The sequence below is a fragment of the Calliphora vicina genome, chromosome 1 (assembly GCF_958450345.1).
Source record: "Calliphora vicina chromosome 1, idCalVici1.1, whole genome shotgun sequence".
Taxonomy (NCBI): domain Eukaryota; kingdom Metazoa; phylum Arthropoda; class Insecta; order Diptera; family Calliphoridae; genus Calliphora; species Calliphora vicina.
In genome coordinates this window covers 110,109,232-110,250,439 of record NC_088780.1, presented here as the reverse complement: position 1 = coordinate 110,250,439, position 141,208 = coordinate 110,109,232, and the positions used below count along the sequence as shown (strand labels likewise).

Here is a 141,208-nt window from a genome sequence, read left to right as displayed (position 1 = left end):
AATTTGTATCATACCCAGATTATAATGCAGTAGCAATTGAGGATTTGGAGGCTGCTAGTTACGACTGTGATTTCAGTGGCATGTACTTGACCAATGATGTCAATATGCAACTCTCGATTTTTATGTCGAATATTAATATCTTACATGCTTTAGTTCCGATGGTTCGTCGCAGGGTGAGTTTGAGTAGGGATGATTGGTTCAATGATAGAGAAATTTGTTACCAGATTTCATTAAGAGATTTGGCGTATAACCATTATCTACTGTGTAGGACTCCACAGAATTGGAAAATCTTCTGTGGCTACAGGAATAGGGTTAAAAAAGTTATAAGGAGGCTCAGGAGGCGTGCTCACGAACAAATTTTTCAAGATTGTAGTCCGGATAATATGTGGCGCTTCTTAAAGAAAAATGGATGTCTTGAGTCTAGGGAACATTTATCGTTGTCTGACCCAGATGGTGTGAATAATTATTTTGCTGGTTGCCAAATACAAGACGTAGGGTGTTATAATGACTACATAGATAGTCAGTCTGGTAGCGGCTTTTCCTTCTCAGGTATTGGTCCTGATGTGTTGTATCAAGCATTTCTGAGAATTAAATCGAATGCTATTGGTCATGATGCCATGCCATTAAAATTTTTAAGGATTATTTTTTCGTTTATTTCATCACACTTGCTTCATCTTGTGAACACAATAATCACTACGTCATCTTTCCCTTGTAACTGGAAAATAGCTAGAGTTGTACCCATAATTAAGGAAGGACAGTCCACTGAATTGGATAATCTACGTCCTATTTCTATACTTCCAGTCCTTTCAAAAGTTGTGGAACATATATTAAAGGACCAGATGATTGAGTACATAGATTGTAGATCGTTGATTCATCCCTCACAATCGGGGTTTCGACGTGGCCATAGCACTACTTCTCTACTGTTATCCTTGACTGATTCGATCAGGCAGTTTTTAGATAGCCGTAAGAATGTTGTATTACTTTCTGTGGATTTTTCCAAAGCCTTTGATAGGGTAATACACTCAAAATTACTCTTTAAATTGTCTCATGATTTTGGGTTTTCACGTCATGCTTGTAACTTAATTAAATCCTACCTACAAGATAGACATCAGTATATATCCATTGGCACTTCTCTTTCCCACACTCTACGGATCACTAGTGGTGTTCCACAGGGATCCGTAATTGGCCCACTTTTTTTTATGATCTATATTAACGACCTCTTACTTAGGTTTAACGGCGTTTCCTGTTTGCCCTTTGTATATGCTGACGATGTCCAATTTGTTTGTTATTCTGATGCTGAATTTGTGGATGTGTTGGAGGAGGGTGTTAATTACATCATTCATAGTGTTGCATCATGGGCATCTGACAATGGTTTCCGTGTAAACCCAATCAAGACAAAGTTAATGGGATTTGGTTTTGATACTGGCAGTATGCATATCAGAATTAATGATGTTCCTGTTGAATTTGTTAATAAGATGAGATGTCTAGGTCTTGTTATAGATAACCTATTGAATTTTTCTCCACATCTCAATTTGTTATCCTCCCGAATATCATTTATATTAAAAAGATTATATTCACTAAATATTCATTTACCTTGCTCAATCAGAAGACGAGTTGCTTCGGCTGTCTTAATGCCACATATACTATATTGCGCCGAAGTATTTTCGGGTACAGGGGCCCAGATACTAAGAAAATATAGACAGATTTTTAACAGGATTATCCGTTACGTTTTTGGTTTGAAAATACGAGATCATGTTACTCAGCATATATATAAGTTCCTTGGATCATCTTTTGATGATTTTATTGGTATTAGGATGCTATTATTTTTTTATAAATCAATTGTTAAAGGTTACCCTGGGTATATTGTTGGCATGTTTAATTTTTCTCGTTCGACCAGAAACACTCAGATAATTTTTCCCATTAGACACTTGAACTGCTTTCAGAAATCGTTTCAAATTCGTTTATCTAAAATTTGGAATGCCTTACCGAGAGAATTGAGAAAATTTTCTTATACACTTCCTCAATTAAAATTAAAATTATTAGAACTTGCAGAATCGCATGTTTATCTTAACGCGTAACAGATTTATAAAGATTATTTAAAACTATACTATGTACTGTTAAGCAATGAAAAACAATACGAATCTTATCCAGCATTCATTATGGCTTGTTTTCACTTTTACTATTTATTGATCTCAAATCTTAATGATTACTTATTTTGTACTTTATTTACTATGTATAGTACTTTAAATTTAAATGTATATATTTTTGTTAATTGTAGTTTTTTATATAGTTAGTAGCTTTTATTAACCATATAAGGCCCTTAAGGGCTCGGTTATGTAATTGAAGAATTAATAAAAAAAAAAAAAAAAAAAAAAAAAATGCTGGATCACTACATTATAATGGAAGTAGTATAGTGCAAAGCTCTTTCTATGTAGATTAAGTAAATATAAAATAAATTTTATGTTTTTATGTAAATTCGGAAGGAATAATAGTTAATGAAGAAACTAGTGATAAATAAATGTATTAAAAAATAATAAATTGTAACAAAATTTTAAAAACAATTATCAAAATTTAAATAATTTGCAATAAATAATTTTTTAACATTGCTACGTAAATGTATCTCTTTACAACGAAACTCTATACAATTTAAACAGGACAGTTTTGGACAGGACCCTTTAAAAAATATTTACACCATATGTCTATAGCTTCCTATACATGAAAGGGTTCATAATGTACGAATATTGATACAAATAAATCGCTTCCAGAAAGCTCAATAACTGACAACTTAACTCAAGGTTCGAGTGAACAAACTCTGACGGGAATCGAACCCGTAACCCTCAACAATAGAACTAGTAAAATTGCAGCTGCTTCTAGAACCCATTGTGAAGAAAAAATTTGATTCTTAAGAAATACTATAGAGGTATTTCTTAAAAATCACATTTTTCTTCAGAATGGGTTCTAGAAGTAGCTGCAATATCACTAGTTCTATTGTTGAGGGTTACGGGTTCGATTCCCGCAGGGACTCTGGGTGTATCTGCAGACAAACAGATGGTATGAAGTATTCATTGAAAAGTAAGTTTTTCAGTAACCATCACCAAGTCTATAAGTTTTTGCTGGGTATGATTAAACAATGTTTCAAACTGGTTAGTTAGAGATAGGCGATTGAAAAATTACTAAAAAGATAACTCAAATAAAAAAGGTTGTAAATCATGCCCATTTAAATCCATGACTGAAGCCATTGAGAAACATAGAGCGGAAACTAAAAAAAAACTCAAACAAAAATATTACTCAAAATCATGGTACAATCACACATACGAGAGTTGTTTTTGTTTTCACATAGTTTTTTCTACTAATACATTCTCACCACTTATGTTTCTGACAACTGAGTTATTTCTTTGACAGGAGAGTTTTCGCTCTATGTCTATTCTCTATGACTGAAGCATTATTTAAAATGAAATAGTTTAATTATTAAAATAATAAAGCTCAAAAAAGACAGCAGAATAAAATATACAAACTAGTTCTATTCTTATTAAAAATCATAAAATTAAAATGTCAGTGTCTCAAAAAACTGCAAAAAAGAATAAATTTTTTCTCGCAATCAGTTTTGCCACATTAATTGTGCAATGAATATGATATATTATTACTCAAATTCGGTCAGAAAGTCTAATTTAAATAAAGGCGAACATTTTGTTTTTAATTAAAATTGTATTAACTATCTCTTGATATTATAATGAAAATAAACTTAAGTAATAAATCTTCTTAAGTAATAAATCTTCTTCTTCGTCACAGAATTCCATTCCGATCTAAAGTGGAATTAATTCCGTAGTTTAGTCCTTCAGAAAAGGTAAACGAATTTTTTTTTTCGGAATGAAACCAGTTTTCTAAGTGGAATTGATATTTGATTTACATATGTTTTAAATAAAACATACATTGTGAAATAAAATCAGAAAAACAAAATTTATAAATATGTATTTTGGGAATTAACAAAATCAAACGAAATCCAAAGATGCTATAACAAAATCGATCAGAATAATAACTACGTAAACTTGAAATATAATGTTTAAGTCGAAAAATCAAAATATTAGCGGTATTCATGATGTTAAGCTCTTGGCCTAGTGAAAAAGCAGAAGAGCTAGAGAGAATACAATAAATTATATACCAATCCGCCAGGTGTTCTTAATATTAAATTTCGTCCTAAGAATAAAATTTATGTAGGAAGTCCTTCATACTTTTATGAAGCACATACTAATACTTATTTAAAATTAAGTAAAGTTTATAAATATTTATAACTTAAAATAATACATAACTGCTAAAGAAAATTTCAAAATTTATATCATGAATTCCCTTAGACATCACAAACATACTCTTTAGAGTCATTTGGACATTTCCAAATAGGTTATATGTATCAACCTACATATTTTGTATATTTTAAAGTTATGGTCGGATTTTATTGATTTTAGATGCACTAGACTAAATTTTGGAAATGTTCTCCACGTAAAATTTAACATTTTTTTAAATTAATCTGAAAAAATGTAAAATTGACTAAACAACCAAATTAAAATTTGTATGCCACGGGAAGTCCTGTTATGTTTATCCACCACCAAAAACAAATCAAAATATTTGTCGCAGACCCACATTAGTATATATGTATATTCTGGGTCCTCATAAGATTCGAAGATGATCTAGCGATCTACTCTCTTGATATGGTTGTTTGGCAATATCGGTCCATGATTTCACCTAGCCGGAATACTGTTTGAGCTGATAAAATTTTGCACAAATTAGTTCTAAGTTAATTTCAGATTACTCAGAACTAATTTGTGCAAAATTTTATCAGGATTGCCGCATAATCAACATATTTATGGCAGCTCAAACAGTATACTGTCAAGTATGGCTACATTTGTCCCTTTGAAAACAAATCATTATCTTAAAACAATAAAATCCGACATCAGGCTAAAAATTACGACTATTTATTTATTCGACTTTTATTTATAAAGAAAAATCTAAAACGACTATTTATTTATAAAGAAAAATCGAAATGTCCAAAGGACTGTAGTTTACCGAATATGGTAAAAATAGGAAGACCCAGGTCGAAAACTTGACTTTTTTCTGTGCTCTTTGGTGGAATTCATGATATGTATAAATACAAAATATAATAGTAATAATTTTAATAAAACTATGTTTAAATTTTAACTAAATATTTAATAAGGAGTAATTCATTATCATTAATTAAAAAAGAAATCGTAAAAGAATTTCATATAATGTTTGCATGTGTTATTTCTTTGCAACAAAACTAATTACTAAAATTTTACAAAAACTTGTTAAAATTGTTACACATTTCAATAGTTCGAAAATGGATTTACAAATTTTACTATCAGGTGAAGAAATGAATTAATAAAATTTGATATGATAAACGACTATTTTTGTATTTTGGAACAAACTATGAAATTTATTTAAACTACGTTAAGAATGAACATTTTCTCAACTATTTATTTTAGATTTTTAATATCTGTGGTAAAGTTTAAATATTTGTATGTAAGTATATTTGGATTCTTTTTTATATTTATTTTTTATATATATTTTTTTCATTTAATTTTCTGGGGGAAATGGCAGTGGTTTCATATTTTGTTAAATAAGTAAACAAAAATATTGGAAATTTTGGCATAATGTATGTAAATATTTTATACTGGTATGATAAATTAAATTTTGAATAAGTAGTTAAACAGATTTATAAAAACTAAATAAAATGAAATTGATGAAATATACATATAATATTTGTTTAATTCGAATGCTTTGTTCCCTTGTATGAAGTTACTTTTATTTATTTTTTTGGCTTTAATAGCTAAGATTATTGAAAATAAAAGAAAAATAGTTGAAATTTGACAAAAAAAAAAAAAATATATAAAAAAAACTGCAAATAACAATAAATACTTAAATATTATATTGAAATGATAATAACGAGACATTTCGTTTAAGCAATTGAGGCTGAGAGCATGTAGTTGTATCAACTACATCAACACCATCTAATGGATGATTGAGACTATGCGAATCGTAGCCTAAATCCTGCATTGGAACAACTTCGGGTAACAAATGACGCATATGTGATGATGGGGAACGTCGGCCTTTCATTTGATGCCTGAATGGAAAGAGATTAATTTATTAGTAAGTTTTTTTTTTTTGTATAAACTACACAAATTAATTTGTTAAATCAAAATAGAAAATTAGTTTAGCTTAGGAAATAAATCTTACGCATTATCTTGGTAGGAATTTAATTGTCTGCTTATAAGACCATGCAGTGTTCAACATAAAAATATGGAAGGAGAAACAAGTTATATTAAACTATTATAGCTAAATGTTTATTTCAAATAAAATATTTACATATGTATGAATGTGTTTAGCAAATTAAGTAGTTTAAACATAATAATAAACAGTTTAAAGTAAGATCTTAAGTAATTTTTCTCTATATTTTAAATTTAATTGAAACATGGCCTTTTATAATCTTAAGGTTCGTTCACACATGGCAAATATTTGACGAAAAAGACGTAACCGCTAAAAAAAATATATTTTACGTGAGAGTTGTATTTATGGTTTTTAATTTCCCGACCTTTTTTGATTCCCGGGAATCGCTAAAATTTGTTTCGACATTCCCGGGTACCCGCCATATATAATATTATAGCAATATTTCATATAAAAACTTATTGTTATAATCATTAAAAAAAAGCTAAAATCATTAAAATCTTAATCCGTAATTAAAAAATGTCAGCTTTTCATTCCATAAATCTATTCACAATATATAATTTTTTAGCTTCATTCAATAGCTTAATTTATATTTAATTAATTTTGAAGTTAACTGATAACAGAATTTATTAAAACTTTGAATGATTAAATTTTTGTTAATTCAAATCTACCACACAAATTCAGTTGAAATGTTTTTTCTTCATTCAGTTTTATTTACAAAATGAATTGAAAAAAATTTTCTTAAGCCTTTTAGTAAAAGGAATGAATTCAATTAGCCCAATTATGAATAAAAATTCTACGGAAGTTTTTTAAATTTTTTCTATTCAAATTCAATGGGAAAAAACTTCTTGGGAACAAACTCCCGTGGAATTTTGTATTCATAGCTAGCTGACCCGATAGACGTAGTCCTGTCCAAGTTAAAAAAATGCTAGTGTTCGATTTGTGAATTTATGAGAAGCGGTTTGAAAATATACATAGAAGCGCTACTGAGAGACAAAGAACCTAAGTTTGTTATCAAAAACCTAAGTCTTGCAATAACAGAACACATGTTAATCAATGTATGTACATATTTTGAATTTTTATATAAGTTATTGAATTTTGGTCTGAAAAATGAGTGATCAAAGATCGAGCTCTTTTTCTTGATTAAACGCTTATTGGCTAAGTTATTATCGATTTCAGATATTGTGAGTTTTTATATAAACAATCAATTTTTGGTGAGAGTGATCACAGATCGAGCTGCTTTTCTTGATTAAACGCTTGTTGGCCAAGTTATTAGCGAATTTAGATATTTTGAGTTTTTATATGAAAAATCGATTTTTGGTCAGAAATATGAGTGATCACAGATTGAGCTCCTTTTCTTGATTGAACGCTTATTGGCCAAGTTATCAGCGAATTTAGATATTTTGAGTTTTTATATAAAAAATCGATTTTTGGTCAGAAATATGAGTGATCACAGATCGAGCTCCTTTTTTGATTAAACGCTTGTTGGCCAAGTTATTAGCGATTTTAGATATTTTGAGTTTTTATATAAAAAATCGATTTTTGGTCAGAAATATGAGTGATCACAGATCGAGCTCTTTTTCTTGATTAAACGCTTATTGGCCAAGTTATTAGCAATTTAAGCTATTGTGAATTTTTATATTAGTAATCGAATTTTGGTCTGCAATATGTTTAATCACAGACCGATGTATTTAATAAGTTGGCGTATTAGTAGACGTGGACAATTTTTATTGTACAATGAAATTAGTTAAATCGGTCCAGGCGTCCTGCGATTATAGATATATCGAACAAAAAATTGGCGTGGTCAATTTTTCTTTCATTAAAAATTTTAATTGGATTACTATGATCATTTAAACAAAAAATTAGCCGTTTTCCGATTTTATATAAATCGAAAAGTGGGCGTGGTCAATTTTTCATTCTGTTATAACCTAAGTTGGGCTATGACCAACATTTTAAAAAACAATTTGTCTAAATCGGTCCGGCAGTTCTCTACTGATGCAATTACCAATGAACAACATTTGATTTTTATTTATATAGATAGATTGGGCTGAATATTAGACCGAGATATAAACGAAAAACATAGAGTTCTAACCGGGAATCCCGACTAAAACTCCCGGGAATCGGGTAGTGAAAATTGACAAAATTCCCTGGATAAAACCCCTAGTTGTATTCCATTTTCGTTATTATTGTAGTGAACTATTAAATATTTCTTTAGACACTTGCCACATTTTCTCCCATAAATTGAGATGAAGCGTGTGAAAACACAAAGTTTTGTGAGCGTGGAAATCGATTGAATCTGAATTCATGCCAGGATGGGTCGACATAAATAACTATTTTTGAAGTTGGAATGAAGGTAGAATTGATCGACATAAATATCAACGATTGAATCTGGAATGATGATAGAATTGGTCGGCACAAAGAACCACGACTGAAACTGGAATTTAGCTACATAAATAACTTCGATTGAAGCTAAAATGAAACTGGAATTGGTCGACATAATGAACTACGAAGGAATCTAGAATTATTCGATATAATGAATAACAATTGAAGTTGGAATGAAAGAATATAAAATAAATGTAGAATTTGTCACCATAAAGGTCTAGGAGCGAATCTATAATAAAGGTAGAATAGAACGACATAAAGATCAACGATTGAATCGGGAATTATGGTAGATTTATACGAATGATTCATGAACGAAGATCTACGGGCGATTCTTGAATGAAGGTAAATAAGATCAGCGATTGAATGATGATAGATTTGGTGGACAAAGATCTTGATTTACAAATGTTAATGATATATAGAATGAATGAAGACTTCTGCGGTCTTCGTATGAACTCCCGATACAGTTATTCATTACTCTTTCACTGCCCGGGGAGCCAACGGCCAATGCGAACAATTAAGAGCCTCTATAAAAATTTCACAAATCATTCTATACATTCCTAAAAGATGCGATTAATGTTGAATTATTCTCCTATTCGAGTTGCAGACGTTTCCCGACTTTCTCATATACATATTTGATCAAATATCAACCTGATATATAGTTTGAAATAACGGAGAATTTTCAATATTATCAAACTCTGTTCAAATGTTTATTAGATTTATTATGTACACACATTTTAAAATCTCAGCTGGGACGTGGAATTGTACTTAAAATATAGAAAGAAATTACTTATTGTAGATTTTAGAAAAATTTTAACAATAAAAACATAAAATATAATTAATGTATGTGAGTATATAAATAATTTACCTTTTATGTCGTTTTGCACTAAAACATGCACAACGACATGAACACATTGACGATACATTTGATCCACTAAATGATTGACCATCGTGTCCTTCATAACCACTCAATATGGAACCATTCGCAGTTATAACATCACCCTCAAGTTTAACTGAACCTTGTAGAGCCTATTTGCAATAATTGAAAAAAACGTATGTAATAAAATGGACAAAACAAAAAAGACATTATTATTAATACAGTTTTTAACAAATACTAAAACTCTTAAAAATTATTTTAAAATAAAATGCTTCAACATAAACACAACATAAAGAAAATATCGTTTGTATTCTTGTTATAAATTAGTAATAATAGTAATAACCAAGTTTTGAAAACAGGAAACGGAAATGTATAAAGAAAGTAAATAAGTTGTATAATAAGTTGTTGAAGGAGGTGGTATATTTATTTGTACCAGTATTTGTTTGGAAATTATTTATTTTTGTTGATATTTATTTAAAAGTGTTTTCTCGTTGTGTAGTATTTAGTAGTAGTAGTAAGTTTTGTAGTTTGAGAAGAATTTTAATTAAAAATTAAATTGAAATTGAATTTTTTTCTTAATTATTATATATTTATATAAATGAAAGCTTTCACAAAGTTTATGTTTAGAGTTAAGAGAGAGAGAGAAAAAAAATCACCTCGTTTGTCCAAAAATTGGACTTGGTCATAAACTATTTAACGTTTAACACGATTTTTGGCCCAAAATATTATTATTTTTTTTGGTATTGTGAATTATATATGGATAAAAGAAAAATTTTAAAAAGAACGAAAATATATGTGTTAAAATATAATTTTCAATTTTTATTTTTTACTTTTGAATTTAAAAATTATTTAAAAAGAAAATGAATAAATTTTTTAAAAAAAGTATTAAAAAAATGTGCTTGAAACATTTTTTAAGTGCTAAATTTTTAAAATTTTATTATTAATTTAAAACTATTTAAAATTTTGAAATTATGAATCAATGAGACAATGATTAGTTAAGCGGATATTTAAAGAGGTAAGCGTTAAACAAATGTTACCTATGAATTAACTAGAATTAAAAACAAAGTACATATTACAATAATAACAAGTAAGCGAGCTGAGACGAAACGAAAAATTACTTCTGAATTCGAAAATATTTTGTATACATGTTTTCTATGGCCTTACAAAATATAAAGTTCTGCAGAATTTAGTTTAGTTTGATTTTTAAATACCTAAAGTAAAAAGCTGTTAATAACTTTAGAAATGTTATTTAGATTTTATAATTTTTGATCTCATATAAATCTCATAAAAACAGGATAAAGCTTTAACAAACGATATCTCAAAAAGGTATCTTCCATTTTCCAAAGATTTTTAACGATTAAAATCTTATACAAAATTCAGAACGGGAATATGGTAGGTTCTCGAGATAAATTAAATTTAGAGATATGTATATTTGAAAAAATATATATGTACATATTTTTATAATATTTATTAATTGTCCAATTTTTAAAAACTTAGGCCGGGTAACTTATCAAAATTTTAAACATAGTTAAGCTTAATCAATGTTTAAATATTTTTAAATGTTGAATGATCATAAAGAACCTGTTTAACAAGTTTAAACAAATTTGGAACGGGTAAGTCCGATACATTTTGTCCTCTATATATTAAAGATTAAAATTAAAAAAAACCAAAACATTTCCGAACTTCCGCTTAAAATAGCGCAAAATGCATATACATATCTGCATAATAAGAAAAATGTTTAGAGTGGTTTGTTTACCATAATAAAAGAGAACATTTTTTAATATACCAAAAGTTAAATTCATAAATACCAATAGTTAAATTCATGCCATTTAAAAAATCTTTGTTATAACTCAGCAAATAAAAAACATATTAAGCTAATAAATTTCAATAAAAACAAGTAAGAGTGCTATATTCGTCTGTGTAGAATCTTAAATATCCTTCACCAAAGCATGCTTTAAGATAAATATTGAAAATAGGTAAAAAAAAACGAGATAGTCATCGTTCTTTGATTAAATATATGGTCCGATTTTTTCGATTTTAAATAGCAACCTGTACAGTATCGGTCAAAACATATTGGACAAAATTCATGTTATAACATTTTCCGAAGTAAGTAAATATGCAACAAATGCACTCTAAAGTAAAAATTCATCCTCAGTATTATTAACAATTTAATTTAATTACAATATTTCTTATGATATTATTAAAAAATGTTGCAAAAATTAAAAAAAAATAAGTAGGAGAGCTATATTCGGCTGTGCCGAATCTTATATACCCTTCACCAAATTATACTTCAAAATCAAATTTTTTTTTTCCAAAATTGTTTTTTATTTTTTTCGATTTGACCCATTATATATACGTCATTGCAAAGGTCTTTAATGATATTAATGACTTAGTAATCCAGATATAGGTCAAAAAATATATCAAAAATCGCGGTTGTCCCGGTTTTTTCCTTATATCTCAGACATTTGTGGACCGATTTTTTCGATTTTAAATAGCAACCGAGCCGGAAGAATTCCGGACATATTGATGTATGAATCGTGTATGTTATTTGGGGGCTTCGGAAAATTGATTTCAACAGCCAGACGGACAATTTTTTAAAAATATAATATTCAATATAAGATTCAAATAAAATAGTGTATACCATACAAAATAAAATAGTGTATACATATTATAAAACAAATAAAATAGCCTAAGTGACATCATGGTACTTTGAAGTGCATTTATTTGCAATTAAATCATTTGTAATTATTGGCTAATTATTCCACCACGTATTTAAATGACCACAACTTAAAAACATCGACTATTTTCGGAAATATTACTGTTTTCCCAGATGTCTAATAACACAAAAACTTTATTATAAAACAAATAAAATAGCCTAAGTGACATCATGGTACTTTGAAGTCCATTTATTTGCAATTAAAGCATTTGTAATTATTGGCTAATTATTCCACCATGTATTTAAATGACCACAACTTAAAAACATCGACTATTTTCGGAAATATTACTGTTTTCCCAGATGTCTAATAACACAAAAACTTTAAACTCCATTTTTTCGAAATGGGAAAAAAATTATTCACTATTGCTTTATTAAGGTGACCCTTCTCACGAAGGTGATGGGTATAAAAACATAAAACATCATACGACAAAACATATTGGATTAATATTTTGTTCATAACCGCGATTCTTCAAAACTCTCGCTCATCTTTTAGGCATATAACAAATAAGATTATCAATGGTTGACATGCCTTATTGATACCTTGATATAATTTGTTTGTATCACGATATTCCAATTTCCGATTTGGTTTTATATTTACTATTTCCTATACATTTTGTATAGAGTTATAGGTCTATTTAATATAAATTTTCTAGGGTTAAGGTTGGGTGACTTTGCTGATCACTGCATGACATTAACGCCTTCCTGTTAAAACACCACCTTCACCAATTTAAATGTGTGTTTGGAGTCATTGTCATATTTAAATATCCCTCTGTGACATTTTACCATTTTTGTTTGTCCATATTACCGTCAGTTTTGTATAAAGGTCCTAAGCTTTCACCAGATAAGCAACCCAGACCATAACATGTCCGCCTCCATGCGGTCTGTTATTGACAGATCGTCGAACTCTCCTCATTCCATCAAAATCTACAAAATTAAATTTTGATTCATTGGAAAATAAAACGGTTTTCCATTGGGCAATACTCCAGTTCATGTGTTCTTGACGGCGAGCTTTACGATTTTTCTGCGATATAAATGGTTTATTCGCAGATCCATATATTTTGAGCCCAGCTGAAGTTACTCTTCTTTGTAGTTTAACGTGAAGTTAGGAATGACGTTCAATTGAAAAATTGTAACTGTAATTTTTTATATTCCTTATCATACATAAACACTTTTGTCCAATATGTTTTGTAGCTTGCTTATTATATGCTATTATATGCTATTAATGTTTTATTAATTTTCTTACTTTTTTAAGTTCAAAAAAATTATAAATTTCATATCATATGTATATTTTTGATTTAGAAAACAAGAAAATTTGTTTTGCATACAGAAATAGTATAAAGCTATTTTTGTCCAATGGATTTTGACCGACACTCATGGTGAAGGGTATAAAAAAACAACAGGCAAGTAAATGTATAACAGAAAAAAACTTGTATTTACAGTAGAAATAGTTTTTGAAACATGTTAAAATTACCTGCATTGCTTGAGCCTCGTCACGTCGTTCATCCTCTGTATTCATGGTAACAAATCTAAGTACTAAAAGATTCAAAGAGGCAGCTACAATGGCCAAACCGAATAATATGAATATTAAAGCAAACATAACATATTCCGGTTTATTATTAAGGGCATTATCTTTTTGTAAAGCTACCATATCTCCAAAACCTGCAATACAAAAAAAGATGAAAGGAAAATAAACAAAACAAAAAAAAACGCATCCATTCCATAAATAAACAGAATGGAGAACAAAAACCAATTGAAATAGACAAAGAACAAAAACAAGAAGAATGTAAAATTTTATTTAAAGCACAAAGAGAATAAAAACGTATAAAATGCATTTATTAATATACACGGTTACATACCTATTGTAGTTAAAGTAATAAAACAGTAATATACTGAATCAAAGTAGCTCCAACCTTCAAATTTTGAAAATGCCGCAGCACCACCAGCTATCGTCAAGGAGCTAAGTGTTGTAACAACACATATTAAATCTACTTCAGAGGCGACAGTTCGTTTACAATGCAATGAATGTCTCACTGCCTGTATAACAAAACTATAAACATACAAATAGTTAGAAAGATGAAAGATATTTATCATGCAAAGTTACATAAATAAAATGTGTACATATTTATGTATATACATTAGAGTGACAATCAGTTGTATGGAAAAAAATTTTTGTTAAAATTTTGAAGAGTGCCGGGTGGAATATTGTGACACTAGGCCTAAATGTTAAGTGCTGAAAATTTGAGCCAAATCGGGCAACGATTTCTGGACGCGCATCGAGGTCAAAGTTCAGATATATGCAAAATTTTACTGTTAATATGGAATAAATAGGTGAAACTCGTTAACTTTCTGCATTGTTTTCTAGAAATATGTAGATTTATTTATATTAATGAATATTACATTAAAAAAAAGTTTTGTAAATTAACCCTGTATCTCCTTTGGTTCAAAATGACCCAAAATCTGTATTATCGCCAAAATTAGAGAAAAATTAAAATTTTTCAGTTTTTGAAAAAATTTTGCTACTAAATAAATACTTTTGCAATTGAATGCAAAAGAATCGAAATATGTACGTAATTATCGTTGTAATGAGATATAAATGACAAAATTTGATTAAAAAATGTTAAAGTTATTACAAATTCGCCAGACCATTACCGTGTTTCAGGCCACTTGAACAAAAAATTTAGAAAAAAAATTTAGATATTTCGAGAAAAATTAAAATAAAAGCTCATTTTTACTTAAAATATGTCCATATTTACTTGTATATAAGTTTTTGTTATCGTAGGATACCGTTAACCTATTCGCAGGTATGGCCAAAAAAAATAATTTTTTTTAACGGCTGTTTCAAAACTCCATTTTCAAATTTTTAAAAATTTTGTTAAACAAATTTCAGATTTTTTCGATCATCACATTGGGGTTTATTGAGATCAAAATAGGGAATAAAAATATGAAAAAATTATGTCAATACCTCTTACAGTTTTTCCGTACCTGCGATTGAAATTTTGCGTTTTTCAAGAAAAACTAATTTTTTGTCCATATTTAGGCGAATGAGTCCAATTTCCTTACTGTTATAAATTTTAAGTAAAACCTATTCATAATATTATAGTTCTTGTAATTTTAAATATGTTCTGAAAGTTTTACTAAAATCGGAAAACGATAACCTTTGAATCGTGAAGGTCAAAGGTCAAATTTTTCAATATTTGGAATTTCTAATGAAAAGATAGCGAAATGTTACATATTTTTGGGCCGATTTTCATGAAACTTGAGGAAAATATATATTGGGGTCTAGCATTTACAACAACAGTGCAAAAATGAATTTTAACCTTTAAGAGGACTTGGGGTCAAAATGGTTGTGTTTTTCTTGATTTTAAAAGTTGAGAATAATTTGGACCCCAAGTGCTGCTAAGGGTTAATTTCCATTTTTGTGCTGTTATTTTAAATTCTGGACTTTATGTTATATTTTCCTCAAGTTTCATGAAAATCTGCCCAAAAATATGTAACATTTCGCTATCTTTTCATTAGAAAATCCAAATATTGAAAAATTTGACCTTTGACCTTCACGATTCAAAGGTTATCGTTTTCCGATTTTAGTAAAACTTTCAGAACATATTTAAAATTACAAGGACTATAATATTGTGAATAGGTTTTACTTAAAATTTATAACAGTAAGGAAATTGGACTCATTCGCCTAAATATGGACAAAAAATTGGTTGTTCTTGAAAAACGCAAAATTTAAATCGCAGGTACGGAAAAACTGTAAGAGGTATTGACATAATTTTTTCATATTTTTATTCCCTATTTTGATCCCAATAAACCCCAATGTGATGATCGAAAAAATCTGAAATTTGTTTAACAAAATTTTTAATAATTTGAAAATAGAGTTTTGAAACAGCCGTTAAAAAAAATTATTTTTTTTGGCCATACCTGCGAATAGGTTAACGGTATCCTACGAAGACAAAAACTCATATACAAGTAAATATAGACATATGTTAAGTAAAAATGAGCTTTTATTTTAATTTTTCTCGAAATATCTAAATTTTTTTCTAAATTTTTTGTTCAAGTGGTCTGAAACACGGTAATGGTCTGGCGAATTTGTAATAACTTTAACATTTTTTAATCAAATTTTGTCATTTATATCTCATTACAACGATAATTACGTACATATTTCGATTCTTTTGCATTCAATTGCAAAAGTATTTATTTAGTAGCAATTTTTTTTCAAAAACTGAAAAATTTGCATTTTTCTCTAATTTTGGCGATAATACAGTTTTTGGGTCATTTTGAACCAAAGGAGATACAGGGTTAATTTCCAAAACTTTTTTTTAATGTAATATTCATTAATATAAATAAATCTACATATTTCTAGAAAACAATGCAGAAAGCTAACGAGTTTCACCTATTTATTCCATGTTAACAGTACAATTTTGCATATATCTGAACTTTGACCTCGATGCGCGTCCAGAAATCGTTGCCCGATTTGGCTCAAATTTTCAGCACTAAACATTTAGGCCTAGTGTCACAATATTCCACCCGGCACTCTTTGAAATCTAAAAAAAAAAAAATCGGCTGTCACTCTAATATACATAGGTGGATATGCGCTAACCTGCTCAGTCTATTAACTCTTTCTCCAATACTTTGAAACATAACCAGACCCAGTGGTATGCCTACAATTGCATAACACATGGTAAATAATTTGCCACCAACTGTGCTTGGTGTCGAATGACCATAACCAATTGTGGTCAGTACTGTTGTTGCATAGTAGAATGCACCTGTAAACTTCCACTGTTGTCCGGCTTTGTGTGGTTCTGATTTTAATACAACCGTTTCCATTACCTTAAAATCCTCCTGAGAAATATTATATTTCTTTATAATTATATCTTCGACAGCTGTAAAATGCAATTAAAAAATGTTTATGTGTTAAATAAATTTGAACAACTTTAAAATTCCTTAGATACATATTACGATATTAAGAGTATGGATGTTAAATTAAATGAAATTGTGCTAAAGAATAGAAATAGATAATGAATACTTGAATTAAGGAGCATTTCTATTGATGTTGTTGATCTTAGACTGCTCCAAAAAATGTAAACCTAGAATTGTTCCATTTATTGTAAAACTCGTGGTCCTATAAATAAGAATGTCTGCACAATCCATATAGGTATCATTTTCAGTACTTGATCATAATATTCTGAGTTAAAGTTGACACAGTATTGGTTTGTTGCTCAAATTATTGCCAAAAATTACATTTTTACAGAAATCTGGAAAATTATTAGAGAGGTTTCCCCGATTATTTTTAATTTTTATTTTTTGTGATTGACCCGATAATTTTTTCTTTTAAAACTGCATTGATCAATTCATATCTTTTGGATTTTTTTGTATTTCATATTTAACATACATATGGTAAGCAGGTACATCCTTACCTATATGCAGGTGATTAAAAAATTGGAGAACATAGGGAATGAGATTCTACGAACTAAGCCATTCGACATCCAGATCACATCCTGTTTTTCAGTTTGAGATTAAGGAGGATGTGTAATCGTTGAAGAGGATTGATAAAAAAATTCTAACTTGTTTTTTAACGTTTTACAATGAAATAATAAGATAAGTTCTTATTCAAATTGCAATTATCTTGAGATAATATGGGTACCAGGCCAATACAGCATTCCATCGCCCTGGAAAATGTCGAACCCTTCTGAAACTCTCTCGTAATAGTTCGTTCCTATAGGCACAGTTGAGATGTCACATGTTTTAATGGGATTGCTTTTTGTTATATCTTCGTGTAATTCTTGCATAGAATGTGCATTTAATATTGAGGTGTGGTATTGATTTTTTTGCCTAGCCTATTATCTGGTTTATCTGTGGAATTTGATAAAATTGTTAAAAATCTTGATGCCTCTAATTTAATGATTTGTAATTGTGTGCTGATTTCTTATTATTATATAATGCATTAATAATTAACTTAAATTTTGGGATATATGATGAGGCGTGGTAATGCATTTTGATATTGTGTAGATGCTGGATTTCTTTGTTAGAGTATTTGTTTTTTTTTTCATGTTTTAGACTAGCATTTTGTGGGTACTGGGATTGTGGTGCATGAATGATCCGTGTCTTGATGTGTAAAGTATCAACAGATTTTTTGTTGTATGTTTTATTGTGGTAAAGTTCCTTAGTATTACAGTATTTTTATGATTTCTTGACGGTTATTTGTTATCATTAATTGCACTCTGAAATTTGAATCTGAATTTAAACTTATATTGTATACTATTAGAGTGAGCTGAGTGGTTGTTACATCTATATTGCTAATTGTTATTCTTTTTTCTTTATCTTTATTGTTAGATAGATCATTTGATAGGGACCCAATCATGAATTTAATTCTATTTAAAAAAATTGTAATTTGCATAATATGGGAAATTCTATATCATTTTGTTAATGGTAACTGTTCATTATCTAAAATGAATTTGGTTGTTATATTTTGTTTAACTGCATTTTGAATGTTCATTTATATGCATGTAAATAGTAGGGTTCTTTGTGCTGATTCCTGTTAATCTCAGCTTTAAATTTGGAATGACCGGATAAATAACATTTCTGATTCATACTGTGCTCTGTGGGCAAGATGGTATGTATTGATTTGTAAAATGCCTTGGTTAGATCGTACGTTGTATGTAGCTTTAATACATAATGCTTTTTATTTGTTCTATGATTGGCCATATTAAAGTCTGGGGTAATTATTCATATACTAGGACCGCCTGGTGGTCAAAATTCGACCACTAATAACGATGTTATACAGTTACTTTTGAGTACATACCTATATGCAAAAATATTTTTCACGTGTGTGTACAAATGCATGTGTATGTATTTAGATGTGCATAAACAAGTTGTTGTTGTTTTTCAAGCAAATTTAAAACGCTTTTTACCACTTTTATGGAAAGAATTTTTAAAAGAAAATTTATATTGTGCACATCTAGAGAAAATAACCTCTCAAACCATATAAGTTTCATCAATATTGGTGGACAATAACATACTTAAAAGTGTACCACAAAAAAACGTGTGGCCTATTTATATATAAGATTCTTTGCTGCAAATTTTATATCTTTTTTGTTGTCAGTTTATCAGGTTGTTATGTGGTGGTAGCCCAATTACATTTGAGTGCCGGTTGACAATGTTTTGGTTTGTATATGTTTTCTGGGTTGAGTTTTATGCGATGTTCACTGTTCTGATAATGGCATGTGATATTGATCTAAATTCATTGATGCTATTACAGCAGTTTTCTTCCTTATTTGATAATTGTTTAGCAACTTCCAATATGATGTAAGAGTGGATTTGGTTGTGTTGTGTTGAGTGAATGTATTGTAGATTGCAAGTAGTTGGTTATGTCATTGTAATGAACTTGTTACTTGAATTTTCATTGCCTCAAATATTTTCTTTATATTGATAAAGACAGATAACATTTCATTGATAACTATTGCACATAAGAGTTTTTATCGTATGGTTTGCGGAAATTTCATTAATATTTTTTTAAACTCAGATTGATTAAAGAGAGGGAATGGTCTTGATCAATGATGTTCATTTCATTGTGCTTTCGCGCTGAGTAACAACACACATATTCTTATTCTCTTTAAAAGAGCATAACAAATGTCTCATTTTTTCAGAAATTCATTAAGCATTATTGTTGATTGGTTTTTGGACGAAGCATAGCAAACACACGCGTTTCAATTACAATTGAACACAAAACAACAAAGTCAGAAATAAATAAAAAATTTGAGAGAATTTCGGCCGTTTAATGTATATCTTTTATTTCCTTAAAATTTAAATTATATTCTTTTAATAAATTGGTTATATCTGGCAAAAATTCTAAATCTAAACATTCTTTATTTTGTTCTTATTTTAAGTGTTTGACATTATGTTTGCTGGGTAGCTCTCTCACCAATACATCTTCATTTTTATTTTTGAACATCACTGGTCTTGATCATCAAGACTGGCACTCTTAATAATGTCATTCCCATCTGCTATCTCATTCTTAAGTTTCTGACGGGCTAATCTTAATATTGATCTTTTCTTTGTTCATAGTCATGTGTCATTTGCTTTGTTTTCTTGTAATTTATTCAGCTTGTTTTCTTTTCCTTCAGGTTGTTTTTCAGTTATTTTTGCTCCTAATATGTTGATATATTCTGAAGATATTAACTCTGATTTGGCAATGATAAAGTTTTGGTATGATAATTGATCCTCTTATGCTTTTTGACTACTATCAATCGTGGTTCTTTATGGGGTAATTGATGTAAGCATTGCTAATGGATTTTTTTTATTATCATATGATTTTCTGCATACTTAGTCATTGTCATGTTAATTTATTTCCATTCCGTTGTTGTGGATTTTATGAGACTGTCTTGACTGTGTTATGTTTGTGAATTCCTGAAATGTTGTATAGTAAGCTGTCTTGGTGTTTGGAGTTACATTTAGCGTTTGATTTACGTGTTGCACTAGTGCAATTGGTTGAGGCGCCAAAATAGTATATATGTTTGAAGTTTAATTTGCGGATAGTGTGTAGACATTGATTTGTGGACTGTGATACCTTTCCGGTGAATTTATCATTCTCTCATGAACTTATTCGAACTTGTTTTGATTATTGTTTGAATCACTTATGATATTAGGATTTGAATATTGTAATTGATTATTAGATATAGGTACACCCTTTTGATGACATTGTTTGTCATATAGGTTGGTCCCTCTACTGTTTATATCTCTGAAGGTGGTATCAACTAACAGACATTCAGTGACTAATATTTATATATACATATATTTGGCCCTTATTGTTTCTAGGTTGTACTGAGTACCATGCTTTCTCTTTTATATGGTTGATTATTTCTGTTACACATATACTTATCAAATTTCTTTTTTCCTAGTGGAAACTAGTTTTTCTTATCAAGTTGCTAATTTACTGACATCAATTAAAGAATCATTATCTAATAATGATGTTTTATAATGTAATATGTTTGAGTTTAAGTTTTGACTTTGTTCAATTTTATTTATAATATTTATTTAATTTATATCATAATTATTTAATTTATTTTATATTTAAATTTTTTAATGTAAACTATTTTTTTAAGTAGAAATTTATAACCGATTATGGCCAATAGGCTAGGTTGTTGAAAATAAATAATAATAAAAAAAAAACTGGCAGAACTATACAGTGGAATGAACGACCGACATTCGATGGGGAAACCCAAACCAAGAAAATGCAAAGGAGATTCCGAATCTAATTTGACATAATGAGTTGAAGTCTCATCTGGCTAGTATGGATGAATACAACAATACGATCTGTAGAGCGTGTGAAGAGGAGGACGAAACGCTGAAACTTTATTTGTGCCAATGTCCTTAAAGTCGATATCACTTTCATATGGACTAATGTCCATATGTACTGCCAAACTTGGAATATCTTAGGAATTCAAATAGAAAATCGCTGAAACACTATATCGAAGGGACTAAGTTTTAACGTAGTCGTTTCGATTCGGTAGCCAACCTTTTATTTCCTTTTCGTACATGTCAATATTGATCGCATTATTGTGGTAATAGACAAAGAGATCATTCTCGTGTTAAGGTCCCATGATCTATTAAGTTGATATAAGCATTCCTTATATCATGTCCAATACTACTAATAAGGCTATCATTACTATTAGTATATGAAATACATATACATACATACAGTTGGGAAAAAATTAAATATTTTTTTTATTTTTCCAAAAACAAATAATTATTGTTGGTTTTTTTTCAAATGTTGATATTTAATACATAGCTCAGCATGTCCCCTATATTAAAAATGTAGTACTTCTCTTGGAATTGTTACTGTAAATTTTTTTTTAGCAACTTAAAGTAAAAATTACTAATAAAAGCCGAAAAATAAAATAGCACCACTTACACATTTTTTATAAAAACTGATTTGTTTCACAAAATTGCTTTAATGGAAAGTACGTGTTTAAACGATTTGATTTTTATTTTTGTTATTTCGATCATAAAGTTTAACAAAAAGCTAATATTTTCAATAAAATGGATCGTGGAAAAGACTGCAGAAAAAAGGAGAAACGCGAAATAATCAAAAAACTAATATCGGATGAAAAACAAAATGATTTACAATGCAATTAATTATAAAGAAAAGGAAGACAACGAGTTCTGACAAGATTGATCCGCGAGAGCAAAAAGGATCCTTTCAAAGCTGTAACCGAACTAATAATGGACCTTAATATAACTGCGATAGTACAAACAGTTCGCACATGTCTCAAAGAACATAATTTAAAAGCGTGCAGTCCAATAATGGCCCCTCTTTTAAATGCTAGACAATCGCCAAGCGCATGAAGTTCCAAAAGGAACATCAAAAATGGCCAGTCCAAAAGTGGAAGAATATTTTATGGACAGATGAGAGTAAATTTGTCATATTTGGTGGAAAAGGTTCTCGCTTATACGTCAGAATACAATCCAAAATATACTACAAAAACCATTAAATATGAAGGAGATTTTTTTGGGGGTGGTGCTATTTTTTTTCGCAGCTGTATATGACTATTCAAAATTAAGGTCATATCAAAAATAACTCCGAGGTGTTTGGTAATAAAATTTTGACTATAATCTTGAAACGTTAAGCCAATGCAACGAGAATTAACGACATTTTACTAACATTAACACATTTTCGTAGACCATCTTTTTACAGTAAAAGAAACAATTATATAAAGTGCTTTAAATTGATAAAATTCAGTTCATATTTTTAGACTTACCTTGTAAAGACTCACAGCGTAATTTTTCCGTTTCCGATTCTAGTGCATCAAATACAGCTGCTCCAACTAATAGGTAAGTAAATGTACACACGATCAATGATATCGTGCGAACATTTTGTTTCTTCATTCTTCATTTAGAAGAAGAATTTTATTTGTTCTTGGTATATTGGCAATAAACGTTCTTTTAGACACAAAATTTTACAAATATTCATAACTTTTTTGGGGATTTTTTCTTAGGTCTATCACAACACAAAATCATATGCATAAAATAAGGATATTTTAAAAGGATTTTATTTATCTTTTTCTATCAGAATGCAAACTCTGGTGGCACACTTTTTCTTTTCTCTTTTATTGAGGTTGTAAATTCAATTTTTTTTGGCACAATTGAAGAAGTATTTGTTTGCGTGGTTAGGAAGAGTAATTTATTATTTTTATGTCTGTTTACTTGTTTTTTGTCATTTTATTTAAACGGCTTCATGGTTAGGAACGGTGATAAAAGTGATATAAACGATTTACAATTTGTTGAAAATAGATATTTAGTTTTAAAAATGGACATGATTTCAATATTAAATAACGTAAAATCACAATATTTGAGACATTAGAACAGAATTACATTTATTTATGCTGTTTAGTTAATTTTTTTTATTAGTTCTTTTTTTAATTTATTTTGTTGGTTTGTATTGTTTTGAATTGAGTTTAAACTGTTAAAAATAAATAATCGTTTTAATTGTTTTTATATACAGTAGCTTTCTATACCCATCATTACATGTTATAATAAGGGGCATACAAATCTATATATATTTTTTATTTAGTTATTAAATTGTTTGTTACATTGTTAAAAATGTAAATGTTTAAATAATAAAACTAAATTCCTTTTACCAAATATATAGCTTTGTTCCATAATACAATGATATAAGGTAGAATCCATAGCGTAACATTAGAGGCGCGACTGAGAGTAAAAGTACTCTCCCCAAATGTTATGGCTGATACAACAACAAAATACATTGATTATATGTATTTTGTTGTCGCAAGACTTAGGTTTTTGACAACAGACTTAAGTTTTGTCTTTCAGTAGCGCTTCTCTCTATATTTTATTCTATTGTAGAATCATTAGAAATTACGTTCTCAATTATTCTTTTCCTGAAATGTCAGTCAAAAAATCAAAAAATTAAAGCATAATATCAAAAAGTAAAAAAACATGTATTTTCATATGGACAATTCCATGTCATCGTACGTGACGTTTGTACGCCTATAGAGTGGAATAGATTTTGCAAAAAAAAAAAAAAGTATCTGAAAAATTATTTGGTCTTTATGTTCCATTCAGAGGGTACTATATTTTAAAAAATAATAAGTTCTTTCGAAACATTGTTGTCCAAAATATCGAGCGATATAAGGTACATGTAGAAATATGTATTCGAAAATTTGCGATTCGTGAGAGGCGTTATGTTTTCTTTTAATTTCTTACACTAAACCAAATATTTTCTTTACAATCTGTCATATTTAAATAAAAACAATCTTTGGATGATATATGTATACTAAAACTAAAAAATAAATAGAAAATATATATTCGGTTTCAATAAACAAGTTTTATCAGCAAAAAAACAGAGTCAAATTCATTTTATACTCATGATAATTGGCAGCATAGTTTTCGCCGCAATTTTAGCCTAAAACATTAAAAAATTAAATATAGTCAGTTTAAACTATTATTTTTTCCCTTAAAATTTTGTAATAAGCTCTAAATACTCTAGTGTTTTCTCCTATTCAAATCATCTTTAAAAAAAAGTTTCAAGGGTTTTTGTTTTTTCAGTCGTGGTTGTCATTCTCGTGGAATTGCTCACATTAGACATATAAAATATTTGTTTCAACAAAATTCAATATTGATTTTTATAAAATATCCCAATAATAAAGCAAAAGAATGATGTGCTGATTATGATGTCCAACTCAGGAAACATTTCAAACGTGTTCATTTTCCAAAGTGATACATTCATATTTTAATAGTTGTTCGTCGTGGTATTTCATTTGTATTTTTATACCCTTCACCTTTGTGAGTAGAGTATATATAAGTTTGTCACGTAATTCCTACATTTTTCATTTCCGACCCTATAAAGTATATACAGCCCAATTATGAAAAAAAAATCCCCGGGAGTTTTTTCCCTTTTCGTTTTTTTAACATAGAATTTGAATAGGAAAAATGAGAAAAGGGAAAAAACCCCCATGGAGTTTTTTTTCATAACTGGGCTGATATATTCTGGATCATTATAGATAGCGGAGTCGATAAAGCCTGAGATATGAGGAAAAAACCAGGACAACCTCGATTTTTGACCTATATCAGGATTACTAAGTCATTAATATAGACAATATATAGATAGATATGAATGATAGATATTTCAAAGACCTTTGCAATGACGTACATATGAGGAGCCGCAGAACAAAAGATACTTTTTCTCATCTTGGTGGTGACTTATGGCAGTTAGATGTTTCTATTGATAAGTAAGAAACTTGTTACCATTTCCAGGTTCATGCTGTTTTTTAAGGGGGCGAAATAAATAAAACTCATTTTCCCAAAAATTTTAAATGTGCGATGTGGGTCAAAATCGGAAAAAATATTTTTTAACACGATTTTTTTTTTCGCTAAAAATTGAAAAAACAAAAAAAAATTAAAAAACAATTCGAAAAATTTCCAAAAAAAAATGAAAAAAACTACTTTGGAAAAAAAAATTTTTTGTTTACCTAAAAATATTTAAAAATTTTATTTTGAACTATAATTTGGTGAAGAGTATATAAGATTCGGCACAGCCGAATATAGCTCTCTTACTTGTTTAAATTTTGTTTGCTATTTCTGTTGTTAGACGTAGCAAGACTTAAAATTTACAACTCTCCCTAATTTTTCTACCTTGTAATATTATTGTATCATGGATTTTACTATTTTTTGTGTACAAAAAAAGGAAATTAAAAGAAAAACTCACTTCATATGTATATTTTTAAAATAAATTAAAATTTACTAGGTTTTAAAATATGTATAGTAAAGTGCAACGTTTTCAAGCATTTAAGAAAACGATGTAAAAAGCATCATACTCGTACATACTTAGTTATTAAAGCATGTGCCGAATCTTGTATACCCACCATCAATATGTATGTTTTGGCTGTCTATGGAGACTTCAATCGGCTATGGTCCGAACTGTACAGATTTTGATAGAGTTATTTCTTTAAATTTTGAACGATTTATGTCAAAATTTATGTTAATATCATTATACATATGTATATATAAATTATTTATTGACAATATAGGGGTTATATAAGGGATAAGGTCAATTATGTACCGATCATCCTCAAAAAAGTTGGTAGAAAGATTTAGCTTCATATAAAACTTGTTTATGTCCAATTTCATCACGATATACAATATCGCCGTCATAAGTCAATTTCATATGTACTCGTGTTCTTTTAAATGTTTTAAATGCATCCTATCCTATTAACTGTATGTATGATATCTCAATAAGGCAACAGAAATCGTACGATTGTTTATACAGGCCTCAAAGGATTTAGATAAGAAAGAAAGAAAGACAAAAAAGATTTAAGAGGCTTATAGCTTTTCATTACTTAAAATACATACATACATACATATGCACTATATACATACATATATACAAAATTAGTAACATATAGCAGTTAAGCAAATAGTCAATGTAGTATCGCTTATAGACAGTCATTGTCACTAAAGCTAGGTACTCTGTTCAAAATTTCGTGCGAAATGCTGTCAAACTACATATAAAATATTTGGAATGAAATATATGCGAAATAATTTCGCAAAAGCAGTACTCTGTTTTTATTGTGGAAAACATGTGAAATAAATCTGGCAACCTTATTTTTCCACACGAAATAACATATGCAGCACTTCTTTCGCACGAAATTAAAACCAACAGCTAGCTGTCAAACAGCACGTAAAATTTTTCGCATGAAAAAACCATAATTTTTCGCAAATATGAACAGAGTACTAGGCTTAATGTCCTATCACTTGGCTGGCTTTAATTTATATATCCCAGGTAATCTAGCGTGAAGACAATAGTCACTTTAGTGTCTCTTAGTAACCTATAGTGAAGTCACTTTAAAAGTTTATTTTGTACTGCACTTTAGAAAGTAGTTATTTTACCCAAGGAATCAATTGATTTTTTTACAAGCAATCGTTTATTACACTGTCTGTGCTATGTTTTTTACCTGACTATTTGAGTACATGTTAGGTAGATAGTAAGTAGGGTTCCTAATTTCCCGGACTTTTTTCATTCCCGGGAGGAAATTAAAAAATCGTTTTATTCCCGGGAATTTTTTTAATACTAAATTTAATCATAACCCAGAAATTTTTTTCCAATAAATTGACTTATAATTTTTCCAGGGTTTTAAAAGAAGTATGAAATAACTATATTTGGTTGTACAGTGTTGGTCCAGCCTTTATAAGTATTTCTAATTTAATAGTGGCATTTCATCGGTATTGTCACAGTCGTAGTTTTAATTAGTATAAAATCAATAAATTCTTTGTTTAATTAAAATACTTAAGAATTTCGAGTATGTTAAATCTATAAAACAAATCTAATTTTAAATAAACAAATTTGAACCACTATTATCGTTATTACTTTCTCTAAATATGAATAATATTCATTGAATATCCCTAAAAGTTGTAATATTAGGCAACTTAATAATTCCTTTAAGAGCATAAACTTAAAATTTGATTCATTCTTAATAACCGAATTTATCTGATGTGGCTTGAGATGAGTGAAAAAATATCGGGGTTTTCAACCGTAATACTTCTTTGCCAACTGACTATGTTGCTAGAACCGAAGAAATCTATGGATATAATATATTCAGTTAGCAACAAATTTGACCATCGAAACGAATCTGAATGTTGTAACTTTTAGAAGAAATTTTATGAAGGTATTTCCGAAAATTCCCGACAAACATTTCCCGAAAATTAACAAAAAATATTCCCTGGAATTCCAGGGAAATTTTACCCGCGTAGGAACCCTGATAGTAAGGTAACAGTATGTGAATCTAATGAGTTGACTACTTTGGACCAGCTATCAGACTGTCTCATTATAATCAAAAGGGTCGAGGACATACACGTGTTAAAATAACTAATCACGTAGCTAGTTATGTATGTAACTAGTTGTCACCCTAAATGATGGGTAAAATCTAGTTCGGGACTGTCTCCTAGTTGTTTTTTGCTGTAAATTATATTTTAAATTGAGAAGTTTTCAAATCAAAGTTTAATAAATCTCTAATAAGACAAATGCATTTGTTTGCTGGGTAGTCAAACGACTATATTCATAGCACCCTAAAAAGGAAAAACACAGTTGTTTTATTTTTGCATTTTTTAAATTACGAACGACTCGAATGAATATATTAATTCAAGAATCATAAAACATTTGAATTGTAAACATAAATTTTATCACATAATATCGTTACATTTTAATTTGCATCGCCATTAGGTAACGAGAAGACAAAACCGAGATAAATAAGGATAATATTTGCCAAAAGTAGAAGATCAATATTATCAATGTTGAAAGCTAAATGTGTATGAAACCACAAAAGATGACTTTCTCTCTCTTTATGGGCAGTGATAAAATAAAACTCGTTAAAATGTTTCATTTTTATTTTACCAATAACAGGAATTTGTATTTACATGATTACTGTGTAAATATTTAAAACAGAAAATATATGTATGTATGTACATATTTTTAAGTATTTGTACAATCTTTAGCTTAATGTACTAAATATAAAAATTCAATTCCATTAACGTAGTATGTGAAGCGAAATTGCAACAGAACTTATGACGTTGATTGAAATAAATTTACTTACGTTATAGTTTTTATACTTTACACCCCACGAAAATCGAATCATAATTTTTCTTAATACCATATAGAGTCTACCTAAGGATATTTATATAAGGATATTTATATATATATTACATTAATATATACTTTTATTTACTTATAAACAAACAAACAATTATTCATTATTATGGTATTGACAAAACAATGGAAACATAAGTTAAATTTTATTAAAAATTTTATGGGCCTTTCAGTGGCTCAGTATTTTGTTCGATATTGCTTTACAGCGACGATGCATTGAACCAATTAAAGTTTCAATAATTTCATTTGAAATATTTTACCATTCCCTTAAATTTACGATTCTCGCTGACAGGTTAAAAACCACTGTCGTCTCCCCGCTCGCATTTGTCATGCAACAAAATAGAAAACGCTATATTTTTTGCTAACATTAAACCAAATAATATATAAAACCTTTAAGAAATAGTAAACTCAGAACAGCCATCAGAAACTAATTTGCAAATTAAGTTTAGAAACCAGGTGTAAAAAGGTGAAGAGTGCCTCAGGGCATTGATGCCGGTTTATGTGTTAAAAAACAGTAAGATGTAAACATTAATTAGGATACGATTTTATTGAAAAACTAATGAAAAAGATACAAAAATAAGAAAATATGTTTTACTGTCTACGATGATACTTATAAAAACAATTTTGGGCATTTTGAGCAGCATAAATGAAGATCGCATTTTGAGCAAATACACTGTGTTTGCGACTTTTTGCATAGTTAACACCATCTTTTTTGCCTAACCAGATGGGATAGTAGTCGATTTTGACATAACGGACGTCATTAATGGATGTATTGCTTTGTCGCCAACTTTTGAACTTCCAGGCTGTGAAAATAAACACGCCGATAAATTTAGCCGCAACAGTGCCCCGAGGCACCCCTTAGTTTTTGCATTCTCAACACATTTCGGTTTTTAATTTAAAATAATCTACACAATCTCTTATATTTAAAAATGTCCAAGAACTCTAAATACCTAGCTATTAATGAGTTATTTAAGTCATTACTTGTAACTAATTTAAGTGATATTAAAGTAATGACATTTATAAGCGGTTGTGGTAGGTAAGTAATAATGAGTTAAAATGGTATTGTGTAAGTAGTGAAGTGCCAGAATATTAGCATTGAATACATTACATGGTAATGAATGTTTTTGTTGGGAACTGCATAGTTATTTATTATGTTGAAATATTTGGTAAATTTCACCCGCAAATTTGAAGCTAATTTACCTTTTAACTAATTACGGACATTAGATGCAAAAACTAATGCTTAAAAAGTCTTGTGATAGGTTTGCATTTATTGTTAAAGTGGCAACAAACACAGATTTTTGGACACATTTTTAATATTCTCCAACCTACTTACTAATATTTTCAAAACATATTTATTTTAGCTACACAATCTAAAATATTTTTATTATTAAATCATTCAATATTACTTAATTATAAAAACAATTGTTTTCTTAAATTTGAAATAATCAAATTTAGTGTTGATTGAATTTTTCTTCTTTTTTCTTTTGTAGGGAAATATAAAATTCAAATATATTTCAACTTAAATTGTCCACCAGTAGGCAGGCACATAAGGATAACTAACGTAAGAAAATCGGAGTAAGAAAAAATGGAATTTTGTGTGTATATTAGAACGTACGAGAGTGTTGAAATAGACACACAGGAAATAAAACAAGGACTTATGTATGAGATTTAGTATTTTTAACGCAGCAACATGCTGAATAATTAATGCCGCCATAGCATCATAACACTGTGCTTGCTGAATAAGTGTGTAAGGGTACATTAGAATGGCGCCAGTTGCACGGAGCAAATATATCTTGTTTTTGTTCGCAACTAAAATTAATATTTAATTTGTGTTAAATAAAATACCAGCATTAGGACAAAAGTTTATTTTTGAAATTTTCTTATTTGATATAATACCCAATTTTGATACCATGTGAAATTTCATTTAAATATCATTCAAGGCAATACTACGCAACTCAGAATAATCGAATTTTTATCACCAACATTTTACAAATCGCTTTTGAATCGCTATGTTAGTTTGTTTGTTTTTTGTATGTTAGTTTAGGTAAAAATTTTTAACCAAATTTTAAACCAGTTCTCGTAGCGCGAATAATCTGACATTTGGCATTCATGGATACATCTGATGACAGTGCAATATTATGTTCGAAAATTCAAAATCAAATTCAAAAAAGCTGTTAAAATAATCTCTAAATCATGAGGAAGGATTCTTAAAAAAATAATTTTAGTTTTATTAGAGGCCTATTTCCGATTTCGAAATATTCGAAATGTTAATGGATTTTAAAGTGTTTTCCATATAAAATCAGAATATAAGCTTTTTCAAATATGTTCGAAAATAAGAAAAAAAAATTATTACGAAATATTTTTAAAACAAGCTTTTATTTAAATGCTATAAAAAGAAGAAAATAAACTTTAAATTATAATATATAAATTCTATAATGTAACAATTAGTTTGATTTAAGTGAATGTTTATTTTCTTCTCTTTGGAGCATTTAAATAAAAGCTTGTTTTAAAAATGTTTTTTTTTTTCATTATTATGGTTTTCTCTATAATACTTCTTCACAATTTACAAAAAATTCAAGTTTGCTATAAAAATTCGTTGTTCTATTTCTCATTTTTCCATTAAGTTGGCAACATCTACAAGTTTTTTTTGTGAGGGTGGTCCTCCCTAATAGACATATGAATAGTTATGAATGTATGTGTGAGTTGCATGTGGCATTAACACAGTATCCAATAAACATGGCTAAATAAATGGACATAAATGGAAACAACTGCGAGAAAGTCAAGATAAAGCTACTACCCAGCAGTAAAGCAAGTAGTCAATGTATCCCTTATATGTGTACAGTAATTGTCACTCATGTCTGATCACCCTGCTGACTCCAATTTATATAGTTTGGGTCATTTGATATGTGTGTGCTTCATGTAACCTAGAGTGAAGTCAATTGTCACTTTAGTGACTCTAAGTTACTTACCCCCATTAACACGAAGTCTGGTTAGGTGCTAACTAATAGTTATACTGTCGTTTAAAATTATTTTTTTATGAAAACTGTCAGTATAACTATTAGTTAACACATAACCAGACTTCGTGTTACTGGGGGTTAGAGTTGTCGGAGGAAGGATTGTGTACAAGCATCCGGTTATTGAATAATACCCAATTTTGGTACCATGTGAAAATTCATTCAAGACAAACTACACAACTCAGAATAATCGCATTTTAATCACAAACATTTTACATTTGTTACATTTTGTGAGATGTTTTTTCAACTAACAAGTTGAAGTCAATTAGCAGCCGTACATTTTAAAATAACTAGTTATTTAGATGATAATGTAACCAGTTATGTAGCTTGTTAGGTAACTGGCTCTATGTAACCAGAATGTGAATTCAAAGCGTTAACAGGCTGTCTTATTGTAATCCAAAAGCTTCTCCCTGCTTACGACATGTAAGTGTTAATATAACTAGTCACGTAGTTAGTTATGTAACTAGCTGTCACCCTAAATGATAGATAAAATCACTAGTACGGGACATTATCCTAGAACTGCTGGGTACATACGTACACCACCATACACTGAAATAATAAAAATTTGTTTATATATTTTAACATGGGGTTTAAAAATATACTTCCTTGAACCTAAAAATAAGTGTAATATGAAAAAGGGGTTGCCATTTCTTCACACAAAAAAACGCCCAAAAAGGATATACTTAAAGCTGGGATAAAAACGTTGTTGCAGATGTCAGTTACTGAATATTAATTTCGATTTCTCAATATAAAAATGGAGGGTAGGTAGGGTCACTCTTGGCAAATATTTGCCATAGAATTGCAAATAGAATTGCTCATCATCAATTAGTATTTTTCCAATATTAGTTTGGATTTCTTAATTACAATTTGATTTTCACAGATTCAACATGAAATGGATAGTTTTAAATATCAGGCGAAAAGTTAACAAATTATAAAAAAAAAACTTCATACAACTAATTCAAAATCAAATTTAACACACGAGTTACATTACATTTCATTTCAATTAGTTCTCCTTGTAATATATCAGATATTTCATCAAGAGGTATACAAAATGATTTAGAAGTGAATTATTTTGCTAGATATAAATCAAATCAAAAATTATTAAAGATGAGCAAAAAAAATATTTATTTTTTGTGAAATTAAAATTTAAAATAATAGGTGAGATACTACGGGGTGTTAAAGTTGACCATCTCGGCTTAGGAAAATTTTTTACAAATATGGTTAGATTTCAATGCATTAGACTTTGTAATAACGTAAGTGGGAAGATAAAGAAATTCCAGTTTATTTCACAAAGTTATCTCATCTCCGCAAGGCTCCGTCCTTTCTCCTACTCTATTTCTTATCTTTATAAACGACCTTCTACGTCAAACTTCCAACCCTATCTACTCTTTTGCAGATGACCGCAACATTTGCCATTCATATGCATTCAATTATAGACCAAGCCTGTCGGAGATTGGGGCAATGAGGCAAAATATGAATGATACGCTCAACCAAGATCTTGTGACAATCTCTGAATGGGGTTTTGCGAATAGAGTCGATTTTAATGCGCGCAAGACTCAATGTTGTATGTTAACCCACAAACGCACAACAGATCATGTTGCTCCATCTGTTTTTATGGGTGGTGTAAATATTAAGGAATCAGAAGCTCTTGATGTTCTAGGCATGAGTATTCAGTGCGATGTCCGCTGGACAAAACACATTTTTCGAGTGTCGAAAGAAGCATTCAAGTGCCTTGGTTTTCTAAAACGGTGTAAGAAATACTTCACTCCATCTGATCTCCTTACTATTTACACCACTTATATCCGACCTAAAATGGAATACAACTCTCATGTGTGGGCCGGTGCTTCGAAGTCTATTTTGGAGTTACTCGACCGCGTACAGGAGAGGGCGAAGATGCTTATCGGTGACAGTAGGGTATGGTTTTCTAAAACGGTGTAAGAAATACTTCACTCCATCTGATCTCCTTACTATTTACACCACTTATATCCGACCTAAAATGGAATACAACTCTCATGTGTGGGCCGGTGCTTCGAAGTCTATTTTGGAGTTACTCGACCGCGTACAGGAGAGGGCGAAGATGCTTATCGGTGACAGTAGGGTATCCAGCTCTATTGACTCACTGGAACATCGTCGCAATGTGGGTTGTGTTTCACTGTTCTACCGATACTACAATGGTATGTGCTCTGCTGAAATTAGGGAACTTGTTCCCGAAACCCGTAGATCTTTACGCAACACACGCTCTTCGGCAAGGGCACATCAATTCGTTGTCGACTGGACAGTAGATCGCACAACACATTACAGGGAAAATTCGTTCTTTAGCCGTACTGTCCGTATGTGGAATAAGCTTCCTCCTGAAGTATTTCCTGTCACTTTCAATATAGGACAATTCAAATCAAATGTCCACAAATACTACTCCCTCTATCCTCCCTCCCATAACCTATTTTCCTAGTTCCATCACAATGCTTTGCATGAGTAGGGGTCATCCCCTGAGTGCTGGTCCAAGAAAAAAAAAAAAAATCTGTGTAACCATTTTTTTTAGTAATAAAGCAACCATTTTACGGATTTTTAATAATTTTTATATGAGAGGTACATATATAAGACCGCATTCGGTAGAAATGGAATTTGGTTATCAATAATCTAAAATTGGAAATTAAATGAGGCTGGTCTTGGAATACTGTTCTCATTACTCAAAAATCAACCTATGATCCGAATGAGCTAAACTATTACATATAAATACGCTTACATGTGTATGTTATCTCTATTAGTTGAAGAGATATTCAGGTTTATTGAATAATTCTTTTTAGTTTTTAGTTTAGTCTTTTTATGATTTTTAAAATATAAGCTATATTCCTAAAACGGGAAAAATGCATTTCAAAAACTGAGTTTTTTAGAAAAGTGCATACTGTGATGTTTTTCGGAAAAATCGGAAAAAATATTTTTTAACCCGAATTTTTTTTTCACAAAAAGATTTTTTTTCGCTAAATATTAAAAAAAAATTAAATTTAAAAAAAATACATTTAAATTTAAAAAAAACAATTCGATACATTTTTTTTCAAAAAATTTAAAAAAAACATGGAAAAAAATAAATTTTGTTTACCTAAAAATATTTAAAATTTTTATTTTGAAGTATAATTTGGTGAAGGGTATATAAGATTCGGCGCAGCCGAATATAACTCTCTTGTTTTATTTCATTTAAAATGTTATCGCCAATATAGTTGATATTTTGAAAATAAATTTCGACCCTCCGAGGAACGTCCGCCATATCTATAAAACTACAAAAAGATCGAGCAAAGTTAAAAAAAAAAATCAATAAACATGAATATCTCTTCAACTAGTAGGGATAACTTACACATTGCAAGCGTGTAAGTTAGGACTATTTATATTAAAAATTTCAGCTTATTGGGATCATAAATGGATTTTTTGCGATTTTTTTTATAAAATTGAGACCCGAGATGACCAACTTTGAGGGGCTACGCTCCCCGAATTATTTCCAAAAAAACGCTTCTAAACCACTGTGCATTGTATATATGTACATTAGACATGCCCTTAAAAAATAGATTTGCTTTGGATGGTTCTTATTTTGTTCGTTAGTAGCTAAAACTAACTACTGCAAAACAGTATTCAAATATGGAATTTTTTTAAGATATCGGAAAAAGTACCATTATTTACCCAATTTTACAACTTTCAATCGATTTCCGGCACGTGTTCTAGTTATCCGATTGCACTTAAATTTTGCAGTATTTAGTTTTAGCTGCTAATGAACAAAATAAGACCCATCCAAAGCAAATCTATTTTTTAAGGGCATTTCTAATGTACATACATAAATAGGTATAAGAAAATTTATGGATTAAAACATTTTACAACTTCCTTGAGAACGAAATTAGAAAATATTGCTAAAAAAAAAGTTGAATATTTAAATTGGCAACCTTTTAAAATCAACTGCACTACTGCTACAGTAGCAGCAGTCGTAACGAATTTATTTGTGTACTTCATATGTCACTTTGAGTCTTGGGAGAACAAGGAGGCGTAGAGAGTCGGTTACAAATAAAATGAAGTCATTTTTGTTGTTGTTGGGTTGGTTTAGAGTGTTAGAATTTTGTATAAAGGATTGTACCTACTGTATGATAGAAGTATATACAAACATATATATGTATATTTAATGCATTAAAAAATTACAGTACATGAATTATATGTATGTTGAAGAACTAACAGGAAGAGAATATACTGGGAATGCTTTTAATTTATATTTTTAAGGTATTAATTAACAACAAAAGGACCCTAGAGAGTAAGTCTGTTGTACATGCATAGATATACATACATAGATATATACATATATATCTATGCATACCAATATGTGTGTGTATGTATGTATATTCAGACTATATCTATTTAGTTCATTCAGTTAGTAAATGACTGAGAGAGGATAATAAATTGTTTTATATTTATCATTATGACACTAATTCATATGGAATGTTTTTGTTGTAATTGTTGTTTAACAAATGACACTGACAATGGCCACCATATTCCAGTCCTTCAGACATTATTTTTTTATTTCTATCTTTGTATATGTTTCTTTTATTCCAATAGGTATTTTTTTCTTCTAAATATTTCAGACATATTAATAAATATGTACATAATATTAGTAAATATAAGTAAGTAGATAGTATGTATATTATTCGTCTGTCTATCTATCTTTCGGTTTTTTTATGTTTTCACTTATAAAGACTTAAAATAAAACATAAGTAGATAGATGAAAAAAAACTACAACACACTTTAAATGAAAGAGCAACAGCAAAAATCATGTACGCGTATGTATGTGGCATAGACAACGAGCGAGCGACATTATGTAAAGGCCAACAAAAGGAGCAGCAAAAAAAAAGGATATCACTTTTTCACTTTAATCACTTTTTATTTTAGCTTTAATAGCCCTCGACTATTTCTTTATTTTTTGTGTATTTTGTTACAATTTACTTTTATTTTTTATATGTATATATTTTCTTTAAATTAAATTTTATAAATTTGGCAGAATATTTCTTTAACTTTCGGAAGTAGTATTACAGCATTTCATATATAATTTTTCTTTTCACATTTAACTGTATAATATAAAAAAAAAAATTGTATTCCTTTTTTGGTATGTGCTTGTGCTTTGGTTTTAATGCTCCGTGTCGTGTTGGTCGTGGAATTTATTTTGTTGGGTATTGTGTTGCACGCGCGTTCAAATTTTAATAAGCTTGATGACGACGAAAACACCGAGGGTACTCACTAAGGAGAAAATCTAATATCCTGTCAAAAAGAGCGACATTTAATGAGAGGATGGTAGCAGATGTTAAAAGTGAGAGAGGGTGAAATAAGACAATTATATTAAATGCCAAAACAATTGAGAGCTTAACGGTAATATTAAAAAACGAATTTGTATGGTAACGCGATGAATTTTTGACATAAAAAACGTGTTGCCACCTATAACAAAAACACATCCTGTGTGTAAAATAACACTATGCTACACCAAAAATACGCATTGGTTCTCATATAGCAATTCTGCTTTATCAGAGTCCACAGAGTTCGGAAATACTTATAGTTTTTCACAATCACTTCGTTTAGTACTGTTTTTTGTTACCAAATGTAGTTATTCTTAATGTTGTAACTTTAAAAACTCAAGTGTTGTTTTGAGTCTTAAATACTCTGTATCTAAATATAATAAGAATTACAAAACTCCACATTTCGAAGAAAAACATGGCCTTTCAAATTTCAAAAATATGGTACAATAAGTCGCGAAAAATTAAAATTTTTAATACTGATTGGTACACTTTTTAAATTTTAATTGCCATTCCTGATCCAAATACAACATCCGAAGAGAAAGCTAAAGTTTATCGGAGGCAATATTTTGGTGTGGGGTTGTTTTTATGGTCAAGGTATGAATCCAATTAATATCGTAAAAAATACTGTTATTGCAATAGTTTACAGATCCACTCTAAACGATGTTACCTATCCATACGCTAAGGATAATATACACCTAGCAAAATCTGACCCCAAACACATCTCCAGGATTGTAACCGAGTGGATACAATCAATTCAAAAAGTGTTTTGAAGTGGCCTGTCCAATCGCAATATCTCAAACACATTGAAAACCTATGAGAAATTGTAGTTAGCAAAATACGGACTCAATATTATACCACGAAGGAAACTTTATTAGATGTAGTTATAAGGGAATTGCAAAATATTTCAAAGCAGACGATTGAATTTTTAACAGTTTATATCAAATCATTTTATGTTTTTAAATATAAAAGCAAGTATTAGTTTATTTATTTTATTAATTTTTTAAGTAAATGTTTGATAATTTTTAAATTGGTTAGAAAGTTTCCAATTATATACTACTGATATCAATAAGGTTGGTCATGAAGGCTTTTGAGCATAGCTTGATAAATTGAAAATAATAAAAGATTTTACAAAATGTACGAAATCATAAAAAAACAAACAAAAAACTAAAAGAAAATGTGCTAAATATAAAATACAAAGGATTTTGAGAACGTTTTTTGTCTCTCTTCCAAAATGCAAAAAGGTGCTTATAATTTTTCTGACATAGCTTTTGTTTTCATTTAGAATTAGTTTAAAAAATAATTACATACTTTAGTTAAATTTCTATAATTGCATTTTATAAAATAGCGTATGAGTAATTTGTATTTACTATAACAAGTATACTCGACTATGCCCTCAGATGCAGTTTTGCCTGATCTAAATCGGTAATTTTCTTCTTAAAAAAAGTTGTGAGAATAATAATTTCTGTTTAAAATTTACATTACGTTTATAACATTTTTTAAAATTGTTTTTTATTCAGTTTTTATTCAATTTTATATTCAGTTAATTCTTATCTTATAATAATGAATATATTAAGGTAATTCCCGTAACCGTTGTGAAAATGAAAAATTCATACAATCACAACAACCATACGTATTATGTATGTTGTTCTGATTGTGCGAAAGTTTGCATTTTCGCAAGAGTAAACGCTATTATTGACTTGAATTTCCTTATTTGTTTATATAATAAAGTAAATTACATAATATAATGCCTTATTTATACCGATGGTCTAATGTTGAAAACTCGTAAAGTCAATAATAGACGACAAAATTGTGTATTAATCAGCCTTATCATGTAAGGCGTAGTCGTTTTACAACAACGACAGTTTCGTACTAGATTAAAGAATTTATTCAACCTGTTTCATTAATTTAGTACGAAACTGTCGTTGTCGTAAAACGCCTACGCCTTACATGATAGGGCTGAATATGTTTAAAAATTTCTTGTCCAGAAGCTAGTATTAAAAATATTTTATTTTTTAGTTGATTATATGTATATTTTTCTGAAAACTAAAGTTTCCATTTTATATGTATCTTCTTCACTCTTTTTTTGTATTTGAAAACAAAGTATCAGAATTTTTTTTTTAAAATATGAATATGAAAAATTTTTTGTATTATTTGAAAATAGTATCCCAATAAACCAAACGATATTAAAACGATATCGAAACGATATCATCTAGATTATATAAACTATCATAATGATATCGTTTGTGGGTCATAAACGATAGTTTTTGCGGACTAAATTGTATCGTTCCTTATAATATCGTCTTTCCAGGCAATTATGATATCGTTTTCGATATCATAATTTCCAATAAAATCGATAGTAAATTCGCCATGCTACAAATTTTATTCAGAATGCTATTTAATACTAAAAATTTTATATTTTTTTAATCTCTTATACTAGATATATCGCTGAAATAAGACAAAAACCTGGAAAGGAAAATAACATATCATATCATACATATTTTCATCTCATTCACAACACATAGGCATTTTGCAAATATTTGAATATTTTAAATATTTCATACATTTCAAATCCACAGTTTAAATCAAATAATAGCTCTGTTCAATAACTAAAAGTTGTTACTAGTTAGTAACAATTGTTACTGGAAAAGCGTTCATTAACTCAAAAATCTTGCAAGTAGAGAAAAAATCAAGAGCGTATAAATTTTAGAGTGTGTTCTCTCGTTGCAAACTATTACAAGTTCTATTTGGAACTCGTAATAGTTAGCAGCTTATATTTCAAATGTTTTGTATTATTGTTTATTTATTTACAATTTTATTTTTGTGGTGAAAAAATGTCAATTATCAATAAAATTGAAGAAAATGTGAGTATTTATACATTTATAAAATAAGAAAATTGTGTGTATAAAACAATTGTTACTGGAAAAGCGTTCATTTACTTTTTACTATTATTGAGAATTTAAGAGAGTAATTTTGTAAATTTTGATTTTATTCTCTCGTTGCAAGTATTTACTGGGAAAGTAAATGAACAGACCTAATATCGTTTTATATGAGTTAATATTTATTTTGTTTCCACGTTGCGTATTTTGATTGAAAATTTTTAATTTAAATTATTTTTCAGTTTGAAGTTTTTTTCAAATGTTTGTAATTTAATTATTTATTTTATTGGAATGAAAACTATATTATAATAATATCGTTTTCAATAATAATATATGATATCATAATCGACCTCATAAGGTAATATCGGTTTTGCTATCATATCGTTTTCTGGTTTATTGGGATACTATGATTTTTTAGACGATGAAATTGTTTTAGCAAATATTAATAATTAGTATAGTAGTCTGAAAATACATTGACTGATATTTTTTTTTCCAAAATGAGATAATGATGCCTAACATCAACAGTATGATGAAGGTATAGTTTGGCATCATTATCTCATTTTATAAAAAAATAAACAGTTAAGACTGTGACCATTGTTATTAAATAATTTTTAAATTATCCAAGGTTCTTTAAAAAAAATTTTGTAAAATTTTTGAATTAAAAGACCTTTATTAATAAACTGAAAAAGGCAAGTAATATTTTCAACCATTCCTCTTTTTTACATTTTTTTTTAAATTAATTTTTAATTATCAAAGAGATCCACATTACAGCCCAACAAGCCGGGTCCAGACCAAGTGTGTGGTATTAATATTAAATTTAAAATTTCATTATTGCGCAGAACCTTTAAAGGTATACGACGATCATGCATATGTTTAACTATATTTGCAATAGTTTCAAGTTTTTTATTGAAATTATTAGCATTTGCTGATCCAAATTCACTTATTTCGTCATTAATGCGAAGCCCCTATAAATTTAAAAAAAAAATATTTAATATTTATTAAATTATGTACATGAAAAAAAATCAATAACAATTGCAGATTTGTGTATTAAGAGAACAAAAAAATATTGTAAACAGAACTTCTTCCAAAATTACTAGTTCTATCATGAGTGTAATCAGAACATTTACATTTCAGAAGTTTCTAATTGTATTTCAGAAATGTTTAATTATACATATTTACAATTATGGGTCTGCCTGATTCAGAAACACGAATGGAAAGAACAATTTTAAAATTTTTGTGTGAAAATCATTCAGTTTTTAAATACTTTTTGATTGTTTATCATACAAAAAATTGGAAATGGTTTTTATTTCGTGTTTCTGAATCAGGCCATTAGAATATTTTTGTTTTGAGGACACATTTGATAAATATTTGACAAACTGAAACTCTTTAAAAAGTAGTTTTTTCTGTGTGTATTTCAGAAATTTTTAGTTGTATTTCAGAAATTTAGAATTGTATTTTAGAATTTTCTATTTCTATTTCAGAATTTCTACAGAAATTCCCAAAAACCATGAAAATGGAGATAGGAAAGTGACATCGGAAAAAATAGTTTTTTGAGTTTGTGATGCATTAAACAGCGGTTTATGTTGTTATTTCAGAAATAATGAGCGATTTGATTTTTTTTGTGTTTTTGCCCACACATATTATAATATAAATATGGGGCATTTCATGTCAAGTGAACCAACTTTTGAAATCGATGTCTTCCGATCGGGATGAAATTTGCACCAAGGTTAGCTCTATTGGATAGTAACTCAGACACAATTTTTCAACAACATCGGTCGAGAACTCTCTGAGTTATAGGGGGTAAAATTTTGACAATTTGGTCAAACAGGGGTTTTTTCTTATCCATGTAACTTATTACCTATTGTTCTTAGCAAAATGTGTCCCAAATAGTATAGATAGCTATTTCTTCGATCTTTCGAAAAAAAATATTTAAAAAAAAAAATACAAAATTTTTAATATTTTTTTTCCGAAATCAAAAACTTTTTTGACTTTTTTTTAAAATGGGTCCTTTTTTTTTTTTTTTTTTTTTTTTTTCTTAAAATAAAGTTTAGATATTTTCCTTGAACACCTACTTGGTCGCTTAGTGGGATGCGAGTGGGATATCTATCAAAATAAATATTTTGTAACTCAAAACATAAAATTTTTGACTTTTTTTGCAAAATCAAAAACTTTGTTGACTTTTTTTTTCAAAATGGACCCTTTTTTAATCTTTTTTTTTTAGGTCAAACAAAAGCTTAGATATTATCCTTGAAGACCCTTTTGGTCGCTTAGTGGGATGCGAGTGGGATATCTATCAAAATAAATATTTTTTAACTCAAGACTTACAATTTTTGACTTTTTTTTTTGCAAATACGATTTTTTTTCCAAATGGGCCCTTTTTTTAAAATTTTTTTTGTAGTCAAAAGAAAGCTTAGATCCATTCCTTTAAGATATTTTTAGTCCCTTAGTGGGATGCGAGTGGGATATCTATCAAAATAAATATTTTGTAACGCAAGACATACAATTTTTTAATTTTTTTTTGCAAAATCAAAATTTGTTTCAAATATGGGCCCTTTTTTAATTTTTTTTTTTTGCTCAAAAGAAAGCCTAGGTCCATTCCTTTAAGATATTTTTAGTCCCTTAGTGGGATGCGAGGGGGATATCTATCAAAATAAATGTTTTAACACAAAAATTGTATGTCTTGAGTTACAAAACATTTATTTTGATATATATCCCACTCGCATCCCACTAAGCGATCAAAACCATCTTAAAGGAATAGGCCTAAGCTTTCTTTATAGCAAAAAAAAAAAATTACAAAAAGGGCCCATTTTAAAAAAAAGTCAAAAAAGTTTTTGATTTTGCCAAAAAATCAAAAATTGTATATCTTGAGTTACAAAATATTTATTTTGATAGATATCCCACTCGTATCCCACTAAGGGACCTAAAATATCTTAAAGGAATGGACCTAAGCTTTCTTTTGACTAAAAAAAAATTTTTAAAAAAGGGCCCATTTTGAAAAAAAATTCGAATTTGCAAAAAAAAAGTCAATAATTGAATGTCTTGAGTTACAACATTTTTATTTTAATAGATATCCTACTCACATCTTCCTAAGTGACAAAATAGGTCTTAAAGGAAAAGACCTAAGCTTTCTTTTGAGCAAAAAAAAATTTTTAAAAAAAAGTCCCATATTGGAAAAAAATTTCGATTTTGCAAAAAAAAATTAAAAAATTGTATGTCTTGCGTTACAAAATATTTATTTTGATAGATATCCCACTCGCATCCCACTAAGGGACTAAAAATATCTTAAAGGAATGGACCTAGGCTTTCTTTTGAGCAAAAAAAAAAAAATTAAAAAAGGGCCCATATTGGAAAAAAATTTTGATTTTGCAAAAAAAAATTAAAAAATTGTATGTCTTGCGTTACAAAATATTTATTTTGATAGATATCCCACTCGCATCCCACTAAGGGACTAAAAATATCTTAAAGGAATGGACCTAAGCATTCTTTTGACTACAAAAAAAATTTTAAAAAAAGGGCCCATTTGGAAAAAAAATCGTATTTGCAAAAAAAAAAGTCAAAAATTGTAAGTCTTGAGTTAAAAAATATTTATTTTGATAGATATCCCACTCGCATCCCACTAAGCGACCAAAAGGGTCTTCAAGGATAATATCTAAGCTTTTGTTTGACCTAAAAAAAAAGATTAAAAAAGGGTCCATTTTGAAAAAAAAAAGTCAACAAAGTTTTTGATTTTGCAAAAAAAGTCAAAAATTTTATGTTTTGAGTTACAAAATATTTATTTTGATAGATATCCCACTCGCATCCCACTAAGCGACCAAGTAGGTGTTCAAGGAAAATATCTAAACTTTATTTTAAGAAAAAAAAAAAAAAAAAAAAAAGGACCCATTTTAAAAAAAAAGTCAAAAAAGTTTTTGATTTCGGAAAAAAAATATTAAAAATTTTTTATTTTTTTTTTTTAATATTTTTTTTCGAAAGATCGAAGAAATAGCTATCTATACTATTTGGGACACATTTTGCTAAGAACAATAGGTAATAAGTTACATGGATAAGAAAAAACCCCTGTTTGACCAAATTGTCAAAATTTTACCCCCTATAACTCAGAGAGTTCTCGACCGATGTTGTTGAAAAATTGTGTCTGAGTTACTATCCAATAGAGCTAACCTTGGTGCAAATTTCATCCCGATCGGAAGACATCGATTTCAAAAGTTGGTTCACTTGACATGAAATGCACCATATACATATGTATATGAGCCGATTATGGACCGATGGTCCAAAAATTTAGTAGCATGATTTCTAGCATATACAATTTTGTTGAGTTAAATTGTATATAGATATCATACTTGTAAAAGATTAATGCATTTAAAGCGATTTTTTGGGAAGTAGGACTTATATGGGAGCTATGACTAAAATTCTGGGCTAAGTTTTATATCGTTAGCTTAGTACGCAAATGTGCCAATATTCTTTAGATCTGTAAACGCAGTTCTCTCCTATGATCTGTTGGCTTTAAGTATCCGTTGAAAAAATAAAATAATTGAAATGTCTTTAGAAACTGAAGCCATTTTTAGGGACTTAGCTCTTTTGATTTTTATGATTTTGTGTTTTTTGGCTGGACTTATTGGCATATTTTCTTATAATAAATTTTAATTTCTCGTTTTATTATTTTACAAATTGGTTTTATTATTTTATATTATTTAAATACCTAACAAAAAACAGTCTTATTTCATTGCTGTAAAACAAAATAACTCAAAATCTTATTATTTCTTCAAAATTTAATTTATTTTTTTTATTTTACAGTGAATTGTGTAACCATACTATAGTGATTACATCGAAAAATGTTAATCTTCAAAGTATTATAGCAATTAGTATTGAAATAGTAGATTTAAATAGCATATTCAATGTTTTTGCTGGACTTAGCATGTTTTCTTATTATTATTTTTTTTTTTGTGGAGTTAGCACTTTTGCGTATCACTGAAAAATCATCAGTTAGAAACAAAATAACGAAATTTTTTATTGCAAAATATGTATCTTATGTTTTACTATCTTTCTGCATCCAAATCTTAATTTCAATCAAAAGTGTACTTGTTACGTTTGCATACTAAGCTAACGATATGTATATATATACATTAGGACGTGACGAATTGTATGGACGATAGAAAAGTAAAAAATCGTATAGCAGAAACGAAATCTACGGAAAATTCCAAGAAATTTTCCCCAAGAAACCATAGGTCTAAAATCAAATCCTATCCAAAATATTTACATACAAGTGCTTCTCCATATTTTCTTTAATCCAATAAATTGGACCAACGTAATACCAAGAAAAGCATCCCCATATAATAATATTTCCCCAACCATGTTTAAACTTTATGGTTTTTGCCATTTTTTGGACGTCTAACCCATGTCTTATCATCACTACCAATTAAATTAATGGTCGTTTCGTCCGTCCACAACACTTTTTTATATTTTCTGGCCCACACCAATCCTTATGATTGCTCCTGGTTTAAAATGAAATATTGGTAGTGATTCTATTGTAATGTCCGTCACTGTATATGAATCTTATTTACATACATATATTGAATTTTATTTGGACAACAACATTTTCCAATATGAGAGCTGTGGTCAATTATTCACCGATCCGCATAAAATTTATATGTGTGATTATTTTTTTTTTTTGTATAATAAATATTTTGTAATATATAATATAAATAATTGGCCACGAAGGCTTTTATGTATTGAAATCAATAAAAATAAATAAAAAAATAAATAAAAAATATTTTATTAATTTATCTTCAATTTATATAACCAAGCCTAAGGGTTAGGGGCCATTAATGGCTAATATATAAAACTAATTTGAGGCAAAATTCGTGTGGATACCTGATTAAATTAGGCATTTATTACGGATGAAGTCTTATGTTGGGAAGACATTTATATGCGGTCTAGGTGAAATAATCGACTCAGAAAGTGATTTTGAGTCGATCAGTATACTTTAAGGTGTTAGTCTAAAGAGACGTTCACATTGATCAAATATTTGATTTTATTTATATCTCAAATAAAATGTATCGGATAAAAACAACAATAATATGGAATATCCAACACTCGCACTTTGGAGGCCCATATCTAGCGATAAAAACAATGTCTTTATGTTTAGAATAGAAAGGTGTATCTACCTCTGGTAAAAATTTGGAAATAAGCCGGATTGGCTCATAAAATAAAGATTAGCTAAATTAATTAAAAAGTTACTCCTTTTCCAAATCGCAAACAGATAAATATAAAAATTTACACAAATACATTTTTTGATTAAATCTGACTAATGTTCACTTACAGCTTCTTCAGCCGGCGATCCTACTGACACATTCTTCACTTTTAAAAAGGGCTTTTGTGGCAATGCATCCGACATTTCCTCGGAATCATCTGAAGAACTATTGTTCAAATCCATGCCTGCCGCCTTGTGGGACAATTGTTGGGAAGTATGGGCTTGTTTGGCCTCAGCATGTAATTCATGCATTAATTTTTCAATTTCTTTCATTAAGGCTTTATGATCGTTTTGAAGACAAATAATTTGTTGCCTTGCCTGACGGACTTGATGGACGTCGATATCGTTGCGGGGAAATCCCTCGGTATCAATTAAAGGACCAGTCATGCCAACATTGTCGTTCTGTTGAAAGTTAAATGCATTTTATTAAAAAATTTGCATTATTTTTTGCAAAATCATTGATTATGCTTGCTTCTCACTTGACTTACTTGAGATAAAATAACACCATAGGTATTTATTTGAGTTTCTAATTTGTCTTTATCGCTCATAAGTTTAAATAATTTAGTTTCCAAAGGATTTGAATTGGGAACAACCATTTTTTTAATTTTTTGTTTTTTTGTTTCTTTACGTTTCAATTTGTTTACAAAATATGCGAATAATTATTCTTACTAGAATAATTGACGTTTGGCAAAGCAAAGCTGCCAGAAATTCTTAGTTAAAAAACGCTACTTTTATTATTTGTTTAGATTTTGTCTTAAGGCCAACAAAAAATGCTTTAATTTATTTTAAAATGTCATGATATTTACATAATTTGTTCAGTTAAAAATTTTATATTTCATTTATTAAATAATTCACTAAAGTCTTCTTTAATTCCTTTTTTTATTTGGATTTCTGGCATCTTTCCACACACCATTTTTTTCTAGCCAAACAGCTGACAAAAAATGTCTTTTTTCATAGAATACCAACTGTCAAGGAAAAATAGTTGAAGTTGATTTCACTTTTTGTGTGTAGTGTGCTTAACTAAGGAAAATTTATAAAATTCCTCAATTATCCTTGAAAATAATTATATATTTTATGGAAATAGCATAAATACTACATTGTAATAGACACACACTAGTTCTAGCAACTGAAAAAGCCATTTGAAAGACTGTTGTATTGAAAATTAAATAAAAATTCTAAACGTACTTTGCTTCTGAAAGGGGCCCGGTTGGTGATCCTACGAAAATAAGACTTGTGCTTTAAGTACTTAAAAACGCTATAGATATTAAAGTTTAGAAAAAGCAAACAGTATGAGCCTGCACAGATGGCTGCATCGCAGAGAATATGGTTTACCTTCGAATCGTGGAGATTTCGACAACATTATGCATCGTGTTTACAATTCAATCGATGACTTCAAACATTGGAATGATATACCGAATCAAACATCTGACTATGGAGCCGTATTCAATTTGGAATTCTCACCAAAAGGGTTAATACATAGAAGTGGAAGGATGCGTTTCAATTTGTATATATAAGATTTTGTTTGTTTATTTTAGCAATGTTTTGGTAGCTGCATGTGAGAAAAAGTCCATATTGTTATTTGACTCCGTCACCCAAAGGCAGACACATAAAATTAAAGATGCTCATACGGATAATGTTAATTGTATCAAGTAAGTCAGATTAATAGACAAAAAGTTGAAATTAATTTCTCATATATAGAAAAGTCTCTGGCAAATTTGTTGAATAACAATAAATGGTTAGATTTATATGGAGTATAGGTATACAGTTAATAACGAATTGGATATTTTTAATTTCAGTTCGAACTATAAACTACAAAATATAGAATATATTAAGAATTTGGGATTGAGTTCTTACCACAAAACCCCAGAATAAGTAAAAATATACTATTTATACAATGTTTATACATAGTTAGTTATTTTTTACTGTTATGCTGTTAATATGTTTGGAATCCTACAAACACAATGCCTAACTTATGTTATTTTTTTATTTGATATCAAACTCACATGAAAGACTTTTATAGCCTATTAGAATTCAATATATTATCAATTATTAATCTCAAAATAATAATAGAATTTTAATCTTTATATCATTCATTCCATCACTCAAAAATTTACATTGGATCTTCAGATTTTGTTAATTTTTGGCGCACATATACCCTATGGAGTCTGGGTAAGGGTATATTTAAGATTGTCATTCCATTTGTAATTTCCACATTAACGTCAATATATCCGATATAGTACAACTGACGTTGCTATTTAATCGAGAAAATCGGCCAACAAATGAGATAAGAGCAAATAAAACTACGACTAACTCCATTTTTTCACCAAAATTTTTAACAATTTTTTTCCCCAAATTTTTTTTACCAAAAATAGTTTTTCATTGTTGTCTCATATATACTTTGGTGAAGGGTATTTAAGATTTGGCACAGCCTAATATTGCACTCTTACTTGTTTAATATCGTAAAATATAAAATGTTAAGTAAATGACGCAATAAAAATCATTTTGGGACAAGAAATAATATAAATGCAACTTTCTGATACATTTTTGACACTTGATTTTTACTTTTATTACAATAATAAACTGTGAAATGTTTAATAAACAGTGTAATAAAGATTATTCTGGGACATGAAGGTCTACTATTTTTATTCAACTTTTTCGTTTCTTCATAAAAAATGTCTAAATGGCTCCATGTGTATCTTTTATAAATCAACATGGAATGAATTATATATTAAAGAGGAAAGCATTAAATTTAAACTGAATGTTCCTCTCTCCTCAAATAGATCCACTAAAGAGGGATTTTTGGAAATTCATATTATCTTGAACTTTTATGGGGTGACAAAAATTAAGTTATTTAAATCGTAATTCTTCTGTGTCAACTTATTTTCTATTGCTAGTACAGAATATTATGGGACGGGACATACTTCAAATTAAAAATCCGCTGCCTAAAGGTAGGGGAAGCGAAACTGAACTATATCCGTCCTGAGGGGCTGTGACAGCTAAAAGTTTTACCTTAAGGACTTGCCACTTTATCATAACGATATCTTAAGAGGAGGTACATTTATACCTATTAGGCACTCTGTGACATGTCATGGACAAATTAAATGAACCAAGTACATAATTTACCTTTTCATTTAATTAAAAATAAATATAATTATAATTAAAAAAACAAAAAAAAATTGTTGTCCCTATCGGGAGTTGAACTTCGATCTCTTGTTTAAAAAATGTCAATATGTGACTTTTGAAATCATTAAAAATCAAAAAATTTACGTCTTCTAAATAAGTTTTAAAGATTCCGGTAGCAGATTCAATTCAGAACTTAAAAAGCTTAGTCAAAATCTTGTGTATGTATGTACATTAGAGTGGGTAAATTTTTTTCTTGACAAAGCGGTTATCAAAATCGTAATCTACGATGAATTCTAAGAAGTTTTGCCGAAGAAACCATGGGTCTATAATCAAAATGGAGCTTCCCATTTTTAACGTAAAAATTTTCCTTTCGTATTTTATATTTTTTTTAAATATGCTAACATTTTATTGAGCCTTTTAAGAAACTTGACTATGTTTGGGCTTTTTTAAAAGGAAAGAAAGGCAAAAAAGATGAATCTTTGCAAATGGAGAATACTAACAATAAACTTCACCCGAGGATGGTTAAAAAATCTCATATTGTGGTTGTGCGAGAACCTAAAACCGATCTTTTGAGTCGCAGTGGGGGAAATGAAAAATAAAAAAGTGCAAATAAATTTGTAAGTTCCAAACCGATAATCCGATTTTAATAAAATTTCTCACGACTATAGAGGAGTTGTTCAAATATATATTTTTTATTTAACAACTAATTTATTAGTACATATTATAAGAAAAGAATTATTTCAATATCGATGCCAAGTCAAAAGTAATGTGCACTTAAATTAAAACAATTTGAAAAAGTATTTTTTTCACAAATTTTTTTTTCGAAAAAAGTACTTAAATAAGTGGTATTTTTTAGATTTTTGACTCTGTTGACGGTACCGATATCCGGGTTATAAATTGCCTTTGCAAAATATTTAAGAACATATTGGGGAACAAAAGAGATTTTAATTTTTTGAAAGCAGCAATGCGATTAGAGAAAATTTGGCATACATACACACTTATACAAATATTGAAATTATTTCTCTTCTATAGTACTTCTCAAAATCTTACCGTTGAGAAAAATATAAACGCATTATTTATTTTGTTTTTATTGTCTGTATAACTAAAGATTAATAATGTAGGTACTTTTTTCGAAAAAACAACTTTTTAATTTTTTTTTTTAATTTAAGTGCACATAACTTTTGACTTGGTATCGATTTTGAAATAATTCTTTCCTTATAATCTTATATATAAATAGGCCACACGTTTTTTTGTGGTACACTTTTAAGTATGTTCTTGACCACCAATATTGATGATACATATATGGTTTAAAAGGTTTCTTTCTCTAGATATGCACAATACAAAAAATTATTAAAAAAAATTTTCCATAAAAGTGTTTTAAAAGTGGTCGAATTTCGGCCACCAGGCGATCCTAGTACTAATAAACTTATTGTTAATTAAAGGATATATATTTGAAAAAATCGGGAGAGATTTGTATCCGTAATTTGTAAAAAGTAAGTAAAAAAGATAAAATTTTAATTTTCAATGGTGAATATCTCGTAAACTATAAAAGATAAAATAATATTATGGTAATATTTTTTGTAGCTCTCTTCTATTAGATTCCACATATATACAAATATTTCAAATCGGATAGAGATCAAAAATTTTGCATCATTTATAATTTGTAATATACCCGAGACACCCCAATTTGGGTTCTTGAGACTCCGCCCCACCTTAGTGTTGAAAGTCCAAATTCAAAACGTAAACCTAGCAACACATCCTCTATAGTCGTGGGAAATTTTATTAAAATCGGATTATCGGTATAGAACTTACAAGTTTATTTGCACCTTTTTTTATTTTTCATTTCCCACACTGTGACCCAAAATATCGGTTTTAGGTTCCCGCACAACCACAATATGAGATTTTGTAACCATCCTCTGGTGTAGTTTATTGATAATCTCCATTTGCAAAGATTCATCTTTTCTGCCATTCTTTCCTTTCGAACAATCCCAAACATAGTCAAGTTTCTTAAAAGGCTTAATAAAATGTTAGTATATTTAAACAAAAATATAAAATACGAAAGGAAAATTTTCGCGTTAAAAATGGGAAGCTCGGTTTTGATTTTAGACCCATCGTTTCTTCTGCAAACATTCTTAGAATTCGTCGTAGATTACGATTTTGATAACCGCTTGTTGCATTTTTTTGGCTCCATACAAATTGACCCACTCTAATGTACATATATGATTCAAAAAATCATTAAAAATCGAAAAATTCTCCCGTACCGTATTTTTTTCTGTGATTATGATTGTCCCAAATGCAGACATATTTCCTAAATATGTCTAAAATTCAGACATTTGCTAAATATGTATGTCTCAAATACGCAAGAGATATTTAACTCGGCGCATTTAACTTCACTCACATTGTTATACTTTAATTTTAGATTTCTAGATGAACGTATGTTTGCCACATGTTCTGATGACACTACCGTGGCTCTATGGGATTTACGTTATTTGAAAATGAAAGTACGCAGTCTGCATGGTCATTCGAATTGGGTTAAAAATATTGAGTACTCCAATAAGGATAATTTATTAGTGACTTCCGGTTTTGATGGCAGTATTTTTACATGGGACATCAATTCGCACACAGAACAGGGACTTATATATCAAAAGGTATTCCATACAAGCGGTTTAATGCGTTGTCGAATTTCTCCAGATTGCACTAAGCTAGTAATTTGTTCGACTGGTGGTTACTTGATGATAATACATAATTTAGACTTAACAACTTTACATAAGGATTTAAATGGTTTCCGGGTGAGTTTTCTGTTTGTTTTTGAAGAATAATAAATTTGAATTTTTATTGTGTATAGCCAAGTATTTATCGTTTAATGCAAATGGGTCATCAGTATATACCACAAGCGGCTAAATTTGATCATGTATTTTCTAAGAAACAAAAGAAAAATCGTGTTGAATTGGTGACTGATTTTCCCGAAGATAATGACGCTGAAGTAGTGTTAGCTTTACAAGTGGGTTAAACATATATATTTTCCAATTACAGATTATATTATTTTTTTAACATTAAAGATCCATCCTCAAGGACATTCAATACTAAGTCGTAATATAAGCTATGATGAAAAAACCGAATGGTCATGTATACACGATATTAATGAAGAGCCTGGTGACATCACAGAACGTATCAAAGATGAGCACATTAGTTCGAGACGTAAGCGTAAATTACAATGTGACAGTGACGATGAGACACGTAATGGTTTAGGCGAAGAAAGTGGCGATTCTGATGATGTCCTATTTAGTATAAATCGTAGACAACGTACTGTACGCTCACGATTATCTTTGTCTCGTTTACCCCCACCGCCACCATCCTCTGTACAATCTACAAGCTCCACCTCCAATGCCAATACCAATACCACAACTTCTGCAAGCAATCAACAGCAGCAGCAACAACAGCAAGCCATACACCAACGACCTGAATCATTTGTACCCGATATATGGGCGGCAGAAGTTACCGTCCACGAACGTGCTATTAGGCAAAATCGTGCACGCAACTCAAATGCTGTTACCGGCTACAATTACGTTTATGCCATAAGTAGCGGTGTCTTGCCAGCGGCAGCATCGCGTAACACTAACTCAGATTTATCTAATGCACGCTCAAGCGATTTACCATCTAGACGTGGGCGTTCTTCTTTCTCCGATCTGGCCACATCTACAGACGGCAGTAGCACTTCCAGCAGTGATTCTCCCCCCTATGTACCCTTTGAACGTGTACGTCCTATAGCAGTACCTCCCAAACGTAACAGCTACCATCGTGAACGTAAAATCTTTCAAAATCCTAAGAAACTTATGTACTATATACAAGAACCCAACATAGGCAAAGGTTTCATCAAAGAACCCAGTTTTTCCGCAGATGGTCGTATTGTATGCTCACCTTACGATAATGGCGTGAGGTTTCTGGGCTATAGTGAAATTTGCTCAGAGTATCCTAGACATTTTCAAGAAATCAATAGCATCAAACAAAGTCCACGCACTTTGCATGTTCTCAAAGAACTAAAAGTTCACGACGATATTGTTCTTAGTACGAAATTTAGTCCACGCGAACCTTTACTGGTCAGTGGTTGTAAGAGTGGAAAAATAGTTTGGTATCATCCCATCTTGTAAATGGCTTGTTTTTGTATTTTTTTTTTTACATAAAACAATAGATTATATAATTTTTTTATTTTTGAATTTATATAGTTTTTATGTAAAGCGTAATCAATTTTAAGTTTTCATTGGAACGTATGAATTCTTGATTTTCCTAATGAGTTTTAATTATTTGTATCAATATAAATTTGTAAGTGCTATGGATATTTAAGAAAACTATTTTTTTTATTATTGAAATGAAAACGGAAAATTATTTTTTAACTACATTAATATAAAACAACAAAAACAAATTAAATCATTTATTACAATTAAGAAATTTATGAATAAAATAAACAATAAATATATGAACAAACAAACAAAATTCTGAAAATACATGCTTATTAGAGTTTCATAAAAAACGATATTTCGGTTTTAAAATATTCAAAACTCCCGGGGAATTTTTTTTTCATAATTGGGCTGATATACTTTATAGGGTCGGAAAATTATATTGTGGAAATTACAAAAGGAATGACAAACTTATAGCGTAATCAGCTGTTTGACTGACTCCACCTTGTATAAATTCGCCTTGAACTTAGGTTTCTGCCTCTCAGTTACCTAACAAGTTGTCATCTATGATTTTCAGTTTTTTTTATAGATTTCTTACTGTCATAAATACGTAGATAAATATGAAATATATTTTGTGTCAAATTTATTTTAATTCAATGAATTAGTTTTTGTTTTTTATATTTTTACTTAAATATATTTATGAAATAAATAGTTTTTATTGTTAAATTTCATAATTTTTTGATGTGAAACGAAAATCCTGGGATTTATTATTATAAAATTCCGAAACCCGGAATTTGTAAAACCCCGTCTTGCTTGGCATCCCTAGTTCACATACATATTTTACCGAATAGGAACAGAAATTTACTAAAATTAAATAATTTTATTTTAACAATACATATTACAATTCTAACCACTGAATGCTTTTTTGGACTTTAAATATAACACTTTTTATTACATTTTTCACAAGAACAACAAATCTTCAACCGAACAACACAACTAAGATTTCAATTAGATGACATTTATTGTAGCACATAAATAACATTAACCCTAAGAAAAACGTTAGAACGTTACAATCAATACAACGATTTAATAAATAGTTAGCGTATTTTTTCATTAAATGAATGGGATTTTATATAATTTTCCACACAAACAACGAATTTTTACTTCAACGTTTAAATCGCGGCAAAACACATTACACTAACAAGAACAGCAGGGTTGTATTTTTGACAAAACAAATAAGTATAAAGAAAGAAAAAACAACGGAAAAAAAAACACAGTTGCCAGATTATAAATGTTAATTTCAATAAAGCGACAGACAACAAAGGAAACGGAAGTGTGTAATTGGAAAGGTTTTTTAATATTAATAGAGCATTCACATGCAAATGATTATCAAGATAATATTTATCATGATTATGACCCTATGGCAAAAATATGTTCACATTGCTTTTGAATCGATTTTATTGAAATTATTATTGTGTTACCCATGCATACTTACAAATGCACATATGTATGTTTATTTGAAAGTGTTCACATCCATTGGCTGTCCGAAACCACTACATTTGGTTTATATTGATAATAATCCCTTTTGAAATTTTTATTTCCAGCTATTAAACTACATTAAAACATAAATATATTTTTATCGTGGCATAATCAACCAGGTAGAATTATTAGGGATAGTTGTCAATCAGTTACCTTATGTCAAACTACAGAAATATGTAAAAGAAATGTATATTACTCCAATCTTTTTTTTATCTACTGGAAATTTCACAAAGTTCACACATTTTTGTAAAAAAGAGCATTTATTAACACTAATTTTATAAACATTTGTTACGAGTCCCGAAAAAGCGCCATAACGAATTAGGTGCCGACCAGCTCACATACATGTATCTTACTCACGGTGTGAGAACCTCCCTTCGTTATGGCCCAAAGAACTGTCACAATAAATTTTTGATCATTCTACATACTACTATTAAATGTAACACCTATGAAGTGGAGTTAGATGTTCACTCCTATTTTGCCCTTTCCCTACCATAATCTCCCATGCCTATATATTTACGGGGATCCCTTTAAATTTCACAAACCACACCACTTACCTTCAATCAAACACTCTGTTAAATAAGATTATTCCTGCATTTTTTTTACTTATTCACTTATTCATAACATTTTTCTTTTATTAAATTGATTTGCTTAAAACATATGTAAATGTGAACTAATATCACAAAACACTATTTCAAAATATAAACTATTAATCTAACTTTTGTTTTTAGGGTATCATAATTTTTCTGAAGGTTTTTTGCGTAAATAAAAATAATGGCGTCTTTTTTTTGGAAAATTTGACTCCTTGTAGTGGTCCAACTCACCTAAAGACGCGCATTTTGAGCACATTTTTCTGTAGAGCAAAAACGGTTGAATATATTGCAAATCTGATTTCACGAGTCCATTCTACATCAAAAATTAATACAATTGATGTTCTTTGAATCCTTAAAAATAGTTCCAAAAATTCACAACAGGAGACGCAAAATTCATAAAAAAAAAGAATTTTAGATTTTTTAAACATGTACGATAAAAATGCATTTTAAGCTTATCAAAACGGCACCAATATTTCCTTTCTATCACAACACGTTAAAAAGTTATGTGGCTTCAAAAATGTTTTGTTAAGGCAAACTAATAAAAAAAATTTCTAAACTTTTTTCCAATTCTTATTTTCATGTTAAATAAATAACTTTGAAGCCTCATAACTTTTTAATGGTTGGTGATAGAAAGGAAATATTGGTGCCGTTTTGCTTAGTTTAAAATGCCTTTTCATCGAGAATGTTTAAAAAAAACTAAAATTCTTTTTTGATTTTTTTATGATATTTGCGCCCCCTGTTGTGGGTTTTCGGAACTATTTTTAAGGATTCAAAAAACATCAATTGTATTAATTTTTGATGCATAATGGACTGGTGAAATCAGATTTGCAATATATTCAACCGTTTTTGCTCTACAGAAAAATGTGCTCAAAATGCGCGTCTTTAGGTGCGTTGAACCACCACAAGGAGTGAAAATTTTCCAAAAAAAAGGATGCCATTATTTTTATTTACGCAAAAACCTTCAGAAAAATGATGATACCCGCAAATCAGATTTTTGAAATCAACTCTAATGTACATATATGTATCTAAATGTTCCCACAATTTTGAAATTTTTGAATTTAGATTCGTGTAGATTTAAATTATTTTCATATTCCATTAAAATTATTACAGAAATGAAAATACATATATAATGCTTTAAGGGGATCAAAGTTAATATTATTCGGACCGAATATTTTTAGAAAAGTGGTTTGTTTTAATATAAACCAAAAAAATATGCATTCAACTTTAAATGAGTTAGGGGTTTTTCATTGAAAGTTAGGGCTTTTTAATAATTACTGTAAATCTGTTATTCGTCAACATAGGAAACTGAATTTTTTAAGGGAGTTCTATTAGAGTTTTGTCTACCAGAATATGTAAAAAAACGAGATGCGACCTTCTATATTAAGCCATCGATATGTACATATTTTATTCGAGATAGAATAAGGGAATCCCAAAAATAAAAAATTCTCGCATGTTCCTATTAAGTGTTATATTCAAAATTGACAGAAAAATGTGACCCGAATACAATGAGAGACCCTATATACAACTTTTAAATAGAAATCTGAAGCACATTTCAAAGTTAATGTCAGTTTCAACGGGTCATTGGATGATCGGTAAGCCTGCAGGTAGACTTGTACTTTCAACTGTCACTGCAGGTCATGTAAATGACAATTTCATCTTCACCGCAGTTTTTCATATTTTCTGCGTAAAGAAGACTGGCACGGATTCAGAGAATTCGCAACATCCTACAACATACACCAAGCAGAGAGCAAGTTCCGAGAAACCGTCACAGCAAATGCCGCTCGCTTCATCCCAACTAGTCTATTATTCGTAGTGCGCACTTCCCAGCAGAAGTAGGGGACTTTCTAGCCGGAAGAAATGGAAATGGGGCATGGATAAAGAAACCTTGTAGACTACCTACAAGGTGATTGGTTGATACAGTGGGTTCACCTTCGTTGAGATGTACCCAGGGGAGAAAGATTCTCAAAGCTGCCGAAATTCTGAATTACGAGCTGTCATAGTAAAGGAACACAAATTTTGTCAAAACTGTTCCTCCTGGGGGATGTCATCGGAGGATTCACTCTAGATTCAAACTCACACAGCTTGAGCCTCCCTCCGGAAGGACCTTCGTGTATACGAGGAGAACATACTACATATGTGCATGATCCATTGAATCGCAATTCGTATACGGTAGCTTTGAACGACATTCATAGAGAAGCCATCAATACCGCATGAATAATAGACTTCGAGGTCGCCCATAGCAGACTCGGAGAAAAACTTTAGTTCGGGATGGCGCAACAGGTTTAATGCTTACTAGTCGCGCATATAGTTTTAGCTGTTATAAGATATCTGTAATTGTTCAGCTCATCTAATATGACATACATTACTGAACGACTTACAGACAACCATTTTTATAAAAAAAAACCCATATTAAATTATTCCCAAATATAACATTTATTTGCACTACTTGTATGATTTTATTGTGATATTTATTTATTTTTGTGTTCAACTAAAAATGCACACTAAACTTTACAAATGAACAAAAAAAAAATTGCATTCAAAGTATTTTTTATTATTTATTTTTCAATGTTTTTTGGTTAATGTACGTGTTTACAATGCCCAGATAAAAAAGAACTCACTCATTACAGGGAGTTGTTGTAAGTGTATGAAATTTTAAACAACTGCATGACTTTTGAATTCTCACTCTTTCAGAGAAAGGGAGATCAGAACAGTAAAATAGAAACATATTTTAAAATTTAATAAAAAAATACAACTAAGTATGTATTATTATTTTGTTAAATATAATGAAATATATGAATAAGAAATTGTTTTTTATATATAGACAAATCTTAAAACAATTATATTTATATGACCTAGAAATGGTTTTATGTATACGATTATAATATATAACATATATAAAGAGAAAATTAATTAAGTTTGTATATATATTTATATACTCTTGGTCAGCAACGCAAAACGTAAGAGAAACTAAATCTTAGGATTTAAATGAAAAATAACACTAATAAAAAAAGAAAATTTGTATGTATATAATTATTTAATAATTATTATAAGATTAAATTTCAAAAAAAAAATCATTTGTTGTTTGTTAATGTAATAAAATTAGTTGTTTGTTGTTGTTGTTTTTAATTTTATTTTAATAGTAATTAGAATAACCACTCCATTGACCATAACCGCTATAGCCAGTATTGTACTGCCAATGATTGTAATAACTGTCATAGGATTGTTGTTGCTGCGGATATGAAGCACTGCTATTCGGTTGGGCGTAGTAGGCTGATGAATTGCCAGAACCATAATTATAACCGGCCGTCCCCGATGACGATCCATTGTTATAGGCCGACTGCGTAGAGGCAGAAATTGAAGAGGCATCTTTATGACCAGATTTACGGCTAGGACTATTTTCACTGTGAATTAAAAGTTTATTAATTGTTTTGTTTCGATAAAAGAAAATAATTTTAAATTATTATGGTTGGAAAATGGGCTCACTCAGTTAATTACTATGGAATGATTAAACAAATTTTTCAATAGCAAAATTCTCTAAACAATGTCGAATATATATGTATGTTCAACAAGTCTATAATTAATTTAAGGACTTATTATGTTCAACATACACAGGTGCCTATACAGATTGTTAAATCAAATTTAAATGTATTAATTTTGAAGAATTATTTAAAACCTAGGTCTCAATGAAATTGTCCAAACTCATCTATATCACTTTAAAACCAATCAGTTTTGATAATTAGATATGGACAGTTGTATTATGCCCTCATTTTTAATTAAGCACACATCTTTAAATTGTTAATAAAATAAACTTACCGTTTCTTTTTGGCTTCATTAGCTTTATTTAAAGCTAATTGCAAAGCTCTTTGTGCATCCTGTAATCCTTTTGCCGAATTACCAAAATCTTCTAAAAATTCTACCTTACGCTGAGCAAATAGGACTTTTTGTTCGGGTTCTATGTTTTCTCGGGCCATAAATTTATCCATTATCAAGACAACTTCGTCCTCGTCGACCGTGGAACGTTGCAAAGCCAAATCGATCATTTGCAAGGCCACACGTGTGTTAGCGCTGTCCTTGTCGAGCGCTTGTCGTAAAACCTTTAAGCCACCCTCTAAATCTTGACAAATTTTATTTAAAAATCTAGCATATTTAATAGCCAAACTGCCGGCTATATTTTTATTTTTAGCTGTATTTATATAATGTTCATATAAACTTTTACATTTTTCATAATCGCCACGTCTGCGTTCAACGTTGATCCGCCTGTAAGCCACCTGCAACAGATTGGGCACTCTCTTTTCCAAATTCACCAAGATTTCGGCAGCTCTGTCGAAATTATTTTGACATTCCTCAAATGCTGCCCACATCAGATGTAGACTGGGTTTGTCGGGATGATGGATTTCACATGCCCGACGGTAGACATCGCTGGTGATGGTCGGTATGCCTGGATGATCGATTATGGTTTCTAAGTAACGTATCATTTTAAGCCAAAATTCATCGTACAAAGCACAGGCTATTAAACATCTTTCGAACAGCACTAGAATACGTTTGCGATCACCCTTTTCAATTTCGAAGTCTAAATAATCTTTCCAATTTTTCAGCTGGCATCTTTCCAAGGGCTTTACGTGGAAATAGGGCCTCTTAATGCCTTCTTCGAATGTCCAGCGTGCCGTAATGGCTGACACTGTGCTTTTGTGTATTTTACGCCTTAATGATATGATTTTATCTTTAATCGAATGGATTTCATCTTCGGTAAATGTTGTTAAATCACCCAAATCGTCTGTTGGTTTTTGAGATTTTATATCCTCTCCGGTAGCATCTTCTGTAACCATGGCTTCAGTGGTTGATTCCGTATCAACTTTTTCATTTACTTCTTCATTTGAAACTTTATCAGTTTTTTCTTTTTCTTTATCTTTATCTATGCCATCTTCATTTTCCTTTTGTTTTTCCTTCTCTTTTTCTTTATTTTCAGTGTCTTTATCTTTAGAACTGGCACGTCGTGATTTTGATCGTGAGGAGGATTTCGTTGCGGCAGAGTCCCTTATCTCAGTACGTATTTTCTTGATTTCTTCCTGTGTAATGGTGCTGGTTATGGAGTGTTGATTTATTAAATCTTGAAAACTGCAAAACAAAATTAAAATTATGCATATTTCCAATAATATTATTATATAAGTATTTCAGCTTAACAATCAATTATTGCTGTTAGTTCTTTTAAATTTTGTTCCACTTACTTATCAAAATGTCCACTATAACCTTGTGTTGGAATGGCAATTAAACGATCATATATTTTCACCATATTTTGATAGCGTTTTCCTTCATTTTCCCACTTCAAATAGGCGTCCCACAATTTATCCGAACGAAATTCAAAACCGCAAGACTCAACGGCCCTTTCGAATTGGGAACGTATGTAGTCTTCATCATCACTATGATTTGATTTGACATGGGCTAAATAATGAATCCACAAATCTACAGAGAGTGGTATTGCTTCCAAGCCACGTTCAAAGACCTAAAGTTTTATGTTGTTGTTTGTTGGTTGATTGATTGATTGGTTTTTACATTTTTTTTTGTTTGGTTTTGATAATTGGTAGAAATTGTTGTAGTGGGAGGGAAATAGAAAAAAAAAGAGATTTTTGGCAAATGTTTAGTTGATTAATGTACTTCATAGATACTTAACTGTTCAATGGTATTTTTTTTTGTTTTTGTTTTATTTGGTCTAGAAACATTTCTAATGTGTTTCTGTGTGTGTGAAGCGAATTAGTTTGATGAGGAAGGATAGTAATATTGCAATGAGAAATGAACAAATCAAAACAAGGAGCTGAATTTATTATCTGTAATCAGAGTAAGTAGGATAATCTACCCAAAATTTCGGGAATATTTATATAAAGTTTGTTTTTATCAAACTCTTGTAATATAATATTAAAATATCACATAGACAAATTTGTGGACTTTTGACAAAACAACTTAAGTGGAAGTTTCACATTTTTCAGGACAGCGTAAAAACTTTTGAATTGATCGATAATTGTTTTATTATTTGTCCTTGAAGAACTTTATTATTTGTCTCAAGGAATTATACAAAGCTTTCGAAATTCTTTAAAACTGATTCATTTAAATATTTTCATCTTACTTTTTAATAAATAATTTTGGGCATTATTTTAACTCTGTTATTTGATTTTTTGTCTCTATGCTACAAAAGACAATGTAGCAACATATTTTATATCAGTAGTCGAGGGTATAATAAATTTCAAAATTATGAATTTGCAATTTTGACAAAATAAAATGAACTTAGCACGTTTGCATACCACAGTATGACAACGAGAAAAAACAAAATAATTGTAAAATTTGTCTACGCAAACACCTAGTTATACTTATTCCTTCGTTTTTTATTAAAATCTAAATTTTCATAAAAAGTGAACTTGGCACAAGTGCATACTAAGCTAACGGTATTTGTAATCAAAATGTTCTGTAAAAACTTCTATAATTCGGCATAATTAAATATACTAGGATCGCCCGGTGGCCGAAATTCGACAACTTTTAAATCGCTTATTACCACTTTTATGGAAATAATTTTGAAACAATTGTTTATATTGTGCATATCTAGAGAAAATAACCTTTTAGTAACATACTTAAAAGTGTCCCACAAAAAAAAAACGTGTGGCCTATTTATCAGGCCTGACACACATTTTGATCGGAATGGTTTCAATTACGTAGTCGATTTACGATCGATTTCGTTTTAGGTTCTTCAGATTCAGTGTAATTTATTAACTCCAAAAATATTTAACAATTCTGTATTTCTGTTTTTAATTTGAAATTGATTAAAAATTTCAGAAAAACAAATAATTACAATAAATATCAATTCCACTTTGAAAACTGAAAGTGGTTTCATTCCGAAAGAAATTTTCGTATTACTTTTTCTGAAGTGAAATACGGAATGGTGACCCCCACTGAAATTTTCCGGCAAAAATATTCGTAGATTATTTGAATCCTTAAATGTCCTTTTTGAAAGGACTTTATTTGATTTTCTCAAAAAAATTATCAAATTGACCCCTAAATAGAGGAGCAAAAGGGTTAAGATCTTCCACAAAAATTACCCCCATAAAATTCCATAATATAACTCTGACCATAAGAATTCTCTCAGATATTAACTTACATTTTTTTCAGTTAGTATACTGCTCCCTTCGATCAAAAAATGAAAACTTTGACCCACTGTAAAAAAAAATTCAGACCAGCTGGACTATAAGTTTATTCTACAAAAATGCTCTACTCAACATGCCCTTTCAGAATTATAGGGTCGCTATTCTGTTCCAAAAATGCTGTTGGACAGTGTAATCGGTTGGAAAATGGCTGAGTTACGGTAGTTTAAAGTCGAAATGCTCCCCAACTAAAGAAAAATACTGTCAGCTTTATTTTTTTAAAAAGAAAAGAACACGCAAAACCGAAAAAGTGTATAACTGATTCATATTTTAATAGATTTTTATTTACTTAAGTGTTTTGGAAGTCACTTTAGTATGCTTTTTCACTAAAATAAAAAAAAATATATTTCACAAATTAAAATTGTCTTACCGATTTTCAATTTGAAAGGTAAAGCATATATCTTTTAAATAAAACAAAAAAACGTTGCATGGTAGCATAGCATTATTTAATCATTAAATTTGTCTTTAATTTATCCATTACAAATTATGTGACAATTTCGAACAAAAATCATTGGTCTCAAAGTCATGTTAATAGGGAGGTTCGTTCATTTAGAAAAATATAAAAAAAACAATTCAACTTTAAACTCATTCAATTCGTCACAGTAAAGAAAGGAATTTAGTTTTCTTCTTACTAAGTTAATTCAAATCCAAATATACATATTTCCATTTGGATTTAAAAATATATTTTGTAATTTTTCTGTTGGAGCAATAGATTATTAGCGTAGGTAAAATATTGTAGCCCATAACGTTGTTCATGCCATTAAAAGTTGTTATTTCTTCAAGAGCCAATTGAAATCAGTGACTGATTAGAATTTAGATAATTAACCTATAATCGAATTAATTAATTAATTCCAAATATGTTTAACTATGTTTTACAATCTTGTCTACATATTCGATGTTGTTGTTGTAACAGGTCTGCTGTAATCGAAAGTTCTTTTATTGGGAAGAAACATCCGGTTGATACAACTGCCGCTGTCTTTGGCCCTTCTTACATACATTAAGTATTTAAAAATATGAATTTCAATCGCGGTGTTGCCTAAACTCTTCAGAAAAAGTGCAAACTAAAATCCTTATATATTACTATACTTATCCGTACAGTAATTCTAACAAAATGTAAAAACAATAAGCACTTTAATATTTAAAGTTTAAATGGTGATATGACAAAATTGTTGAGCGCTATCATTCTGGGCTATTTTTTGAGAGATAGACATTTAACAGCATTGCGCTCTTATTCTGAAACGTATAGATAAATCGTCATAAGGCGAATATAATTTTACTTCATATTTTCAAAGTATTTCAGTACTATAAGAAAAAACGAGTTTTCAAGTGTTTTATAAAAATGATTATGTCACGTTGAGGAATTAAGGATTAAAGGACATGTGTTGGGTAAACATACACACACACAAAAGTACACATACACATATACTTATTTGTTTTATGTGTTTGGCGAAGACTTAATAAGAACAAAAAATATGTATTTATACAATTGCTGCAAATACTAAATTATCTATTATTATACATATGAAAATATTTATTATAAGTTATATGAATAACCCCCATTGACATAAAGTCTTGTTACGTGTAAACTTATAGTTTTACTGTCGGTTAAAATAATTTGTGTATGAAAACTGTCAGTTTAACTATAGGTTAAAACATAACTATACATTGTGATAATAGGGGTATGTATTTAAAATTAAAACTAACTTAATTTAACGTTTTCTTTCACACAAATATCTCAAATACTTAATTTTTCATAATAATAAAATTTCACACTTTTTTAAATAACACACTGAATTTCATTAAACTCCATTTGTACTTACGCCTTAATGTTTATTGTATATTGGTTTTTGTTTTGGATCTTTTTTAAAATCGACTTTGTTGTTGGTGAGTTTTACTCAGTTCTTTTGTTTTTATATAAAAACCAAACAAAAAGTAATAACCGACAAACACAATCATTATGAATGATATTCAAAGAATAACAAAAATTTTAAACAACCAAAAAATTTTTATAAATTTATGCCATAAAGTAAAAGGGAAACATAAAAGCAATTAACAGAAAATTTTGAAAATAATGAAAAGAAAAAGTGGGGAAATTGTTTTATTGAAACGTTAAGTTTCAGAAAGTTGAATTGTTTCAAATCAAAATATTACGCCAAACTTCGAATGTGTGGTGTATGTTTGCTATTTTTGTTTGAAACAATTTAACTTTAAATGTGTTTTTGTGAACATTAGCTTCCTAAAATTTGATTTCTATGGGGTTTAATATTTTGAGATATTTCTTTTTCGATAGTAGTTGTTGGTTTTTTATTGAAAGAATATATTTTTATTGAATTATAATAAATTCCATTATAATATAATAAATATTGAAAAATACAACATATTTCAAATAAATTTGATTGAATTCGTATTGTACTCACCGCGTTGCAGTTGGCCTTAATACCCTTACGTTTCTCGTAATCGGCATATTTACGCCAATAACCATAGCAGTATGGATAATGAGACAGAAATGCATCGTAAGCTTCACGTGCTGCCTCGGCATCAGACTAAATTTTAAAAAATTATTAGTTTTACAAGTAATTTAAAAAAAAAAATCTGAAAATACCTCATTGTCCACATATTGTAGGAGATAAGTCCAACCGGTAAAATCGGCGGGATCGTCTTTAACGGCGCGCCAGTATTTATCTAAATCAGGGAGTTTTTTACGTTCCTTTTCCTTGTCTTTATCTTTATCTTTTTCGACTTCCTTGTCTTTATCTTTACAACTACTGCTGCTGCTACTACCATCCTTATCCTTTTCACGTTCCTTATCTTTACGTTTCTCTTTGTGTTCGGATTCTTAAAATTAAAATTAAAAAATGTTCGTACTTATAATTACCAAAAAAAAAAACAATTTTTCAATTAAAGAATATTTTTCTTAAAAAATAAGTCTTTTTCCACAAAATTAGTTTTCATGTAAAATGTCAAGAATTTGTGATCAATCTTAATTCTCAATTATTTCTCTAACTTAAACACAGTTAGAAAAATCAACCTCAAGATTTGAAAACAATTTATTTAGAATTACTCTCGATTCGAAAATGGTCAAATTTGTATGCTAAATACCATAGAATAAATAGATAAAAGGGAAGTAGTGAAATGTCAAGGAAAAAAAATACTCTTACCCAGCAAATAAGAAAGTAGTCAATGTATATACAGTGGTGGCCACCAATTTAAGACAAATACTTGAATTTTTTTCATCAACTGAATTTTAAGTGCGATAGAGCCAAAATAAAAGGACCTCTAAGGGTATGAAATTTATTATTAATGTTTCTAGTTTCTGAAAAATCTTTGGTAAAATCGCTAAAACATATATGGACAAAGATATGTGGAAATACGTTGACCCACCTCAGCGAACATTTGCTGTTAATAACATGATATGAGCAAAACTAATGGAACTAAAAATACGAAATTTGGTCCGAATATTTTATAATAATAAAAATATAATAATATAAATGTGAGAAAATATGTTTATTTAAAAAAAAAATTTTTTGGTCAAGTTGTAGAAAAATTTTATGTGTTCGTGATGAATATGTATGAATTAACACAGTCGAATAAAACACACTTGTGTGTTAAAACAGTCCTCATGCATACATATTTGTGGAAATATTTGAAAAAATAATTGACAATCACGTGGAATTTAGCAAACAATTTTTGTCTTAAATTCCTGGCCACCACTGTATGATCAATTATATAATGATCATGTGTTTGTTGCTTTGTTTTCATCTCAGAGAACAAAATCAAATCAGTTGTGTGTACGACATTCGTATGTTAAGTTGATTTTAATTATCCGCTGTTTTACCCACAACCAAAGCATTGATGGTATGGCTGACTTCCAAAATGTTAGTTGCTTTGTATTTGAACAAAGTATACTGTTTCATAATGCCGGCATACAAAATGCTTACTGTGTATACTATTTCAAAAAGCCGCCAATGAGTATTTTGAATGCAGTAAAAAAAGCAATCACGCATCGGTTTTATAGTTGATGCTTTCTTTGATAATTTTTTACTTACGCACACAAATAAAAAAGAATATAGAGAATGGCCGACTCACAAATGGAAGTAATATTATTTTTTCTTGGATAAGAAACTTAATATAAGCACCAAATAAATACTTTTATATATTTTTCAGTGAAAAAAATTATAATTTGCATTATGTTCATTTCATATCGTAAATGTAAACAAAGTACATAGTCTGCTTTTACACAGGGCAAGTTTACTTGAAGCAAGTCTCGTCGATTCCCTTTTAAACTTGCTCGTCTGTTTACACACAGCAAGTCTGTGAGCAATTTTGTATGGCAAAACCTAATAGACGCCATATTGAAAATGAGAAAACAAAAGAAATTTGAAGAGACTTGCCAGTACAAGCAAGTGTGTACCCCTCTTCTTTCTTCTTGCCTCTCTCTCCTATAAACTCTAGACTTGCGCAAGAAAAATTGCCCTGTGTAAAAGCAGACATAGTTGCATTGTTTAGGAAGTTTAAATATGTACATAATTAAAATACCGTAGGAGAACTGCATAAAAACTTTGTATTGATACATTTTGGAAGTCAGCCTATGTGTTTGGGCACCACTGCTTTAGATAGTTGTTATTTACCCACCAGAAGTTATCTATTGGAGAGTTGTCGGAGTAAGGTTTGTTTACAAGCAATCGGTGGTTGGACTTTCTATGCGATGTCTTTTTAACTGAATACTTGATATCAATTAGCACCCGTACATGTTAAAATAACTAGTTATGTAGCTGATCAAGTAACAAGTTCGGTAGCCAGACTCTGGGTAACCGGTATGTGAATACAATGATTCGACTACTTTGGACCAGCTAACAGACAGTATCATTGTTATCCAAAAGGGGGCATGCACATTAGGTTTATAACTAATTTTGACCATGTGATGGCCAATGTTGTCTAAACAATGAAAATTATTTTTTTAGGTCATTTGGAATCAAAAACATCACGCACCAACACCAATTTCTAAAATAAACCAAATTTTTTTTCAGAATTATTATATAAATAATTTCATATTTTTTGTTGCAAGTGTGAGGGATACTTTCCTTATTTAAAAGTTATATTTTGAAGTATGTCCGCAGTTATTATTAAAATAAAATATATTGTTTTTCAAAATAATTAAAAATATTGAATGAAAAAATTTATTGCGTTTGGTGCGTGAACTTTTTTAATGTAACACCGTGGTTTTTCATATATCCCTAATGCACATGTTAAAATAACTAGTTACCCTAAATGATTGGGAAAATTTCCTCGAACTGATCGGAGGTTTTTAGCTCACAGTTACCTATCTAGTTGTCATATATGCTAAATACATTGTAATTCGAGTCTTTTCTTTCCAATCCAAAGTTACAACCCTGAATGATTGTGGGATCATTCACAAAATAAAAAAAATACACTTTATCTAACTTACCTTCTAGTTTGGCCTTCTTTTCAACGGGCGTTGAATCATTACTCTCACTGGTAGGGCTCATAGGGTTATATTGTTCATCTTTTTTGCTGGAATCCACTTCGGTTTTTTTCTCTGAGGATGCACCACGACTGTTTGCTTTACGTTTTTTACGTGAAGAGGAATCAGTTTGTTCGTCACTTCCAGACGGCGAGAGGCTGTGTTTTTCACCAACTGCTGTGGAAACTGGTAATTCATCTTCAGAAATAACTTCGGCATCAGGAGGTAGTTCAGATTTACGTTTTTTAACTGAAGATGTATTCGATTGATCTTCACTTTTAACTGACGAAGGACTATGTTTTTCACCAGCAGGCAATTCATCTTCGGATATAACTTCAGCATCTGGTGGTAATTCAGCTTTGCGCTTCTTACCAGTAAGCGAATCTTTATGATCCTCACCAACTGCAGTAGAAACAGGTAATTCGTCTTCTGAAATTACCTCGGCATCGGCTGGCAGTTCTGCTCGCTGGGGAGCTGGCAATTCTTCGTCCGATACCTCTTCGGCATCATTTATTTCCGGTTTACTGGGTGGTGGTAGTTCATCTTCAGATATTACTTCAGTATTTACCATGGTATCATTACTGCAACTAGTAGCATTTGGTACTTCTTCGGCTATGGCTGGCTCTGACAGAGAATCTTCAGAATCTAATTTTTCGCAATTCTCCTCTAGCACCTTGTTCTCGAAGTGTTCTTTTTCTGATTCAGCCCCACAACCCACCGAGGGTAAACTATTGGCATTGTCGCCCACCAAAGAAGCCAATAAGGAATTTTCTTGTGCTCCCTGGTTTTCTGTTTCATTATGTTCTTCCTTGCCCTCACGCTGTTCATTTAAATCGTCAGATGTTTCCGATTGTCCCACTTCTTCGGTTGCAAATGGAAAAGATGATGATTTATCATCTAGATTAGCATCAGAATTAGCGGCAATATTTTCGTGATTTTCTTCGTTGATATTCTCATAGATTTCCTCAAGCACATGTTCCTCATAAACCACGCATTCATCACCCTCAGTTGAGATAACTTCCTCGACTATATCTTCCTCAACTATTTCCTGTTCTACCTGGTGTTGAGGCGAAGCGTTCTGTTGTCTCTCTGCAGAGTCAACTAAATTTCCCTGAGCTGCCTCTGACAACATTTCTTGTATTATATTCGATTGTTCGACGTCTGTTGAATCTTGTATTAATTCGTCTTGTTCAGTCAACTGTAAAAAAAAATCATATTCGCTTATTAAAAAGTGATTATAAAAATAAATTTCTGAAACCACAAAATAAATTATAATTGGTTTATCAGATGGCCCTTGCAATAAATCATAGAGTTGCCTTTTGAAACAATACACGAAGTTATTATACCAAAGGGTAACTATCATTTACATACGGAACAACGCCTCATATGTAATGACAAATGCAATTATTTTCATCATTTATACCAACATGTTCTTTTCTAACATTTAAGTTTTTTACTAACCTGTTCTTGTTTCTTCGTACGTCTGGTGGATCTTGCCACTGGTGAAGAGGCTGGTTGGGAACCAGAAACACGTCTGCTTGAACGAGTACGTCGTCCTTAAATTAAATATAAAATAAATATATTAAGATATAAAAAATTGTGTGTATTTTATTTGGTATCCATATCAGACAGCCGCCTTTTTAGTCATGTATCTTGTGTTCGGTCGGGCTGTCGAACATGAAAAAGATTCACGCTTATTTTACAATTGTCAATCATGTGGCTTTCAATTGCTTTGTATTTATTACGTTTTTTGCGTTTACTTTTATATATTTTGTTCAAAATTTTATTTATACTCGGTTTTTTAGCTAATGCATATTTTTATTATAGATTTTCTTAATTTTATTATGTTTTTATATGAAAAACTTACCAGAATTTTCTTGTAAAACGTTTTCTTCTTCTCCAGTAGACGCCATTTTTATGCAATAATTGATAAATGTGACAATGCCGTCCGTCGACTGTCAATAACTTTGAAAGCGCAACCCTGGCAATGTTTTTGATCAAGGCGAATTTATAGAAGGTGACGACAGAACTACAACAAATACAACATATACAAAAACATCAAGTACTTTGTTTTTGTAAAAAGATAAGTGAACTGTCAAAGTTGCCTGTGGTTGTTTTTGCTTTTGGGTTTGTTGTATTTTTCGCCACAACAAACACAAGTCAATTGACAGTTCACTTGTCTAAACAAGTGAATAAAAAAAATAATCAGCTGTTCTTCTGTCGTCACCTTCTATAGATTCGCCTTGTTTTTGATGTTATTAGTAACCAGGGTAACCGATTTTTTATTATATTTTTAGTTATATGGAAATTAATTAGATTCTTATCTGGTCAATTAGTAATTATACCAATAAGCACTGAAAACCTAAAAATGCAAGCACGAACATTTTCTTGAAAACCCGTTTTTAACCGGTTTATAAAAAAGGACGGGTTCGAGTTATTCGACAAACCGGATTTTTTGTCTCGAACAAGGCGAATTTATATACAAGGTGGTGTCGGTGGCGAATTCAGGAAAATACGAGCGAATTCATTAATTTTTTATATATGGAGTTTGACATTCAAAACCACTCTCTCATTGTTTCGAATGTCAAACTCCATATATAAAAAATGCATGAATTCGCTCGTATTTTCCTGAATTCGCCACCGACACCACCTTGTATATAAATTCGCCTTGGTCTCGAACTATTCGACCAAGGCAAGGTGCATTTAATAAGGTGCCATCGGCAGCACAGTTGATTATAGAAATAGCACGCACAAATGTCAAACTACATATATAAAAAATATTCGCCCGTACGCCCGTATGTCAAACTCTATATATAAAAAATAAGTGAATTCGCCTGTATTTATTTCAATTCGCCACTGCTGTCACCAAGGTGCATTTAATAAGGTGCCATCGGCAGCACAGCTGATTATAAAAATAGCACGCACAAATGTCAAACTACATATATAAAAAATATTCGCCCGTACGTCCGTATGTCAAACTCTATATATAAAAAATAAGTGAATTCGCCTGTATTTATTTCAATTCGCCACTGCTGTCACCTTGTTAAATACGCCTTGGCTGTCACCTTGTTAAATACGCCTTGCAGCTGTTCTTCTGTCGTCACCTTCTATAATGCATTAAACACATTCAAGACAGCAGGCTACCAACTTCAATCTGTCAAAAATAAAATGCACACCTTTATATGGAGACGATTATTTTAACGACAGCACAGCTACACGGCCACACGACTACTCATGCCGATGTAGCCGAATTAGGCTAATTTCTATTTTTGTCAACTACAAAACAGAAATAGTGTTGCTAATATAATAAAAAAGTGTAAATCAAATTAGTGCTTAAAAAAATATATTTTTTTACTTAATTAAGAGAAGTTTCTGATAACCATATTGAAATAAATTAATAAAAGGTACATAATTAATTATAACCATATATATATATTTTTACTCAAAATAATTGTTTTAGTCTTAATTACTTTGGAATTTTGTACGGTTATGTTTTATTAAAGTGGTACCACTGAATTATAAATCAGCTGTTTACTTTGTAGCTGTCGTCTTTAAAATAATTCAGTAGCTGCCACACGACTACAACTGTAACCAGCAGAATTTGTGTTCGTGTAGTCGTGTAGCCTGTTGTCTTGAATATGTTTAATGCATAAATTCGCCTTGGTCTTCAGGTAGCAATTTATATTGCAATAACGTCGACAGAACAACAGTATAGCGCAAAGCAAGGCGTATTTAACAAGGTGACAGCAGTGGCGAATTGAAATAAATACAGGCGAATTCACTTATTTTTTATATATAGAGTTTGACATACAGGCGTACGGGCGAATATTTTTTATATATGTAGTTTGACATTTGTGCGTGTTATTTCTATAATCAGCTGTGCTGCCGATGGCACCTTATTAAATGCACTTTGGCGCAAAGTAAATTAACAAGGCGTATTAACAAGGTGAGTGCGTCCCGGCAACAAATACAACAATGCAAAAACAACAGGCAATTTGTTTTTGTTAAAATGTACGGTAAATGTCAAAATCAAGGCGAATTAAAATATTACTATCAAGGTGCATTTAATAAGGTGCCATCGGCAGCACAGCTGATTATAGAAATAGTACGCACAAATGTCAAACTACATATATAAAAAATATTCGCCCGTACGCCCGTACGTCAAACTCTATATATAAAAAATAAGTGAATTCGCCTGTATTTATTTCAATTCGCCACTGCTGTCACCTTGTTAAATACGCCTTGATTACTATGTTATTTACAATAACAAATGTAAACATAAACAAAGTTTGACATATAGTGTACATAAAACCACAGCGAATTAAGAAACAGCTGATTTTATGCACTCACCTTGTTAATACGCCTTGTAAATTAATAAAGTAGACCAAGGTGCATTTAATAAGGTGCCATCGGCAGCACAGCTGATTATAGAAATAGTACGCACAAATGTCAAACTAATTATATATAAAAAATATTCGTCCGTATGTCAAACTCTATATATAAAAAATAAGTGAATTCGCCTGTATTTATTTCAATTCGCCACTGCTGTCACCTTGTCAAATACGCCTTGAAGTAGACTCAGTAGAACAATTGCTTTAGGTGGAGAAAATTTCCAACGCAAAAGTTCTATGAAAAACTGATGTGAATTTAGTTTATATTTTGTGTTGAATGATTTTTTCACTAAATTCTTCGTTTTTTTTACTTTTGGTACTTAAATAAATTAAATATGTATGAATTGATCGCACTGAATCATAGAAAGAAGAAATTTTACATTAATGACAACTGAACTGATAGCTTATTCCTTAGCAATAATTGCTCAGGCAATCAGTAAAGCAATCATTGCGCAATGGATTGCTACATATGACAATTTGCCATCTACACTCATTGATGCAATCAAATTTGACAATTGCAGCAATAAATATTGCTACGTGGAGACATGGGGTAACATACGAAATAACGTCGGCAGAATCAAGAAACTTTATTTTCAACTTTATGTTTATGTTCAAGGTATTTGTTTTTGTAATTTCTTATTTGTATGATTATTGGCTATATATATCATGCTATGGATGGGAATTAAATTTTATATGGGGCCACCAAATACATAAAATTGTATGCACATATTTCAACATATAATATTTTGTTGAATATATACATATATAAAAATAACTATTTCATTTAAAGGTTCTATGTAGTGAATGTAATTTAGGGTAAATTACATGATTTTTTATGAGAAAAAAATATATACAATATTATAGAAAAACTCGTCTAATTTCTATACATCAATATTAGGTCGTCGAAAATCGAACACATTTTTGTTCGTTATGCTTGAGTACTCTGTCCCAAATGCAGCTGTTTGCTAGATACTCACCATTTTGCTAAAAATAGATTGGCAACACTGATGTTTAATTTACTAAACTGTCAAAAAAGAAAATTTACAGAGGGTTGCTTGTGTATTTCTTGTGAAAAATTTTAATAAAAATTCAATTTAATGAAAATTCATGAAAATCGAATAAAAATAAATTAATACACAATGATTAGCGATACCTAAGTGAATATTTAACAACAAGATCAAAGTGAAAGCTTTAAAAAGAAATATATTTCCGTTTTTCCATAAGTTTGTACTTGCCGTGGAAGAAAAACACACACACGCACACGGAGTAGTAAGAGAGACAGGATTCACAATGGAACGTTTTGCTATAAAAATCGACAGAAAACTTAAGGCAAATTTGTATAAAATATGTCGCCTTTGTGGCATAGACAACCCGGATATGGTTCCAATTCTAACTGATAAGCAGGAAAAAAACGAAAATGCAGCAATCGATGTGGAGGCTGAAATGGAGATGCATCAAAAAATAAATTTACTAATTGGACTGATGGTAAGTATTCAAGTGCTTAGTTGTGGGCGGGGTAGTGTTTTGTGATAATATTACTATGCAATATAAGGTATTAAATGTTTAAAAAATTCCGAAAAAAAATATTTTCTTCATATTTTAGGTAACAAAGGATGATAGAATGCCACAGACTATGTGTTGTTTGTGTGTTGACAAAATCAATGATTTCTACGAGTTTCGTGAAATGTGCTATGCCACAAATGCACAAACCCGGAAATTGTTGGGCTTAAAGAACATCAAAAAGCCGCCAGCAGATATAAAACCGAAAGTTGAAGTAAAAGAAGAATCCATTGTACCCACATCCAATACCGCACCCACACCTGCTGTGAATAAAAATGGCAATCGTAAGCGAAAAACCGAGGAAGTGGCTTTGAAGGAGGAAATACCAGCAGTGTCCGCTGTTCTTCCAAAGAAAAAATTACGTTTTTCTGCACCTGCAGAGTCAACAGTTAAGGAGGAGGCTCCTGTGGTGACAAAGAAAAAGTTAAGATTCACTGTGATGAATGATGAACCCACACCACTCGCTGCTAGCAGCACTAAGAAAACGAAGAACGCCCCAACAGATGATACTAAATTGAAGAAAGAACCCTCACCACCAGTACCAGCACCATCCCCAGCGGTTAGTAATAAAAAGTTAAGATTGGCAGCGCCTCCTCAAAAAGAGGCGGCCACTAAAAAATCTAAACAAAAAGGCGGTAAGAATGCGGAACAAAAAGAATTGGATGTTAAAGAAGAAATGTAAGGTTTGATTAAGATTTGCCAAATTTGTTTTATGTACTTTTATTAGACACTAAGTGAAATTGTTAACATTTGTTTTCTTGCTTGCAGTAAAGAGGAAATTAAAGTAGAACCTGCACCTGTGACAGCATCTGCTCCCGCAGTAAAAGTTCCACCAGCAGCAAAAGTTCCTCCAGCACCGAAAGTTCCTCCTGCGCCAAAACTGAAATTTGGTTGCAACATTTGTAAGGAACGTTTTGCAGCAAAAGTTAATCTGGAAGCACACACTCGGACCTCACATTTACCTAAAATTGAACGTTACGTTTGTACGGCATGCAATGAGGTGTTAAGCAAAAGTTTCGACATCAAAAATCATCAATTGTGGCATAAACTTTCAAAAACACCATATATTTGTGGTTGCTGCGGGGAGTCTATTTTAAATACTTATGCATTTTCAAGGTGAGTTTGTAGATGTCACACTTTTATAAAATTATAATACAGTTAGAAAAAATCAAGCATCACGATAATGTTGTAAGTATCAAGCAATAATCGAAGTATATCGTTAGCTTAGTGTGCTTACGTGTTAAGTCCCTTTTCATAAATTTTATAGTAGTCACAAAAAGCATGGTTTTTGAAATCTGTTAATGCAGTTTTATTACTTATTTGGTATGTTTTATAAGGGTAAATAATTGCAGTTTAGAAGAAGTGCGTTGGCGACTTATACCTCACTTTTTGGGACTTATTTTGTATTTTTAGGTTGGCCTCCAGGACATCAATAAAAAGCCTTTCCGATGTAAATAAAATTTGAACTTTATCCGCGATTGAAAATATTTTCACTAAATTACCATCTACTATATTCATTAAATCATTCAAATACAACGTAAAAAATAAAGGACCTATAACAGATCCTTGTGGCACACCAGTAGTAACCTCTAGATCAACGGAATCTCTACCAACCAATGATGCTAACTGAGATCTTTCATGTAAATATGAGTAAGCAAGTTTACACGCTGAAAAAGAGATTAAATTTATTACATAGTTTCATAACCAATTTTGAGTGAAGTACTCTATCGAAAGCTTTCGATAAATCCAATGATAGTAAAACACTACATTTCCTATCATTAAGGTTACTTATAGAATCGGTTATACTTACTAAAAGAGTAGTATCACTATAATTCTGTCGAAAACCCTATTGATTAACATGCAGTAATTCATTACGATTGATATGGCGTTTTGCTAAGCTTAAAATAGGCTTTCATCGTGCATGTTTAAAAAAACTAAAATTCTTTTTGCTATTTTTTTATGAGATTTGCGCCCCCTGTTTTGGGTTTTTGGAACTATTTTTAAGGATTCAAAAACATCAATTATATTAACTTTTGATTCAAAATCGACTGGTGAAATCAGATTAGCAATATATTCAACCGGTTTTGCGTTCAACCACCACCACCCATATATACATATGTATGTGTGTATCATTGGAAGTATACTATTGACTAGGTACTTCTTTTGGGACTATTTTGGTACATTTTAGTAATTCTAGTCTACACTTTTGGTATTTTTTCTGAAGTAGATGCCGAAGATGAAGCTACATATTTTGTTAACATTTGACGTATTATAAAAAATATTAAAAAGCAAAAAGGTACGAATTCATAACAGTATATTTTTAATACATATTTAAAAGTAAAATAAGTATTAATTAATTTCAGTCTTTTAAAAAATAGAGGACCATTTCAATTAAGCTTTAATTTTGTCAGTTTGTGTATCATTTATTAAAATTTATTACATATGCGTATGTATGTAAGTATGTAAGAAATAAAATTAAATACTAAACTCTAAATTTGTTCGTATTAATATTTCAGCTCTAATCAGGTCGCATGACATTCGGATTCATTCTTTAGTATTGAGATTGTTTAAAATAGTAAAAACTATTTCACAAAAAGCGTAGCTTATTGGTATTGAAAATACAAAACAACTTTTCTTAAATTCTCGAATTCATTCATGAAATTCCTGCATTATTTTTTGCACAAAATATAAATATGCTTCTGATAATCCTTTACTTTTACATTCTTCTTTATTGACATCATTATCAGAAATTCCATATGACACGTGTTTCCATAAATCTTTTTGGCATTTATTATTTTTCTTTCTTCAAAAAATATGTACATACATATGTACACTTTTTTCATAAGTTATTACTGCGTACTAATTAATTTTTAGTAATAAATTATATGGATATTTTTGTCGAAAATTTATATTTAGCTGGACAAATTAAAGTTTAGCTTGAAACTGAACAAGCGTCAAAAAAGCTGGACAATCCAGCCAAGTCCAGCCTGGATGGCAACCCTAGGTGGGCCACACAATAATAAACTGACGATATGTATCTTGCTTCCAGACAATCAAGAGTAGCTAGACTTGTTTATCTGACAAGTGGCATTTCTTGTGAACAAATTTATGACATATAATTCATTCTTTTAGCAAATCAATCAGTAGTTTGAGAATCGAAAAAATTATAAAATCAGATAGAGTTTCATAATAAATCATAGAGAATCGTAAAATTTTTTCAGCCAAAATTCTAATTAAACAGCCGAGACTAGAAGCATTTATTTAATTGCATTGCATCCATATTAACATTAAAAATGTGCAACACTAATTTGACATAAAAATCCAAACAAATAATTTTTAAGCTGTCGAAGTTGATTTTATGTACATTAATAAAGGTATTTTTCAATTCAATGGTTTTTAAAAATCGACACAGTTAGCAGATGTCACCTAATAACGTAAGGAAATTCTATTTTTATCAGGTTCAGACTTAACAGTTACGTTACATTTTATCACTATAACATTTTATCTATTAACATTACACACAACAATACATTACTTTACGGTCGGCTAACCTAGCTTTTAGAGGACCAAGAGCCTAAGCATTTACATATCTGTCAGGATCGTTTTCGTAGAAAATTTTAGTCTATGGAATTATAAACCCATTTAACTATAATAAAAAGGATGGAGGTTTAACAAAAAAATAAATAATCCTGCCACGGTTCATGCCGTGTTGCAAACACAAATAAGAATCATATTCTTCAGCCTCAATAATTCCAATGTGAAATGATATTCGACCATTGGACAAAATAATCTTAAAAAGTTGGTTTAAATTTAAATTTTATCAGTTCTTGAATATGGTATATTGTTGTTGAATTGTCTTATTACTTTTATCTAAATTGTAAATTGTATTATTACTTTTTTAATTGTAGGCACTTACGAGAGCACGCGTTCGAAACACCACCAGCTCTGCTTGTTTTAGATCGGGAGTGCCCCCAGTGTCACACTTCGTATGCTACGAATTTTCTTTACAATATACACATATGTGCTGTAAAAACAAGACGTTGTGCTGGATGCAATCGTTTACAGCGCAATGAAGCCGAGTATCTAAAACATTCCGCACAGTGTGCCAAAGTCTACTTAAACTATTCGAAACATATAATGCCATCCGTAGAGGCATTGGAAGATGCAGTGCGTATTAAAAATGAAAACGATGTGGAAGCAGCAGCCGAAGAAATGGCGCGCATTAGTGGTCTACCGCTAGACATGGCTCCTGTTGTGCAATTAACACGTTTGTCGTCACCACTCATCATGGCAGCTAATCATTGTGTATCAACAACTGGACTAGATGATGCGGCAAGTACAAGCAGCAAGAAGAGTGGCAAAAAGGGTGTTTCGAAAAAAGAATTGAAACGTGTCGATGAACTCTTGAAGTCAACCTTAGATGCATTGGTTAGCATTAAACATGAACCGGAGGTACACGTGGAACAGGAAACCCCATGTGCTGGTGAACACAGTGATAATGATGATCATAATGAACAACACGAGGAAGCTCAGGTGGATGATCATGTTGGTGGCCTAGATGATTCTCATCATCATAATGCTGATGATTCTGATAATGATAATGAGGGAGAGAATATTGCAACAAATGTTGCCACTACCGTTAAAACTAGTGTGACAACGGAAACGGCCATGGAACAAATTAAAATCAAACAAGAAGTTGATGAAACAAATGAAGAAAATGCTAATAAGATTGGTGGTGGTGGCCTTAAATTAAAAATCAAAAAGGAACATGGCCAATTGAATTCGTCCATAATAGAGCAACAAAAATCTTCAGACAAACGGGCTGAAAAGCGTAAGAAGAAAAAGAAACACAAGGATAAGGAGAAGGACAAACAAAAGTTGTCAAAGGACATGCATGACGAACAAGTATCACAAGATTCGAATGCTAATAATAACACTGAGGTGAATGTGGCAACTTTAAAACCAATTCGTATTAAAGCAGAACCTCAAGATGGATCTGATGCTGCAGATATGTTGTCTGTGTCTACTACCATACAAATGAGGCCACATCCAGAGGCTACGATCATACAAATGAGGCCACATCCAGAGGCTACGATCATGACATCGATACCAATGATGCAATTTCAAATTGCTTGTGTTTCGAGTGGCGTTGAGTTCAATAGTGGAGCTGCCAGTACAGTTGTTGAAACTCAAAAACCAGTGCCACCAGCAAATCACGAAACTGAGCCAGAGGATGTTAAACCAAATCGTGAAGAATTGGATCGGATGTTAAAAATATCACATGTTAGTAGTGGCATTGCTATGGAAACAGGTGAAGCAGAAGAAACTGAAGAGCATGAACCCATGGATCATGATGGTAATGATGATGAAGGAAATGGTGGAGACGAAGATGAGGATTATCATGAAGAAAGTAATGAAGATGATCATCATGACGATAATGATAATGAATCTGAAAATCAAGTGGATAATCAATCTGATCATATTGATGATGAACAAGAGGATGATGGAGAAGAAGAGGCGCAAGAGGCAGAGGATGAAGAAGAAAACGATAAAGACATAGACAAGACATCTGAGGATACAGGAATTGACAATGAAGAGATTATTGCTAAGAAGATCAAGAAGCCCTTATTGAAACCTAAATCTAAATTAACCTTGAAACCTAAAGTTAAAGAGACGCCAACTGTCGCAAAAAGTCGCAATAAGGCTTGCAAATCTACAGCAAAGCCTCCGAATATGCCCGTTTTACAAATTTCTGCTGTACGCAGTGGAGTTACATTGGAGCCATCAGCTCCTAGTGCCAGCGACTTTATTCCAATATTTATTAAGCCAGAACCCCAAAATCGTGGTTATTCTGATGAACAGCCATTAGTTGAACAACCACCACCACAACCCGAAATCGCGGACACCCAAGACGAGGAAACTGAGGAATTATCTCCAAGTCATAATGCTGAGGAACAGAATTATATTTCTTCTATTGATTTTAATAATATAACAATCAAACAGGAGAAGGGCATTGAAATAAATGACGTTCAAATCTCACAAAAGTCTGTTAAATCGTATGCAGATTTTAATGGCATTAAAAGGAAACGCAAGCCTGTTCGCCGTGCTCATATTGTTAAGGATAAAACATTTAAGAAGGGTGAAGAAGGTGAAAATAATGATGGAAATATGGATGCAGATGAAGAGCACGAAACGGATGAGGAAATCGAGGATGAAGAAAACGATGATGAAGATATAGAAGAAGAAGGGGAGGAAGAAGAGGATGTTGAGGAAGAGGAGGATGAAGAAGAGGATGAGGGAGAGGATGAAGAAGAGGAAGAAAGAGAGTACAGAGAACTCGAATATCCCCCAGAACTGCATGAAACGAATGCTGAGATTGAATCGGAAGACCATCAAGCTGAAACTGATGAAGAAATTAACAAGACATTAGATGAAACTCAGACATCTAAACAGGTGTTGGTTAATGAAGCCCAAATGAACGTTAGTATTAAGGAAAACATCGATGACACAAATCAAGTTGTACACAGTAACATGACAGTACTGTCACCACCTAACGAAAAGCCATCATTGGTTATAGCAAGTGTGTGCAGCCAGGCGCCCATTGGTACTTTTGAGAATGCCGACCTATCTAATAATGACAAAGTGAATATGGATCATAAACAAGATCTAACGAATCAATACAATAACCTCCTAACACCGCCTACAGTGGTCGATACGAACGAATGCAATTTGCCTCAGATATTAGATCCTAGTTCGGTAAATGTGAACGCAATAGAAGAACCAAATCGTGATATAGAGATAGTTATGTCAGAAACCCCAAGTCCTAATAACACATTAACAAATTCAGCAGTTGCAGGTTCTTCCCAAAACGAACCTGTGATACATAAAGATTCGAATATCACAATTACATCTGGTGAAACCCAAGCTGAAAATACTCATCCTTTGCCACCAACACTGCCTACGCCAGAATTGAAGGAAAATATACACGCCAATGAAATGTCATTACAACTTGGGCAACCATTCGAAGTGAGACCAGATGGACAAATAGCACAAGATTTAAATCCCAGACAAGAACCGAACATTTCCGATTCTACCTTACAGTCATCTCAAATAACACAAAATTCTGGTGAACAATCACAATGTCTTGGTCCACTTGCGAAAGACCAATTAAGTACTATTCTAGATACTCAAACAATGCAAAATATTGGACAAGAACTTCAATATGCCGAACAAGGTCCTCAAGAAAACGCGGGACGAGCATATCGACAAGAGTCTCAAGGCCCACATCAAACATCTCAAGATAATCTGCAATATCCGAAGCAAGATGATATAAATTATCAAACTATTATTCCTCAAAACACCTTACAGGGTTCAGGTGAAGAAGCTCAAATTACTCAAGAATGCAATAGACCAAATTCTCAAGAACTTCAACATGTAGGACAAGAAAATCATCCTCTAGTTCATAAAATAGATTCTCAAGATCAACTACAACCACATCACCCACAGAGTACTTTCGAACATACGGTGCCAGATGCTCAAGATGCTTCTTATGTAGGACAAGATACACAATTCACACCAAACATTTTACCAGAAAATCGTCAAAGTACTCACGATCTTGAGCCTCAACCACATACATCACAGGATCTTCAGCCAGTATTAAAAATTAGTTCTGTTACATCAGGTGTTCCTGTTATTACACCAGAATTTAATAGTAATCCTCTAAGCAATAATAATGATCAGGAAGTTCTAAAAGACAATCAAGCAGAGACGGCAACTATAGAAGGGGTTGTTGAACAAGCTAAAGATCTAAATTTGGATGCACAACCTGTCCGAGAAACGCCACAAAACATGCAAAATTTCAATAATGAACCAGGCGCCGTCAATGATATGGAAGTTGATGAAAATTATGAAAATGATGATGATGAGGACGGTAATGACGATGAAAATGAACTAGAAGATGAGGACAATGTCATCGATGATGATGCCATACTGTGTAACAATTTAGAAGAACGTCAAAATTATCAAAATCAAGAAGTTTTAACTCAAATTAGACCAGCAGCCTTAGCATTACATCCATATTTAGAAGACATTTCGTCTAGTAGCAATAGTTTGTTAAGTAATTCTTTATCACAGACGCCACCACCACCCTCACAGCCAGCGTCAGCTAGAACATCCACAGCATGTGCAGAACGGCGGCTTTTAAATACTGAAGAGACTGAAAATATTTTAAATGAATCCAGTGATGCTCTCAGTCGCCGTTCAACGGAAGTGGCTGCAACATCGGCGGTATCTGCAGGACAACTACTACCGCAACCACTTTTAGCCCAACAACTACCGCTACATATGCCAACATTTAATTTTGATAATATCAATGAAATTGCTGAAAATAACAATAATGCTAATATTGAGAGAGAACAACTACAAGATGAACAACAGCAGCAGCAGAATCAGCAACAAACAACAAATACCCAATAATGTAACATAAAATATTTTAGATTTTAAGTAAATCTTGCCCTCTTCCTCCACCCTCTACTTTGCACCCCTTCCCCTTTCCTTTCAACATCTTTTTATACTAATTTAAACCCATATTTTATATTTTACTCACATTTTTTAATTTAAATAATCAAAATTATTTAAATATTCGAAATAAATTATTGTATTGTAAATTGTACACTTAAGATTACTAATTATATACTATTTATAATGACATCTTAATTTTTGAATTATAATTACAATAGCCGTAAACCAAACAAAAAAGGAAAACACAACAAAATCTCATTTCAAAATTTTTATTATATTTCATTTATTTAAAATGATTCTTCTCTATTATTTTAACTGTATAGTTTGTAATATTTTTTCTTATTTTCAAAATTATTTTTAAGGTTCTAATTTAGCTTTTAATACTAAAAATGTGTCTAATTTTAGATTATAATAATTTTTCGTATATTTTTTTAATTGAAATCAACCTTTAAAAAAGTAAAAATTAAATAAAATGTAGATTTATTTGATATAACAAATCATTATTATTATTTTTTTTTTATAAAAAAAAAATTTCATAGAAAAAAGGCAAATAAATTTAAAAAAAGTACATTGTTAATATTGTCAGCTCATAACTTGGAGTGTGCGATATTTATAAATACATACAAATATTTATATATAGGTGAACAAGATAAAAAAAAATGAAAACTACTTAAAATATATAAGGAATCAGCTTAAATTTTAAACATACATATAAATCAAGGTGTTTCTATTTGTCATGGACGGGTAATTTTGAATACGAAATTGGTTTTTACGAGTATAGTTTTCGGTTTTTACAGCATATTATATCAGTATAAAGCACTTTTTATAGCATATATCCGATTTCCCTGCTCATTAGTTTCGGAATTTTGTTTCATTTTAGCAATAACTTAATTATTTTAGTTATATAAAGAATTTTAAAATTTTGTAAAATAAATTTTATTTTGTTGTTATTTAAAATGACTCACAATTTGTCCCCCTCATTTCATTAACTTCTTCAAAATTGGCAGCTCCTATATCCGTTTGATATTGGCAATTCGTTTCCCATGTTTGTCCTTGTTTATTTCTACTTAGTAAAGTATTGGCAAATCTGCAAAGTGCGCCTAAATTTAGTTCGGTAGTTAAAGCTCGTGAAAAAGTTAATACAATAAAATGTACCAGTTAAGGAAAAAATATATAAAAATATGTTTAGACAAGTTTTTCGTAAACAACTTTTTTATTAACCCTCCGTTACTGGTTGATACAGGCAAACATTTTTTATTGTAAATTTTTTTAATCACTCTAAATTTTAAGCTATTTTTTGATAAAATAATATTTTTACTGCAATTTTTTTTGTATTATTCTTTTAAATTTTTTTATGTTTTCGAAATAAAAAGTGAAGAGATTATTTTCAAACGCGCCTTTTTTTTATTGATATCAATTTGATACATTGCGCCTAGTCTCGAATGAAAATGATTGCGACTAACGGAGGGTTAAAGTAAACACAAAAAAATAAAGTGGCACCTCTGAATTATAAATCAGCTGTTTACTTTGTACCTATCAAGGTGCCATCGGGAGCACAGCTGATTACAGAAATAACACGCAATAATGTCAAACTACATATATAAAAAATATTCGCCGGAACGCCATTATGTCAAACTCCATATATAAAAAATAAGTGAATTCGGCTGTATTTATTTCAATTCGCCACTGCTGTCACCTTGTTAAATACGCCTTGGTAGCTATTGTCTTTAAAATAATTCATTAATTAGAATTTGTGTTCGTGTAGCCCGTTTTGAATGTGTTTAATGCAACAACATGTACAAAAATAACCGGTACTTTTTTTTGTTAAAAGATAATTGAACTGTCAAAGTTGCATGTTGTTGTTTTTGCTTTTGGGTATTTTGTATTTTTCGCCACAACACCTTCTATAAATGCGCCTTGTTACAAACAAAACAACGAAAAAACTCCATACTCAATTTTGTATATTATTTAGCAGAAATTTCATCACAATTGTAATAAAATGAATGACACTTGTAAGTAACCTATTATTCTGCATTTTATGTTTTTATTTAGATTATTTCTAATTTAGACCAAGGAGATTTCAATGCAACACAAACCACTGGGGCTTCGACTGAAAAGAAACCTGAGGGTATTGTTCCAGTACTAATAAAACAGGTCCTAAATTCTCCAGAAGGAAACTATCAGATGTTTGATATGACATTTATTATGGTGTATGCTAAGGTAATTGTGCGCAATATTGAAACATCGTCAACAAAGATAACGTACTTGTTAGAAGATAGTACCGGCCGCATTGATGCCCACTACTGGTTGGAGGAAGGTGACACTTTGAAAGCTCCCGATGTTATGGTAAACAAATATGCCACAGTATTTGGAAGTGTAAGATCGCAGGGGGGTCAAAAGACATTAATGGTTTTTAAAATGCTGCCAGTTAATGATCCCAATGAATTAGTCACCCATGTTTTAGAAGTTTTAAATGCTCGGTACAAAGCTGAGGAATATGCAACCAAAGGAACAAGTTATGGCGATTTTGGTGGAACTGCTGCAGTAAAATCTTCAACTGATGGAACAGATTTAGGCTTGGAGGGAAAACATTTGGCCGTGTTTCAGGCCATCAAAAGTCATAATTCCGCAGATGGCATTAGTCGTTCAGAATTGAAGCGGAAATTCACTCACATGACAGATAATCTTGAGTAAGTAAAATTAATAAGCAACCATCAGATGTCATGTATTATTTTGTAAAATATAATTTCTTTTTATAGTCTTATACTAGATTTCATGACTGGCGAAGGTCATATTTATTCGAGCATAGATGCGGATCATTTTCTTAGCACAGAATAGTGCTACTATATTTATAAAATGTTTAATGTTAAGATACTGTATTTCATATTCAATAAATCGTTGACAGGAATTTAAATTGAAGTTTGTACATAACAAGTTTTATTCTTTGGTATAACTGGTAGTTATGATTGCGAATAAAATTTAAAAAATGTTCAATGCCTAATGTGAGTTTTATTTAAAAAATTTGTTAGGTCTGACACATCACATGAAAATATGTATCAGTAGATTGATTATTATTTTGATTTCTCTCGACTAGGTCTCTCATAATTTCAAAATTTGACCTAACTGCCTGATATCTACTTCGCACGAAGAATTTGCCAATCTGTGACACAATGATTCCTGAGGTGTGTCAGATACGCTCCAGACTTTTACAACAAATACCAAAGTATGACATGATACGAATTCTGAAGAGAAATATAAAGGAAAACGTAGGAAAAATCGTATATCCCATGGCAATATCATCTGTAGAACAACTGCGTGTTGAATGCAATGAAGCGGAAAGGACATCCGTTAGAAAAGATTCAAGAAATCTATTACCACAACAAGAACAATCTTTACGTGCCATGAGACAATTTATTTCGATCCTGAGAGTAAAGAAGAGTCGACGCGAGAGTTTGAGGATGTATCAGCAATTCGAATAGAACGCCAAAAATCAAAAATTATCTGTTAGAATTGTAAAGTGCCAGGACATGTGTTTATGGAGTGTCCATTCTCAGAAAGATCATTATTTTGTTATCGTTGTGGCAGGCCGAATGTTATTACGCCAAATGCACTATATGTCAACAGGAAACCAAAAAGTGGGCGAGATATTAGCAGGGGATTCTCGTCTATTGGTAAACGAACGTTTACCTATACCCAAAATATTGTGGTCAACATTATTACACACCCCGGGTTTATTTTGAGGGGGTAAGAAAATCACTTTTTCCTCTCCATACGAAGTGAGTCCCTCTACTTCCTAGTACAAATAAAACCCATACCATTTTTTTTTTGGTTTATTTTGTTTATTTATATATATTTTGTTTATAAGTTACTATAATACACCTAGATTTCAAAATTAAGTTTGTAATATTATTTATTGTTTACTCTTTTTATATGGAGTAAATGTTGTTGTTATAATTATTAGTTTTTTTTTTAATTCAAAAGGGTTTTTTTGTTTAAATAATAAATTTTTTACAACTATTAAAAGTACAGACGACATTAAATAATAATAATTACAATGTTTAACATCATATTAACATAGTCTTACATTTTTCAATCAAATCATAAGAATTTTATGTATTTTTTTATAAACAACTAAATAAATGTTTTACTGAGCACATTGAAATTAAATCTATGTATAAATATAAATATGTATGTATGTGTATAGGTCTATATAATTTATTTTAAAATTATTACAAATTATTTAGAATCAGTAAAATTTTTCATTAGTTTTGTTTTTTTTTTATAAACTAATATTTTTTGCATTAAATGCATTTCACTCAAAATATTTTTGTGGTGAAAGAAAATCATTGATAGATTTTGTGTTGTATGTATATTTATTATATTTTAAGTTTCAAGGAATTAGGAAGCAAAATATTAAAATATTAGTTGAATTTTTTATTATAAATTTTTTGTTTTGTTTTATAGATAAACGTAATATTTTATGGTTAATATTTTTTTTATTTGTTATAAGTTAACAATTTCTAAATAAACTATAGTAAAAGTTATGTATTAAAATTAAAGACTCATTAAAAGGGAAATAATTTAACTTTAGTGTGATATTTGTTTTTGTAAAGCTTCGTTTAGCTTGCTTAGTTTTGCTAATTTCTTTACTTTAAATATTTTTTTAAATATGTATAAAGATTTTTAAGTCCATTTTTTGTATTAATTTTTCAAACAAGTACCATCCATATATAATGTATTTACCAAAGTTTTTAGTTTAAAGTTTTCTATTTTTTTCTTCATTTTGTTAAATATGTACTATATTTTATTTTTGTAACAGATTTAACCGGAAAATGTTAAACAGGCACATTTTCATAAAATCGTGTTTATGTTTTAAAGGATTTAGCAAAAGATATTGAATACACAAAATACATAAGTTTATTATTTTTATTTTATAAGTTTGAAATATTAAATTTATTATTATTAAAAAGTTTTGATGAAAATTAGTTAAAAAATATTTGAAATGTGAGAGTTTTTCATAAAAACTTAAAAAACTAAAATTAATTTTATAGAAAATTTCATAAAAAAAATTTACTACCAAAATATATTTTTCTCACAAAGAGATTTTTTCACACAAATAAAGAGTTTTTGTAGACAATTACTTTATTTTATAGAAAAAGTTTAGAGAAAAAACTTATTGCATAGAGTAGGTTTTTTTTTACAGACAAAACTTTTTAGGGAATGCTTTTTTATATTTTTTTTTTATTAAAAATAGTTGTTTTTACAGTAAAAGCTTTTTTTTATAGAAAATGCGTTTTGGTCGACAAATAATTTTTATTATAGAGAAAACGATTTATTGAAAGAACGTTTTTCATAGAAAAAGCTTCTCACAGAAAAAGATTTTCATACAGTAAGCTTTTTCATAGAAAAAGCGTTCTTTTATAGAAAAATTATTTTTTTTTTGGTAGATAAATAATTTTTTTTAGAACAAGCTTCAACTTTTTTTTTAGTGAATAAACTTATTTCATACAAAACGATTTTTTTTATAAAACAGCTTCTTTCATATTGTAAAAAGGCTTTTTTCATATAAAAATTTAACAAAAAAAACCAAAACAAACTGCTGAGAAATACATAATATTAAAAATCAAACATTTTGTGTATTTAATATCTTTAAATTATTGATTCTTTTTGGTTATAATTTTAGTTTTGTATATGAGTACATAGTGAAAATGTATGTTCCTAAGTTTTTGTTGTTGTAGTTATTGCATTTAAATAGTTTTAGTGATGTTTCGTTTAGTAAATATTTTATAATTTATTTTTATGTATATATATTTCTTAATCCTTTTGATTTGGCACAATTGTTACTAATTAAATTTTAATATATGTATATATCATCACCTTAATAAAACAATAATGTATAATTTTTTTGCCATTTCGAAATAATTGAGTTTAAAATTTTTGTGTTAGTAGACATCTAGAACAAAAGTAATATTTCAATTGATCTTTTGACTCACTTTGTGGAAGTAGAATTTCACCAAATTAGACCACATATAGAATCAGTTATGTAGATTTTTATTATGCAATAAAAAAATAATGGTGTATATGCTTACAATATTGTTTTATTGAGAGGACGATATAAAGAATTAATAATTATTTTTATGTTTTAAATATGTTTAATAATAAAAGAACTTAGTTTTTTATTTAAATATGTATTATTTATTATTACTTTAAGGGTTTTTTCCATTGCTGGGCAATTTTATTGATATTTTCTTGTGTTTTTTTGTTATAATGTTTAAAGAATTTTATTTCAATTGAGCTGGATATGCTTGAATTTAAAGGAAAAGTATACATTTGTCAAGTTAATAAAACAAAAAACAAGAAAATAAAATATGTTTTTTTTAACAAAAAAAAAAAAAGACTAGAAAATTTAATTTAAAAGAAAATCAAGTTATTACGACAAAACACCAAATTGGAAAAAAATCTAAATATTTTCAAATAAAATTTATTTTAAATATTGTTTGTTTTTGGTATTTTCTACATTTAAACCCTAGGTAATGTTTAAATTTAGCTTAGATTTTCATTTTTCAAATTACAAATAAAAAACATAATTTAAATTATATTAAAACAGGCTGTAAAATAAAACTCTTTTAAGCAAAGATCTTAAAAAATGCATTATTAAAATTATTACATTAAAAAAACGAACTAATTAATGTTGACACTAATACAAAACTAGCTTGTAAAAGTTCAACAGTTAAAATGACATGAAATGTACAGTACAAGACTACACGACGTTTCATTTAAAGCCGTATTTTGTTTATCATTGGTATACAATTTATATAAAATAAATCCACCATTTATACATACAATAGTCATTCATTCATTCGTTAAAACATACATAGATACATTCATACTAGATAGATAGATACATATACATACTCGTCGTACGTTTGCCGGCTAAATTTAATCCTCCCATTCGTCATCATTGCCCGATGACTCTGACTCATCGTCTGATGATTGCAAGACACGCACACGATCTTGCAGGGCTCTGCGCAGAGCATCGGCTAAAGCATCTGTACCGGATATTTCATCACTAGCTCGATTTGTGGATAATTCACGTTGCGTGGCTGGTCGCAGTTCAATGCCCATGCGTATTTCGGACATAAGTTCACTACGAGAATCACCACTGCCCGTACTAAGAGCCGAGGTGTCGACTTTCTGTTAAAGGGGGACATAAATAAAGAGTGAAGTATTAATACATATTTTATTTGGTTTAATTTATTACAGACTCTTGTAATAAATGAAGTTAGGAGAAATAAAACGTTTGCTAGAAAAGTTAATTTCGAATGTCATAAAAGTCACAAATGCCGTTTTATAAAAAAACTTTTCTTTCATAAAAGACTTTTATTTTCCTAAAACACGGTTTTATTCCGAAAATACTTCTAAGAAGATCTTAAGGAAATAGTATGTGATTCAAGAAACTGATGTAGAAGTAAAGCAGAAGTCTTCCTAAAATGTTACCTGGGTAAATAAAAAATCGTCTTTCACAAAAGAATGTATAAAAAACTATTTTTTTTTATAATAAACCGAAAGAAATCTAAGATTCTTTAAGATAAATTGATAAATTGAAAATAAAATAAAATTTTTTTGAAAAAATAATTTTTGTTGAAAACCAAATTTGCTGGTGAACATTATTTCTTTTCATGAAACAATAAATGTCGGTAAAAAAAAATCGGGTTTCTAGATTTTGACGAATTGTCGGTCCGAATTTCTATAGTTTATATGGTCGTTACAAAGGTCTTTGAAATGCCTTTCATTTGAAAGCCATATTGTCTATGTAGATGATTTAGTAATCGCGATATCAGTAAAAAATTAGTAAAATTGTTTGGCATTCGTGTTTTTATCTTATATCTCAGCTATCTGTGGGCCGATTTTAAATAGCAATCGAAAATTTTATTTCAACAGACAGATTACTAACGGAATGACCAACTTATATACAGTAAGTCAGAAATGAGTTTTCACATTGAAAAAAAATATACATATATTTTCAACTTGAATACCACTTATTATTTCGATCCATAAACCTTCAGTATATATAAATCGTATATAAGAAAAACCTTCAAGACCAATGTAAAAGAAACGAAAAGGAAGTCAAAATAAAATACTACTTAATTTTTGTGGTGTCAATTAACTCTTTTCACAAATTACAATAAGTGAGTTTTTAGTACTTAAATAACTAATCTATTTACTTCTTTAGAATTTTTAATATTTGGTATGACCACGCTTAGGATATACCACGCACTGCAGACCGTTTTTTGTTTTTTTATATATAATAGTGTTCCATTTCTTTCTCTTTTAATTTTATAGCATTGTTTCTTGGTTACCTTTTAGCGATATTTTTCTTTAAATACACACTAAAATTATCAGTTGGATTGACGATGAGACCTTTTGCTGTCATTTCTATAACATCGCCGAAATTATACAGAAGCCACATCCCCACGATATACAATTTAAGTTTAGATAAAATTTGTATTATAGTTTATTGTCCGGATAAACCCAAATTTAGTTGCATTTCTTAGCAAATTGTTCTTCAGAGTGTTTAAATATTGTTCGGTGAACAAGATTGTTTCAGTAAAACATAAGTCTTTCATTCCTTTGAGTGTATAATCATAATCGAAATTTTAATGTAACACCTTACGTCAGACTCTAGATGGCTCTTCGTTCTAGTGCAAGATCATTTAAGTATCGTTGCATAATATAACGTCATCCCAATAATCGACGCGTCGCGATATCTGTCGAGGCGAAGAAAAAACGCTTTTCTACATTTGGTGCAGAAAGCAGTAGTTTTTTATATGTTACTTTGGTTGAATATTCGTTTTTTATTATGGCCTTTCTAACTGTTTAATGGGAAATGACTACATCACATTCTTCTTTAAGTTCCCTCGGAAGAGTTCTGGTTGAAATCTGAGAGTTTTAATGAAGTTATCTGACATTTGGCGTTCAGTTATTTTAGGTCTAGGGCTACCACTACCTTTTAATGCTCCTCATTTCAGCTCGTTCTCTCACACTATAAATTATATTTCGTGTTACCAAAAACATCCCCGACAACTCCTGTACACTTTTTTCCAATTGGCGATTGTAGTAAATTCGCAGAGTCACTTTGTACGATAATCTTCTTCCTGGAAGTTTTCTAAGCAATATTTTACATTATGATGATCACAAAACAAAAAATCGATCACGAACTAACTAACAAGATTATAGAGAAGAATACCGTTCATAAGTATCTGTAAAGTACCACTCATTAAGTGTGTACCAAAAAACACTAATAAAATTGGTTGTGAAAAGAGTTAATTGACACTACAAAATTAAATATGTACTGATTGTTTTTGACTTTCTTTCCGTTTATTTTACATTGTAATTGAAGTTTTTCCTTGTGTAAGCTTTATATATACTGTGTATAAACCAAAAAAATATATGTAGTGAAATAATAAGTGGTATTTTCATGTAATAAAATTCGAAAATATAAATTTATTTTCAATGTGTAAACTAATTTTTGACATACTGTATATATTCCCATACTATAAAAGTATATATCTATATCGCACACCCAGTTCAAAACTGACACAACTCAAAATTTTAATTTTTCAGAAATTGAAAATAATGAAAGACATTAATGTTTTTTTTTTTAGCCACAGTTAACAACAACAGAATACACTGATATCTTTTGTATCGATAAACAAGTGTATTGTGCATAGTTTAAGCGTAAAATTAATTTTTCTGGTTTATATAACCCGACAAATTAATTTTGAGTTGTCACTTTTGAACTGGGTGTGCGATATAAGTTTGTCATTCCGTTTGAAATTTCTTAAATTTTCATCAATATATCCACTATAGTACAACTTAAGTTGATATTTAAAATGGAGAAAATCATCCCAGAAATGGTTGAGATATACATAATCCCTTAAATTTTTTTCAAAAATTTTTTGTTTGAACCAAAATTTTTTTTAAACAATTTTTTTTTTCGTCAAAAACTTGTTTTTAAACATTTTTTTCAGAAAAAATCTTTTTATTATTTAGGTACTTGGAGAAACGAAATAAGATTCAGCACATCACTCTTACTTGTTTCAGAAAAAATTGTTTTTCAATAGGAAATTCAAACAAAAACATTAAATATTTTCATGAAAAGAAATTAAATTATTTTTCAAGCATTGTCGTACGAATAAGAATTATATACATACATATATTTTAGCATCGCTGAATAATTTAATATATGTATGTAATAAAAAAAACTTACCTTCAGTTGCACTCCCTTACGTATACTCTCCAAAAATTCATTGTGTGTATCAGGAACCGCTGGTAAGCTAGAGGGTGCTTTAGTTTCAGCCGGTGCATAAGTGGTGGTAATAGAGGGTATCTCACTAGGTCCAGCCATGGGCGGTGGAGGAGGAGGCGGTGGTGGAGCACCAGCTGCTGGTGGTGGAGGAGGTGGTGGCTGTAAAATAAAAAAAAAAAAACAAATCAAACAATTTTAAAAATTATGAGGGAAAACAAATTATATTAAACCTACCGGTGCTGTCATAATGGGAGCTGGTGGAGGTGGTGGTGCAGCATTTATGGGTGGTGGCCTAGAAGGAGGCGCAGGTGCCCTTGATAAGCCTGGCACAGTTGTAGGTACTGGTGGTGGTGGCTGTCTAGCTGGTGGAGGCGGTGGTGGTGCTGATCTTTGGGTTGTTACTGCAGCCGAACTAGTTGAGTTGCCATTTTGTGCCTTAAGTAATAAATTTTCAGTTTAAGATGTTGTTCTTTTACTTCTATACATATATTTGAAAACAACTTACATGATGATGCTGCTGTTGATGTTGATGCCTGGTCGGTACTTGCGGTGTGACGCGTGGCGGTGGTGGTGATGTTGGTGATGTATTTTGTGGCTGTTCGACTATCTCTTGCTTCACCGTGCCCAGCACATTATTGCTCTGTATGAAATCATATATAAAGGCCCTCGTATCTCGATCATTTAGTTGATGTTTCGATACACCAGCCTTTTGAAAGAATTGCGAGAGTACTTCATCGTTTTCATTGCCCGTCAAATCGAAACCCTTGTCAGCATCCCAACCCACATGACTGACATGTCGAAAGTTGGTGGGTGCCCCAATATCACATTTATTGACTTTTGATTTTTTGTTTTTATTATTGGAAGACGATAATGACGAGAGGAATTTTTTTGGTGGGGCTTGCTGCTGCGGCTGGGGCATGGGCGCGGGCGTAAAGTTTACGGTGCCTATCTTTGAATTATTACGCAATTGTACACTGTTGTAATCAGGCTCTTTGGGCAGCGGCGCCAGCGGTGCGGAGGGTGCCATTTGGGATTTGCGTTTATTGCGTTTTTCTGAAAGGAAAGAAGATTTTTTGATGGTAAATTTAGTACTGTGCCTTTTATTCCCTAAAATTAAACTTATTTAAATATGCGTTTTTTATAAAATTAAACATTGTAAAATATTATCATGTATAAGGGTGACATACTTTCTCTTAAAATTAAAATTATAAAAAATCACTATTCTAAAAAATGGCTTAATAAAGAAATTCACAAAAAATAACGAAAATAATTTTTCAAGTAGTTATACGGGAATAGAAAATTAATATTATAGTAAGAATTGTGCTAAATTTCACTGACAATTTATCAATAATAAATATTTACACTAAAAATCACCTTTCATATCTAGCATTATATATTTTAAAAAGGTTTGAATTGAAATACTTAATTCTTCATTAAATTTTAAAAATCAAATTAAATGTTATCCCTTAAAGAATTCATTACGAATTAATTCATAGTACTTTTCAACTTACAAATAACCTGAAAAGTAAGGGGAATTTGACTTATTTTTGTTCTCGATAAAACTTATTGAATGATTAGATTTTGCTTCAATTCATGTCTATTACAAAAATGCTTTAGACAATTCTTCAATTCAAATCTATTTCAAAAATGCTCTAGATAATTCCATTGTGAATTAATTACGAATTAATACAACAATGAATGAATTCTATTCAAATACTTAAAAGCCTTTGAATGAAGCTAATGAATTTGTTTTGTTGGGAATTTGTATATGGAATAAATTGCTGAAATTTTTTATTTCGAATAAAGATTTTATGGAATTAAGCTAAAATTATTTTAACTAATTCGAAGCTCTGATACTGTATCAGATATACAGTATAGGAAAATACTCCCTTAATTTAGCATTGATTTTATTTTAATCTAAAACTGAAATCTATTATCTAATTACCATTTTAAAAAACTTACCCAATTTTTTGCGATTTCTGGTCTCAATCGTTGTATCGACAGCACGATAAAATGAATCACACTCTTCTTCCGAAACAAAATTTAAACCAACATGACCATCCTTTAAAAAAATATTTAAATATTAGTATAAACAAATCGAGTTAATAATACAATAAAAAAACCAACCTGTCCCTCAAACGTTATTAGAAATGGACGAGCTTTATTAATTTTCATTTCATCGTACAGCTCGTGCTCCCAAATTAATTCATGTTTTATTAAACAATAAGCACGCAGAAAATAGGAACGTATAGCACTGTCCTTAATAAAACAAACGACACCAGTGTATTTCTTCTTCCAGTGCGAATGAGCGGAAGCTTCTGTTTTATAAATTTGTACCACAGCTGTATTGAGAGTCTGCAAAAAACGGAAACAGATACATTTTATTTAGAATTTAAATTTTAACAAAATTTTAATAAACTTTATTATTTATTTTAGTTAACCTTATTCCTTTTCATGTTAGTTTAGAATTTGTTTTATAGTTTGTTTGAATTCAAATAGAAACTTTAAACCACCTCTTAGAGTGTTGTACTTTTGCGTGCCATTTACCAATCACAACTACTTCTGCTACTTTCAATTTCAAATCAACCAACAAGTGGAAATGTGTAAAATAAAAAAGAAATATTTAATTATTATTGTTATTTGTGCTGCTTCTGCTGCTTTTTTCAATTCAATTCAATATACATATGTACGCGTCTGAACTTTTGTTGGCAATTTGTTTTTTTTTTCTTTTCTGAAGATAGGCTTTTGTTCATAAATAAATAAATATAATGGTAATAGTGTTGTTGATATTTTCGTTGCAAAGACAATAAGTTTGGATTAAATACAGTTGGTGACAAACAAATAAAATTAAAGCGTTAAATAGATATTTAGCTATTTTTAACTTTTGAAATGTAAATTGATTTTCTTTTGTGATTTTGGTCTTTGTTGTACATATATATATAAATGTTGTAATTTATTGATGTTTGTTGAACTGAATACTTTTTTCTGTTCAAGTGAAATAAAAATTAAAATAAAATTTGCACAATTTTATTATAATTATTAATACTAAAATTTAAATTGATTTTTTTGTTTAACTTATTAGTTCAACCTTTTGTTGATGATATGTTAATACTAAGGTCACGCTGAAAGTATTTTTGGAGGAAACAAAAATGTTCGACAAGGCATCGAACCTTACCCGTTCCAAATTTGTTAAAACTTGGTACACAGTAGACTTGTGCTTAATAGTTCAATTCAATGACCGCTCATTTTAGTTCATAGTTGAAAAATTAACTAGGCAGCTCTTTTTTACGTTCAAATAATTTAATCGTTCAGTTGAACTACCGAAGTCAAGTATACAGGTTCCTTATGGTCATACACCCTTCATTTGAAAGTTTTGTTCACAGAATGGCCGAATTTGGAGCAATAATAATCCTTAAGCCAATGTCGAAACGCCATTACATCCATAAAAACTTACTGGTTGGTGCGCTTTATGGGCCGGTAGAATCATAAGTCTTCACAAATAACGATGGTCAAACGTAACAGTCAACTGTGAGTGGTATAGAGACAAGCTTACTAACTTTTTAGTGCCTCAATTGGAAGAGGCATTAGTATTGCAGACATGTGATTTCTGCAGGATATAATCAATTTACTGAGAAAAATATTTGGCGAACGAATAATTTCATGAAATGGACCTATAAAGTTATACATCCGTGTCTATGAAAACACCTTTTATATTTCTTTTTAACCGCTTATTAAATTTTTACTATTTCTTACGTAACCTACTTTCAATATACATACATATGTATTTCCCTAAAAGTTCTTTTCTTTCAAAAATTGTCCTTGAACAAAGGACCTCTCAAAAATATATCTTCCAATTTCTGAAGATTTTCCTCAATTATAGCTATTGTATGGCTAACAACTCATGGTACCTTGAGGGAATAATTTCGGATAATAAACATTTAGTAAAAATTTCCAATAATTTCGAAGAATAATCATCTAATATATTTTTACGCATAACTTTGTAATTAGATAGTTGTACGATTTTCATAAACTTAGTTGTATATAAATCGTAGGGACTTTATCTTACTGAGTATATCACCAAAAATCCTTTTTCGAAGGAAAAAGGAAAATAAATTTAAATAACATAATTTAAGCAATTATTATTTAAATAAATGGTATATTTATTTAAGCAAAGATAAATATGCCAAAAATAGAAATTGATATCATAAAATGTTCCTTAAAAATGTCGTATTATTTGAAAAGTCTATACAGTTTTTATACCCTTCACCATCGTGAGAAGGGTGAAGTGTATAAAATCCCAGATATCTTCGGGATCCAAATCTTCAATAATTCTGTCAGACATGCTTTCGAGAAGTTTCCTATTTAAAATCAGCAAAATTTGTCCACAAATGGCTGAGATATGAGGAAAAAAGCAGGACAACCTCGATTTTTTACCTATATCTGGATTAACAAGTCATTAATATAGACAATATGGATATATAATGATAGATATTTCAAAGATCTTTGCAACGACGTACAGTGCCGGTCAAAATAATAGCACCAAAGAACCTTAAAGCAATTAACATGGGAAATATTTTTATTTCCATAGTAATTTTAATTAAATATAATATAAAATGGTTAATTAATCTCTATTTCTTCTATGAGTAAAGTTTTCTTTAAGAAATATTAACCTTTCAATCAATAATATGGTATTTTTGAAAAATTCACAGATTTTGTGCAGTCAAAATAATAGCACCATAGAATGAATATAGAATATTCATGTTTTTGTTTTAAAAAATCGCCATTAAATTATAATTTGAATCTATTTATATCGAAATGAATAAAATTAAAAACAAAAAAAATAATTTTACTTTTCTAAAAAATTATGATTTCTGAACATACAAATTAGCTTAATTCAGAATAAAACTATTTATAAATGGTTTTAAAAAAACATTGCGTTGAAATAAAAATATAAATTTTAGGTTGCGCAACCGCTTATCGCTTTTAATCATAACACTCTTGGCCCATCGTTTCGAAAATCAGGCATTTATGTTCTGCACGGTGGTCAAAATTGACGACTAGTGTTGCAGTTATTCGCTGACCATTACAATAACAAAATTTAAATTATTTAAATTCTAGAAAAGTTTCACCTCTATTAAAGGTAAAATTTCCGAAGTCGCATTACCATTTTTCAACATTCAAGTACCAAAACACTTTTTGGTCAAATAATTAAACAAATTATATTGTTTGATATCAGACTACTATAGAAAGTCCTCCGAATCCAATTTCAACCAAAATTTAAGATAATATATTCATCTTATCTTCAACACACAGATTTTAAAATTGTATTTTGATTGTGGTTTTTCTATTATAACATTCGAAGAATATATTGAATATGTGGAATAAATAATTCAATCTTATATGATCAAATGCTTGATAAAATCATACTCAGATATAAATCAATGAAATTATGACCATAGGAATGATCTAAGGAATGATAAACTGATATAAATTTGGGTTTCAAGCTAAAAGGTCAATGTCGTGGGACAGGATGCGATATCCCCAAAAATAATTTTATTAAAAATAGATGACCAAATGTCACAAAAAAGGTAAAAGAAAGCAACAATATTTAAGAATTTATTTTGAGGAATGAAAAAATATATATTTGGCATACAAGTTCCATAAAATTTTTTTAAAATTTTAAAATCTTTATAGGTAGGAGGTGGTCGGTCTCTTTTTTGCCAAAAAATACGAAAACAAAAGACAACAATATTTTACTTTTAATAATAACGTGTTAAGAACTTTACAAACCATAATAATTGTTACTAAATTAAATTTTGTCCTGATTAATTTTTGTTTATTTTAATCAATTTCTTTCTTGGTGCTATTTTTTTGACTGATGAATTTCTTAGGTATTTATATATTATGAAGTTTTTCTTTAAAATTTGCATCTAATTTTCAAAACTATTTTTAAGGTTTGAAAGTTCATTGAATTAAGCATAAATTTATACAAAAACAACAAAAATTAATTTAACAGTTTTTACGTAATATTATTATAAAACAATATGACGTGGTGCTATTATTTTGACCGCAGCTGTATATAAGACCATAGTATGTTGGTAAGTAATGGGTCAAAAAAAAATTTTAAACAAGTTTTTAATAAAAACAATTCGAAAAATATTTTTTCCAAAAAATGAAAAACAGCTTTGGAAAAAAAATTTTTGTTTACCTAAAAATATTTAAAATTTGTATTTTGAAATATAATTTAGTGAAGGGTATATAAGGTTCGGCACAGCCGAATAAAGCTCTCTTACTAGTTTTCTTATAATTTCTATCAAAATATACTTCGGCTTGGCTGTCATTTCGCTCAAGCGTACGTTTAACATAAAATTAAAAGTTATTTTTCTCGTCAACGTGTGAACGTATTGGCTTATTTATTTTTACAAAAATTTATAAAAAATAATATTGAATGATATATGTATATCGCCACCTTAAATACAAACGGACGTGCATTTAAGTTGACGATATGTATTATATTAGATCAAAAGGTTGTAAAATATTATATATGTATGTATATTGAATAAAAATATCCTTCTTAATTAATAAAAAAATACTAAAATAATGGATTTTTAAGCTTCAATATGAGATCAACTTTTAACTTTAGGTATTTTGCACGCATCTATTAAAAAAAGCTTTATAAAAACTGTAGAACTTTAAATTGTATATAGCCATGGGAAACATGGGTTTTTATTTTATTTTGAAGTTTGAAAATATTGTACGATTAGCTTAATTTAATATCCTTAAGTAAATAAAACACCTGCTGCCGTATTTTTTGTCATCGCTTGTATAAAACGCTGTTAAGTGTCAAAGTGTAATAAACATCATTTTTATTTCATATCAATTTATATGCGTATATTTGCATACAAATTAACCAGTTGTAGAATTGCTGCTGTCTATTGCTGTGTATATCAACTGCAATCATATTGTAAAAAGCATTTAATTCATTACATACATTTTGCGTACTATACTCCTCACTGGCCATAAACTCAAACATACAACAAATTTTCATTACCTACATACATAGTATTTACATACAATGCAGAATGTAGCGTGTATATGTTGGTGTTCGATAATGTACAACATTTTGCATGTTAGTCACGTACAAATAATATCATCATCAACTATTGTCGCCAAGTGTTAGTGACAGATAGTCAGTCAGTTTAGTTTAGTTTGTTTTCGTTCATACATTTGTACGTCCATGCCATGCATACATACATTCATAGATGTTAGTTATTTAATGCACATATTTATGTACATAAAATGTTATTGTACAATGTACTGGCGAATATACAGTCAGTGACTGAAAATGGATCTGGTTTTAGAATTTGTTGCCGTAAATTACCAATAAATCAATGCCATTTAGGAATGACCTTAACAACTTGTTTGCAATTAAAATTAGCCTAAATTTAATTTTATTTATTTTTAAATCAGTTATTTGTGTTAATATACCTTTCATGCTTAATGTTGTCAAATAAAAAGTAAACAACATGTTTCATAAATAAATTGAAGTTATATATAAATGTCAATATAGGTCACATGTACTGACCGAGAAATATGTCACCAAAATACAGACATAGTTCAATAAGATAAGACTAAAAAACCTGGCATAGATAAAACAAAAGGACGAAAGGTTGATCTTAAATCCAAAATTGTGCATAAGTTTTTGAAGACTCAACCAAACATTTTTAAGCTGGAAGTGGGATTGTGTTTATTGTGAATATTCTTAAATCTATAAGTGTATGCCGAGTTAAAGCTTTTACAGTTTTCAAAACTAAATTATATTCACAGTATGTCAAGGATGAATTTACACATTTTTAACATAAAATGCCAAAAAACAATATTTTGTAAAAAAAATGCATGACAAAAACTATTTTTGCCTTCAACAGACAGACAAACCGACGGAAGGTCACAAAATATTTACAAATTTCGGGGTCTGCATCCAATACTCAATGTGATATGATGATGAATATAAAACTTAGCAGTAATATTTTCCTCAATGAATTATAGTCGAAAGAGTAGCCGAAAAAAACTTAAGTTCAATAAAATTAAACCGTTCAATATAAAAATTCTCAAAAATACATAAGTTTATTCAAATATTGTACAAATTCATTACACATTAAAATATTGGCTTATTACTCGGTATTTATAAATTTATCCACTTTTTCCGGAAACCCTCCCATTTAATATGTTGCTTCCATTAATTTTTCAGATGAAAATCGGGCATGTCCTGGGATACATTTCCAGTGTTCATTAATTCTTTTTTTTACAAGAGCCTAATACCTTTCCACAGGCCGAAGTTCTGGACAGATGGGTGGATTTGCCTCCCGTGGTACACAATTTACATTTTTGTTTGAATACCTCTCAAGAGCCTTTTATCAATAGTGCCATGATTCCAAGTCGGGTTAGAAAAATGACACTGTCGGGAAAAATGACAAGTCGGGTTAGAAAATGATATGTATACATATTTCTGTGTTTATCGTGCTTCTTTTGCCATAACTGCAAATGGCTTGCCACACAATAAACTTCGTAGGGAAAAAAATTTGACCTAAATTTGTTTGCTCTAAATTCTTTAACCTAGCATTAGCTTTGGCGCACAAAGGAATCAGAGCGTGTAACTTTACGAGCTGCTTTTCTAATAGAAGTGTTCGGTGCTTTTCAAAAGAGTTGTTCTTTTGCTTTACCAATATCTGTGAGACCTATTTTCTACCTGATCCTGGTTTCTTTCAATGTTAAAGTCTTCCTTATACTGTTTAAAGGCTTTTGAAACAGTGTGACGATGAACCTTCAAATATTTTGCTACTTTTTTGAAAGTCCATATTGGATTTTTATGAAAAGTTTTAATTATTTTTTCACGTACTTTTTTTCGGTGTCCATTTTGACCGAAATAACAGTTGTAAATGAATGAGTTAAGAAAGATAATATCTTATATATTTTTAAAAGCTAACGTGATTAAAAAAATAGTAATTTGTTGCTCCAAGGATAAGTTTCGGCTGGAATAGTATGTATAAGTTTTTTCCGACCCAGTCTTTAATATGCATATTTATGCATGGTTCAGCGAAAAAGTGCATTTAATTCCAAATAATTTTAAAACACTTAGAAACTTAAGGCCCAACTATAATGTGCATAAGCTAGCTTAAGTTAATGTCAAAACCGAACGAAAAGACTGTCAAATGCTTAAGAAAATCCGAAGAAACTTTTAGATGGCCATAATGTACTTATGTGCATTTAAAACAATTTAGCCCCATTTGCACATTTATGTGCAACACGTAATTAACAAACACGTATTTCTTATTATTTTATGAAAATAAATAAATTTTCTTCATCCTTTTCATTTTATCTTTATTTTCTTTGTATACAATAAACAAACTTACGGAATGTGCGACCAGCTTCGCTCTTTGCTTAAGCAACTAAAATTTGACGAAACTCTCTTAAGTACGTTATAGTTTGTCACATACGTTTTATATGTATTCGAACAGTTGCTTAAGCTGACTTAAACTAGTGTATGCATATTATAGTTGGGCCTTTAGTTTTCAAATGAAAAGCTTGAAAACTTGTCAAGGTTATACAAATAAGCAATGATACATTTTATTTTTATACTGTCTGTCATCTAGATACTGGTTTCGGTTACGATATCAGGTTGTACTATGAGCCGAGAGCAAAGATACTTAAATATCGCAGCTTGACTTTTTATATTTATGTTTACATAAACTAACTGAGAACTGTAAGGCATTGAAGGTATATCATAAATTCCTAAAAAGAACCCAGAGAAAACACAATTGTTTGAACTTGGGTCTTCCGATTTGGACCATATTCGTTAAAGACAGTTCCATTTTTATTCTTTTAAATTTCAAAAAATTCTCGATATTATGCACTATTTAAATTTTTATAAAAATCAAGAAAATTTACATTGGCTGCACTTTTAAATACTTTTTTCATTTAAGACACTTAATTACAATAACACTAGTTTACAAGGTTTTTGCTCATGAATTGAAACATATGGGGATTTGTGTATTTAGGTCTTCTAACTTCGGAAAAAATATTAAAAAAATTCCAGGACGTCAAACTTTTGAGATATTTATTAAAAACGAAACATATAAAAATGTACATTAAATTAGGACAACAAAATTAAAAGTGAAGTGTTTAGTCCTCTTTTTATAATTATTTTCATTTGTCTCCCTCACGACACTTCAACAGTAGTCTCCTAGCATATTCTGATCCCAAAAACCTTGATAATTCCTCTCGAAAAACTTCAAATCTTGATGGATACGCTCTCCATGTTCGTCACTCATGTGTCCGAGGTTTTCCGGGAAAAAATCCACATGAGAATATAAAAAGTGAATTTTGAGGGATATATTTACACCCATCAGTTCGAAATTATGTAATAAATTCGCAACAATATCTTTGTAATTTTGACTTTACTTATTCCCCAAAAATTCTTGAACAACAAGTTTAAAAGAATTCCGTCCTGCATTTTCAACATCGGTTAATAGGCACTCAAATTTGGTATCAACCAAATTTTTTCTTCTTTGAGGACCCGCAAATATCTCTTCTTTTAGTTTAGAATCAGAAAGACTCGGGAACACGCTGCATAAATATTGAAATGCTGGTTTTGTCTTATTTAAAGCTTTTACGAAATTTGTTAATGTAAATAAGCGTTTTGCAGTGTTTGTGTTATAGGAAAACCTCGATTTGACTGAATAATTTTTCCGCAAATAACACAAAAATGGTCTGGGTTTATTTTACAATTCCTAGAAGACATTTTAAAATAGTTTTTACTTTAGAGTTTTGTATTTAATAGCGATTTATTAACCTTTATCTACAGGAAAGATGTACTTTTAAACAGTATTTATTTTTTTCCCGTTAATTTTTTTTGGAATTTGTCAAAAGAATACAACTCTGAAAGTATCTGGTAGCTTCGCCAGAGTGTTGAGTACCCAAAAACGATGTAAATACTTAATTACTACAATTCGGTACACTACAGTATGTATTAGTAGTACTCAGGGCAGGTGAAAAATAAAAACCCATATATCTCAAAATTGTGACGTATAGGTGGGAAACAAAAAATGGTCAATTATCTAGCATCCCTAGCTCTTCTCAAAAATATAAGTTTCATTCCATGAGCAAACAAAAATGTCTGATTTGTAAACTAGTGTAATCAATAAAATTTGGAGCCATATGTACACCCAGAGAAAAAACAACTTTAAATCAATATCAATAAGAAACATTAACGAAAATCTAGTAATGTTGAATTTTTTTATTTCAATCGAAATTCATCACACCTAAATCGTTTTTGTAATTGATTTCTGTTTTGAAAACTATCGTTTTTCATCACATGCCTGAATATTAATTTAATATTGAAAATTATTGATTTCGCGTATTTCAATATGGATTTTCTATTATAATGAACATTATTGAATTAATATGACGCATTCTTGTTTTTAAGTTGCAGATTTTCCCTGAGTGTATTAAAACGAATTTCGAGATCATATCAATGTCTTATAGAGACGTTCGTACTCATGTTTGTCGTCATGAAAATCGAGGTACGATCAATCCCCATTCATAATCCTGTACAATCCGCAGGTGTTCCCACTCTATTGCGAAGTGCTGTTGTGGTTGCTAAGAACACTTATAAGACATTTCCTGGTCATTATTTCTACCTTTGTAACATTCGCAAATAAGTATGCCCAGAACAGGCCATCAAGCGATAAACCCATGCACACATCGAAAAGCTAGTGTGGATGATCTTTGGCGACAGCCACCCACTCTTTCCAATGGACCCTATCACCTTCTTCTAACTAACTATCCAGTATTATTTCAAGATATTTGCATCTTTCGATAAAATCGGAACTCAGATATACATATAAAAAACTTACATTTTGATGGGATTATTTATTTAAATAACCTACCTACAAATGCAATTTGCCACTGACTGTAACATTATAATAATTGTAGTTGGCAGACATTTGTCGTCGTAGTAGCTGGAGCTGTGTATTTTATTATGCTACTACTAGCTGCTGTTGTAAGTTGGTAATAAAGTCTTCTTCATTTCATGTCTTTTTATAATTTTATTTATTTTGTGTTGCTGTACTGTTTCTAATATTATCGTTGTTGTTGTTCTTTTTGTTGTAGATAGTTGTGCCTCTAATGTGTTAATGTTCAAAGTTGGCACAATATTTATGTAATAGAGTTAAAGTTAACTTTGGTAATGTAAAATTATTGTTGTTTATGAAATGCAGCAAGGAAGTGCAATGCACAACAAAACAACATGCAGCATGTTGTTGCTTTTTTTATTTTAGTTTTTTTTATTTGTTAAGAGGGGAAATCATAAAACATTGACAATGACAATGGTGTGTTTTTTAAGTAAATATAAATACATAGGTATATCTAAACTTTAACAAATATGGAAATATACAAATGCAGTTTGTATCAAATTTGTATTGATTTATTTTTTTAATCCTTAAGTACTGAAATTCTGATTTCCTTTAGAGATGGAGCTCACCCTATAAACTTAGTATCCTTAAAGATAATTGTGATTTTTTTTTGGAACCACAATGTGTCAGAGCTATAAATAAATAATAAACTATAAATTTTATAAAGTAGGCTCTATTGTGTGTTCAACAGACACACAGATGGATGGATCGCCTTAGAATCTTATGAGGACCCAGGATGTTTTTAAATTATTTTTTTAGGTGTAGTTTGGATCTATCTTAATTTTTCAATATTGGCTAACATAAGTAAATTCTTGTGCCCGTTTTGTAATCTTATGTCTTAGAATCTTATGAGGACCCAGGATAATGTTTTAAAATTTTTTTTTACGTGTTTACGAATTTACTTATGACAAATCTTATATGTACATTTCTATAACTCTATAAATAAATTTTAACAATATGTCCTCATTGGGAAAAGGATGTAGCTAAGACCGAAATGAATTTTGTTACATTTGTGATGAATATACAGTCAAAAAGTTTAAACAACCTATAACATACTTAGTGAGAAACACCTCTTTCAATTACTTTAAAATTGAGATTAAGGCCCTGAATAAAACCTGGGTTCCATACATTATATGTAAAGTGTGTAGTGAACATTTAATACAGTGGGAAAGTGGTAAGTTATTTGAAGTTAGGTTTACCTATGATGATTGTTATTTTTGAGTTGTTAAATTGCTCGGTTGTAAAACAAAATGTTATAAACTCGCATTTGATTTCCAGAGAAAAGATCATTTTATTATAATTCATTATATAATTATATTATATAATTCATCATTAGACTTTGGGAAATATTTTTCCGAAGCTGTATTAAACTCCGTCAATAAGTATACAGTGAGTGACAATACATTAGAGAAAATTATATTCTGTTATTTCAAGATTTTCGAATATTTAAAAGCAAAATAATAATCAATTTTAATGCTGGGTTTATGTAAACATTCAATTAAGAAATTATAAAATAATTTGCAAAACTACTTCAAGATAATTTAATAGCAAGAGAGTTTAAGAAATTCCCAAAAATTACTCCCCGGAGGTTATCAATAATCTAAAATTGGAAATTAGTTCTGGTTCAATACATCAGCGCTGTGATGCCAGACATTTTTTGTAAAAATTTAAACTAAGTTTCCATTGTTTTGTGATTTACTGCAGTTATGCCAAGTGTAGGGAATTTTCCCATTTTGTAGGGTTTTGTTTTCAAAATTTCGCATGTAGGGAAAAAGGGAAAGATTTCTTACTTTTCTCGAATTGTAGGGATTTTTTGCAGTGGCAATTTAAAACTATATATTTTCCAATTATAAAATTAAAAAATATAAAATTTGTTTAAATGTATCATTAGAAACTCATAAAATAAGTTATATAACGTGGCATCTTTAATAATTACACCGCTTTTTAACTATATAGTGATTCTAGCTGCGCTGATAATTTTTGACAACTACTAGAGTAGTTTCTACAATAAATTTTCATTTGAAGTAGACATTTGTTTGGTATTGTACATTTTTTTTACATACGTACGCCATCTTTGCAGGTCTCTTTGATTTTAATAAGCAAGTTTTTAAGTAATAAATAACATTAAAAAATAACTAATTTTAGAAAAATCTAAGAAAAAATGCACAAAAAACTCTTTCAAAAACAAAAACCCAAACAATTTCGAAATCCGCTTAAGCCTTTTTTGCTGAACACAACTTAGCTTTTCAAATTTGAAAAAAGTAGTGTAGGGAAAAATGTAGGATTAATAAAAAGTGGGTGTAGGTGAAAAAGGGATTTTTTTCATGAGCTTAGGGATTTCTGAAAAAATCTCCTGGCATCACTGATTTACTGTTCTTGAACATAAAACCACTGCTCTGGACCTTTGCAAATTCTACAGTGACCTAAGTTTCCTCGTGCAATACACAACATTTGCCATATATGGATATTTTTAAACTTTAAATGTTATAAGCTCAACATTAGCTATAATTTAATTTATATATGTATGTAAGTTTAAGAACATTTTATATACAATACCCACCCAGAAATCATTGATTGAGCTCTCAAAAGCATTTTCTTCACCTTGATAACAATTAAAGTTTCACTATTGTTTATGACTAAAAATAATTAAAATAAAGATGATTTGGCAAAAATTACTAAATCAAATCTATGTATTTTATAATTTTAAACTGTTTATTAATGCATTTTGTGACAAATGAAACACATGTCAACATTTAATTGACACAATTCTTAAATTACATATAAATTGACACAAAATGTGTAAACACTATAAACATACAAACAATTACTAATTAAAATATTCATACAATTCATTCATTCATTAATATGTTTTAAACAATCGAGTATGAATTCGTTTCAATATGTTAATAACGTATTACAGAGCTGGGACTTGTCCATTAAATAGGTACATATATACGGATAACAATGTAATTGTTATGAAATTTTCCAATATTCCAATTTGTTTGTAATTTTCATGGCCCAGTTTATTATTTACTATAGCATGTGCATTTAAATTAAAATATAACAAATAATAACGAAATTTATGAATTCATTGTCAAGTGTGTTAAACAAACAAATCAAACAACAAAATTATATTGTTTTTAAAAAATTTTTGCAGTGTAAAGAAAAATGAATATGTTTACTATGAAATGGGTTGGTTGAGTAAGTTTTAGTCATATATCTTTTATTATCATGATAAGATAGACATTAATTATAACAAGGGTATTGTTATTATTATTTTTTTTTTTGCAAATTATAGACAAGTTTTTGGCCAAATATCTTTGTATTTAAAACAAAGAAAAACCCTTGTGATATCATTTGTTATAATATTGTATGTATGTTTTACAAAAGCTTACCACAAAGTATTAGAAATATAGAAAACAATTTTTGATAAGAAATTCTTATCTAAGTTATATACACATCTGCTCAAAATAATAGATACACCTAATTGGAAGAAATTTAAATGGCGGTAACATTGAAAATTTCCTCGCAAGCGTTAAGAATACATCATATTATTAAAATTTCTATCTGGCAATGTCATGTCAGTCAAAAATCTGGCAACTATTTGCTTTCATGTTGATTTTTAAAAACGAATTTATTTGAATTACAAAAAATTATTTGCTCATAAAAATAGATACACATCAGTAATTTGTAATTTGTTTATATACAATTTTTTTTTGTGCAATTTTTTGTTCCTATTTACGTGAAACAGTAAGTATAATTTAAATTTTAGCAACAATTTTATAAAAAATAGGACTCTTTTGAAGAAAATGGGACGAAATCATCATTGTACCGAAGATGAGAAAAAAATTGTTCAAACGATGAGAAATCAAGGAAAATCATTTTGTCCAAAATGCTTTATCTAAAAAACAAAAAAGAGAAACTCGCGGTAGACCAAAGAAAACCAGTCCAGAAACAGATAGGCGGATCGTCCTTATGGTTAAAAAAGACCCTTTCATATCATCGAAAGCTATTTCTGCGGAGCTATGTAACGAAATCAGTCCACAAACAGTTCGTCGTCGTCTTTTACAAGCTAAATTGCCGGGAAGAATTGCCAGAAAAGTGCCACTAATGCGCCAAAAAAATATCAAGACAAGATTAGAATTTGCTAAAGAGCACTTACAATGGTCCGGGTGTGAAGGCGAAAAAAAATGGAGAAATATTTTATGGAGCGACGAAACACAAATAAATTTGTTTGGAAACGACTGCCAAAGAATTGTACGCCGACCAAAAGGAAAAGAATTCCACGTTAAATTTACAAAAAAGACGGTAAAACATGGCGGGGGAAACATAATGGTTTGGGGTTGCTTTTCATGGAATGGTGTTGGTCCGATATTCCGAATAGAAGATACCATGAATGCTAGTGGGTATAGAGACATATTGGAAAACGTAATGCTTCCATATGCATCGGAAAATATGCCATTAATATGGACATTCCAGCAGGACAACGACCCAAAACATAGTTCAAGATTAGTTAAAAACTGGTTCTTGGAGAATAACGTACCTGTTTTAAGCTGGCCCAGCCAATCCCCTGATTTAAACCCAATAGAAAACTTGTGGAGTGAATTAAAGATAAGGCTTTCGAAGGAAGTTTTCAAAAATAAAGACGATTTATGGGAGAAAACGCTAAAAATATGGTACGAGATTCCATTGGAGAAGTGTCAGAACTTGATATCCAGTATGCCCAGAAGAGTGGAGAAAGTTTTACAAAACAAAGGTGGATATACTGGATACTAGCTTTACTTTAATAATAAACTAATTTTTTTAAGATAAAATTTATTAGCTTTTGTTTAATAAGAATTTTTAAAAATGTATCTATTATTATGAGCACCAAATTTTTCGAAATTTAAGAAATTTAATTTACTTTATAATATTTATTATTTATTATGAAATATTTTGTTTTTGTTTTTTACTCTCCTTTTAACTATAAATAAAAATTGACTGAATTTTTTTTATAATTTTACAATATACCATTATTTTTTTTCGTTTTTAAAAAATAAATTTTGGTGTATCTATTATTTTGAGCAGATGTGTATATTGATAAATAAATGAATATTTTTACTTGAAAGTTGGTCATTTAAAAATTATATTTTTCAAATAATACTATTTGTAAAATTTGTAAGATATTTTAGATTTTAATTATAATATAGTAATTGTAACCTTAAGATAAAGAATTTTTTTACTAGAATTCATTCGATTTATTTCGTTCAACTAAATAAATAAGCATTAATGAAACAGACATTTCATAACAAGACATTTAGGTACTGTAGGTAAATAAATAGGTACTGCACATCTGTTTGTCGACCAAAATTCACTATTTTTATGTAAGGATTGCCTCGTTAAAAAGGCACTTCACAATTTAAATAATTTATTTTATTTGCTTTTTTAATTCGCAAAATAGAGAAAAAGTGCTTCAATAAAACAACTCAGCTAATTTGGAATAATTGATAGGGAATGATCTCAAAACTGAAATGGTGAAGTTTTAAGGTCTCAACTAAACATGTAAAGGAGGGAGTGAATAGGTAATCCTTATGTTGGACAAAATTAACTTTAAAATTACTGTTTTTTTGGAGGGGGGCCTTAAATGGGAGCTATGACTAATAATGATGCATAAAGTCGTAACCACAATGTGTTTGCGAAAAATGGATCTTCATTTATGCTGCACAAATGCCAAAAATTGTTTTTATGAGTATCATCGTAGAAAGTAAATCATATTTTCTTACTTTTTACATCTTATTGTTTTTTACAAATAAACCGGCAACAGTGCCCTGAGGCACTCTTCACTTTTATGCACCTGGTTCCTAATCTTAATTTGCAAATTAGTTTTTAAAGTTTGCGAATTAGAGGGTTAAAGTTTTAAGTCTACTTTTTTACTAAATAATTTAAGGTGTTTCCACCACACAGCAATATTTTTAAAGTTTTATTAATTAATTAGATATTGTGTTATTATATTATGTTAATCTGTTTTTTTTTTGTTTATTCTGTTAATAATTAAAATCATTATTTGTATGCTGACTAAATATCTAAAGCAATTGGCCATTTATATACATATGTTATATTTTTTAATCTTTTAGGTACCATTAAAGTTAACTTTTACTATTACGAACATAAAGACATTTTATAATTTTTTTCCGAATCGTTGGTCACAACGTTAAGATTGCATCCACAAAAATGTACCATGCGATGTGAATTTAATACCGGACCTATGGTTGGATCGTATTTTTTCATTGATGCAATTGATCGCCATGTTGCGGCCAATGGCATATGTAATCGTCTAATGTTGGAAGACAATCTTTAGCCAGAATTGGATGGACTTGAAATTATTGGCATGTGGTTTCAACAATAAGGTGTCACATGCCTCATGCCTCATGCCGACCTCGATTATGCTGTTTAAAGTGAATTGGATGAACTTGAAATCAGTAATATGAAGTGTAAGTTCTGTAATAGCGGACCTGTAATTTGATCGTATTTTTTCGTTGATGAAAGTGATCGTCATGTTACGGTCAATGGCGTATACAATCTTCCCATGTTGGTCTGCTGATCTTTTGACGGGTAAGTTTTGTAACTTGTATACTGTTTAAATTGTTGTTTTTTGTTCAAGTAAAAATAATTACTGATTAAAAATTAATACAAATTTGTCATTTAAAAACGCAGTTATACTTTTGTAAAAACAAGCTAACTGGAAATATTTAATATTTTTTTATTCCATCTTTTCCATCATTTTGTATTAGAAACTCAATTTTCATTAAAAGTGAACATGGAACTTTCCCCCCTAAGATAACCTATAAAATATTTATTATCTATCAAATATGTATATGGAATTGCTTATAAAATTCTTGATGAAAAGATTAGATAAACATTCGCAAAAAAAAAACTTTATTTATATTCTGATTAAATGGAAAGTTTAATGATGATTAATTTCAATTTCGAATTGTTTAATTTGAAAATATAAAATATGTACACTAGAGTTGGACAAAAAATTGTAGGTGTGAACTGATACTACGAAGAATTCTAAGCAACTTTGCCCTAGAAAAAATAGGCGTAAATTTGATTTAGAACTTGTGGAAAATCAAAAATATGTTTCATAATGTTATTGGTTGAATTTTAATAAAAACAAGTAAGAAAGTATTGTCGGTCAAGCCCGACAATAGCTCTTATATAAGGCGGAAGTGGGCTTTATATAGGAGCTATGTCCAATTATGAACAGATCTCCATGAAATTAGGTCGCGTGATTTATTTCTATATGAAATTTCTTTAAGTTAAATTTTATTTGCATACCAACATTTGTAAGAGATTTATGCTAGATAAATTAATTTTCGGAAGTAGGACTTGTACGGGCGGACATTTGCATGGCGACTAGTTAAAATAATTGGCCGATTTTCCTCACTATGGCTGTGTAGGTTAAAAAAACTTTTTCGTAATTGAAAATAAATAAAATTGAAAATGTGACTTGAATTTAGTATTAACACTAAAGTTATAGAAATATTTAAAACTTTCCCAACTGTTGACAAAGTGTTGTAATATGATTAAAACTAAGTGTCCTACTACTCATATGAACTATTCCCCAATAAAAGCTATAAAATAACCAAAATTATTTTAAAAATAGGAAATATTTGCACAAAAATTATAAAATGTTTGTGCTATAATAAAAAACGTGATTTTTCATACATTTCATTATAGAAATCAAGCGTATTTCAAAAAATAAATAAAATAAATACCATAAATAGAATAATTAAATAAAAAATAAACACATTCTAAATACACTAATAAGAGCATTAAATTATATCTTCAACAGACAACCCACGTTTCATGCGCTACTTGTTTGAAACAAGAAAATAAAAAAAGCGCCAAATAGTTTTATTCACATTCGCAGATTATGTTAAATTAAATACAGTTTATATTCAACAAAATATAATAGAAACACTATATTATTCTTATAAAGATAAAATCCTATACGAATAACACCATTTCCAAGCAGATTTTACAACAAATAAGATTTCTAAAACTGATTATAGTTAGCTTTGATTAAAAATTGTTTTTTTAAAGGAAATTCCCTAAAATTATTTAAATAAATTTTCTAAATTAATTAAGTTTTAGAAATTCATAATGTAAATGGTTTAGTGTGTAATATGGATTTTTGTTGATTCTTTTGCTTTTATATTTTTGTTATAAATGGCCTAAAACACAAAAGTTGTTTTACCTCAAAAGGTTGCGTTATAAAAATTTTTTTTGACCAAAACTTAAAAAAAACGTATGTATATAATTTTCCGTATGTCAAACGTGTGTATGTTTTTATGCTAATACTTAACGCCATTATACTAAGGACTGAGATCGAAAAAACGTTTTTCATTAAAACTTTTACCCCAAGTATTATGTGATTTTTTATTAAACAGTACCGGGAGAACTTGTCCGATGATAGATAAAGGGTGTCACGAATTGAGTTGTCATTCTTTGACATTTATTTAGTACAAACATGGGAAATATTAACCATGGAACGCTGCACTCGTGAATAACAAACGACAGCGTAGATCCACTCTTTGGAACGACCAGAGTCTCACACGGCCAAAGATTTTTAATACAGCGATAGCTACAGTGAGCCTCAAAAGTGAGTAAACACCAAAAAATATTTGATTTTTTTTTAAGATAATGAAAATCCTAAAATTTGTTCACCGATTAAAATTTTAATGTTTCGGTTTGTTGGATATTGAGTTGAATAATAAATTCGGTTGTGAAAAAAAGATTTTAGTCGGACTATTATGATTTTCACGATCCTAAAAAATCAAAAAATTCTCCGGTGTTTACTCACTTTTCAGGCTGTGTGTATATCAACCGATTTTTTTTTTTATCCAGGTATGAACTTTAGACAACAACAACAACTGTTTTTTTGTGTCCACAATTAACAACAGTGACTGCAAAACGGCTCATGAGCCACGAAGCCAGTCGGCCAAATAATTCAGTTGTTGCAGGAGAAATTTCCCGGGCGCATATTTCACAATTTTATCTCAGACCATTTGATAGATCAGGTTTACGTGAAAAAACACAACATCAACTATGCTCTGAAAGATGGAATTTGACTCTTCATTGACGAGATAAGCGAAGCGTTGCCTCAAAATGTTGTTAACATTTTTGTGAAAAGAGTGGACTCCTGCCGAGGTGTAAATTTGCCCTACGCTATTTTCGATTAAGTAGAAATTTGTAAACGATTATGGCATACAATAGGCCAAGTTACACAGACATACAAAAATAATGAAGTAAAAATACCTGGAAAGTGATACTATTTCTCTGATAGGTGTTATTGAGTTTATTATACAATAGTTATATTGTCGTTTAAAATTTTTGTATGAAAACTGTCAGTATAACTATTAGTTAATACATAACCAGACTTCGTGTTACTGGGGGTAAGCCAGTAACATAGTTGAATATAAATTGATTTTAACTGAGGCTGGTGAAACAATTAAACAAAATATATGTTTGCTGGATAAATACACAGATAACTCAAGGTACTTAAGTTATCTTATTGAATTGTTCGAGTATATTTGTATTACGGTAGTACTACTTTATTAACATCATCATTGGTACTATTTATGAAGCAATTTATACACACTTTATTTTCAACAGAAAAAAGTAAATAAACAAAAATTATGAAACCATTTAAATCGATTCAAAATCACACATTTTTCTTTTGTATACAAATAACTACAACGGTTTTTATGTCCAAATAAAAAAATATTGCGTATTTACTTTAGTTTTAATGTTCAAATGTTTATTAGAGTTAATAAGTAAGCATATAAGCGCTGGTTTAAATATTTCCTTTGTAGTTACAAAAGTACCACGGCAAATTAAAGTGATAGAAAACCTGAATGACTATTATAGTAATTAGAAAGTTTTTTTTATTAAGTGGTAATTAATCATATATTTAGTTGTTTTACAACACAGTTGAATGCTATTATTAATAATTTTATTTAAAATAGTATCTTTATATTGAATTTAAAGTAATTTAGTCCTCTTTAACCCTTTCCGTCCCCGCCTACACAAATGTGTAGGTAAATTTAAAGTATTTTGTATAGACATTTATAGATTTTGTACGGTTTTTTCTTACTGTTTTAAATGTCTCAATATAATGTGTTATTTCTTACATATTTTTGTGCGATTTACTTTAGTATTTTGTGTACGAGTGCAAGAAATTTTATCGAAAAGTTCACTGAAATCCGCAAATTTTGAAATTGCTTGGGACGGAAAGGGTTAAGGCCTTAATACGAATAAAACTGTTTCTTAGAAATTCTACAACGCACGAGCCAATTGTTTGTTTTTTCTAATGATATTTAAATAGCTAAGTTTTAAATTTAATCACATGACTTTGATTGACATGTGTTTCTATTTAAAAAACAAACAAAAAAAAAAAAACATTTCTTAACTTAATAGTGTTTAAATACACATTTTTGTTGTCTTTAAAGAAAGTGAATCTTTTGAACAGACTTTAACTACTGTTTATTTATAAATCAAGTGAAATTATTCAGAAATGATCTACCTATGTATCTGTTATAAATATTGACTATCAAGAACTCAAGAATAAATGCAAAAATATTAAAAAAAATATACTAATAAAATGTTCCCAAAAATTCATGCCAGATTTGAGTTTGCCGGCATTTGAGAAATAAGGTGTTGCCAACCAATATTTCAATAATAATGAAATGAACACTAATGAAAGTTTGGCGGCCACACTTTCGCGGAAAATCATAATAAGCAAATGAAGCTCATTTTCACAGTAGATGGCTTTGCCACCGACAAGAAAAACTATTAGAAAGAGAGGAAATAATGTCACCTTAGTGGATTGCGAAAATAACGACTAGCCTTTAAAAAGGCTAAACGAAATATCAACTGGGCCTCACTAAATGTTTTTAAGAAAGCCAATAGGAAAACTAAACGTCAGTCATGGAGGAATTTCTACAGAAATGCGAAAAGCGTGCATTGGAATAACTAATGGAATTAGTTATAGAAACGTGTACACTCTTGATTCAGTGATCAGAGTTGACTGCCTAGTTCGAGTGATTTAACACCATTGGATTTATTTTTATAGTATTATTCGTGCATTTAGGAGGTAATTCAACGCAGCATCAACGAAATTCACCCACATTTATTCAAATTAATAATAGAAAATTTCGACAGAAGAGTTTGGATGTGCCAAACTAATGAAAAAAATGTTTTTAATTGAAATCGATTAACCACATATGTATATACAATATTTTTAATTCGTCGTTTTTGTATTGAGGTCAAGGAATTGCGTTAATTATACCGTTTTAGTACGGTATATTTACTGGGCGACGTAAAGTATTTTTGTGGTCATGAGGATGCTGACCATGTGCGGGACGGCTTAATTTATACTGCTGTAGTCGACATTAAGCCAGTTGCTCCATTAAAAATTCAATTGTGCCACAAATAAACTCATTTTCGCTACAAGTTTTTCTTTGTATTTGGTATTAACTGAGGACGGATTCCAAGCGCGAAATTCATGGGATATCCTGCAACCAAGGAATTGATTAAATCTCTAGTAATGTCGTTAAAAGCTGTCATGTACCTTAAAATCTCCAATCAATGTCATTCCTGACATATCTCGATGTTGTAGTTAGGATGACATCCCAGGAAGAACTACTTTGTTAATATGACAAAACCATTAGAATTTTCGTTTCTTGCATTCAGAAGGGATAACTTTAGGAACCACTTCCGATGTTTGTCTAGTTGACGTAGCATAGACTGCCATTTTATTTGTTGAAAGACTCCTCCACCGTGAAAATATTCTAATTTGTTAACGGAATTCTCCTATGGGCGTTACTTGCGTACATATGAAGTAGTGTTTTTGATTTTTGTTTCAGTGCCGCCGAAATATGCCTGAATGAAGTATAAATATCCCTTATCAAAAACTGTAAAGATGGCGCCTGTATGATCGGTTCATTTCTTACAGGGACAATAATATTTATACCAGAACTTTTGATATGACTAGGAATAGTGAGGCGAAGGCTTTCCCGCTAACTCCTCATAACATAATTTTATGCAATATTATATACAATATTATTTATGTTATGCCTACTATACATTTTTGTTTTATTTTCTACTAAATATGAACATTTCATAATGTAAAAATATTGAATCGATATTTGCGGATAAAGGCTTAAAAAATGCCCTATACAAATAAGCTACATGAAATCATTTCCATTTTAATATTTTTTGCTGCAAAATCTTTTATTTCCTTTTTTGCCATTACAAGAACAATGTGTAATCAGCAAATATTATTTCAAGGATGACTTTCAACTGCAAATAAATTGTAACTAAAGAAACTACTAATATTTATTTTAGCAAGACCAACTAACAAACAAAAATTGCATGATCTTTAACATTAAATATGAATGTTTAAAAAGTAAAATAAATACTAGTTACATGAAGAAGGAGAAGAACTTGTTATAATAACCCATATTTTGATAGACATTATGACGCTACACAAATGCTGCTGTATTATAATCTGGAGGAAAAAAGTAAAATTGTTATAGAAACGTGCCAAAAAAGTTGCTAGAGAGAAAAGTGATGCACGAAAACATTATTTATTTTTTTTACTTATATTTTTGGCAACATCAACAAATAAATAAGTTTTCTTAAAAAAATGATTATTTTTTCTAACTAAAGTATAAAATCGAAATTTCACATGGAGATATTTGTATAAGGTATTTTTCTTGTTTTTTATATTTTCAATAAATGTGTTTCGTTGACGCCAAAGCAATCAAATTAACTAGATTTGTAGTTCTTTGGCATAAAACTATTTTTAAAAATGCAGTTTCTCATGTAAGAAGTACATATACAGCATCATATATCCTCAAATATGTTCTGCATTACAAAAAGGCTTGAGTATATGTATTGAATGGCAGGAAGTCTTGTGCTCAAAAAGGAAATTAAACTTACATTTTCTTTTCGTTGCTTGACTTGGCCTAAGAATTTTAAATAGAGTATAAGCAAAAATCATCATGATTAATTCCAACAATATTAAAGATGATTTTTTAGATTAGAATTGATATTCTTTTTTTAGAACAAAATTATATACATATTCCTAAAAATATTTAAAAGTGGGTTGTGTAAATATACTTTTTATGGTTCCCACATAAATATCAATGATGAATCTCTTCAATTTCACTTTAAACGAATTACTGTGTAATTCGATTCGAAAAAACAATCATTCGAATTTGTATGTCCTTGCATTGAATCATAGGTCTACCTTGCATTGAATTAAAGGTCTGCGCGATCTTAGAGAGCGACATCTCTAAGTCTCTGAATATGAAGTTGCCTCTTCTCTAAAGTATCTGCGACACAGCTGATCTGTCTTGCTGAACCAAAATCCAGTAAAGTCGACATCTATTTAAGAGCTTCTGGGCATACAAGTCCCATGTTCAATATAAGATTGTTCTGTTCAAACATAAAGCCCCTTCACTCATGTCTCGAATTCGTAAACCCGGAATGATTGTTTTCTATCAGTTAATCAATGTCAACGAAAGGTCTGGCTTTGCAATAGTTAATATTGTCTGAGAGTTTTCACAGACAATCATATACAAAATTCCGTTGGTTCTAGTTGTAGACTTGACATCAAATTGAACGAGTTTGCCTGGGTAATTGCAGCTCACCATCCACAATAGCGGGAGGATGCTCAGTAAGGATTTTATTGCATATGTAGCAAGGTTGGCTATCGATTCGAAACGGCAACTAGGTAACGATAACGCTTATTAGGTATTTTGGGTTATTTCGGTAACGGATAAATAAGCGGCCAATTTCTTTATATGTCGCTACAATCGTCTCCTAGCCCATGCCCCATGAGGAGCCAAGGAGAGCTTTTATGACTTTGTTTCGAGATTTAAATTTCTGGTTGATATAAGTAGCGTGCGAGGAAGAGAATAAACTTAGAATCTTCGGGTTATGTACCATGGAGATAACGTTGCCTTCGATTAAGATGTTGAGTTCCATCCATACTTCCTTAGTCCCTGAAGTGAAAAGGTAGATTGTGAGCTTGAAAACTTGACGTTTAAGTTTCTGAAGATAGTCAGGTTTTTACACTATATTAACATGCGACACCTGGGGCTGCAGGAAGTTTGGAAAGATAAATGTTGAACAGAACAGAAATGACAATACCCTGCAGAACTCAACAAACGCTTGATTTCCACATAGATAGTTCGAGATTCAGCATGTGACATCGTTTGGTAGAGTTGATTTCATGATATTATTAATCAGCATGGAGTGGACAACCGAATCAAATCCTAAATCCAAACTGCAATAATAGTGCTAATTGAGGACACAAGCGATCTGGTTAGTTATCAAAATATAAGTAGTAACCCTAGTATCAAAATTTGTTCAAAGATAGCTATCAAGGACAAGTAAAGTCACAATGCTATCGATTTGTTATAATAAAGTTTAAACAAAATTAATAAAAAAAACATCGAACAAGATAAAGAGTACGACATTGCTGATAAAACCAACTATAATAAACTACTTAAAAAAAAGAAAATTCAATAATAAAAACTTACAATGGAAATAGATTACTAAACACAAACATTAATCAAAATTTAATTTAAGTAGAAATTTGTGACCGATTATTGAAAAAATAAAAACTAAAAAATCTTTAAATTTAGGATTGTCAATTATTCGAGTTTAATTTTGATCAAATAAAAGGAAATTTTTTTTATTATTCAAGTTATCGATTAGTCAATAAAAAATATTATTCCAATAATTTAATAAATTGTTAACAATAAAGAAATATATACAAAATTAATAAAATATACATGAAAATAATAAAAATCGTATATACATATATAAATATAAGTTGGTCAAGTTATATATTTTTATATGAATTTTATCTCGATTCTTATTTCGAGAGTACTTATTTGTGGTACAATTTTAACCATATTTAGCAATATAATCTTGAGATACAGACAACATATTTGAGCCAAATTTTATTCCGATTTTAGGGTTTTCAACATATTCATGAAATTTTAAGATCAGTTCAGTATTTGTGTTTTATATAAGATTGTAGAAACTAGTTTCTAATAAAATTCCAGTGATGAACAAATCTTTTTAATATTATAAATTTATAATTGGTTTTGTTTCTTCAATATTTGTATTTATATAAACTATAACTTAAAAGCTGAGCTCGAAAATAAATGAAAAATTTGTATTCATTCGAATATAATTATTTTTTTCTTCGATCATTCGAAAAAAAAAATTATGAATCAATAACGCAAAACTAAAGCATAAAATATAGCAAGTTCGTATTATTCATTAAGCAGTTCTCACTCACCTGACATTTACGTCCCAACATACGAAACACAGCCTCATTTTCATCTTGTGTCAGCAACGAACTAGACGTATTAAGTTTGGGCCGCATGGTAGGAGGTGCCGACTGACCTCCTTCCTGTGGTGGTCGCATATTTCTGCTCATTTGAGCTTAATTTTATTATTTATTTGTTTCTTGTGGTTTTACAATATGTATTAAACGTTCGCAGCAATTGTTTATTTGTTATTTCAATTTATATGTGATTTATTTTATTTTAATTCCAACACACATACACGTAAGCACGCATTCACACAAACAATCAGTTTAGTAACGTCGAACGTTGTTGTATTTTTTTTTGAACTAATTTCAAACAAAAAACAGAACAAATATAAAAAACATTAATTTATTAAGAATATTATTAAATTATAATAAAATAAATAAAACAATTGCTTAGGTGCGGTTACATTTATTAGAGTAATATGTTAAATTTATAAATGAGAGGAACGGATGATGCATGTGTGTGATATAATAATAATAATAAAGTTGTTAAGCAAAATAAAACGGATTTAAATAAATTGATTGTGAACATTCTTTATACGCTGAATATTATGAATGTAATTGTTAAATGCATATAAATTTAGAGAGATTTTAGCTGTCAAATATGTGTGACTAGTATGACCAATTTAGCAATTTAGTTAGATTTCTTTAGATTTTTTCAGATTTTAATCTGGATTGGGGCAGTTTTTAGGACTTTTCTTCCTAATTATAAAAACGAAACTATGAGCAGTTACAAGATGCCAACTGAGAATAAGAGTGAGTGAAAATACAATGGAAACATTTTATATTCCATAATCTCAGTTTTCAAAAACGTTTTCCAATATAAATGTATATTTGTAAGATTAATTTAAAATTACTAGGTTCTCTATATAGATATAGGAAATTTTAGTGTTTCACAAGGAAAGTCTAAACCAAAAATAATATATAAGAAAACAATGTACAAAGCATCATGTTTTACCGTTATTTAAAAATTTATTTTGATAGAGTCAAGATTAGTGAAAATTTAGAAACCAAAAAAATAAACGATTTTAATGCTGAATTTATCAAAAAACTTTTACACGCTGTAAAAGCTTACATATGTAATTGTACAAAATATGATACAAATTTTGAAAAAAGTAAAACAATATAGTAAATTCAAAAGTATCCCTGCTTCTTTGTTAGATTTCTGTAATCTTTTACTTTTCGTAGCTATAATGTAAGCTATGGTATCCTAGAATGCACAATTCTTTGCTGGGTAGCAATAGGTATGTTATAACTACAGAAGCCAGGTCATGTCCGTGAATCACATTCTATATATTTGCTCAAAAAATAATATGCAGTAATTCAAAGTGTTGTTGTAAGAAGCTTTTGTCCAAGGGACAACAAAATTGGAGCATATTGTATATATGAATTACTTAACACTAATTCTTTCTTTATAGAAAATTCTCATGCAGTTGCTTTCACCTTTATACTATAAAATATGTAAATTTATATTTACAACTAAAATGAATGGAATGAATCATTCTTTTCAACATCTTTTTTGGTAAATCAGGTCATCAATGTATTCAAATCTTGAAACTTAACACTTTTAAGCGTTTTTTATAAGAGTTAACCACACTCGATATAAACTATTTGCCAATAAAAAACAAACCTTTTCGAATTTACAACAAGAAATTTTTGATAAGATGCGTTTTTAAAATGAATGAAATTGAGATTACACAAATAATGAAACTACAACAACAATAAACTTAAAAACAAACAGATGTTGTTGTAAAAATAAACTACAGTCGAGGGAAACTAAAAGCGGTAGCAATACGTAATATAAAATGAATGTATTTTAATGACAATATTCAGCGACAGCCATAACTTTATGTGGCAGTAGTAGGGCGGTGTTATTAATACAATGTTCGAACGGCGAACCGACCGACCGCCAGACTAAGCAAAGCAGCTGTTGAGTCACCCAAACAATCAGCAAACACACACAGACCTAACTATAAAAAAATACTACATTTATAAGAAAACACAAGTAAGTGTCCCCAACTTAATTGCAATATTTTCAGTTGGTGTTTGTTTGATTTTTGCATTTGATTCCATAAATTGATAACAAGCCAGCAAAAAATCCATACACTGCTGGCTGGTGCTTAAAACGAAGAGATATGATAACAAAATTGTCATTTTCACAAAAACAATAAGCAATTTGTTAATCACTTCTTTATTTGTCAGCACAATAACACAGCCAACCTGCTTTGATATGACGGGGTTCCAACGTTTCGACCATGTAATTCCAACACACCAAGTAGGGTGGGGGGTAAAAAAACAAACAAAAATCTCGACTTAAAAAAGACACAATATACAAAATAAAATAGAAATAAAAAAAAACGATTTCAAGGTGACAATATATTTGGAATTCTCTCACACACACCAACCAAACCGTAAATTTTTAATGAATATTTTGTTTTAATTGATTTTTTAGTATTTTTCGCTTTTTAAATTCACTTTTTTCTCTGGTTTTATGCAATTTTATGTTTTTTGCTTATACTTTTTGTATGTAATTTTTCTTCGCAAGTCTTGTTTGTTTTTCTCTGGACAAAACTTAATTCGATTATTTTTTCTTCATACGCGTTTCGTTTAGATTTCTTTTTGCCAATTAATGTTGCAGAAGCCAACTGAACTTTGTTTCATGTTTGCTTGTTTAATTTAATAAATTAAATTATTGTAGAAACTTTTTGCAAATAAATCTATTTTTACTTGTTTTTTTTCACTAACAGTCGAGAGGAGGCGAGCAAATGAAACGACAACGAACTGAAAAACAAAAAAAATTTCTCACCACTTGACAGCTTCTATCAAAAAAATGGCCAGGGTTGTATTCGAAAGTAGTAGACAATTTAGTTGGGTTTATACAAAAATCGTGGTTGTTTTGTAAAATAAAAGCAATGTTTAAGAAACGATTAAAAATTTTGAAAATAATCATTTTAGAAATATACAATAATAAGGTTCTCGCTTCTGCTCATTTTTTCTTAGATTTTAAATGAAACAATTATGTTTTAAATATATTTTTTGTTTAAATTCTTCAATGGTTTGGCATTATTTTGTAAAATTTTGTAGAAAACGGGGTTTGAAGAACCCTGTTTGGGTTTTGTCATTCTAAAAAATCGGTTTTATATATTTTTTTTCAATATGAAAAAGGTCTATTTAAATAATGAAACAAATAATTGCAATAAATGATCTGGATTTGGCTTTAATTCCATTTTTCATTTCTTTTCTATCAAAAAACCATTAATTTGACATCTAATTTACATAATTAAACTTTAATCGTTATTGTTTTGCCATCCTATTTCAATTTTGAATTATGTTAATAAGTGTGTACTAATTAAGCAGTCTAACTTTATGCCACTATGTATTCATTATTATGGTATTCACAAAACAATTGAAACTTAGGTTTCATTTTTACAAAAATTGTATTTTCTTTTTCATTACTGCTTTACAGCGACGATGCGTTGAATTAATCAAAGGTTAAATCGTCTCATTTTAAATAATTGGCCATTCCCTTATAACCGCATCTGATAAAGCTTACTTCGAGGTATAATTTTGTGTCCGTATTTTGCGATTTACAATTTCTCAAAGGTTTTCTATGGCATTGAGATATGTCGATTGAGCAGTTAGGCCCAAATCTTGATTTGTATTTGGGGTCATTGTCGTTAACATCGTTTAAAATTAATCTGTATCCGATTTCGGATATTGTATTGTCACTCAATGTATGTACTTAATGGGTCAAAGAATTTGTCATAGGGTAACATAGAGACGAGATGGAATTGTCAAAAACCTAAGTCTGTTGTCAAAAACTTATCTCTTGCAACAACAAAATACATGCTAGACAATGTATTTTGTTGTTGTATCAGAAATATTATTTGTTGTATTTTTGTTTGACAAATCGGAGTGTCTCGTCTCTATGTTACCCTATGGAATTTGTTTTCATACATTTTGAAAAAAAATATATATAAATCGATTTAGAAATGACTGTTAAGCTGAATTCACCCATGAGTTTCTGAAACATTTTTTGTTCGGAACAATTTTTTTTTATATGTAGTTTGACGTTCTATTTTTGAGAGAGACTTCAAACTACATATAAAAAAAAAAATTGTTCCGAACAAAAAATGTTTCAGAATTCAGCTTTAGGGTCCTTTAAACGCCCGGTATCACTGAAATAATTTTTAAAATTGTAAATACTCAACCAGTTCTACTTAATCATTCAACGTGTTTCGTATTCTTATTTATTTTGTATCATAGTGTTAATTTTTGTATTTTTCATATTAAATACGTTAAAGATTATTTTGTATTTTAAAATAAAACGAAAATATATACAATTTTTTATACACTCCACATGCAACCAAGTCCTGGTTGTGTTCATTACATTTTTCTTACACCATTCAACTTAAATTCACCGAAGAGCTTAATTCACCTCAAATGTTTATGTTGGCAATGCTGTAATAAAGATAAACAAAACAAATAAAACGTTATACTTTAAATTAACTTAAGGAAATTTAATATTCATTTATTTAATTATAATTTATTCACAAAATTTTTTAAGCATACATAAACTTTGATGTAATACCCTCAAATATTAAATCGTTTATAATAGGCTTAAAAATAATTATTTAAATCTTTTAAGTTTTTACATTTTCAAAAGCTCTAATTTTCATCGTTATACAAATTAGAGCTTTAAAGTCAGCTTATAATTAAGTAGTTTAATTAATAAAATTTTATGAGAGTTGAAAAAAATTAAAATAAAAACGTATATGCATACAATTAAATATGTAAATCTTAAAAATTATACAAATGTCTGGTCAAAATAGTTTAAAAGTTGTGTGCTTGAATATTTGTTTTTGGCTTATGGCACCTGCATTTATGATTTAACGAAACTGTCTATCACAAAAAAATAAACTTAAAGAAACTGAAACTAAAACTCTTGTCCAAATTGTGTTGGTACATGTAGTGTATTTATGAACATGAAACAAATATTTAACATTTTTCAATTCCAATTATAAACAACACAAAACAGGTTTGTGTTTTTTTTTGAGTTTTGTTTGAAATTGAAATTATAAATCAGATTTAGCGTTTTTATACTCTAAAATTAGTGGAAGAATGAGTGTGTGGGATTTTTTGATGGGTTTGGTAAGAGATGAGTATGGTTTACTAAAATCTCAAACATAACCATGAACAAAGTTGAATACTACTATAAAGCTTGAATTTTCTTTTCAAGCGGTTTAGATTTTCCGAACCTAGAACCAGACTTAGTAATGAAAATTTTGATATTAAAAATCAAAAAAAGTGGATATTAACTGGCTGAAAACTATGACTATTTAGATTTTTAACTCAATTTTTATACAGACAAATTTTTGGAAGCTACTACAGCTATAGACATTTAAATGGCACATTTTACCAAAAGTTCTTTCTTTTGGTTTTTTGCAAAGGTCTATTACTTATCTTTAATATTAGTTTATATAAATCAACATTGAAATTCATTAATTTGAAAAAAATCATTATTAAAAAAACGCCACTGAAATCAGCTGGACACATAAAAGGTACAATCTTTAAAAAATAGAAAAAAATCATTTAAATATTGTATTTGTTGGTTTTTTGGTATGTACAAATATTTTTCTATTAATAGTTAGTGTTTTTGATAACAGCTTCGCACCTACCACCCATACTTTCCACTAGTATTTTTTTGCAGTATCAACCTTGACTTGGTTCCAAAGGTACTCTATAGGATTTAAGTCAGGGCTCTGGGCTGGCCAATCAAAAACTTTGATCTTCACTGCACAAAACCATTTTTTTTTTACTAGTTTAGACGAGTGTTTGGGGTCAGCATATTGCATTAATTGGCATACTGTTATAGTTATCAAAAAAGTTTTAATCGTATTGTCACAATATGTACATTAGAGTTCGTTTGTGTCCAGGTCACTTCATGGCGTCCTGTTTTTCTTTTCACTCCTTGTGGTGTTAGAAAGATAATTTTCTCTAGAAGCTTAGGTTTATTGCAAATGTTTAATTAGTATTCAAATATGGAATTTTTTTAAGATATCGGAAAAAGTACCATTATTTACCCAATTTTACAACTTTCAATCGATTTCCGGCACGTGTTCTAGTTATCCGATTGCACTTAAATTTTGCAGTAGTTGGTTTTAGCTGCTAATGAATAAAATAAGACCCATCCAAAGCAAATCTGTTTTTTAAGGGCATGTCTAATGTACATTGTACATATTTAAGACTATACGATCTTGAGATCGACAAACACTATTAGCAACTGAACATAACTATGTACTATGAAAGTAGCGACAATTTTCAGAAACAATTTTACTTAAATGTATAAATTTTCTAAGAAACAAGTTAAAAAACAACGTGGTTAAGCCTAAAGGTATTAAGACAATATTTATACAAACATTCAATAAATAAAACATTTAATTCAACCAAATAAACAAAAATAAAACGAAAAACCAACTCCTGTCCAACAGACCCCATTGAAATGTGATAGAAAATAATAAGAAGAAAAACAAAAAAACTAGTTTTAACGGTAGTTTGTTTTTGCTCTATGATTTGCATTTGCCTACTATTCAGAGAGAGAGAGACACAGGGAGATCTAAGGAAAACCAAGTTGTAACAACAAAAACAATTAGAATGCAATTGAAGTGCAATTGTGAATATTTATAAAAAATGTTGTTGTTTTTGTTGTACATGAGCAAAAAAAAGAGTTGTGCGTAAAACCACTTACAAAAAAACACTTGAATGAAAAACATTCACACACTTGAGCACGCACACATTCGCATAAACGCCATGAGATATGTTTTTCTTTTATTTCTGTATTACTTGTACTTTTGTTGTTGTTAGTAGTAATAAGTGCAACTTTAAAAGCCATTGTCAAGGTCATTTTTTTAGCTGCTTTTTTATACTGTTCACAAACATATACAAACTTAGATGGAGATGTAGACACACCTTTAGAATTTATGCTAAATTTAGAATATAAATTGTGTGCTATTGTTTTTTTTTTGGTTTATTTAAATTTGCGTAGAACAAAAAAAAAAAAAACCAAACAACCAAGTTGGCGTTAAGAACGGATGCGGAACTATATAGTGTTTTGCTTACAAATAACGGTTGCTAATGTCACGTAGTCATTGCCGGTTTTGTTGTTGTTATGTACCATACATTCTAACAAAAACATATGTTTATTTGAAAAATTAACATTGTTGCTGCTGTTTATTTTATTTTTTGTGCATGTAATTACATAGTAGTTTGTATGTATTAATAATAACTTTTCATTATTTGTTTGCTTGTTGTGATTAATGTTTAAACGATTAATAATCGTGATGATTGAGTATTTTGCGACAATTACATAGATTTTACAGCGTAATACCTTTTTGGGGATTAATTGTTTTGTAACTTCCTCAATACGTTGGAGTGAAAAATATTAAAACATAATTCAAGCTGGCTAGTTACTAATTGGAATATAACAGCAGATTAATTAGTTTTAATTTATTTAAAAATAGTAACAATAAAAGTCAATTGCTATTGAAGTGTGACCTTAAGTAAAAGGTATGTAATTACTCATATATTGTTAATGCACTTGTTGACGTTGACAAATTATTAATTAGCAAGAATTTCTTCAGTTAGCATTGTGATTTAATTAATTTTTAAATTAAATGGAAAGTACATATGTATGTATTTTCATAATAATATGTAGAACAAAATATAGTTCAATAGATGTTTTTACACATACATATACATATATATTTTTTAAATTATGTATAATTTTTGAACAAGGATTTATTTTTGAGCTTTGCAAATAACTTTTATATTATATGCATTAAACACATTCAAGACAACAGGCTACCGACTTCAATATGTTAAAAATAAAATACACACGTTTATATTAAGACGACTATTTTGAATTTAAGATAGTAAAAAATTAAAAAACCAAGTCAAGGAGAGAGTAAAAAATTACTCTCTTTTCACACATACATAAAATTTGGAACTAATGTAGATCCAAATGTCCTTAAATCAATGGCACTATACTGAGGGAAAAACGACGTTGCAAAATCGACCACGGTTGGTGTCATTTTGACACCATACGGTGTCACTTTTTTAGACACCGTACGTTTACAATTTGTAAACAAACTTATAAATTGCTTTTTATAAGTTTGTTTTAATTTTATTTACATAAAAAAATTTAAAATATTTTAATAAAAAATAAAGGGTAATAGTGATGCAAATAAATGGTTTAAGAACCAAAATATAAAATAAAGTGTAATTGTGTTTGATTGCGAATTTGTGTTGATGCAGATGAAAATCCAGACAGAGAAGACCACCGAATCCAGTGACGACATACAACTCCAAATGGAAATTTATAGTTTTTATATTTATGTTTTATATGTATTGTATTAAAAAACTGTAAAAAATAAAAAATTGTTATTTATATTAGTTAACAAAAAAATAGAAAGGAAAAATTGTCAGATGTCAAATCGTACACGAACGGTATCAAGTCGATAATTTTTGGTGTCAAATTGACAACGGTCTGTTGTCAAATCGTACACAAACGGTGACAAATTGTCAACGGTCTGTTATAAAATCATACACGAACGTTTTCAAATCGACAACGGATGGTGTCAATTCGGCAACGGAATGGTTTAATTTTTTCGTTGTCAAATTGACACCGTTCGTGTACAATACAATACACATACGGGGTTGATACACTATTGACACCTAATGGTGTCAATAGTTTATAGAATAGAGGTTAGAATAGAGGTTAAGGTAATTGCAGTTATTTCAATAACGATAGCTTAGCGGTAGCGATAGTCGTGCTGAAAGGGTAAGCGTAACGGTAGCCTACCTTGATAAAAATACTAATTTTTGAATTCAATAATTGAGTTTATTGAAATCTACTTCCACAAAATTCTACTTCCACAAAGTGGGTCAAAAGATCAATTGAAATATTACTTTTGTTCTAACACAAAAATTTTAAACTCAATTATCACGAAATGGCAAACAAATTATACACTATTGTTTTATTAAGGGCACGATATACAACCTTTGTCAACTTATTTTGAATTTTTCTAAATTTTATTTATAATTTAATTCAGGATGTAATTACATTTATCATTTAAATATAATATAAATTATCTTTATTTTTTCACCATTTTGAAATGATCAATTGGCCAACCTTGATTTTTATATATAATTTAAATTATTTATAGAATTTTGAATATCTGTTTCGGCACTTTGAGATAACGGTAATTTCAGTTATTTTAATTTAAAATACAGTTACAACATAATCCAAATTAGCGTTTCAGTTACCTTTCAATGGTTTCGAATCGATAGCCAAAATATCTACAATATATAAACACATCATCCGCCCTTTATAACATTTTATTTGTCATCTTGGACCAGCATTCAGGATATGACCCAACTAGGAAAATAGTTTATAGGAGCTATGAAAAACTTTGTAAAAAAAAACAATCCTAGAAAATCTTTAAAAACCAAGAAAAATTAATAAAACGTTTCATAAAAAAACTCAATTTTATAAATTAAAAGAACCTAGATTATTTCAAAATATTCCATAGGAAATAATTTTAAAATGTTAAACAACAAAACAAAACCTTGCTATTATTATTATTTTTTCAATTAAATTGAGCAACATTTTAAAATTACTATTACCGTTGTTAAATGATCAATACAATTGAGTTAATACAATTTATAAATTTTGTTATAATTGTTTTAAGAATAATTCAAACTTAAAAACTATATTTAATTGTACAAAAACTTGAACAAACAAGTACTAAGTAAGTACTTAATTAAAATGCTCGAGATACACTTGAAAACATTATAAAATAAAGTGATTAATACACGAACTCAAACTTAAAAATATAAGTTATGTTCCGGGAATTGTTTAAAACAAAAAAAAATTAAAACAAATTTATATATGAATTTATTATGAAGAGAGGGAGCAAGAGTAATTAAATACAAATAAAAGAGTGCAAACCTGTTTAAATTTTTGCTGTTAAAGACTTTCGTTTTTATTTGAACTCACAGAGTTGGACTGAAAGGCTGGTTGTTTGGCCACTGCCAACATGGGAGAAACCAAAATTAAAATAAAATTAAACAAAATTCAAACTTTTGTCTAGAAAACCAAAGAAAAATGAAAATGTTCAAAGGAAAAAAACCAGCAGAAGCAAAAAAATTAATAGAGAAAATGAAATTGAGTGACTTTTAAAAAAGAACTCAAACTTACATTTAGCATTTATTAAATTAAAATAACTACTAAAAAGAATTACGTTTTTTTTTTAAAGCTCTCACAATTATATACATAAATACAAGTCTACTATTGTTATTATTTTTATTTAACATCTGTTAACTTTCTTGGGCATTTATTAGAAATGTTGCAATTATATTGTAATTATTATTTCATGTTGTTTTATTTCTTTTTTATTTAACATATGTTATGTGTTGTTGTTATTGTTGTTTTTAAACAATATTTATGTTTATTATCTTCCGTCACATTTGACCGTGAAAATGTTTAATTATTTCAATGTGCCATATTGTGTATTAATTGTCATTTTTATGCACAGTGACTAGATTTATGAACAAATGTTGTTGCAAAATAAAAGAAACGAAAGGAAAAATTTCGATCAAATAAATTAACTTTTGACTCGACTACTAATTTCCCGGAATTTTTTCCTTTCCGGGAGGGAATTAAAAAATCGTTTCATTCTCGGAAATTTATATACAGTTTTTTAATAAACTAGCTGACCCGACTGACGTTGTTCTGTCCAAATAAAAAAAAGCTTGTGCTCGATTTGTGAATTTGTGAAAAACGGTTTGAAATGGGTAAAAATAGTTAAAAAGAAAAAAACCGTATTGCTGAATGATAATTTTTATTCTTATAGGCCATAGAATAAAATATACATAGAAGCCCTACTGAGAGACAAAGAACCTAAGTTTGTTAAGCTTATTGGTCAAGTTATTAACGAATTTAGATATTTTGAGTTTTTATATAAAAAATCGATTTTTTTCAGAAATATGAGTGATCATAGATCTAGCTCTTTTTCTTGATTAAACGCTTATTGGCCAACTTATTAGCGAAATTAGATATTTTGAGTTTTTATATAAAAAAACTATTTTTTGTCAGAAATATGAGTGATCACAGATCGAGCTCCTTTTCTTGTTTAAACGCTTATTGGCCAAGTTAATATCGATTTTAGAAATTGTGAGTTTTTATATAAAAAATCGATTTTTGGCCAGAAATATGAGTGATCACAGATCGAGTTCCTTTTATTGATTAAACGCTTATTGGCCAAGATATTAGCGATTGTAGATATTGTGAGTTTTTATATAAAAAATCGATTTTTTGTCAGAAATATGAGTGATCACAGATCGAGCTCCTTTTCTTGTTTAAACGCTTATTGGCCAAGTTATTAACGATTTTAGAAATTGTGAGCTTTTATATACAAAATCGATTTTTGGCCAGAAATATGAGTGATCACAGATCGAGTTCCTTTTATTGATTAAACGCTTATTGGCCAAGTTATTAGCGAATTTAGATATTTTGAGTTTTTATATAAAAATCGATTTTTGTTCAGAAATATGAGTGATCACAGATCGAGCTCATTGTCTTGATTAAACACTTATTGGCCAAGTTATTAGCAAATTTAGATATTTTGAGTTTTTATATAAGAAATCGATTTTTGTTCAGAAATATGAGTGATCACAGATCGAGCTCATTTCTTGATTAAACGCTTATTGGCCAAGTTATTAGCGATTTAAGCTATTGTGAGTTTTTATATAAGTAATCGATTTTTTGTCTGAAATATGAGTGATCACAGATCGATGTATTTTGCAGATGTATATAATAAGTGAGCGTATTAGTGGACGTGGACAATTTTTATTTCTGTAAATTGGTCAAGGCGTCCTGCGATTTTAGAGATATCGTAAAAAATGGCGTGGTAAATTTTTCTTTCAGTAAAAACTTAAATTGGATTACTTGAACATTTATACAAAAAATTAGCCAAATCTGTGTAGCCGTTTTCCGATTTTAGATAATTCGAAAAAAGTGGGCGTATTTTTCATTTCGTAAAAACCTAAGTTGGACTATGACCAACATTTTAAAAAAAAATTGTCTAAATCGGTATTGCGGTTCTATACTGATGGAATTACCAACGAACGACATTTGATTTTTATTTATATAGATTTCACATACGCAAAGAGGATGTGTTGTCGAGTTTACATTTTGAATTTGGACGTCATGGTCCTGACCCTGTCGTAGACACATCGGGTATGTTAAATTTTGAGATATGCCTTTATTTCGAAAATGGAGAAGGTTGCACAACATATATTCGCGCATATTAAAAGAGGCCTTACTTAAAGGTAATTTTAAATTTAAATAAATTTCGTTTTTTTTTAGTTTATTCAATAAGCTAAACCATTTTTGAGTTACGCGAATTTTCGTAATAACGGTATATCTCGAAAACAATGGCTAACCTAAAAAAATCGAGCACAGTTCTATCTCTTATAGCTTAGAAGCTATTCTCGTTTGAAAATTAAATGTTCGACATTTTAACCAACCTTCTCCAGATGTTGGACCCGCTAATTTGAAGCCAATAATTTGTTCAAGGACAATTCTTTGGTTCAATATCCTGTGTTCAAAAGAAATGGATTTTCAGGAAAATATATTGAATGTAATTAATATTCTAGAAATTAAATTAAGAAATATACAATTGAAATTGAGCGATTTTGTACCAATGTTATACAAAATTTTAATTTTGAACCTGAATAAAAGACAAACAAACCAAAGCGAATTTAAAATTGTTGAGTAACTTAAAATTTTGTATGACCATAAAAATCCTGTGTACCAAGTTTAAACAAATTTGGAATGGGTAAGGTCCGATGATTTATCGAACATTTTTGTTGCCTCTCAATACTTGAATTTGTAATATTTTATCGGATTCGCGAATAAATTGCAAACATTAAAAACCAATATTTAAACACTTGTTGGACCCACTATACTTATGCTAAATTGTATTGAGTTTAAATTTAAAAGCAATTAAAATAAAACTGTATTACTTCAATTATTATAAATTAGATATCCCACTGTGCAGTGCATTATTAATGCTCGTTAATCCCCATAAATCCCAAACAATTTCTGTGCATTTTAATAGCAAATAATGTTTTTATTTATAATATTGTTGTTATTGTTGTTTGTCACCATATTAATGTTTTACAACAAAAAATACCACCACTATATACAGAACCGGCACGTTGCACGTTTGTCATTTATAATTATTTTCAATTTCGTTTGATTTTTTTTTTAATTTTATTTTTAAATGTTAGTATTCATAAGTGCTTAAAAACACATAAAACGTTAATAGATGTCAAATTGATTATTTTGTTATAAATTTTGTATGGCTATGTTGTTTTTTTTGTTTTCTTACAGATGATTTATGAAATGCGAGTGTGGAATTGTATGTTGAGAAATGTTAATTGTGTTTTATTAATGAAGTTGATTTTAGGAATTGAAAAGAATAAACAAAAGTGTTAGGAAACGAACTCTTTTCAATTATAATGATTGTGTGTCAGAAGTGAAGCCATATTATAGATTCATTTTGAATTCATTTCTAGTGCAAATCATTAAATAAGTGTGTTATTTTAAAGTATTTATAGAACAAACTAATTTAATAAAATCTAAATAAGATATTGGAATAAATTTTCACACGTGTTGTAGGAGTATTAGAATCAAAGCGTAACCACTTTTTTAGCACACATTTGTTTGACGTGTTTACTAGGGTATTCATTCGACTAATGATCGTTCGATTAATCGAATAATTTCTTACGAATAATTATTCGAACAATTTAAAAATGGCCATTTTCGAATAACGAATAATTCGAACAATTTTATGTAGAATAATCGATTAAAACGAATAAATGTTCATATATATTTAAATTTATTAAATTAATTAAAATTTTTCATAATTTCAAATTTAAATAAGTAATAATGACTCACAAAAATTGTATTGTTTCTGAAATTGGACAAATAACTAAAGACAAAGAGACAAAGTGTTCCGATAGCTCCTTCTATAAATATATAAATATTACTGCAAGAAGTTGCAATTCTTAAAACAAATCTTTCAAAATTTTTAACTTAGGATTTGAACCAATGAAAATAAAAGATACGGAATAAAATATTTGTTATTTCGCGGGCGAAATATTAGAATAATCGCTATTAATAATCAAAATTGTAACTTAGATTAAAATGGAGATGAATGTGATGGAGAATGTGATTTTGAAACGGTCGTCGAAAGTGATGTTGAGGATGATATTTATAATGATTACATTGAAACAGATGAAGGCCATGATCTTAAAATATATGTATATATGTGATGTTATTAACCGCGTACGTAAGTGTTCCAAAATTTTTAATAAATCGAATGATAAACACAAATTTTGCAAACTAATGTTTTGTTGCAAGAAAAGCATGGAGTTCGTCTTATACATGATTTTGAATATCTTTGTCTAACATGGAAATAAACTTTTTGCGTATTTGTAAATGCGTCAATCATGCACTGCCTGACTTCAAATTAGCCACGTTCACTGACAATGATATCAAACTTTGGACATTAGCGAATTTAGATATTTTGAGTTTTTATATGAAAACATCGATTTTTGGCCAGAAATATGAAAGATCACAGATCGAGCTCTTTTATTAGTTATTAGCGAATTTAGATATTTTGAGTTTTTATATAAAATATAAATTTTTGGTCAGAAATATGAGTGATCACAAATCCAGCTCCTTTTCTTTATTAAACGCGTATTATCCAATTATTAATGATTTAATATATTGTGAGTTTTTATATAAAAAATCGAATTTTGGTCTGAAATATGAGTGATCACAGATCGAGCTCATTTTCTTGATTAAACGCTTATTGGTCAAGTTATTAGCGAATTTATATATTTTGAGTTTTTTTATAATTTTTTTTTGATAGTTTTTTCTCCATCGAAAGTATACAAATATTTGCCTGGGATTATCTAATATTACCATTAGAATAACGAAAAAGGTACAATTCGAAGCTATTTAAATCTGTATTCATGTTTTAAAAACAGGTTTGAAGATATTTCAGTTTTATACCCTTCAGCTTCGTGAGAAGGGTATATATAAGTTTGTCATTCCGTTTGTAATTACTACATTTTTCATTTCCGACCCTATAAAGTATATATATTCTGGATCCTTATAGATAGCGGAGTCAATTAAGCCATGTCCGTCTGTCTGTCTGTCTGTCTGTCTGTCTGTCTGTCTGTCTGTCTGTCTGTCTGTCTGTCTGTCTGTCTGTCTGTCTGTCTGTCTGTCTGTCTGTCTGTCTGTCTGTCTGTCTGTCTGTCTGTCTGTCTGTCTGTCTGTCTGTCTGTCTGTCTGTCTGTCTGTCTGTCTGTCTGTCTGTCTGTCTGTCTGTCTGTCTGTCTGTCTGTCTGTCTGTCTGTCTGTCTGTCTGTCTGTCTGTCTGTCTGTCTGTCTGTCTGTCTGTCTGTCTGTCTGTCTGTCTGTCTGTCTGTCTGTCTGTCTGTCTGTCTGTCTGTCTGTCTGTCTGTCTGTCTGTCTGTCTGTCTGTCTGTCTGTCTGTCTGTCTGTCTGTCTGTCTGTCTGTCTGTCTGTCTGTCTGTCTGTCTGTCTGTCTGTCTGTCTGTCTGTCTGTCTGTCTGTCTGTCTGTCTGTCTGTCTGTCTGTCTGTCTGTCTGTCTGTCTGTCTGTCTGTCTGTCTGTCTGTCTGTCTGTCTGTCTGTCTGTCTGTCTGTCTGTCTGTCTGTCTGTCTGTCTGTCTGTCTGTCTGTCTGTCTGTATGTCTGTATGTCTGTATGTCTGTATGTCTGTCTGTCTGTCTGTCTGTCTGTCTGTCTGTCTGTCTGTCTGTCTGTCTGTCTGTCTGTCTGTCTGTCTGTCTGTCTGTCTGTCTGTCTGTCTGTCTGTCTGTCTGTCTGTCTGTCTGTCTGTCTGTCTGTCTGTCTGTCTGTCTGTCTGTCTGTCTGTCTGTCTGTCTGTCTGTCTGTCTGTCTGTCTGTCTGTCTGTCTGTCTCTCTGTCTCTCTGTCTCTCTGTCTCTCTGTCTCTCTGTCTGTCTGTCTGTCTGTCTGTCTGTCTGTCTGTCTGTCTGTCTGTCTGTCTGTCTGTCTGTCTGTCTGTCTGTCTGTCTGTCTGTCTGTCTGTCTGTCTGTCTGTCTGTCTGTCTGTCTGTCTGTCTGTCTGTCTGTCTGTCTGTCTGTCTGTCTGTCTGTCTGTCTGTCTGTCTGTCTGTCTGTCTGTCTGTCTGTCTGTCTGTCTGTCTGTCTGTCTGTCTGTCTGTCTGTCTGTCTGTCTGTCTGTCTGTCTGTCTGTCTGTCTGTCTGTCTGTCTGTCTGTCTGTCTGTCTGTCTGTCTGTCTGTCTGTCTGTCTGTCTGTCTGTCTGTCTGTCTGTCTGTCTGTCTGTCTGTCTGTCTGTCTGTCTGTCTGTCTGTCTGTCTGTCTGTCTGTCTGTCTGTCTGTCTGTCTGTCTGTCTGTCTGTCTGTCTGTCTGTCTGTCTGTCTGTCTGTCTGTCTGTCTGTCTGTCTGTCTGTCTGTCTGTCTGTCTGTCTGTCTGTCTGTCTGTCTGTCTGTCTGTCTGTCTGTCTGTCTGTCTGTCTGTCTGTCTGTCTGTCTGTCTGTCTGTCTGTCTGTCTGTCTGTCTGTCTGTCTGTCTGTCTGTCTGTCTGTCTGTCTGTCTGTCTGTCTGTCTGTCTGTCTGTCTGTCTGTCTGTCTGTCTGTCTGTCTGTCTGTCTGTCTGTCTGTCTGTCTGTCTGTCTGTCTGTCTGTCTGTCTGTCTGTCTGTCTGTCTGTCTGTCTGTCTGTCTGTCTGTCTGTCTGTCTGTCTGTCTGTCTGTCTGTCTGTCTGTCTGTCTGTCTGTCTGTCTGTCTGTCTGTCTGTCTGTCTGTCTGTCTGTCTGTCTGTCTGTCTGTCTGTCTGTCTGTCTGTCTGTCTGTCTGTCTGTCTGTCTGTCTGTCTGTCTGTCTGTCTGTCTGTCTGTCTGTCTGTCTGTCTGTCTGTCTGTCTGTCTGTCTGTCTGTCTGTCTGTCTGTCTGTCTGTCTGTCTGTCTGTCTGTCTGTCTGTCTGTCTGTCTGTCTGTCTGTCTGTCTGTCTGTCTGTCTGTCTGTCTGTCTGTCTGTCTGTCTGTCTGTCTGTCTGTCTGTCTGTCTGTCTGTCTGTCTGTCTGTCTGTCTGTCTGTCTGTCTGTCTGTCTGTCTGTCTGTCTGTCTGTCTGTCTGTCTGTCTGTCTGTCTGTCTGTCTGTCTGTCTGTCTGTCTGTCTGTCTGTCTGTCTGTCTGTCTGTCTGTCTGTCTGTCTGTCTGTCTGTCTGTCTGTCTGTCTGTCTGTCTGTCTGTCTGTCTGTCTGTCTGTCTGTCTGTCTGTCTGTCTGTCTGTCTGTCTGTCTGTCTGTCTGTCTGTCTGTCTGTCTGTCTGTCTGTCTGTCTGTCTGTCTGTCTGTCTGTCTGTCTGTCTGTCTGTCTGTCTGTCTGTCTGTCTGTCTGTCTGTCTGTCTGTCTGTCTGTCTGTATGTCTGTCTGTCTGTCTGTCTGTCTGTCTGTCTGTCTGTCTGTCTGTCTGTCTGTCTGTCTGTCTGTCTGTCTGTCTGTCTGTCTGTCTGTCTGTCTGTCTGTCTGTCTGTCTGTCTGTCCGTCTGTCTGTCTGTCTGTTGAAATCAATTTTCTGAAGGCCCCAGATATCTCCGGGATCCAAATCTTCAACAATTCTGTCAGACATACTTTCGAGAATTTTGCTATTTAAAATCAGCAAAATCCGTCCATAAATAACGGAGATATGAGCAAAAATCCGAGACAACCTCTGAAAATTTCATCAAAAAACACAATGTATTGCATGCTTTGACAAAAAAACAACAAAACGTATGGTTGGATGTGCAAGCTTTGCGTATTTTGTTTTTTTTTGTGTTTTGTTTCTTTTGGCGTTGTTGTTGTTTTTATACAACTAAACTTTTGTTTGGTTGTGTGTTGGTTTTTTTGACAAAAAATCAACAAATCGTATGTTTGAATGTGCATGCTTTGCGTATTTTGTTTTTCTTTTGTGTTTGGTTTCTTTTGGCGTTGTTGTTTTTTATACAATTAAACGTATGTTTGGATGTGTGTTGGTTTCATTGGCTTGCGTATTTTGTTTTTGTTTTTTCTTTTGGTGTTTTGTTTCGTTTGGCGTTGGCGTTGTTGTTGTTTTTTGTGTTCTTGATAAATTTTGGATGCTGTACGCTGAAAGTGGGCAATGTACATACATACCTACATATATACTAATTATAAAAAATAATAATGCATCCACAACAAAGGTGAAGGGTATATAAGATTCGGCATAGCCGAATATAGCACTCTTACTTGTTTTTTATACGAAAAAGCGATTTTTGGTATAAAATATGAGTGAGTTAATTTTCTTTAAAATCGCAGTATTAACGATTTAAGACATTTGAGTTTTTTATATCAAATATCGATTTGTGGTATAAAATATGACTGATCACAGATTTATCTTATTTCCCCTATAATCGCAGTTACGAAGTTATCAACGATTAAAGATATTTGAGTTTTTTATACTAAAAATCTATTTTTTCTATAAAATATGAGTAATCACAAATTTATCTTATTTGCCTTAATATCGCAGTATTTACAAAGTTATTAACCCTCTTACCGGCCAATTTTATTTTGAACGAAAAAAATATACCAGGTTATTGTTTGAAAAAAAAAAGAAAAATTGTTGGATTAAAAAAAAAAAACAAAAGACAAGTGCACGTTCATGTTTATCACAATAAGTAAATTGTTTGTCTCTTTACACATATTTACCATTATAATGGAAAAATAAGCAAATAAAGCAGCATTACATACATTTAATATACCCCGCCTAAAGGCAGTCTTGCCAGTTAGAGGGTTAAGGATTTAAGATATTTGAGTTTTTATACAAACATTTTTTTGTATAACAAGTGGGATGTAGTTTTGCCAAATAGTCTTTGTTGATCAGAAATGTTTGGTTTTGAAAATGGGCAAAATCGGTCAAACAGAACCAGAGTTATAAGTCAAAATGTGAGACAACCTTCAAAAAGGTTTTTTTTGCAAACTAAAAACTATTTTTTTGCCATTTTCTTTAAATATATTTTTGAAAATGGTACAAATCGTTCCATGATTACTTCTACCACACATACAAATATATTTCTATAGAATAGTGGTATCCATACAGACTTTGGTATTGAAAATGTACAAAAAATAGCTGTCAGTATTATATTGGGTTGGTGGTGATTTCTTCTAACACTAATATAAATATTTTCATATAAATATTAATAATGATAAAAAAAATAAAATTTTTTTAAAATCCTTTCATAATTTTTTATATTACTATGAATGGGGAGCGAAGCTCACCGGGTTAGCTAGAAGATATTATAAAAGTGTATTCTTAAAATATAAAATTCTGGTTTTTGCAAACAAAACAATCGGAAGGAAGTAAGCATCAGTTGAAGTTGTGTCGTGTGTCTTTTCTTAAACAATAATTTTACTTTCAATTCGTGATCATTGTTATAGGAATCATCAAAAAACACAATTTTTTGCTTGACAAGTAGGGTCATAAAAACTACTATTGTTTTCCAATACTTCTAAATGATTTCATAATAATTATAAAAATACCATTTTCTTAAACAAACGTAATTCCCGCTTTTATTTGTGTATGCATTTCAATTTCAATATAAAATGTAATGCATCCGGTGTTAAACTGAAATAATTTCATTTCAATATTACTTAACTGGATTTACCAATTAACTTAAGGTGTTAACTTAAAAATTAAGTTAAGTTTAAAATGAGTTTGTTCTTTTTATAAGAGTTCAAAATGAGAAAACGGTATTTTGATAATAAAATCAACAATGCTTGCAATAATATGCCGGCTGGTCATGCACGTGTGTTACAAATTAATTAATTAATGTAAATTTATTGAAAGCTGATTATAATAATAAACAGGACATACCCCTTTCACAAGAATTATTACACAAATTTTGTAAGCTAATTCAGAAATTACTTTTGATTTTAAATATTTTTATTATATATAAACATTATTATATAACTTAATAATATATATTTTTTTTACTTAACACTTCCTGTGAAATTAGTTTTAAATTAATTTCAAAACCTTTGCCAATCTTTTAAACAAAATAAATACTTGAAAAGTTTTATTGAACCCTTTTTGTATCTAAACGATATTTTGTTTATTTTTGTTTTGCTTACAAATTATTCATGTTTTGTGTTTATTGACCGTTTATAAGTGGTAGAAAAGTCAATAACTTTATAATTCCATAATGACCCTCACTTATTTATAAATCTTAATAATATTTGAAAGACTTATAAATATACATACAGACATATTTATTTATAACAATAAATGTCTTATAGAAAAAACTTCTATACAATAGAAGAAAAAAAAGAGCTAAATACAAAAAGTCTATACAATGAATGGTAATAATATTTAGAAGAAATAAAAAAGTGTATATTTCCTTAAACTAATTTATATTATTTTAAATAGACAACACAATACCTAAATATTGATTGATTTTAACAAATTATTAATCATTTTGTGAATGTAATTGAAATTAAAAGAACATTG

General features: G+C 29.9%; 7 protein-coding genes across 9 annotated transcripts; 3 read left to right on the top strand and 4 right to left on the bottom strand.

The window, feature by feature from the left end:
* Nucleotides 1–5,836: 5,836 nt before the first annotated feature.
* Task6 (TWIK-related acid-sensitive K[+] channel 6) lies at nucleotides 5,837–23,211 on the bottom strand. 3 transcript variants are annotated; one of them, XM_065505684.1, is made up of 7 exons: nucleotides 22,961–23,211; nucleotides 16,804–17,086; nucleotides 14,063–14,253; nucleotides 13,678–13,865; nucleotides 9,482–9,642; nucleotides 6,247–6,276; nucleotides 5,837–6,133 (listed from the first exon to the last, which is right to left on the bottom strand). In XM_065505684.1, the coding sequence occupies exons 1-7, from the start codon at nucleotides 23,085–23,087 to the stop codon at nucleotides 5,929–5,931; spliced, it is 1,185 nt and encodes a 394-aa protein (XP_065361756.1). In that variant the 5' UTR covers nucleotides 23,088–23,211; the 3' UTR covers nucleotides 5,837–5,928. The 3 variants fall into 3 exon arrangements, with proteins under 3 accessions (XP_065361756.1, XP_065361769.1, XP_065361763.1); XM_065505691.1 differs by having other exon boundaries at nucleotides 5,840–6,133; nucleotides 6,247–6,273; XM_065505697.1 differs by lacking the exon at nucleotides 6,247–6,276 and having other exon boundaries at nucleotides 5,839–6,133.
* A 17,504-nt stretch (nucleotides 23,212–40,715) lies between these two features.
* LOC135955321 (26S proteasome non-ATPase regulatory subunit 9) lies at nucleotides 40,716–46,958 on the bottom strand. The gene is made up of 3 exons (XM_065505676.1): nucleotides 46,801–46,958; nucleotides 46,382–46,714; nucleotides 40,716–41,030 (listed from the first exon to the last, which is right to left on the bottom strand). Exons 1-3 carry the CDS (start codon nucleotides 46,906–46,908, stop codon nucleotides 40,809–40,811), a joined length of 663 nt encoding a protein of 220 aa, XP_065361748.1. The 5' UTR covers nucleotides 46,909–46,958; the 3' UTR covers nucleotides 40,716–40,808.
* Nucleotides 46,959–47,281: 323 nt separating this feature from the next.
* LOC135963572 (DDB1- and CUL4-associated factor 10 homolog) lies at nucleotides 47,282–53,926 on the top strand. Its single transcript, XM_065515489.1, has 5 exons — nucleotides 47,282–47,780; nucleotides 47,848–47,961; nucleotides 51,855–52,224; nucleotides 52,281–52,436; nucleotides 52,495–53,926. The coding sequence occupies exons 1-5, from the start codon at nucleotides 47,602–47,604 to the stop codon at nucleotides 53,581–53,583; spliced, it is 1,908 nt and encodes a 635-aa protein (XP_065371561.1). The 5' UTR covers nucleotides 47,282–47,601; the 3' UTR covers nucleotides 53,584–53,926.
* A 4,343-nt stretch (nucleotides 53,927–58,269) lies between these two features.
* Nucleotides 58,270–70,389, bottom strand: Prp39 (pre-mRNA processing factor 39). Its single transcript, XM_065515488.1, has 8 exons — nucleotides 70,273–70,389; nucleotides 69,867–69,961; nucleotides 68,370–69,603; nucleotides 65,526–65,758; nucleotides 65,341–65,466; nucleotides 60,965–61,239; nucleotides 59,553–60,854; nucleotides 58,270–59,140 (listed from the first exon to the last, which is right to left on the bottom strand). The coding sequence occupies exons 1-8, from the start codon at nucleotides 70,316–70,318 to the stop codon at nucleotides 58,873–58,875; spliced, it is 3,579 nt and encodes a 1,192-aa protein (XP_065371560.1). The 5' UTR covers nucleotides 70,319–70,389; the 3' UTR covers nucleotides 58,270–58,872.
* A 3,447-nt stretch (nucleotides 70,390–73,836) lies between these two features.
* LOC135963570 (uncharacterized) lies at nucleotides 73,837–83,373 on the top strand. Its single transcript, XM_065515487.1, has 4 exons — nucleotides 73,837–74,281; nucleotides 74,400–75,034; nucleotides 75,125–75,472; nucleotides 78,265–83,373. The coding sequence occupies exons 1-4, from the start codon at nucleotides 74,087–74,089 to the stop codon at nucleotides 82,829–82,831; spliced, it is 5,745 nt and encodes a 1,914-aa protein (XP_065371559.1). The 5' UTR covers nucleotides 73,837–74,086; the 3' UTR covers nucleotides 82,832–83,373.
* Nucleotides 83,374–84,728: 1,355 nt separating this feature from the next.
* LOC135963569 (replication protein A 32 kDa subunit-like) lies at nucleotides 84,729–85,795 on the top strand. The gene is made up of 3 exons (XM_065515486.1): nucleotides 84,729–84,888; nucleotides 84,945–85,566; nucleotides 85,636–85,795. The coding sequence occupies exons 1-3, from the start codon at nucleotides 84,876–84,878 to the stop codon at nucleotides 85,712–85,714; spliced, it is 714 nt and encodes a 237-aa protein (XP_065371558.1). The 5' UTR covers nucleotides 84,729–84,875; the 3' UTR covers nucleotides 85,715–85,795.
* Nucleotides 85,796–89,048: 3,253 nt separating this feature from the next.
* WASp lies at nucleotides 89,049–120,847 on the bottom strand. Its single transcript, XM_065515485.1, has 7 exons — nucleotides 120,519–120,847; nucleotides 95,313–95,540; nucleotides 95,148–95,247; nucleotides 93,691–94,238; nucleotides 93,420–93,620; nucleotides 93,147–93,344; nucleotides 89,049–90,070 (listed from the first exon to the last, which is right to left on the bottom strand). The coding sequence occupies exons 1-7, from the start codon at nucleotides 120,657–120,659 to the stop codon at nucleotides 89,816–89,818; spliced, it is 1,671 nt and encodes a 556-aa protein (XP_065371557.1). The 5' UTR covers nucleotides 120,660–120,847; the 3' UTR covers nucleotides 89,049–89,815.
* Between the last annotated feature and the right edge of the window lie 20,361 nt (nucleotides 120,848–141,208).

Bases quoted from the DNA above. Each gene is read 5' to 3' on its own strand.
- Task6 (XM_065505684.1), bottom strand. From the start codon at position 23,087: ATGAAGAAACAAAATGTTCGCACGATATCATTGATCGTGTGTACATTT. The intron at 17,087-22,960 runs GTAAGTCTAAAA...TGCATTTTACAG, and splicing joins ACGCTGTGAGTCTTTACAAG to CTGTCGAAGATATAATTATA. The intron at 6,134-6,246 runs GTAAGATTTATT...CTTTCCATTCAG, and splicing joins AATTCCTACCAAGATAATGC to GCATCAAATGAAAGGCCGAC.
- LOC135955321 (XM_065505676.1), bottom strand. From the start codon at position 46,908: ATGGTTGTTCCCAATTCAAATCCTTTGGAAACTAAATTATTTAAACTT. The intron at 46,715-46,800 runs GTAAGTCAAGTG...AACTTTCAACAG, and splicing joins ATGGTGTTATTTTATCTCAA to AACGACAATGTTGGCATGAC. The intron at 41,031-46,381 runs GTAAGTGAACAT...TTAAATTTATAG, and splicing joins GATCGCCGGCTGAAGAAGCT to GGGCTTCGCATTAATGACGA.
- LOC135963572 (XM_065515489.1), top strand. From the start codon at position 47,602: ATGAGCCTGCACAGATGGCTGCATCGCAGAGAATATGGTTTACCTTCG. The intron at 47,962-51,854 runs GTAAGTCAGATT...CTTTAATTTTAG, and splicing joins GATAATGTTAATTGTATCAA to ATTTCTAGATGAACGTATGT. The intron at 52,437-52,494 runs GTGGGTTAAACA...TTAACATTAAAG, and splicing joins AAGTAGTGTTAGCTTTACAA to ATCCATCCTCAAGGACATTC.
- Prp39 (XM_065515488.1), bottom strand. From the start codon at position 70,318: ATGGCGTCTACTGGAGAAGAAGAAAACGTTTTACAAGAAAATTCTG. The intron at 69,962-70,272 runs GTAAGTTTTTCA...ATTTAATTTAAG, and splicing joins CGTTTTACAAGAAAATTCTG to GACGACGTACTCGTTCAAGC. The intron at 65,467-65,525 runs GTATTTTCAGAT...TTTAAAATTTAG, and splicing joins TACAATATGTGGACAATGAG to TCTGATGCCGAGGCAGCACG.
- LOC135963570 (XM_065515487.1), top strand. From the start codon at position 74,087: ATGGAACGTTTTGCTATAAAAATCGACAGAAAACTTAAGGCAAATTTG. The intron at 75,035-75,124 runs GTAAGGTTTGAT...TCTTGCTTGCAG, and splicing joins TTGGATGTTAAAGAAGAAAT to TAAAGAGGAAATTAAAGTAG. The intron at 75,473-78,264 runs GTGAGTTTGTAG...TTTTAATTGTAG, and splicing joins AATACTTATGCATTTTCAAG to GCACTTACGAGAGCACGCGT.
- LOC135963569 (XM_065515486.1), top strand. The intron at 85,567-85,635 runs GTAAGTAAAATT...TTCTTTTTATAG, and splicing joins CACATGACAGATAATCTTGA to TCTTATACTAGATTTCATGA.
- WASp (XM_065515485.1), bottom strand. From the start codon at position 120,659: ATGAGCAGAAATATGCGACCACCACAGGAAGGAGGTCAGTCGGCACCT. The intron at 93,621-93,690 runs GTAAGTTGTTTT...TTATTACTTAAG, and splicing joins ATCAACAGCAGCATCATCAT to GCACAAAATGGCAACTCAAC. The intron at 93,345-93,419 runs GTAGGTTTAATA...TTTATTTTACAG, and splicing joins CTCCCATTATGACAGCACCG to CCACCACCTCCTCCACCACC.